The sequence below is a fragment of the Neolamprologus brichardi genome, chromosome 23 (assembly GCF_056152115.1).
Source record: "Neolamprologus brichardi isolate AB-2024 chromosome 23, ASM5615211v1, whole genome shotgun sequence".
Lineage (NCBI taxonomy): Eukaryota > Metazoa > Chordata > Actinopteri > Cichliformes > Cichlidae > Neolamprologus > Neolamprologus brichardi.
This window is the reverse complement of record NC_142125.1, coordinates 26,959,978-27,102,830: the sequence shown is the minus strand read 5'-3', so window position 1 is coordinate 27,102,830 and position 142,853 is coordinate 26,959,978. Positions and strand designations below refer to the sequence as shown.

At 40.9% G+C, this 142,853-nt stretch overlaps 8 protein-coding genes and 1 non-coding gene across 15 annotated transcripts; 5 read left to right on the top strand and 4 right to left on the bottom strand.

Moving 5' to 3' along the window:
- The first annotated feature begins 9,342 nt into the window (after positions 1-9,342).
- LOC102795768 (TSC22 domain family protein 1) lies at positions 9,343-36,670 on the top strand. Its single transcript, XM_006792793.3, has 3 exons — positions 9,343-12,123; positions 33,190-33,241; positions 35,006-36,670. The coding sequence occupies exons 1-3, from the start codon at positions 10,094-10,096 to the stop codon at positions 35,252-35,254; spliced, it is 2,331 nt and encodes a 776-aa protein (XP_006792856.2). The 5' UTR covers positions 9,343-10,093; the 3' UTR covers positions 35,255-36,670.
- A 37,885-nt stretch (positions 36,671-74,555) lies between these two features.
- Positions 74,556-80,711, bottom strand: ccdc122 (coiled-coil domain containing 122). Of its 2 annotated transcripts, XM_006792795.2 has the most exons (6): positions 78,822-79,117; positions 78,356-78,462; positions 77,349-77,747; positions 77,153-77,269; positions 76,922-76,995; positions 74,556-76,797 (listed from the first exon to the last, which is right to left on the bottom strand). In XM_006792795.2, the coding sequence occupies exons 1-6, from the start codon at positions 78,847-78,849 to the stop codon at positions 76,719-76,721; spliced, it is 804 nt and encodes a 267-aa protein (XP_006792858.2). In that variant the 5' UTR covers positions 78,850-79,117; the 3' UTR covers positions 74,556-76,718. The 2 variants fall into 2 exon arrangements, with proteins under 2 accessions (XP_006792858.2, XP_087692725.1); XM_087836599.1 differs by lacking the exons at positions 78,356-78,462; positions 78,822-79,117 and adding an exon at positions 80,651-80,711.
- mtrf1 (mitochondrial translational release factor 1) lies at positions 79,187-82,539 on the top strand. 2 transcript variants are annotated; one of them, XM_087836598.1, is made up of 10 exons: positions 79,201-79,221; positions 79,337-79,684; positions 79,905-79,996; positions 80,081-80,162; positions 80,286-80,393; positions 80,598-80,770; positions 80,862-80,979; positions 81,834-81,970; positions 82,062-82,160; positions 82,241-82,539. In XM_087836598.1, the coding sequence occupies exons 2-10, from the start codon at positions 79,438-79,440 to the stop codon at positions 82,346-82,348; spliced, it is 1,164 nt and encodes a 387-aa protein (XP_087692724.1). In that variant the 5' UTR covers positions 79,201-79,221; positions 79,337-79,437; the 3' UTR covers positions 82,349-82,539. The 2 variants fall into 2 exon arrangements, with proteins under 2 accessions (XP_087692722.1, XP_087692724.1); XM_087836596.1 differs by having other exon boundaries at positions 79,187-79,684.
- A 4,096-nt stretch (positions 82,540-86,635) lies between these two features.
- wbp4 (WW domain binding protein 4) lies at positions 86,636-90,371 on the bottom strand. Its single transcript, XM_006792797.3, has 10 exons — positions 90,253-90,371; positions 90,083-90,155; positions 89,942-90,004; positions 88,684-88,810; positions 88,424-88,606; positions 88,243-88,313; positions 88,076-88,151; positions 87,769-87,989; positions 87,446-87,678; positions 86,636-87,344 (listed from the first exon to the last, which is right to left on the bottom strand). Coding segments are annotated over exons 1-10 (1,251 nt in total). The 5' UTR covers positions 90,255-90,371; the 3' UTR covers positions 86,636-87,142.
- A 279-nt stretch (positions 90,372-90,650) lies between these two features.
- On the top strand, positions 90,651-90,722 carry trnae-uuc (transfer RNA glutamic acid (anticodon UUC)). The gene has a single exon. It is a non-coding gene; the product is annotated as a tRNA-Glu (tRNA).
- A 119-nt stretch (positions 90,723-90,841) lies between these two features.
- gk (glycerol kinase) lies at positions 90,842-106,479 on the top strand. Of its 2 annotated transcripts, XM_087835984.1 has the most exons (21): positions 90,842-91,086; positions 93,081-93,154; positions 93,233-93,339; positions 93,429-93,506; positions 93,813-93,892; positions 94,057-94,194; positions 94,297-94,406; positions 94,535-94,601; positions 94,880-94,897; positions 97,047-97,082; positions 97,195-97,262; positions 97,349-97,391; positions 97,485-97,565; positions 98,572-98,650; positions 100,156-100,252; positions 100,330-100,414; positions 100,507-100,627; positions 101,838-101,981; positions 102,083-102,169; positions 103,371-103,457; positions 104,100-106,479. In XM_087835984.1, exons 1-21 carry the CDS (start codon positions 90,994-90,996, stop codon positions 104,108-104,110), a joined length of 1,704 nt encoding a protein of 567 aa, XP_087692110.1. In that variant the 5' UTR covers positions 90,842-90,993; the 3' UTR covers positions 104,111-106,479. The 2 variants fall into 2 exon arrangements, with proteins under 2 accessions (XP_087692110.1, XP_087692111.1); XM_087835985.1 differs by lacking the exon at positions 94,880-94,897 and having other exon boundaries at positions 90,843-91,086.
- Positions 106,480-109,448: 2,969 nt separating this feature from the next.
- nfkbiz (nuclear factor of kappa light polypeptide gene enhancer in B-cells inhibitor, zeta) lies at positions 109,449-116,519 on the top strand. 4 transcript variants are annotated; one of them, XM_035908641.2, is made up of 12 exons: positions 109,450-110,102; positions 110,535-110,631; positions 110,709-110,874; positions 111,279-111,358; positions 111,660-112,006; positions 112,773-112,878; positions 112,959-113,105; positions 114,372-114,435; positions 114,526-114,695; positions 114,849-114,959; positions 115,116-115,283; positions 115,378-116,519. In XM_035908641.2, exons 3-12 carry the CDS (start codon positions 110,799-110,801, stop codon positions 115,414-115,416), a joined length of 1,308 nt encoding a protein of 435 aa, XP_035764534.1. In that variant the 5' UTR covers positions 109,450-110,102; positions 110,535-110,631; positions 110,709-110,798; the 3' UTR covers positions 115,417-116,519. The 4 variants fall into 4 exon arrangements, with proteins under 4 accessions (XP_006792862.1, XP_035764535.1, XP_035764531.1 ...); XM_006792799.3 differs by having other exon boundaries at positions 109,449-110,102; positions 110,721-110,874; positions 115,116-116,519; XM_035908642.2 differs by having other exon boundaries at positions 109,449-110,102; positions 111,279-111,310; positions 115,116-116,519.
- jagn1b (jagunal homolog 1b) lies at positions 116,372-120,109 on the bottom strand. The gene is made up of 4 exons (XM_006792798.2): positions 119,986-120,109; positions 119,348-119,445; positions 117,072-117,144; positions 116,372-117,001 (listed from the first exon to the last, which is right to left on the bottom strand). Exons 2-4 carry the CDS (start codon positions 119,434-119,436, stop codon positions 116,612-116,614), a joined length of 552 nt encoding a protein of 183 aa, XP_006792861.1. The 5' UTR covers positions 119,437-119,445; positions 119,986-120,109; the 3' UTR covers positions 116,372-116,611.
- A 1,126-nt stretch (positions 120,110-121,235) lies between these two features.
- col8a1b (collagen, type VIII, alpha 1b) lies at positions 121,236-141,852 on the bottom strand. Its single transcript, XM_006792802.3, has 3 exons — positions 141,806-141,852; positions 126,610-126,868; positions 121,236-124,381 (listed from the first exon to the last, which is right to left on the bottom strand). Exons 2-3 carry the CDS (start codon positions 126,863-126,865, stop codon positions 122,430-122,432), a joined length of 2,208 nt encoding a protein of 735 aa, XP_006792865.1. The 5' UTR covers positions 126,866-126,868; positions 141,806-141,852; the 3' UTR covers positions 121,236-122,429.
- Positions 141,853-142,853: the final 1,001 nt, after the last annotated feature.

Here is a 142,853-nt window from a genome sequence, read left to right as displayed (position 1 = left end):
CGGGGCCTACGCTATCTTCGGCTGCACCAGCTACAGGGGCCTGGCTAGCTAAGGGTGAGAGAAGGGTGCAAAGCCGAGTCTCCAGATCAGTAATCCTGGCCTCCAGAGCTGCAAATATGCTACATTTGTTACAGATATCATTACTGCTAAAGGAGGCCAAGGAGTAACTAAACATCTGACACAATGAGCAAGAAAGTGCAGAAGGGACAGGTGAAGTAGCCATGGTGCTAACGGGTCGGCTACGAGCTAAGCTAGCGAAACAGTACAGAGACAGTGAGTGAATACTTTGGCTATAAATTAGGTAGTGAGTACACAGAAAGTGTGCTTCGGATGAAGCACGTGAAGATTATACTGTGAAAAAAAAGAATGTATTTAAAAGTTGTTAATTAAACTGCTAAGCAAATAAGCTACTCAGAAACACCACTGTGTTTGAGCAGGAACAGGAAGCGATACTATACCACAGAGCGAGCGAACACCAAGTGACAGCCACAATCAATTCTTTGATTTTTCTGAAAATCGACAGTGCCCCTTATAATCCTGTGTGCCTTATGTATGAATTCTGGTTGTGTTTACTGACCTCGAAATGATTTTATGTCGTACACGGAGCTCGATAATCTGTCAGATGTTTTAGTACGACTTTCATAAGCTACTAACCTGCACCGCTTGATGGATTGTCGGAGCATTACGGCTATCATAGGCAGGAGCCTTGCGGAGTGATACGTACTGTGCTTCAACATAATATTACTGTATTGTGTGTGTATAACCTCTTTTTACGTTTTGTGGATATTATACATGGTTATGCTGGGGATATGTCCTTGCATTTGCACTGTTAAATTTTTATATAACTTTAATGCACATAAAAAACAGCTGCTTGTTTAAGTGAAAATACATTTATTTTTTGCACTAATAAAGTTGTGGAGTTGTAAAGTATTTTGTCTAGTGTCAGTTCGTGTCAGACGTCAGGATCGTCAGTTATATCGTTATTGCAAATTTTCAAATGTATATTGTCATCATCATCATATCACCCTGCTGTACATCTTACCTGTTTATTTTTTACATTGTTGTCTCCTCCATGCATTATATTTGTTGTTACTGCTCTTCTTGAAATAAAGATAGAGAGAGAGAGAAAAAAAGAGTTTGAGATTGCTGCCGGGGGTTACAGTAAGGGGGCTATTTTTGTCTTGTTCTAGGGCAGTCTTTCTCAAACGGTGGTACGTACCACTAGTGGTACTTGGGCTCTCTTTGGTGGTACACGGGAAATCTCCATTTTTTTTAAAGATTAAATAATATATCATTGCAGAGGTATGCAAAGATGACACAAGAGTTCCCGAGCCTCTTCTGGGAGCCGGAGTAAACCAGAAAACTTGTCCCTGAGCGTGAGTCCTCTATGAAGAGCAGCCTTTCCTTATCGCCAGCAGTCGCGGCCACTACAGAGCGCTGGCAGGCTCGTTTCCCCGGGGCTTAAAACGGAAAAGGCGCCACGGCGCTGCCACGCTGATGGTAAAGACACTGCCCTTTTCCGCGTTGCCCCAATCCCAGCCACCACTGATGAGTCGGAGGCTCCCGGGAAACTCGGTGGGGGCGCGAGAGATACCGTCTGTGAGCTGGGAACTATCGCCTGGATGCCGAAGCTCCTGGTAGCCAGGACAATGTGATCCGCTTCTTCTGCGAGAGGGCGGTAATCCTTTGCGGCAGGGGCGATTCTAGGATCAGAGCTTTGGGGGTGCTGAGCACCCAGAAAGCTGCCCAGCCAAGCAAGATAAACCTGTCTCTGTCAGTCCCTGCATCCTTAAATGTTGTCCCGAGTTCTCTCTGACTGTCACTTTGGTGCATTTAAACCCCTGTTCCTCCCTGTCCTCATCATCTGTTGTCTTCGTCTCCGTTATCAGTCATCATAATTTTACCATCTCTGTGCAAGTCTGCAAATTTCTTTATTAAATCATAAGATTCTTAAATTCATCAAGTCTCTCTGTGCCTGGGTCCTCGTCACAAAACATGACATCACTGTTTTGTACATTTTAACACAATTTAATCCCACATTTGTGAAAGTAAAGCAAAACACTTTTTTGAAAAGTCTGTAACAAAACCATCAAATCTGATAAAGGTTATTTAAATGCTGCCAAAGAAGAATGGATTGGAATAGAAAAAATCCTAACCTTAATTACTGGGCGAGAATAATGAATGATACTCATAGTGAGTAAAAAGTAAACTGAGAGCATTTTTTGGACAGAGATTCACTTTTAATGTGTATGTATAATATAATACAGATACATAAAAATACACTCCCAGAACAGAATAAATTATTACAAATAAATTATTACAAAATATTAATAAAAACTATAAAAATGGAGGTAACTTTGCCTGTGGTAGAATGTATACAATGTATGAAAAAATCTTTATTGCAGATACTAATTTTACTAATTTAATAATACTAATTTTGTGTTGTAAGATTTATGAGTTTCATGCTTTCACAGTGGTCCTTGGGAGAGCTTAACATTTTTATCAGGTGGTACACACTGTAAAAGGTTTGAGAAACACTGATAAGTGTCTGTGTGCTTTTGGAAAACATTTAAAGCTGCTGTACAGAATCTTTGAAACAAGCTTAAAACATTTTTAGAATATAAACAGAGCACTCTGCTTCTCTTTACAGCTCCTCACTCCACCAGGGCTGTTTGACACTTTCTGATAGTGTGCAAATGTGATGTACGTACTGTGGCAGTCATACAGACAACTGGACGGTCCAAAAGTTGGCCTACCTATTACTGGCTGAGGTTTTAGTAGAGTTGTGACTGAACCACATAAAAATATATCATTAATTTTAATCTCCCCAATCAATTATAATGTTATGTTGGAATGTTGTTAAAGAGGGTCAAAAATGTTTCAACCCAGTTTGTTTTGCAGATTCTGTATAACAGCTTTAATATAGGGAGAACACAACTTCCAGACTGTGTGAGTAAAATAAGTTGTGTTTTTTTTTTCTTTGCCAGTTTAACAGTTTCTGTTGTGCCTGTCTCTGTTCCCTGTCTGTTTTCTTACCTGGTTCTTCCTGACCTTGTACTTTCTCCTCATGTTCCCTCTTTCCTCTCTCCCTCTTTGGACTGACAATCATACACAAATAGATTGTATTCAATTAGATGAAAAATTACATTAATATGAAAAAAATTATATTAAGATCACTAACAAAAGGTCCTCTCTAAGTGTACTTTCAACCAAAAGGCAAATAACCAAACCACATGAACATCTAATAAAAGATATAAACATTGAAACACTGATCCAACATTGTTCTTGATTGATGGATCATTTGATTTTACACTTTTACCTGAATGTGGCTCCTTTTTTTGAAAAAACTTCCTTATATCCATTATGAACCTGGCTGTCTCTCTGTACACACACACACACACACACACACACACACACACAGACACAACAGGAGTTATAAGGTTAATGGGCATTCAGTCAGTTAGCTAGTTAGTATCCATTTCAAACAGGACGGTGGTAACAACAGTAGGCTGCCGACAATTTAAAGTTTTCGATTTTAAATAGGCTATATACATTTCAATGGGAGCAACAGGACGGTCAAATGTCACTGAATTTACTACAGAGCAGGACGGATTGTAGGGTAGCAAACATTGTCGCAAAACACGCTTTCAACACTGCAGGTTACCTGGTGTAATGTTTTTCAGCTAAAAAGAAACATGGTCTGACTCCTACCTAACTATATAAAGAGTAACTGAAGGTTAAATGCAGCTAATATGTCCTGTTTTAAGCCAGGCACTCACACCCCCGCTCTGCTGCGTCTCAGCCACCATCGCTCTGGCAGCAACAGCGCTAGAGCCAGAGTAGGGGAGAGGCGAGCTGGAACAAACCATTTTGGGAGGGGGGGTTATCTATACTCTTGTTGTTAAAATGTTACGTCTCAAACAAGTACAGTACTGTATGCTTTTTATATTTTTAGTAGTGTGTCACACAAACAGCAAATATTGTCAAAAAAAGTAAGAAATCTTTGGGGGTGCATTGATTCATTTTCGGGGAGCTGAAGCACCCCCAAAAATGGGCTAAAATCGCCCCTGCTTTGCGGCCAGCAGCATTGAGTTGGCGAGGCGACCTCGCACTGGCAACTGTCGGAGGAAGACAAGAGTGAAGAGGAATCGACTGTCATCCATTCCTTGGAAGGACAGCATGCTCTCCATGAGCTCGAGAGCAGTACCATCACCCATGCCCGAGAGAGAGAGTTTCATGGCCCACTCTATGTGAGAGAGGGAGTACCGCTGCAGCAGCGGTGCATTGAGAGCGGTGTATTTCCTTTGGCTGGGGGATCCTGGAGGCGGGTCATCACATGGCAGGTGGACAGCAGATCCAGCAAGGCCACCACATTTCGGCTCGTCTGCTGAAACGCCACGAAGAGCAAACGGAGCAAACGGAGCTTCGACGTACATGAGCTATGAAGGAGGGTAGTGAAGCCAAAAATCCGGCAGCTTAACCACCACAGCAAAGATTAAAATGTACAGCTCTGCTATCACCTCTGATATAAATGAAGACAGAAAACTAAAGCTCAGCAGTAGCTTTTGTAGGGTTACTGTCTGAAGTTGGGCTAGCTGGTATATTTAATGATGTTCCATGTGGTGGCTAGCTACACAGCTATGATTAGCATAACATAAACACAGTGAAGCTGGAGGGTGAACGCTAACCTTTTTCTCCCAATAAAAGTTAATGTGAGGGTTCCTGAAGGTTAGGGACAAAGGCAATCGCATGTCGGGATGATGTAAACGGACCAAACTTCAGTGAGGAGAACAACTGCAATATAATGTAGTCATTAATATACTGCTGCATGGGCTGGCTGTATTTTAAAACTCTGTTTTAAAAACTGAGCTTTCAAATGAATAGTGATGAGTAAAACCGAGAGAGGCCTACAGTGATCACCGCCTTTTTTAGGGGCTTGTTCAGATTAAATAGAACAAAAACATTAAAACATGTTAAAAACACAACAGCCTTAATAAATGCAGAGTAGTTTGGGCCCGGAAGCAGGGTTCATCACGTTATCACATAAAGATTGGATATCCCACCTGCTGTGAATGTTTTAATGCAGTACAGTTGTTATTATTATCACTTGTCACATCCTGCTTATGACAGTTACAATAAAGAACATTCATATAAGAAATAAAATTGTCTTGTGTAAACTGTATGTGGTGTTAAATAGGCCTATACTATTGTACTTTAATGTCAGTCATAAGGGTGGTACTTCAAGAGCCATATATTTTATGAGGTGGTACTTATTGTGAAAAGTTTGAGAAACACTGTTAGGGGATCTTGTGAACGAAGACTAAGAGTAATATTTTGCTTTCAGTGTGAGTCCAGAAGAGCTAAACAACAGAGAAGAAGTTACCCACAACAGGTTGCTTCCCTATTTTTCAGGTTTAAAATCAGTTTTTCTGCCCTGATGCAATCATATGTTCAGGTGGCCAAAGGAACAGTGAACAGTAGCATTTAGTGTGTGAATGTGTGTGTGAATGGGTGGATGACTGGGTGTGTAAAGCGCTTTGGGGTCCCTAGGGGGGACTAGTAAAAGCGCTATACAAATACAAGCCATTTACCATTTAGTACTATGCTGAATCTCCTCATACCCGTGTGCTGATGTGTGTGCACTGCTCTGCTATTAAGACTGAACTTGAGAAGCTCATGCAACCTAATAAATCTTGAACAGTACTTTTACTGAAACCCAATTAGGAGAGAAGCCCCCAAACTGATGGAGGTTCTAGACATATTGTGAAAGTGATGAAAATGAGGAAAAACTGGATTTGTTTACAATTAATCCAAGGGAATTTATTTTAATAATAATAATACATTTTATTTATGAGCGCCTTTCAAGTCACCCAAGGACATTTTACAATAGGATAAAACACTTAGTAAAACAATGGCAGAATAAGAACAATAAAACAAAAGCACAAGATAAAATTAACAAACAGTGGATTCACAGTGAATATGCAGATTTGAACAGATGAGTTTTGAGTTGGGATTTAAACTGGGGGAGAGAACCAATGTTTCTTATTTCTGGGGGCAGAGAGTTCCACAGCCTGGGAGCAGAGCAGCTGAAAGCTCTGCTTCCCATGGTGGTGAGGCGGAAGGAAAGTACAGCAAGCTGGATAGAAGAAGAAGAACGAAGTGAACGGGCAGAAAAGGTGGTGGTTAACAGGTCAGAAAGGTAAGGAGGAGCGAGGTTATGAATGGCCTTGAAGGTGAGCAGAAGAAGTTTGAAAATTATCCGGAATTTCACATAAGCTCACAGGGAGCTTATGGAGGGATTTTTGGGGGAGACCATGCAAAAGAGAATTGCAGTAGTCAATACGGGAGGTAACAAGACTATGGACAAGAATGGACGTAGACTGGGTGGAAAGAGAAGGAAGCAATCTGTTAATGTTACGTAGATGGAAGTAGGCAGAACGGGTGAGATTATTGATGTGAGATTTATAGGAAAGTAAACTGTCTAGGATGACACCAAGGCTCTTAACCTGAGGAGAAGGGAAAACTGTGGAGTTATCGATGGTGAGTGAGAAATGGTTTGCCTTCAAAAGGCAAACCATTTTATGTTCCTTTCAGCATGGACAGCTTTTTTTTGGAACACCTGTATGAATTAGTAGCACCAGCTTTCAAGGCTTGATCAACCTCCATTGCTGCAGAACAGCTTTAAACTGTTAACCCATTTTGTGTTTCCTGGAAAAGGCCTTTTTGCATAATTCTGAAGATTACATTATTTTTCAGTTTTGGGTAACCTTATCTTTTTTTTTAACCTCAGGCAGTTCACCACTTACCTTTGTACCATTTCAAGCTATTTATTGGACTTGAATGACTTGAACTGCAAAAAATATTAATTGAAAAAATATGGGTGTTCTAAAACTGTTAACCGGTAGTGTAATTTTACACTTTTCCTAAATTAGAATTTGAATTATATGATATATTATTGCAGCTTTATAAATAGCACTAAAAACAAAAGCTATTTATAAAGTGCAAAAAATAAATGTTGGTGGTTTTGTACTGAAATCATTTGTTACGGATTCAAATATTGAGGATGGATACAGGAGGAAAACCAAAAATAACCACACTGGTCCGGCCGGGTCAAGTCAAACGATGATTTAATGAACACACGCGTGGGAGATGGACACCATACAGCAGACAGCATCAAATCTCGTTTCAGACTCCACACAACCATTGTTTTATGAAAATCAGGGTATTAGAACGCCCCCTCATGCGTACAGGTGGTACAATACAGTCAATATTGACAACTTTAGACACAGCAAAGGAACATTCTCTTCGTCTCGAGGACAGACACTGGCTCCCACTCATCTCCTTAGAGCCAACTGTCCCTTACGGAGACACAACATTACAGCTGCAAGGTTTTGCAAATTATCAAGTTGACCTGTGTATAATACGCTGAATCAGGCATGCAATATTAAATGAATGTTGGTTTAATTAAGTACCACTACTTAAAAACTTAATGAAAAGATATAACTAGATAAAAAATCACAAAGAATCACATGATATCAGTGTTATGTAAGCGCGTGCAACCTCCTGGGCCCAAAGTCATCCCACACCATGGATCAGCCAGTCATAATGCCGACTGAAGTTTTTGACCTTTATTAACTCGGGCACAACTCTATAATGAGCAACAAACTGCAATGTGTATAAGGTGATCATGTTTACACCTGCAATGAGAGATAATATGATTATTCTGACACCTGTAAGTAGAAGATTAACACCAGGTTATAGCAATCACTGTAATACAAATATTAAGATAATGTCATTAGCTTCAATCAATGTTTAATGCAATGCTTATTAAATGATTCTGATATAATATTGATGCTGATGCTAAAATAAAAGTAAAACACCTCCTTCTCACCCAACACATTCCACCTTGAGTATTTTTTTCTCCTAGGGTGTGCTCTAATACTTCTGTCATAACATGCTTTCATTGCTTCATGCTCTTTAAATTTAGAAAGCTGCAGTGGCACTTACTTTAGAGCTATTTTATTAAACGTGTTTGTCAAAAAAAATATAAGAAACATTAGGCTGTAGTAGTTAATAAGAAGACACTCTGGCTTCACAATCACATAATTTCTGCATGGACGAAGATTTCGAATAAACCTTAAAAACAAATTAGCATATAAATGTTCATCTAACCACCTGTGGTTTGGAGGGTGCTTTTTTAACGTTTGCTCATTAGATGATTGTTATTTGTCATATTATGTTACAATATGATTTGAAGAGTTAAATCACAGCACCCTGTATTTATGAGCTTGATTGTTTTGTGTAGTTCAATTAGTTATTATTTGAAATTGCCTGTGTCAGTCCGATGTAAACACAGTGTAAACTCCTGAGGCTGTCCAGGAATGGTGTTCATGATCCAGTTGATCGTTTACAGAAAGCATGACTTGCATCTCACTGTTTACTTTCTGCGGCATCAATATTATGCAATCTTTGGAAACGGACTTGACAGTGGAACTTTTCCAGAGCACACCCTCCCCTCCAGGTGCACATGACGTGTTTGATCTCTGTAGTACTGACATCCTGGAAAAGATTTGACAGGCCCTGCTCAGATCTTTAATTTCTCTTTTTATCTCCTTTTAATTAGATGGCACTAATTCTACCTGCAGTCCTGATTCAATATGTTAAACATGAGAATCTATTGCTAGAAGGCAGGCACAGCAGGCAGGTACAATATCTGAAAAAGGGGATCCTCGTTGGTAGGTCCCAACAGGCAGAACAAGGCGATCCTATCTGAGGTGGTTAGTTTGTGTCAGCATTATAGTTATGGCCTGTTGTCAGCAATAAAATGGTTGAAACCCTGCCCATAAAAAAAAGAATACATAAATTTCTTGCATATGTATAGATGTGATTGTTTGAAGTAATAACTCACAATAAAGAAATAAAAACAGGGGTAAGACCCATGCTTGAAACAGGCTTAAAGACATCAATCAGTGCTGTTTATTTTAACAGTTTAGTAGTTCTTTCAAAACTGTGGCTTCCTAGAAAAAAAAAAACACAACACTTAGGCTGATGCTGCCTTTCATGTGCAATCAGGTCAATTTGTGAAACATATTCTATCTATGTCGCATAAGATGTTTTTACTGTTTTTGAAATTCCTGAAGCCAAATCTGTTACACCCATGGTCCAGAAGTTGGGTCATCAAAAAATTCAATTCATTATTAAGCTTAAAACCTGTCGTATTACACGACAGTGTTCTAGGGTTTGGGAAAATCCGTTCCAACAATCGAACATGAACGTTGCACTAGTGTGAAGAAATGGACCCGTATACGCATGCGCAGTGGTTATGTTTGCGTTCCTCCTCCCTCCTCTGAGACTGACAGCCCGTTAGCTGCTGCTGCTCACCGGCAATGAGACAGCAAACACGGACGCGATACGACAACCTGAGATGGACTTAACGAGTACTTTTTACCACTACAAAGACGGATATTATTTAACACCGTCGTCCATTAAGAGCAGAAGGTGTCTCTGACTAATTTTTTGGTCTCTGAGGTGTAAAACGAGACTCGACGTCCGGGAGAAGGAATGGATGCGACGGCTGATTTCCTGCGACACGCACCGGCCAGCTAAGAGGCTTGCAGATTCGCGTTGAGGAGCGGTTGAGTGCAGCTGAATTTGCTCACGGTTTGCCTTATTTCTCCGTGCTTAAAGTGGCAGCAATATCCTCAAAAATACAGTCGTAATCGGGAGGGAGGGGAGGGGGGGGTGAAAGGATACACAAAGTTCCAGAGGAGCGTATCTAATCGACCCAGCGCAGCTTTAGCTAGCCAGCGGCTACCTGGATTTCGCATTCTTTTTTTATTTTGTAATCGATTATAGTGTTGTTTTTATTGTTATGCAGCTTAGCTCCTGCAGAGTTAGGAAGAGGAACACCGCCTGCAAGCTTGGGTTTTAGCCTGACTGCAGCTGGGAGCGTTTGGCTTGTGTGTGTGTATGTGTGTTTGTTTGTTTTTTAAGGCACGTTAATCACGTGACTTTTTTCACTTATGGCTCGCTATTTGCGCTAGCTACTAGGCAGCGCAGCTTTTTGGCCTCGAGAAACTCTTTCAGCATAAAAATGCACCACCAAGACTTCCCCGGAGACCAGTCCGGGACCGGGAGCCGGAAAACTGCTTACCACTACAGGAGAGGCAGCAGCGGGGCGCCCCCAGCCTCCTCCGCTGCCGGTGTCAGCGCAGTAGACGACAATCCAACCCAGGTTGGATCCTCGTCTCCTGGACTCCACCATCAGCCTCAGTCCCAAGTGGCTGGAGCTCAGGTGAAGAAGAAAAGCGGCTTCCAGATCACAAGTGTCACTTCCGCTCAGATAAACGTTAGCGGCAACAACAGCTTGGCAGATGATACTGAGAGCTACGACGACATGGATGAGTCCCACACTGAGGACCTGTCCTCCTCTGACATGCTGGATGTGTCCGTGTCAAAGGCCACTGATACGGGTGTGCCGGAGAGGAGCTCCTCTGATGAGACTTTGAACAGCCTCCATGGAGTCGACACGCCTGGACTGGTGTCACCTAATGAGCCTCTCCAGCCTCATTCTATCCCACAGGGGTCTCAGCATCACCCCTCTATGGTAAATGGGACTGTGCATCATCAGTACTACCCTCAGCAGCACAACCAGGCCCACCATCATCACTCTGACAGCTTAGGAGGAGGTGAAGCATCACTGCCAACACTTCCCATTGCTCCTTTGGCAAGCTCCAGCCCATCTATAGCTTCCAAAGTTGGTCTTAACCAGCCTCAGAGGCCACCAGCAGTGTTTGATAACACTAAAACTGCAGGGGGGGCAAGCCAGCCTGCAGCCTCTGTTGTTGGTGGGGCAGCCACTGATCCACTTGTACAAGGCAGTGTGAACATTTCTACTGTGTCTGCTGTTGCTGCTGCTCCAGGTTTTGATAACACTAACATGGGTGGGCAGGTGGCTCCTGTTGGTGGAGGAACCGGTCCATCTGCTGCTACTGCTCCTCCTCCCAGCACTCAGACTCACCACACCCAAACTCAGACAGCCACCGGCTCTCGCTTCAGGGTGGTCAAACTAGACACAAACTCGGAGCCGTTCCGCAAAGGGAGATGGACTTGCACAGAGTATTACGAAAAGGAGGTTCCTCATCCTGCTACGGCGGAGGCAGCAAAAGGTGCAGAGGTGGTTGCAGACCCTGAAGCAGGTAATGCTGGGATCAGTCCAGGTGTAGCTGCCGTACAGCTGCCTCACACCGTGCAGCCCTATCAGCCACCAAGCCAGGACTTCACTAGTCCACAAGCCATGCAGAGTCCACTGCAGGGACTGGCACAAACCACACCTGTAACCTATGTTTCACCTCAGGAGGTTGTTGTAGGGAAGCCAGCTGTTCCTGTCAGTATCCCTCCTGCATCACCACAGGTGACACCACAGACTGGTGTAAGCCAGCAGCCCTATTCTGTGGATCCTCACCAGCCTCAGCCACAGGGAGGGTATCCTGCACCTCAGCTCCAAACGGGGGTCAGACAGCCAGACTTTATTCAGCCCACCGCACCTTTCCAGACACAAGTCCAACCTCCACTGCCGCATGCCACAGCTATAGTCTCTGTGACGCCACTGCCAGGGGTCACGGTGCAGCAGCCTGTAAGCATTACCCAGCAGCTGCCCCATCATGGTCAGGTTGCCCCATCTGCTACAGCAACCATTGCCACAGGACAGCCCCAGACCCTCCCAGCTCCACCTCAACCCCAGCCTCGTCCACAGCCACAAACCCAACCCCATTCTGCTGGCACCATCACCATAGCACCCACCCACGGGACCCCCTACATGCCTCTGACTGCGCTGCAAGCTGATCTTCAGCCCATCCTCACGCCAGGCACGACCTTCACCCATGTTCCTGCTGGGGGGAGTGCCATAACAGCGTCCCAGCTGGAGGACGCCCAGAAGCTTCTGCTCCAGCACCAAGGTCTGCTTGGGCTGCCCAGGCTGGGGGCTGCAGCAGGTGGAGACGGCGTCGCAGAAGCTGGCAGTGCTGCTGGAACTCTGGCCCACATGGGGATGTCCGCTGAGGCCAGTGCCTTCATGGTGGCTGCAGGCCTGAGAACTCATCATGGTGAAGGAGAGGACGACAGGTGAGGATGAATGGCTTGTGCTACCTAAACTGTTTGATTCTAATGTAAACTGTGAAGGTCTTTAATTAAACAAAAAGCTATTCTTGGTACATTGTAGGCAAAGCTGAGGTACAAACAAAATAAGTCTTTCCCATTCCTGTAATTTCTTTTTTTCCCCCCACATCAGTGGTACACACTCTGGTCTTGTTGTTTAAATCAGAACTAGAAGTTCAGTGTCACATGTGCTTGATCCTGTGTCCCTTGAGGTCCCCCTGACAGCTATCAACACACCAGACATCAGGAAAAAAAAGCCGACTGGACACTGCTGCTGTAAAACATCAGTGGCTGCGGAGCTGCTGACTCACTGAGGGTGCTTGTGACTCAGCAGATGCTGTAGCCTGTTCATTCCCCCCCCCCCCCCCCCCCCCCCCCCCCCCCCGCCCCCCATTTCCATCCACCACCATCTACTGGACACTTGTCCAGTTTTTTAGTCTGAGTTTCCTTTCCCTTCACTCTCCCCTTAGACTTAATCTTTTATTAGACACCAGCTCTGTTGATATGTGCCATGATATGGAGAACTGTGCAGCAGTTTATTTATATGCACACATACCAAATGCTCATTTTCTAGAGTTAGAAAAAAAAAGCAAGTTTTGTTTAAATTTAGTTGCTTCGGGGGGGACTTGACCCATTTGCGTCTACACTGTAAAGTTGTGTTGCATAAATCTAAAAACTGTGGCGACAGAGAGAAACAGAATAGTGTCATGGAAGCGTTCTCCTGTTACCATAGTGCTGCCCTGTGAGCTGGTTAAGCAGGAGATCCATGTTTTGAGTACAGTTAACCCCCCCCCCCCCCCCAGAGTGTAGAGGGCATTTGATGGACTGCCACCAGGCTCCACTGAAGACCACTAGGAGAAAAGGACAACATATTCTGTGGATGTTGTGGTGTTTTTGTAACCAGCTGTTGGCAACAAATAGACTTTTTTGTTTTGTTTTTTTGCTTCCAAATTGTTAGCAGCAAAAGAGAGAATGTTTAAAGCTGAATTCAGTTATCACGTCATGATTTCAGTCGTCTTCTTGGCGTTCGAGTTTAAGAAACAGAGAAACAAATGATTGCTGGCTTAATGTTGACGTAATCTCAGTAACGCTGAGCCACAGACAGAGCAGGACAGTGTTCGCTTGTGGAGGCTTTTGTCAGCAGTTCGTGGCACCCCATCAAGGCCGTGTGCAAGTGCGTTTCTATCTGTCTGTCAGTCAGCTTCTTTTCTTGCCATGAATCAGCCACTGTCCTGCAGCAGCAGACAGTCTTGCTGTGTGTGTATCATCTTTGTTTATAGTCATTGTCCTGTCATGCTGCGATCAGGCTGTGTGTTTCTGTTACTGTCACAGCTTTCGTTCCACCCCCTCTGTCACAGTCTCTTTTCTTTCTGTTTCCTTTCTTTGTGAAAGCGTCTGAGGTGATCTCTCTTCTCTTAGACACCAGGGCTTTTGTCTTTCCACTCTTAAGATGCTCCTTTCTTCTCTACAGGTTGTGACCTTAATGATGACTAACATTTGTACACATCCAGTTGTAGGTGTAGCTTTTCACGAAAAATAGGGTGGAAATTGTTGTCTGTGGCTGTTTGCTTATTGGAAACATGTCAGTGGGTATCGCTGAGGAAAAATAATTTCCAAAGAGTTTCAGAGGTCTCTTTCCACTTCCACCTCTGAATCGACACTAACTCATTATCCTGGGTGATCGGTTTCCTGTTGAGCCCAATCAGCCCTGTTCACACTCAATATTGTTGCTGCTGTGTGTCAGAGTCCAGATTGGGTCTTTAAAAGCCGTCACGTTGTAGCTGTCAGGAGGTCGAAAACGCTTGATCTAGCACAGCTGCGGACATGGACACTGCCAAGTTCTGAAACAAAGACGCAAGGGTGTGTCTGCTCTTGTTTTTTTAAATATCTGCCCCTGTGATGTTAATTAGTAATATCACAGCAAGACCAGGGTCCTCCTCCCTAGGGCAGAATGTCATCTTGCTGTAATTGGACTTTGGGATATCAGAGTAGAAGGAAAACACTCATGACCTCACACAAACACACTTCTAGGTGACCGTGGACCTGCCGTCTGTGTCCTCCACACACGTTTCTCCATTTCTGTCAACAACACTGTGTAGAAGTGCGAATCTGCAGAGAAACTGACCTTAGGAGTAGCCTCCTTTTCAACCTCTGCAAGTAGTTTCAACTCAGAGTGTACATGGTCTCCTGTGCAAATTTATTCCTTTTACTTCCTTTATGTATGATGCCGTTATGTAAATATCTGTCATGTGCTCTTTTAGACTTTCAGCTGACTGAATGTCAAAGTTACCCGAGCTTTCGGTTTGCTTGCAGCACATTTTGCATGGATATTTACCCATATGACTTCATCCTCAGCTGTAAAAGCTAGAGGTGTGATCTAGTGATTTATGGCCTGTAAACTTTTACACAGCTTCTTTTTTCAGCTTTAGATTAGCAGCATTGTGTCTCATCTTGAAGCTTTCTTCTGTGTTTTACAACCCTTTTCAATAAAGTCCAAATCCTTGCCAGCAGTTAAAACATTTGTTCAGCGTTGGATTAATTCCACTATTGTTATTAGTCTTGATCTGATCTGATTCATGAGCATCTGAGTGTAGCTCTTCCTTCCTGTTTAAATTACTCCCTCTTAGATATTTTAGCAGAAAAGGGCCATATGAATTTGAGATGTTCGGCTTCTTAAAACCTCTTCAGGTCATAGAGATAATAAGCCACCTGTCAAGCTGTATTTGTAGTTATACTGGCTCGGCCTCATGATTCATGTTTGCTAATATTGGCACACCTGCTTCTAACTGACTTGTCATTCATAGCTAAGCTTTGACAAAGCAGAGGAAGTCCCCGACGGCTAAGATTAAACTTGACTGTAGCTGGCATCAAAGAGAAGTTGCTCTGGGTGCCCTTTTATTTCAGGGAAATCCAGCTGAGCACTCCCACAGTTACCAGGAGAAGGTCCAACAAGTCCAAAAGCAAGTAATATGCTGCTTTAAAAAAAAAAATTACCTGGGAAAAGCAAATGTTACCAAAAAACCTCATACTGTTCTGTTAATGGCAATGGTATTAATCTTTAAAACAGTCATAGTGCAGCACACATTTTTGCACCATGACTACCACAAACAAGCTGAGACAACAAATTAAAGAGTAAAATAGAAACTTAAGCCTGACAGCATCAGACTCTCAGCTGCCCAGGAATGTTTTATTCTATTTTTGCATCTGGGTGTTGGATTTAAAGCTTTCAGTGATACTAGTTCCTAAATGAAACCTTTTGAGGGCTTGTTTTTTCCACGTACAGCCTTTATGGTTTCATGCCAGTTGTACCTGTTGGAGCAGTGTGCTCAAGGTGAGTGACTTTTACATTTATTTATTTTTTTGTGGTTAAGGCAAACCGACAGACACACCTGTGGCAAACTGTCTCAATGCCAGTGGTTCTCAAACTGTGGGGCAGGCAAACAACCAGGTGAAAAATGTGATGGGAATTCAGGGCTGTGTAATTGTGTTTTGATTTTGGAAAGTTTCTCAGGGGGAGATACAAAGTACACATTTAACCTTACTGCACACGGAGAGACATGGAGCAGACTTCTGATCAGATTTTGTAATTGATACCTTAGATTTGTCTACGAGAACGCTGAGGGATAGTTTTTATTCAGTTATTGTCTTGTTTATCACATGGGGAAAAAAGTTAATTCCCATCACAGTTCTTCAAAATTACCCCAGTACTGATTAAAATTTTTAAGGTGTGGGGTGGTCCTCATTTTCTGAGGAGGGCATGCCACCCAAAAAAAGATCTGAAATGTGCTCAGTTCCTTTTACGTTCCCATCAGATGAACGTTTTGCAGTAAGCCCCACCAGTACATAACTTTCTTCCATCACCTCATCAGACACTTCTCCTCAACTTCAACAAGCATTCTGATCCAGCTTTTTATGAGATTGACCAGGTTTTTCTTAGAAAGGATGTTTGGCTTCCAGGTGCCTCTTCAGCTTTGTATAGCACTATGGTAGCATTTGCTAAAGTTCATTGAAGCCACAAAATAGTAGCTTTCACTATAGTTTCTGCTGATAGTGTTATATCTCTTTATTTTAGGTGGTGAGTTATCTGCACTGGTAGTTAATTGTTAGCTTATGGATGGGTACCAAAGGATGGTAGTTTTGATTCGTGTGCGTGCTTGCCTGTGTAAATTTATATCATTTGCACAACATGAATGCAGAAATACTTCCTTTATATACAATGCTGATATGTAAATGTCTGTCATGTACTTATTTTAGGCTTTCAGCTGACTGAATGTCAAAGTTACCTGAGCTTTCAGTTTGCTTGCAGCAAATATTATGGGAATATTTCTTTATAAATTAATTCTCAATCAAGTAATTTACTGCCTATAAAACTTACACGTTCACAGCTTTATATTAGCGACATTGTTTTGTAGTTTGATTGCAAGCATTTGGATTTCATTGAAAAAGGGTAGAAAAGCTTCAGTGGCACCTGAGAGCCAGTATTTCATTGGTTATGGTAGAAGTTTTGCCAATACCAAAGTATTGACTGTTAGAAAGCAGCAGCTAATTTCATAGCATAATGAGAATGCAGTTTAATTAAAGACAATGTGTGTGAAGAGGTGGCTTCGGTTAAGCAGGTTAACACCAGCAAGCTCCTCGCAGGTTGGCCTGCTTGGAAGCTTTCCTGATCATTTCAGATAATACACCTTATGAAAATGAATTGCTCGCAGCTGTAAATATTTTCAACAGGAGAGAGATGCCTCAGATGCTGGCAGCAGAGGTGCATAATATTGAAGGTTAAGATAGAAAGATGTAAAGTTTCATTGGTAACAAGGTCTGTCAAAGTGAGCATTAACTACTTTTATGTCATTATTTTACACCCACATATGGATAGCAGCACTGATAATAGTATTGTTAAGTGTCATTGAGTAAATCAATAAAATCTGAATGATACCCACCCCAGTAAAATGCATAAGGCAATAATAAACCCCCCCCCCCCCCCCCCCCCACACACACACACACACGTTTTATTGTTCTCCTTACCATCAGTCAGAACTGTTTGATGTGAACTAATATAATTATGTAAATTTCATCCATATGGTTTCCACATGGGAACCACTTTTCTTGATAAACCAAGCTTCAGTTTTTCCCACGTGAAATGTTTGCTTTGATCAAGACAAACCTATGAAATCACAGATGTTTTCTGGCAAAAGATGGCTTTGTTTTGCAAGTGGAATCAAATGTTTTCAATGGTATTTGGGGTCATTTCTTTGAGGGAACACAAAGTCTTTCATGAGGTCAAACTCAATGAGTTCACAAGCACAAGTTGTTCCCTCTATACCATAGGTGTCAAACTCTAATTACATTTGGCCCGCGAAGCCATATCAAATTACTATTAGAGCTGGCCTACTGGTATTATACAGCTAATATATATATTGTTTAGTATTAAGCTTTGCTTGTTCCATATTCAGTTTTTCAGCAAAACTTGTTTGAGTCCATAAGAAGAGATTCATTCTTAAATCTGGATGAAGATTTTTTTTTTTTTTTCAATAAATATTAATGTTAGCCCCCGACTTTGTTCCAGTTTTGAATTTTGGCCCACTGTGTATTTGAGTTTGACACCCCTGCTCTATACAAATATGTCTGTGAAGTTTTGTGAAATCCTGCAGCAGAATTTGTCTTGAGTTGGCCAGCTTAAAGACTTTCCTGCAGGCACCTCTCCAAGCACGCACATCACAGGTGTATTATTTGAACTGTGAACTGCCGCAAGAGCTCAGCAGGTTTCCCTTTGAGTTGTCATGGATGGTTTAGCTCTGCTTCAGGTTTACTGGGCGGCATCTCCTATCTGTCATGAGCGATAAGTCACACCTGAGGACTGTTAAGTTGTTTCTCCGGTAATTAGTTTTAACATCACGTTACGCTTCAGTAGAGACGTTGACTCAGCTGTTGGTCTGCTCTGTTGTGCTGCTGCTGAACCACGAGGTGGCAGTGTGGGCTCATAAATGATCACAGCATTGAAACGTGGTTGTTTATGTAACCGTAATATGCTTGTAGAGTCACTGACCTAAAATATGCCTTACAGCTAAGCGGACACATCCCTCCTGCATGCGGTGCACAAACAAAATGAGCAGTTTAGGATCTTCTCTGTGCTTACTGTCAGAAATCGGCATGTAATAACTGTTTGGACGGTTGCTGCATGCAGGGGTTGTTATGATTTATCCCGGGGAAGGGTTTGAAATGCACTGGAGGTTATTTCTGAGATGGATTTGCTCCTATAAGCATATTTGCATCAACTTGTGGCATAAATATGCATCCCCTTTGCCTCAGTGTAGAAACATTTTGTATATAGGCAGTAGATGAATTTGTCATGGCACAGTGTAATTTTTCTGTGTGGCGACAAACCTTCATTCTGCACATTAATTTCAAGGTCATTGGGGATTTATATGCGGTGTAACCTGCAAGAACATGCTTTTGTTTTGCACGCAAATGTCTGCTCTCTACACGCGCATTTGATTTTCTGTCATGTTTGAGAAAGTGAATCTGAAAGTGCATCTTCGTGCGTGCGTGCGTGTGTGTGTGTGTGCGTGCGTGCCTGCGTGTCCTGAGATCAAGATCAGAGTGTCCGCTGGCTCTGACGGGTTCTGTTTTGGGCAGCATGTGTTGGGGTTTTAGGGCAGACGAGTGTCACGTTTCTCCGCCTTGTGCCTTCATGCAGAGCTGCTCCTAAAGAAAGTCCCACACCAGTGAGATCATAATGTGGGTCCATGCATGTAGAAGCGTGTGTATGGCTTGAGCTGCTGGCATGGTTTATGGTGCGTGTATGTGTGAAGTTGTAGCTGTTTACAGGAGAGGGAGTTTATTGGAATGAGTGAGCTGCTGTTTTCCTCCAGGCTTTTGTACTGAAGGGAAAAGATAAGATGGGAGGAGGAGGTGCGTTTTATGATTTTAACTGGCTGTGTCACAATAACTGTGGTGCTATTTTCTTTCTTCTTCCTTTTCTTTTAATTCTCTGGCTTTTCTCACACTGACCTAAGAAGTAAGAAATTTGATGATATTGAACATGAATCCACGCATTTATGGTAGGTAACTGAGCATATAGTAATTTCATATCCTCAGCGTAGCTAGGAAGTGGGAGACTGCTTGTACTACTGAAAGTTTTGTTTTTGCAGATGTAAAGAGGATCTACTTAAAAGTTTCCACATGCTCAGACTACATTCTTTAAGTTTAATTAAAGCTGATCTCCAGGGAAAAAAATTCTCTACTAAACCATCCAAAATAACTATTCTTCTGACAACCCAAAGCACATGGCACATTTCTGAATTCATCTTCTACAGCCTAATGCATCTTCTCGGAATTTTCTTTTAAAGATACCCGTTATGGGGGAAAAAAATCCTTATTTACTTAATTCCTTCCCTTTATTCCATCCTTCATCTGATTGGCTGCCCTTCACAAACAGAACGTTTGAACAGCAGGTGCGTGGGACTGGTGTGCATGAGATGACAAAGTCTCTGAGTAGTGAAAACCTTCTGAAACAAAACATTTCAGAATGTGGAACTTTGAAAATCATGGCGAGGTATGCTCATAACGCCTGGCTTTTTAAATTATATGAAAGGCTGATCCTTACAGCTTCACAAAGTAAACTCTGTAAGGAGTGTAACTAATCAGTACATGTTTACAAAGCCTCAATTATATCCCTCTAGATGTACATGGGATTTCTGACTGTCCTTAGTTATTATTTTGCGAGTTGGTCATATTGGCTTTAAAAAAAATTTTTTAAAAGCCACTTTATCATATAGCAAACAGTACATTAATGGGTGTATAAATCCAGTGTTTGTAAAGCTAATGTATGAAAATGTCTGAGACAAGAGGCCCAAGCAAGAAAACCTCTGTGGCACATGTTTGATTACTATTTATCTATAATTAATTATTGTTTTTATGTTTTATTTTTTTTTAACTCATCAACACTAAATAAATGAGAATAACCACAGACATGATTCTAGATTATTGGATACTAGCACATGGCCATGCTGCCTTATTGTTTGGCCTGTTTGTGGTGTTGGTAAACTGACACACTAAATCACACGGAGAGACTAAAGACATGGTGTTGGATTTGGTTTATATGCTAAAAGTGGGTCATTTTAGCCTGTTGCCAGGTTGGTGTGTAACCTTTGTGGTTATACATGAGAGGTCATTGTCATTGTGAAATTGAAACAATAGGATGCTTTGATAAGGTGTTGTAGCAGCATCGAGGCTAAAATCTGGCCTTTTTCAGCCTTTTGATAGCTGGTTGCCAGGTAATGTGATGGCATCATAATATTAGCATCCTTCAGAGAGCTAAGCTGCACCTCTGTGCCAAGTTTTTGTATTTGAACAACCAAACAGGCAAATAGATTCTGTGTTATAGTGGAAAAAGTAATAGTAACAAAGTATAGAAATTAGGCATATTTTTTTATGCTTTAAGCAATAAGACCTGAGCTTACACACCTAGGTTTTTTTGTTTGATTGGGGGAGTGATTTTAATCACAGTCTGATCACTTGATCTTGATTGGATCATTAACACAAAATAAACTCCGCTATTGTTATGCATTTCTAGTTCATTGATTACAGACTAGCATGCTTTAAGGTAGCATTAGCAGCTCTACATGGGTGTTTTGGTGATAGTAAGGTGAAATATGATATTGGCGATGTTTGCATTGTGGTTTCAGTTTCAGTGCTGAGGAGTTTCTGTCCCAAAATAAACTTCATGGTGAACCTGTGTGCTGTAGTTTGATATGGCTGTGTTTCTTCAGGGGGACTCTGTGCAGTCATTACCCTACACCTGCTCTCCTGAGCTTCTCCTTTCCAGTTTCTCTGGTCTGTTTTTGAACATCTTTCACTCTCACATGACAAGAACATGAGAGTTGTAGCACCCATCCAAGAAAAACATTTCCCCCTGAAAGTGAAGCGGTAAAATCGTAATTGTGTGTGAAGCCTCTGCGGTTCTCATTGTTCAAACACATTAAATTCACTACGTGATGCCTGCTGACCACGGAGAGCTGCAAGCAAAGTTTCTCAACTGCTGGTGAGAAGATCTTTACTGTTGCTGTAGTGACAAGCAAGCTCGCTGTGTTACCACAGAGTGCTCGAACTTAAAACAAAACACTTACCCATGTGACCGAGGCTTGGCAACATAACTTCCTCTATATTGTAATTGTGTCCAAGGTTGTGTAATATTTGGATGTATAATCATTTTAACCCATGGATTATAGTGAGTAAAGTGTGCAGGGGAAGCATCATTCTGGGTGCTTGGAAAAGCTTTTTAGTACTACAGAAATATAGTTAGGCTCATAAATATTTAAACACTGGCATAATTTCAGGTATTTCTTGTATACTCAACCACCACAGTGCGCTTGAAATTCAAGGTGTTTAACAAAAAAGTATTGCAACACCTAGAATTACAGGCGTTGTTATAGACCTACCTTCACAAGCTTTAGTGGTAAACTGATGATTGACAATCGATTATTTAATTGTTCAATTTGAGCTCCGTTTGTTGGGAACTACACTGTTTTGGCAACACATTATCACCTTATTTTGAGTGTAACTAAATTTACAGACATTCTGTCGACCACATGATTACAAAAGTGATGCCTAAATTCCCTCATCTAGTCTTGTCATTCAATGTAATTTGAGAAATTTTGAAAACATTAAAGTGACATCTCCCATATTTTCCTTATTTCTATTTGTTTGATGCGGGTAAGATTTATTGCAAAATGTCTTTTTTTTTTTCTTCTTCACTGTGTCCAGTGGTATAGAATCTGGATTGACAAGTTTATAAGATCACTTCTAAGTTTGCGCGTAGTCCCACCTCCAGTATTATGAATAGATAGTCATAGAGGCCTATCAACAAGTCAATGATCCCCTGGCAACCGCTGGTCAATGGTCAAAAATCTTGCCATCTCCTAGTTTGCATTGAAGACACGGACTTGTCTGGAACTGCTTGGTAACTGCTTGCGAAGTCTTAATCATTAGTTATTAGTAATCTCTGGCTCTCTTCCACTGTGTGTCTTTTTTCCCGTCTTCCTCCCTTCACCTCTAACCGATCACAGCAGATGGCCGCCTCTCCCTGAGCCTGGTCCTGCTGGAGGTTTTTTCCTGTTAAAAGGGAGTTTTCCTTTCCACTGTTGCCAAGTGCTTGCTTATAGTGAGCCATTTGATTGTTGGTGTTTTCTGTATTATTGTAGGATTTTTACACTATAAAGCACCTTGTGTTGTGAGTTGGCGCTACATTAATGAAACTTTATGTAACTTTATGTTGAAGAGTGCGACACAAACTGGTAACAAACTTTTATCATTAAAATTAGTCATGCCATTTTAAGCATGTTAGTTACAACTTTAAGTTACAACTAGTAATCACAGGGAGGCTTTTGGTGCGGCACCCTCTTGGCAGCTGATTTTAATTAGCAAACTTTTCCAACCAGTTGAAGAATACACCTTTTTCGCCCTAGTGACTGTCAGGGGTTTTCTGACTGGTAGGTAGGCTTGTGTGACCGAGGGCACCTATTGCCCACAAACACAAAAAAACGAGCTAACCACATAACCTCATTCAAGGAGGTAAAATCTGTAGATTACAGTTATGTGTATCACATTCGGTCTTACAGTCTCCTCCATTGGCTGTTTCTGATTGTCTCCTTTTTTGGCAATTATTTATTGTTGCACTTACTCCTCCCAGCTTTATGGCAGATGATATGGCAGATCATTATCTGTCAGATGGCAGATAATGATATCTCTTTTTATTTTTTATGAGGAGAAGAGGGCACATCTGCACCATCACTAACTAGTCGCTCAGTCTACATCTCGCTGTCTTCCCTCCCTTTCCTGGACCATATGGCACTGAGGCTGGTTATGTAAGGCATTGCGTGCACAGCAGAGAGCGATTCTTTCGCTTCACTGAGCTTCAGCCCTGAAGGTCTGATGCCATGAGACTTATTGGAGTTTTGTCTGTGTTTGGGCATAGATCAAGGCAGATTATCCTCTGCTGCAGACGGGTAGAATGGTGGCTTTCATCGCTACCTCTGCCCAGTCAGGTGTTCCACCCTTTAAAATACTAAAATGACTCAGTTGTCATTCCAAATTCAGTTCAAACACACCTTTGTTTTTTCCACATTTGGAAAAATTATCTGAGATGTCATCTGTTGCTGAGTAAAGGACAGAGTTAAAGCCTCTCAAACTGGATTCTGCCAGTCTGCATACATGACCTCAGACGCACACACAAACATGATGCACATGCCCAGGGAGACATACACAAGCTCACGCCTACCAAATGCTCGAGAAGAAGTGATGTGGAAGGAGGTGGGTGATGTGCAGCATGGAGGACGGGAGAGATAAAGAGAGGGATGTAAAGGAAAAAAATGGAAGCAGAGGAATCTTACTTAAGGGATAAGCTGAATACCCCCCCCCCCCCCCCCCCCCCAAAAAAAAAAAACAAAAAAAACAAAACCAAAAAACAAAACAGCGGCCGACAGCACTGTACATGACTTGTGCGTAATAAGCGAATGAATAATGCAGAAAATGTAGATTTGAGATAGAAAACTGTTCTTGAAGAACATTGAGAGAAAGAGCTGTGCAGCAAGTGTGATTTTTATCGTGGTGGAAGCAAAACAGCACAAGTTAGAGGAAATTCATGACGATGTCTATGTGAAGCTAAATGTGAAGCTTAGTTTTGATCTTCTATTGCTGCTGGTTCAGTCAATTTTGGTTGGAGAGAGACAAAACCTGCAGCTCAGAATATAGCACTACTCACCTCTCTCTATCCGCCTGCACTTTCAAACGTACATTCGGGAAGGACTACAAGAATATCTGGACCACAACCAATCAGAGAGGTCCTGGCCCTGACTATCTCTGATTGGTTTAGATCGTGATATGGGCATAATGTGTCTGTTGTTGATAACGCAGAGACTTCCAGAGTTGCGGAGACTTTTTTTTTTTTTTTTTTTTTTTCCCGCATATGCGACCAAATTGGTCACACTCTAAAGCCCTGGTGTTGGTCACCCAGCTCTGCTTCCTCTCAAACCACGTAATAAAAATGAGGTGGAAGTGCTAGTTACTCTCAGCTGGATGCTTTTATGAGGCAGAACATAGATAAACGGAAGTAAAATACACTAAAGGGCATTTACGTTGCTGTTGGTGCAGTTGGTTTCTCACTTTTCTACAGCATAAAGCTACTAAAGCCTAAAGACATCCTCTGCTTCGCTTGTTTTGGCATTTATCTCCATTTCTCTCTTCCTATTCCTGTACACTCTTCAGACACAGAACAGTGCTGCTCCTCTAGATTTACAGAATATTTAACGGTCCACAATTTTTATTTTTAATGGTCCCTATCCTGCAGATTAAATTGATACTGCCTGACTGTGCAGTTCCCAGTGTTGAACAGAAAAGCCCTAACACTCAATTCTGAAGCTAGGAGCCACAAACTGGGTGCGATAACAATCAAACTGAACAATCAAACTGTGTTGGTGGTCCTTGTCAACTGGGGCTGGGCGCTCATGTATGTACCGGCTCACTCCTGGTGGCCGATTGGCGGGGCCTGGCGCCTGTGGCCCGGCTGGGCCCCTTCCGGGGGGTGGGGTGCCCTCAGGCCTCTGGCCTCTGGGCCTGAAGCTCGGTCCTCTCTGGCACAGCTGGCTGCCGGAAGAGCCCACGGGCACGCTACTGCAACCCCCTCTGGCCTCTGCTCCGTAGCTGCTGGGTGACCTCTCGTTTGGGGCTCTACTCAGCTCTTCCCAGGAGGGTGGCACGGTTCCCCCCCTTTTGGTGGTCCTCCTCGGGTTCTCGTACTCTGGGGCCTCTGGATGTCTGGGGCCTGGACCTCCTCCATACCTGCTTCGTGCCCTGGGGGACGGGGCTATGGCTCCCCACACTCCCTAGCAGATCGTTACATGGAGAAACCTTTGGAATACAAGCGTGCTGATCCACACAGGTGTACACATGGGTGTTCACAGACGCGGACACAGACTACACCTTTCTTGGCTGCTGCCTCAAAGCACATTGTGCGCTGTCTATCTTGCGTGCTGCACAATATCGTTTAATATTTAGTATCTACTGTTATCTACTGCTAGCTAGCTTATTGTGATGGTGCTGTATTTATTATGTTGCTCTTTTTTTGTTTGCTTTCTCTTCTGTTTTTTTTTTCTCCATACAGGTGATCCAGGTGTTAAATTTGTTTTTCTTTCTTTCCCCCCTTTCTCCCCGTCTCTTCTCCCCTCTGGTTTTCTTTCTCTCCCTCTCTTTCTTTCATTCTTTCTCCCTGTCCTATCCCCCAGTCATGTCTGTCCCGTTTTTAGCAACCGAAAATAAAATAAATACATAATTATAATAAAGGTCAATCAAATGGACCAATATGGCCATGATGATCCACTTGGTAAAATAAATCTGCTTGGCATCTTTCTTGGCCTTAAGACAACAATTCTGATGGCTAAAGATCCAAACGGGACAAAAAAAAACCCCAAAAAAAAACAAACAATCAAACTGAAGCAAGGTGTAAAACAAAACATTTTAGTTAACTGAAATATGAATTTAAACTAGGGCTAAGAGAAATATATTAAGTAACTGAAGCAATACAGAGTGTAGGCGTGAGATGGTAACATGAAAAATGTAACTATTTAGAACTAAATACTGTTTAAACTACATGTAAATTGAAATAATCAAACCCAGTGTGGGAACTAAATGAAAATAAAAATGGGAGAAAATGCATTCAAATTAATTTAACCCCCCCAAAAGAAGCAAAACATTATATTTAGACTAATATATTTAACTAGGTGAACAACATAAACCCTGCATCATCTGCTACCACATTGTGGCAGCGCATCCACTCTTATGTAAGCTCCACAGGGTGTGGCAAACGATGTACCCCACCACTGTTTTGCCTTCTGCTCGGAGCTGTACAAAAAGGTGGACAACAGTGTTGGTCCAGTTCTGCTTGTATTGAATGAAGAGAAGGGTGAAGCTGTTGCAAAGGTGCGCTGCTAAAGCGTTAAATTGAGTACCGCCTCCTGCTTGTTGTTTTGTGCAGCGTTTGGGATGTTACCTAACTAAGTCAGTCTCATAGCTTGATGCAGTTTCACAACAAGGTATCACCGCCAAAACTAAGAGGATTTTAATTTGCTATTAAAGTCCCTGAAACATCAGGGTCACATCAGTGTTACTACATTAGTTCTTATAGGCTGTAGTCTTCTTGGTCCAATATCTACAGTAACATACAGGTCAGACTTTTGTACAGGCCACATACAGAAGCTTTAGAGGGACTTGGATGCATAATGAATGAAAGCAGCCCATATGCGATGTCATGACGTCAAGGTCTGCCACGATTGGCTGAGCCAAGTCTGTTGCGGCACCAGCGATTGGCTGAAAGTAAAACTGCCTGAACATCAGTGAAGGCTTAACTCAGACCTTTTGTTCCAAGCGAGCATGCGTACACTGACCCCAGACCTGCAAGCACACAATGTACAGATATACAGCGTGAGCCGTAACGCTGGCCGTCTTGCATCGGTGCTTCAAGTCAAAAGTAATTGCACTGATTATTTCCGATACCAGCCAACTTCCAGCTGTTACTAGGATTAGTGGCACTGGCAGTTGAGGAAAGAAAAGATGATGTGACTTCCACTAATGGGGTTAATAATTTCACTGCGTGCATCGAGTTGAATCCCACCAACAAACTCCCCAAGTGTGCCCTTTTTCCGCCATTTTGTGGCGCCCACGGCTCCTCGCCATCTTCACTCTTCAGAGTTGCCCTTTTCCCTCTTCGTTCTCTACTTTTCTTCAAGTCGGCAACCGATGATGCTCTCTGTGCTGCTGATTGACCTGATTGACGATGTTGGCAACAAGGAATCAGCTCTGTCTGTTGTTATTGTGGGCTTTGTTCAGACACTAGTGTAGACTTTGTATGTGCTTGTGTTTGTTGAAGTATTTCCCATCTCTTTTTTTTTTTTTTTTTAATTTTGCTAGTATGGAGGTACACATGAGGCGTGCTGTAGCTGAGACCCACACTCAGGGCACGTGTGCGACCACTGATGAGATGTGGCAGCATGGCTAAAAATGTGCACGTTCTCCGCGAAATGAGTTGAAGAGTCTTTGCGGTGTGCGGGGAAGTGCCTGGTGTATTCAGGGCTTACCTCTCTTATCATCAAAGACAGGCTGTTACAGAAAAGGTGAAAGGGAGACGAGGTGTAGGGCTAAGGGAGTGATTTAAAGGCAGCCAGGAGAGTGCTTATGGGGGGTGTGTGGTCAAAAGTGGCTCATCCTATTGGACGGATCACCCTGATCTCTGCTGACAGTTTACATAACAACAGAAGAGGAGGTGACGTGACTCCTTACGCAGTTACATCACTGCCCACCCTCCTATGCTTTTGCTCCACGTACCCAATCATCTCAGCCTCTACTTGTAATTCAGGCCTAGTTAGGCAAATCAGGAGGACGTAACACACTAAGGTGCACTCCTGTTGTGTACGCGCACACACTCCTCTCCTAGTCTCCGCTGCTGGTCAGATGCCCCCTATGTGAAGCTCCCACAGCTGAAGGGAGTGAGGGGGTCGGGCCCAAAGGACATAGGTCAGGAGGACAGAGGAGGGGGTGCGGTGGTAGTGTTGGTGGCAGTGGTGTTTGTTTTGGGGACACTTTGGTGGGGAAGCGGGTTTGCATCAATGAGAGACAAGGGGCTGGCAAGGGCAGGAGCAGCAGAGCAGGACAGGGACGGCATGGCCCTGAAGCTGCTCTTCTGGGAGCTGGAGAAGCATCTGAAGAGGTAACGATAGCTGTGGTTTTGTCACGTTGTCAGAGGACTTGCGGCGGCTAGGTGGGGTTAAATCCAGGCGGATGGCAGCGGGGCTGTGCGGTGATGTGTCTGTGTGCTGTTGTTGATCTTGTGGTGCAGTTTCCAGTATAAACGTGCATCAGCGTGTGAATGTGTTTCCCACCTCTACCTGCAGCAAAGGCCGCTTAAACTCCAGCTGCCAATTTGTTCAGTGACAACGTGGAATTGCACGTTCCCCTCGACTGTGAGAGCACGAGGGCGTGACTGGCTGTAGCTGCTTTGTCTTTGTCATTTTTCCCTCCAGTCCAAACTGTCAGTGATAAGCACTGTGTTAAAGTCACTCTAATGAGCCACTCAACACGACCAGACCCCAATAAAATATTTGCATAACAATCTTTTTTTAGTAGATAAATTGTCTTACTTTTTTATAGTGGGTGTGCAGCCCCCTCACCTCCCCATTGTTTTCTTTTTATAAGCAGATATCACCGCAGCATGTGATGATGCTTCTTTGGATGTGAAGTGTGCTAAAGGGGGGAAAGCAGAAGTAACTGGAGATGTTATTTTTCCACTTCTCTAAAATCACTAGATCCTATCAAATTTCCTTCATCAGAGCCACCACAGTCAATGTCAGAGCCAGAGGAAGTGAAACACAAAAATATTAGCAGGCCACAGGCCTTGTCGTCGTCCTCCTCCCCAGAGAGGTGTCTGATCTCCAACCCTCAACACTCCCTTGTTTGAACACGGCTATTTTTTTAATGAATATCCCAGCCAGGGACAGATATAACCCAACTAAAGTGCTTAAAAGGTGCAGATTGTTCCATGCTCTGATTACAGTCTCTTACATGCGTGCAGTCAGTCAATGAAAGCTCAAACCGAAAACCACAACACGAACGCCAGGACAGTAACGGCTTCTTTTTTTCATGCTTTGTTTCCAGTAAATTTACTTCCTTTATTTTATGTCCACTCCTCCATACCGTAAAAATCACACGGTTAAATAATCTGATTGACCATTTAAGGAAAATATTGATCCTATTGGAGAGGTTTGTGCTTTTGTAGTGATCTGAAATATAATTATCACAGTATGGTGGGGTTTTTTTGTTTTGTTTTTTTTTATTTATTACTGCATAACATTTTAGTTTTCCAAGGTGGAATATTAAAAAAGAAACTAAATATTTACATTTGAAATTGAGAAATTTCCATTTTGCTTTTTTTTTTTTTTTTTTTTTTTTTTTTTTTTTTTAAGGAAAAAAAATCCATCATCATATATAGATGATGATGATGTATGGATGGTTAATTTGAGAGTCATTGCCATTTTTTTTCCCACTAATCTTGTTCCACCAGTGCTGAAAGCAAATAATGGTTAATTAATTTATAATTTAAAAAAGTAAATCTGGGGGCTGGACAAAAATAAATAACTCCTTAATTAATGAGAGAAAAGATGTCAGCTTTGTAGTTTTCCTATGCCTCATTTAATGTTTTGTTTTACTCGTAATAGTAGTAGTATTACACAGTTGTAATTGACATGTTTCAGGTAGAGTTGCTTTATTAATTTAAACTGGAATAATATATATTTAATGTGATTACACATTGTATTTCCCAATAATTACATAAAAAAAATGTTTTTTAAAAAAATCTAACCATCCAGTTGTTTAAATGAAATTAGAATGAAATTAATCAGAAAACTGTGGAAGTTTGTTTCTGCCACTGAAAAAAACCCCTAAACAAATTTAAAAAAAACAAAACAAAGAAATAAGTCAAAATTTTAAGACAATGACCTGAAATCTTGACTTGGCTCTATGAAGAAAAAAAAATTAGAAAATCTGTGGCAGCAACAAACAGCAAAGTGCCGAATTTGGGTTAACACCCATTTGTTACTGTTTAATGATTAACAGTTAACCCTTTAAGTCCTACCATAGAACCAAGTCCGCCTGAGCTTATATTATATTTTTACATGTTGTAGTGCAATTTTTGAGAGCATTTCAAGTTGCTATACATCAATACAACCATTACAGCCTAAATTTTAATAATATGCATGCATTAAGTGCATAGTAATTACATAAATTGCAAAAAAGTGCAATAAACTACAAAAACATTGAAAATCGTTTTTGTTTTTTAACATATATTTCTAGTTAGAGAAATTTAAGAGGCTTATCCCTCAAAACTGCACAAAATAGTTTCCCACCACAGGAAATTTATTTTGAGTGTCTTCATAGTTTTATTTTTGAAATACACCAATTTCTATATACTGCAGGAAAAACGAAAATAAATATTATAGTGAAAATTTGCAAAAAAGCAGCAAATGCATCAAAATAAACTATTTTCAGCAGTGCAATATGAGTCCTAAGTATCCCAGAAACGACACAGAAAGTCAGAAAGTCAAAGATAACTTTTAAAGACACCAGTATAGGCTCATGAGGCCCTGATGGTAAAAAACTACATTTCCACGAAAATGACGTCACTTCTGGTTTCGGGCAGGTAATGGCGGACATGCGATAGTTCGTGCTGATGGACGTAGGAAGTGTTACAAACAGCTGATCGGATCAGCAAAGCGTGTTTCTGGAATATTATGTTTTTGTTGCTGCCAGTTCTTTTTATGCAGTTTTTGCAAAGCTATATGTGGAAGGAAACTGTGACCGAGGACAAGCTGATTGTATAAGATGTAAGTACAACTCCTCCGGTTTCATATGCAAAAAAAATTATTGTGCTAGCTCACGTGGTTGCAGTGCTACCGGGATTTAAAAATAGTTACGCAAAACGGAGCGTGCCCACTCTGACCGGTTTTAAAGGGTTAATGAAATTCAGTGCTGAGCTTTCCTCCAGCTGAATCGTTGTTCTGGCAAAAGAAGAGCAAGAGGGAGTTTATAAATAATCTGCAACAACGCCTCCTCACTAACAAAGAAGAGAGGGTGGTCCAGTGTGACTGTACAGCAGAGTGCATCCACATATCAAACAGGCCTGGAGAGGAGAAAAAGCTGCTGCACTGTTTGGTATGAAACATGAAAACCACTCGGCAGACTTTCAGTGTTTGTGTTTATATTTATCTTTGACATCTGGCCAGTGCCAATGTTGGCTTTTACCTGCTTTTAGGGTCAACTCCTGGTCAGTTTGATAACATTTGCTCAAAGCCCATGGTAGGGCCAGTAATGCATTCAGATGTATGACTGGCTTTAATACACGACTTGCACCCAATAGGGGGCGACATTGTTTTACATAACAGCTTCTGAAGGTTTGCCATACCTGCATTACATTTTTATCCTGTGTATGATGTGAGAAAGCAAAAAAAGGCTTGTTGTGTCTGAACAGCTGCCCTATTGTGTGACCCTCTTTTAGCGGTGGCAAACATAAGGCTCCGGTGCAAGAATCTGCCCACTAGTGACTCCAATCTGGCCCACTGGTCAGTTTTGGAAAATGTGAAGAAGGGGCATAAATCTTGGATCTTTAACTGTATTTTTACAACTTTTGCAGCTTTTACTACTGATAAAGACCTTCCCTATGGTCAGTCATACTACACGAAAGCAAATAAAGTACATAAATAACAACTAAGTAGATAAACAAGTAGATGATGGAATGTTTTTGCTTTTTCTCTACACTTTTTTTTTCACTAAAATTTTCATCTATTGTTAAAATGCATGGGTTTTTCAGTTTTTATTATTTTATGCATTTTATGATCACAGGACAGTCTGCACAATAAGCTAACAGAAACTTTACTGTCATTTTAAAATATTTATTTCTTTCAGTTTAAGCCAAGAGTCATGCTGACACACTTCTGCCATTAAATATAACAGTGTTTCTTTATCATGTAGAAAAATTAAGTTGATCTGGTCAAGTTACATTTACTAAAATGATTTTTTGAACTGAAAAAACTAATGAAAATAAAACAAAATATGGAGGAAATACTAATTTTAGTATTTGTTAGTTTGTTTAAAAAAAATGTTACAACTTGCCTGATGATTGACAAACATGATTAATAACAATTTGGATGTCTGCTTTACTGAGTCAACTGCTTTCAAGAAGTTTGTTTTTATTGTAATATTTGTGCTGATTTTCCTAAAACTTACGTGGGACATATTTCTTCCATACAATAAGAAGTCATAATCAGTCAAAGTGAAATAAAAAATAAAAGCTAATTAGAAAACACAACTGTAATAACTCTGAGGTGTCACCCCCCAGTTTTTTAATATGATAAAGAAATTCTGCTGGAGTAAATAGGAGACATGAGTCAGCGTGACTCTGGGCTTATATTGTAAGATATGGGTAAAATTACAGAAAAGGTTCTGATGGACTATTTTTTTTTTAAATTATAAAACACAAGGTTTTTGTTTTAAAAGGACAGAAAAATGTCCCATCTACATTTCTACTGTAGATAGTGGGGGTGGGGGACGCAGTAATTTTCTGTCATTATGTTTTTTAATATATTAACTCTGTCGTAGCATAAATACCCATGGGGGAGGTCTTTATCAGCAAGAAGCTGTAAAAAAACAACAAAACAAAACAAAAAACATTAAAAGTCCAAATATGTCTGTTCTACTTCACGTTATCCAAAACCATCCGTTAGGCCGTATTGGAGTCTTTGTCGGGCCGATTCTGGGCCCCCGGGCCTCATGTTTGACACCCCCTGAGATAGCTAAAAAAAAAAAATATGTCGCATACATTGTTATAAGCAGCTTCCTCTCCGCCAATCAGGCGCCAGCCAGCCGCATGTGTTATGCAAATGAGTTCTCTCGTCCTCCAATCAGAGGGCTGCTGGGGCTGTTTTCCCGCATGCATCAGGGAGAGAGGGAGCGGAGCTGCAGCCCGCCGCTTTCAGTCTTTGTGTGCTCTCTCCCGGCCGGTCGCCCGGAGAGCTGTGGCAGCACCCGGCTCTCAATAATGCGCTGTTTTTTCTACTTTTATACCGCCGGAGTCCAACTTTGTACACACGATGCGTCGCCTGCGGGGCTTTTAATGGACGGGATAGCATGAGCTCCCAGTGCTACCCGGTGGCGATGGACCTTGGCGTTTGTCAACTGAGGAATTTCTCGATTTCGTTTCTGTCCTCTGCGCTTGGGAAGGAGAGTGCATCAGTCAGGGTTGACAATAGGTAAATGTCAGCACTCTGTCTTTGAGGCTGTAAGCAGAAAATTAGAAGGGGGGAAGGTGCCTTTGCAGACTTCTTAAAATCCCTCTCAGCGCTGTCTTTAAGGGGAGAAGGAGAAAAACAACAGCCGCAGTGGTCACAGCTAATGTTGCATCATCATCATCAAACAGGTTTTCCTCTCTCTGTCTTGCAGCTCCTCGGGTGCAAGTGTGGTGGCCATCGACAACAAGATCGAGCAAGCAATGGTAGGTGACACTTTGTACCCCTTTAAAAATGTATTTATTTTTAAACCATCTGCAGTATGCTTTCTGCACGTACTTGCAGCCCTGTGGTGTTATGCAACCCGAGCACCTACAGCGGTAAACTGTGCCCCTCCTGCCTTTTTATTTTCGCGTTTTCTTGCACTGCATGCAGTGTAGTGTGCACAGAGCACTGGAAACTGGAAAGAGCTTTCTAGAAATTAAGATGCAGATGCGTCGGAAGGTTTCTTTGTTTTGTTTTGTTTTTCGCGCATTAGTGCACCTGCGGGTTTGCGGGGAAGCTTTCTGCTCTGTCGCGATTTGTCCCGATGACCCTCGAGCTCTCTGGTAGCTCAGTTTGAGTCAGGCTAAGGATTCACCCCCCCCCAAATATCTACATACACCCCTTCTCTCTCTAGTTTCCAAGTGTTGCTAGGCAAGCAGGAGCCTCCCCTCCGCGCAGTATAAATAACTCGGCCGCTGATTGGCTCCTCCCACTCCGGTGCAGGAACATTTTGTTCCCTAGTTGCTACATATCAGGGCAGGGAGGAGGAGGAAGGAGGGTCCACCAAGGATGCTCAGATTATTAAACCCAAATCCCCCTTCAGCTCTGTTCTGCCTTCATCATCACCGTCATCGTCGTCATGGGAATAATCTGTGAAGCTGTTTCTGCAGGAGTTCATGTCGCCCTTGTTTTCCTCATGCTGCTGAGACAGCTGGCATGCCCCTGCAAGAATCATGCTAATTGAGCCTTTGCTGTGTTACACATTTCCCCCCAACAGCCTGCCAATGTCTGCTTGTTTTTATTCTGCAGGAATTACTCAAATTCCATTAAAACAAGTGCATTGTGCAAGCATGCCGACTAATTTCTAACCCTTTTGCTTATAAAAAGTCTTAAATATTGAACAAAACATGCATAAATATTTACCTCACAGTGATGTAAAGTAGAGGAAAATGGCATTTAGTCATATTGGAAATGCCAAATCCTGCAAATGTGTTCAATGTGTTTGCTTACAGAACGGGGGGGAAAATGAAATGGTGAAGCTGCGATTCACCAAAATAGCCACCCCAAGCCACTAAATGTCTCAATGTAAACACTTGTGCATTACTTACGCTTTTATTTAGTGCAAGTAATGACCTGAAGTGCAGCTGCAGACTCGTTGCAGGTGCACGGAGGAAAAACTTTACATTTGTAGTCCACTCATGGGTTTCTTCTTTTAGTATGTTTTATAAAATGTCAACAAAAATGCGAAACCTGACTGTAGGGAAAATCTAAATTTAACCATTTAAAGCCTGAAAAATAATTGCCAGAAATTTTGTTTACTGAACCTTCTGACAGTTTATTTTCATTAATTAAATAATAATTTACATATATGGATTTTAATTTGTCATATTTGTTACATCCATTTTTTTGCAATCTATTGCTTCAAACTGTATTGTGCAAATTATTCAGTTTTTTGGGGCCGTGCACCTCTGACACATCCATATCACACTGATGTAGAAGTCAAACTGTGTGTAACACATGATTTTAAAAGGGGTTAAGGAGCCTCAAATAGTACAGTTTGAGTTTTAATTTAGCTTAAAATGACGATAATTGTTGCTAGCTTAACTTTCTGTTGAACAACCAGCCAGTAAACATTCAATAATTTCACTTCTGACTGGAAATATAAAGTTGAAAGAAGCACATTTGTAATTGTTGTCATTATGTGTAAGGAGCCCAGTGCCGCTGTATTATTTACTCATTCTTTATCCCCCACCCTCTTCCTCCAGGATCTGGTGAAGAGCCACCTGATGTACGCCGTGCGCGAGGAGGTGGAGGTGTTGAAGGAGCAGATCAAAGAGCTGATCGAGCGCAACACTCAGCTGGAGCAGGAGAACAATCTGCTCAAGACCCTGGCCAGCCCCGAGCAGATGGCTCAGTTCCAGGCTCAAGTCCAGACTAGCGGCTCCCCGACCGGCACCGCCCAACCTCCGGTCCCGGCTGGCCCCTCCACGCAGAGCTCCGGCACATCTGCGTAACCCAGACATTGGAGAGCCCTCTGACAATGAGAGACCGGGGGGATGGAAGAAAGAAGATGAGGAGGAGGAGGAGGAGAAAGGAGTCTCGTCATACTGTGAACAGACTCTAGCATTAAGACTCTGCCAGTGTTTGGAGGAGCACACACTCGGGCTCAGCCGGAGGATGAACCACTCTCTTTTGTTGCACATTTTATTTAACTGACTTTGGAGTCACACCGATGTGTAAGTGTGTGTGCGTCTGTGTGCGCGTCTTTGCCTCGTTTCTGACTTTTAACCACCCGCTTCAGACAATCCTCATTGTCATGCTGGTTGCTGTTGTAATCATTATCATGGTGACAACAACAATGCGGGGAAAGGGACAGAGCTAACAGGAACCGACCCAGCCGCCATCTTCAGGGCCGCAAAAAAAAAAGGAGGGCGGGAGGAGTTAACCAAGGGCCCGGCCAATCAAAGAAGCAGGCTCTTGTCAGTGCCGTTGAATACGTTGTGGTGTGACCCCCTCCCCACTGAAAACGTGTGCCATCGTCCCCTACCCCGCCTCGCCGCACCCTGACTGTCCATCAGCGCACAGTGTTTTTTTGTTTTGTTTTGTTTTTTTAATTCAACATCTTCCTGTTTTCCTGTTGCACTTTTTTTTTTCCAAGCAGACTTTTAACGGATGACAGAAGATTCATACAACCCACTCTCAATCCGGGAAAGTCCCAAGTCTCTGAGGATCACCAGTCTTGACATTCTTCCAGGGGAGGATGGTCATAAAATCTATGAATTAAATATCAGCTGCTTCTCATTGTTCACTTTGAGAACTGAGTTTGAGGTCCACGTTGCCCACCCTTGACACCCCCTCCCTGTTCTTTCTCAGACAGCGCATTAAAGATTTATGCAGGGGATCAATGTTTTTAGGGTTTTTTTTAAGGAGGGCTGGGAGAAGCTTGTTTTGTCTGTCCTATTAATTTTGTTTTGTTTTGTTTTGTTTTTGCTCTTGTTAATGTAATAATGTCCAAGTGATCTGTAAAAATAAATGGCAGGAAGGCAGTTCGATAGGACATGACTGTTTCTAGCTAGTGATCTTTGTATAGGTGAAAATTTCCCAGTTCAACTCTGCCAAGTGCCTGGTTTCCAACCATAGATACATATATAGAAGCCTTTTTTTGTTGTTGTTGTTCTACTCTTTTGTATATATATCTATGGTATGGCCAGGTTTTTCTCTGATCTACCTGTGATGTCATTACTCAGGGTGGCAACAGAAGAGGACCTTTTACCTCCACACTAAGATGCTGTCTCTCCTGTGGTGACACACGGCCTTGTACTGTATCTGCCGTTGCTTCAAACTCACTCGCTCAAATGATCTGGACTCTTTAACCATTTGGAGACGTGTGTAGTTTTAGGTTGTTTTTTTTTTTGTTTAGGTTTTTTTTTTTAAATAAATCTTATCATTTTTTTTAATTATTATTATTATTATTATTTTGTACAGCCAAGTGTTTGAGTTGCTCAGTGCAACTGGAGCGCTGAACACAATAATGAGACATCTGGCTTAAAAAAAAGAAAGAAAAGGAAAATGCCCAGCAGCAGAAGTATGTTGATGTTTTGTGCATGTTCCTCAGCCCATCACAAATGTGACGTTACAATTGCACTAGACAGTTGCACCTCAAATAAAAAAAGAAAAACATGACAAAACTGGGATGTTTTTTTTGTTTGCTTGTTTTAAGTCATAAATTTATCATATGTTTACATCTTTTCTCCTCTGGAAGCTGAAAAATTATAGGTATTATAGATTTAGAAAAACGGTAATTTATAAATATTTATGGCTTCCCAGTTTACAACATGAATGGCTGGCGCTGCCAAACCCCCTTGCGCATGCGCAAATGGAGTCTACTACGTAAATATTTATATATTACACGGGTGTCTCATTGGTTCCATATGGCCGAGCCTCCCCAACAGAACCTTATGGTCGGCCCGCCCATCTGCCCGATTCACATGGATATGCCGGCTAATTGCGAGAACGTGCAAAGGATGCGCGAGCAGGAAAAATGTAGAACGACGGCTGAGGAGCCGAAGATGGCGAGTTTGACACTGAAACACAACGGAGGTCCCGTTTTAGTTTTATTGCATTATATTTAAACGGGTAAAATCAGCCGCTAGTTTCATTTTGCAGGGAAAGTTGAGACTTAAAAAATGCTTGAACAGTATGAATGTGTAGTGTTGCGGGTAAAGATTAGCTGCCACAGTGCGTGATATATTTATTCAGAGCCAGAGATTTTAGAAGTAAGAAATCAGAAAAAGACGAACATAATTTATCCTGTTCAATCAGGCCAAAGCCACACCCAGAATCATTAACGTGTACAGCTGTGCAGTAAAACCGGTCATTAATATTTATGACAGTGCTTGTCAATGAAAGTCAATAAAATCACCTGTATTATTTATTAAAATAGGAGAATGCTCTGTTGACTTTTATTAATGGTGAGCTGTTTATATGTTAAGGTAAAAGTTTGATGGAAGGACATTAATGTATAGGAACTGCAAAACATAAGGTTAAAAGGAGCATCACTGAGAATTATGTGTAACCAAATGTTGCTGTTTAAGTGGGGCTACACAGCATCTTTATTCCTTGTCCCCCTGTCCCACTTCTTGAGACAATGTCCCACATTTTGACTGGGGCTCTGCAGAACATGCACGTCCCTACAGTCCATCTGTGGCCTTTTTCCTGAAAGGCTATAGATGGACTGTAGAGTGAAATGAAAATTATGCCTATCAATGAAAGTTACAAAGTGTGTGTCATAATTGGATAGAAATTGCTAAAATTAGTCAGATATGTCTCAAAAAAGCCAATCTATGGATACATCCCAACTGAAACCCCAAAACTGTTACTAGACAGAAAAGCATCTGAAATAACAGATAATACAGTATATGAAGACTATCGCATGCTAGCGTAAGAATTTCTTTTTCTTTCTACCAAACCTTACTAGCTATGCATGGGATATATGGAGCATGTCTATACTATGATATTGAATTCTATACAATAGCATTCCATTTAGTGCTCATTTGAACCATCACATCTACAAATATATACGATTGTGGGATTTGCATGAAACATTTGTATATGCCATATAGATGTTGGCAATCACCGTGCCCTAGACAATGTTTATGCAAAGCTTCATCAAGATTGGAAAGAAAAGAAAAGTTGCATTTAAATATAAAACATCTGACTACCTCCCAGCATTGTTAACGTGTCACACTTTGTCCCACACAAACACTGTGTTTAGTTTGTTGGGTTTTGGTCACCCTAACGAGAGGTTTACTGGTTGAACTGTAATATTTTAGTTTTACCAGCACTTATATTTAAACTTTTTTAATTATTTGGTTCAGTTCACAATCTAAGCAAACACCATCCGTTCATGAAGGACATGAGTTGTGGCAGAAAGCTCGAGAATACCGAGGCTTAACCACGTCGCAGTGACTGATGTTTAATTTCAAAGCTTCATTTGAATCTCACAGTGGAGCAGCTCACTGAGCCTGCACGATATTTTTAGTAGCTTTTTCTAGGCTTCACTCTGCCTTCTGTGCCGGAGCCGACTTAATTTCCTCTGACTGCAGGGAGTCTAAAAGTCAACTTTTAGGTTTTTTTCAGTTATGTAAGTTAAAAACAACCTGCCTTGTGTGATATTCAATCAAATTAAACTGTTGGAGCCCATAATTTTATGGCCTATGTATAAAAAAACACCTGAGTACGACAGAGTACATCACTTTGGGGAGTCCTGGGTTAAAATCTAATCAGTAGTGGTCTTTGATCTAACATATATGTAACTAAAGGCTTCTGACCTGACCTCCTCAGATCAGTCTGATCTTAGATCCTGACCTCGTAATGACCATCTCTGGTGGATCAGACACAGAGTGGAGGCAGAGCTCCTGCTCCTGTGTCCAGATGGCACTTTCGTAAATCCCATTTCATTGACAAAAGGTGTTTTCTTCAGGCAGGCCAGACCCTGAGCACAGGATGTACAGCAAGCCTGAGGGATAACATGCAGATTAATCTCCTCATCTAGTCTCCCATCTATTTTTGGTGATGTTCAGAGGTAGATATGGAGGGCACTTACTCACTTTTTTTGTGGTTGTTGTCATCTCTAGTCAGCGTTTACTGACAGGTACATATAAGCTAAAACTAATTCTCTCTGTATTCATGGCCTACTGTTTTCAGACATGCAAAGACCATTCTGCCCCACAAACGACCCCTGAAATCCTCTTTACACCCCCACGAGTAGACCTCCCTCTGTGTTGTTGATGTATTCCTTATTGCTGAGAAAGCAGGTGTCCTGCTGGTTAAACCCTCAATGTCCAGACTGGCAAGAAGTAGGGCTCCACCTCCTCTAGACTTACCATTAAGACTCTATGTAGGGATTAACTCATCCAGAGTCCAGAATCAGAAATACACCTTGTGTTTGTACACACACAGAGAGAAAACCTGTTAACACGGTGAATGTGAAATCCCAAATATATACGTTTTAAACCAGATTTTAGCTGAGCTACGATAAAAAATCCAAAGTAAATCATCTAAAAGAGATAAAAACTTTATATTTGTAAAGGGTTTCAGGCAACTTTTAAAGTCATTTTCTTGTTCTCCAGGCTTCTTGAAGGACATTCAAAGCTCTTCTTTGGATGTTTCTGCCTTTTGTTCTGTTCTCTGTCAACATGATTCCACACTGCTTCAATAATGTTAAGGTCTGGACTCTGGGGAGGCCGATCCATGACTGATAGTGCCCCACTTTGTGTTTTTCTATCCAGGTATGATTTTACTCCATTGGCAGTGTATTGGCAGTGTATTTTTTGTGTTCATAATTCATCAGTTTTGAAATGGCTAGCTGAAATGTAACCTAAAACTATGACAGAGCCTCCACCATGTTTCACAGATGGCTGTAGACGCCCAATGTTGTACCTATCCTGACCTCTTATGTACATACCTACGATGATTCGAACCAAAAATCAGTCCATCAGACCTGTTACCACTGATTTTTAGTCGAGTTTTTGTGTAATTTTGTATACCTCACCCTTTTCTCACTGTTTCCTTTCCTTTAGTGTTGCTTCTTGATAATCTCCCTTCCGCTGAGGCCATTTCTATTAAGGCTGTATTGCTATGAGGTTCAGCCTGTCTAAGAAGTTTCGCAAGTGAACTGCTAGAATTTTACTAGTCTGTTGTTTGACATTAATTAGAAGGTATGTGTCTGTCTATAGTGAAATTTACTAGTTTCAGTGGATAAATTAGCAGCCAGCTCTCTCAAAAAACATCAGCATGCCGATGACATTAAACCCCACGTCAAGACAGCAAAGCAGTGGGTGACGTCATGGTGGCAAACACAGACACAGCAGGACACATGTGCCCTCAATCAGCACTCATACTCAATCAGAGTCAGCTGCTGTCACAGGCGACCCATGAGGACATCCCTGCACCGATCTAAACATCAACTCACACAGAAAGTACACACAAAGAGCGAGCCGGTTGATTCACCATGTGATGCCAATAAGAGAAATGCTCCAAACTCGTCCGTAGACGTTCCTGTGGAATGACTGTGACTCTCGCCACAGTTAGTTAGCTGCTGCTGTATGTGGGTCATGTCACTGTGTTTGGGTAGCAGCTGAGGGGAGGTGTGAACACGCTGCTGCTGCTGTGCCTAAATAGAGCGTGACAGACGAGGAAAGAGTCAGCTAGAAGAAAGATTACAAATTATAGGGAGTGCACCTCTAATACCTACAGAATAAAGTATGTCAGACGATGATCAGTGATCTGGAGGAGGTGTTCTGATTGGTACAAAAATGCTGCAAAGGCATCAGTGTGGTTATCTCTGTGACCTCTGAAAAGCATTCCCATGCATGCCTTCATATGGTGATCACACGTGGGCGTCTATCACTTTTTATGTGAACAATCGCGTGCAAAAAACAGGCCTCGTTCCCACTTTCTAGCTTTGTTTACTGCGTGGATGCTTTCCACATGCTGCTTATTGAATCAGTGGCTCATAAACAAGATACAAAAAGCACAGCTAGTAATGCTTTGTGTGATTAAATCCAAATGAAAGATTCTGCAGCTACATGCTCTTCAATGTTTAGCAAAAAAGGAGAAGAAATAAATGGAGAGAAGCTACACAAGTTGGGTATTTTAAGCCTCGAGACGCAGTTGGGGATGAGCACATCATTCTGGTTTAAGAAAAGTTATGCCCTAATGTACTCAACATGCAGCGCGCTTTGAAAAGAGGAGTCAGTTTCCTGCTGTTGTCCAGTGTTGCAAGATTATTATTTTTACTTCATGCCTCACATTTTCCGTTGACCAAAAGCAATGTCAGTGACCTTGAAGCAGTAATAAGACAGTGAAACATTCATCTTCATCCTAAAGCACACAAAATAACACGCTTAAGTCAGCTTAAACCCAGCTGCTGCCTTAACCTGAATTAGGCCCTTAAATTAACAAGGGACATTGCAGTAGATGTTCATGGTGGTCAGTACGTGTCCGTGTGTCCTCGTTTGTCCTCCATCCAAAGTCACATGTCTCAGAGGCACGTGCCTCCACCGCTGTGCCATGGGCCTTCTGAAATTTCAAAACAAACAGCAGACGGAAGCGTGGAGAGAGCGGCACGTAGCCTGCGCCCCCACTGGCGAGAGAAGGGTGGATTATAGGGGATTATGGCTCTATGTTATCCTCCACTTTTCCTCCCCTTAGCACCTTCACCGCTTCCTGGAAGATGTCAAAACAGGAAACACATCCATCTTAAAAGCGTCCAGTCGCCATAACTGGGCAATTTGGTCATCTTTTCCCTTTTCACTTTCTTCTAAATTTAAAATGATATTTTATTCACACAGCAGACACAGATAATGATTTTTGTCTGTTGTCTGTCTGAAGTTTCTCTCAGCTGTGCTGAACTGATTTGACTGGTTCTCTGAGCATCTTTAATTTTTTCACCGTGTAACTGTGAAAAAGCATTTCTGGCTTGTGCTGCTGGAAGATTTGCAATGACGATAAACGAAACCACACAAGGGCAGGGCTGAGCTTTTAAAATTCATAAAATCTACACAGCCCTTGTGTTATTTAAATGAACACCTAAATTTATCCGCCTTTTTCCCACTAACTCTGGGAATCTTTGTTCGCCTGCTCATATTTTCTCAAGCAGACTGGATCTAAATCAGTGTCGCATGCTTTTCAAAACAAGCTTTATTGTCCTGCCTATGTGCAGTGACTTCAAATGACACTTGGATTCTTCTTAAGTGCACTTCACTTTAATTATGTTTGCTTTGGCCGCTTTGCTTTTGCCTAGTGCGAGTGTGTGTGTTGTCTGTGCAACCAGACAGTCATTACACCACTGCTAACCTGACACAGCAGGACAGACAACAACAGGCCCAGCAGAGGTACGTTCACTTAAAGAGCTTTCCTCTTAATCAGGTTGTTTATGGCACAAACTGATCCAGTTTCTGAGAAGGATGCTTGAAAGACTTTCAGTTTATGAGCCATAAAGTGGAGTACAGAGCCGGTGTCTGGTAGGTTAGCCAAATAAAATTAATAAAATGAGAGTGGGTGAAAACTGTAACTAAATATAAGCTACCGTCACACAATAAAACACACGCACAGACACAAAGAACAAGAGAAACAGAGGCCATATATTGGCATCACACTTACAAACACAATTCAATAACAGTTTGACCAAAAGAGCCAATTTGTGTCAGTACTTTGTCTGACCTACTTAACTCCATTACTCACCAAACTAAATAAGCTATTGGCTGTCCACTCATACTAGTACCCTTCAATATGTCTGTAGATTCCTTTGATAATAGCTAGCACTGGTAACCCACAATCCAAACAAATATAGCTTAACAAGCAAAACTACTATCGAACTGCAAGCCATTAACAATTATTATAACTGTTAGGTACAATTATTATAATTAGCATTTAAAGTTTCTGAGAAGTAAACTTTTCTGTAGTAGTATTCAGGGATAATAAGATATATAGATTTTTTTTTAAATTTATTCTTTTCAAAGTTTAAAAAGTGTAAAGTATTGATTAAGTGGTGTTTATCTGCACTAATGGATGCTACACATATTAGCATATCCAGCTCAAGTTACTCACAGTGCTACTCACAGTGGTATTAACACAACGTGACTTGTAATGAACACATTATTAATTAAATTAGCCTGGAGAATTACAGGTTATGTTAAAAAGCGGTGTTCTTGACAAATATTAATATAGTATTAGGTATTAACAACGTCATCAAGTCTCTTTCCAATGTGAGAAGACGTTACTATAAAATATGCAGCAATAGTTCATTCTGCACAAGTCCTAAAAAGCCTCTTTCCTCTATATTTTACCTCCAAGCAACCTGACTTTCTTGACATTTTTAAAGTGCTTTTGAGCAATAGTTCTTCAGCCTTTCTCAAGGTTTTTCAATGTTTTTCTTTAGACACTAGCTGCTTTTTCATTTATTTTCAGTCCAGTTTTGTTTTTGTGTTAAACCCCTTAACATTGACCGATAAATTAACAGAAAAAGGCACCTATCTCAAGGGATGAACCGGTGTTGTGACCACATAACAGACAACTAGGCAAAGAACCGATTTTAAATGATATCTTTAGGCACTTTGTTACAAAAACATATAATTTGTTCCCATTTCTTTAGTTGAATCTATGAAAAAATGCCAACGATAATAAAATTTGACAGACATAAAATAGTTATTTTGCACCAACAAGGTTCTTTCCAAACAGCTAGCTGAAAACTTAAAATCTGCATGTGCAGTGTGCCCTTAAAAAATTTGAGGAAACTGGACAAGTGGGTGGCCAAAGAAGTGGCAGGCCTTAAAACTATCCTTAAGAAAAAGAAAAGAATCCAGCATAGACCTGACACGGGACCTGACAGATGTATCTGGACATTTAGTTGATCAATTTATTGTTATTCCTGGAGAACTATTCCTGAAGACTTAATTACAACAAAGCTTGTTGAGAATTGAGACTGTTGAAGATTGCTGAAGAATAAAGACGGTCATACCAAATATTAACTTTCAAGCTTGTTAGAATTGTACAAACACATTTCTATAAATCACTGGTCTTATTTCCCATTTGCTAGGCAAAATATAAAGACACGAGGGGGTAGCTTAACACTAAACTGCTTAAATGCCATATAACAACAATGATTGTGCAGGTTAGCACAAACATACTTTCTTTGCACAGTAGCATCAATAGCAACTGATTTCCAGCTAAACTCTTTTGCACATTCAAAAGCAGACAGTTCTGAGATGTCTGGCCGACAATGTGCTGAGCAGCAAAAATCAGAGGGCACGCATGGCTGTCACAATGCCACTGTGAGCATTAAATGTGTTCTTCCTCTGCTGCCACATGGAAACTAAGCACTCAGACTTCAGACCACAGGAAACAGAAGTCTTGACCTTGTGTGACACACTAATATGACCTAAAACCACAGCGATCTCATAAATAGCCACGAACCCCAGCCAGTGTCGCAAATGTTTCTCATTGGCACGGAAGACCAATGTGAATGTGACCTGATTGATATAATCCAGAGTTTTTGCATGTAAATTATTGTTGTTGAGTAAGTTAGACTCTTTCCTTTATGCAAATTCTCCACTATTTGAGCAGATGTGCACCAAATGGTGGACAAAGCCTGAGGCCTCTCAAGAAAGATCCACTAAAAGCCATGCAAGCCTGACCCTAGATCAGCCCAGATACTGGAACCTTTTTGTAAATGGGTAAATAAGCAGCTGGTTGACATGTGCCTGTCTGGATCGTGCAAAGCTCCTTGCAGAAACTCACAAATCCTCCTTTTTGTTTGTGGAGACCCAGCCTGGGTGTGCACAGTGTGGACATCATTTGAGAGAGCAAAGTCACTTCATATTTGTTCTGAGTTCATCCTTCAAGCGAGCATTCCTCTGCAGCTCGTATTTTATGTCACAGGACTGCAGGGAGGCATTTTGCTTACGCTCCAAACAGACAGCAATTTAACTGAGATAGATCGAGCTGATGTGGGTCAGTCTAAATATCGTTCTTGGCCTCACAAAAAGCATTCAACCACACACACACACACACACACACACACACACATACAGCCTCTATCATTGCAGTGTTTCCTGTTTTTTTCCTGTTCCCCAGACAGAGGAAGAGAAATCAGTGCTCTTCTTTTTTCTTCCTCACGCCGTGTACACCTCACACCATTTCCACATTCATCGTCTTTTTCCATCAGCAGCGGAAAGACACGCAAAACCTTATCACCAGATCTGTAAAGTTCCTTTCAAGCTGTATTTTTCCTTCCTATGCTGGATTTTTCTCCGTCTATAATCTATCTGCATCTCTGATGATGGCAGCACTTTCTCTACAGTCCCGTTTATAAATAAGACTTGGTGACTTTGACAGTCCTTTTCCTTTTTAATCCTTAAAGTGTGAGAATGCTTAAAGGCTTTCATGCAAATTTACAGAATAAACACTATATATATATTATATTTTCAAAAAGAAAGCTAAAAGATTTTATACACTTAATCTAAATAGACAATGTTATAGTTTTTTTTTTTTTTTTTTTATTCTTCTCTCCTATGATGTGTGTGTCCTGGTCACGTTTTCAGTGTGGCTCCAGGCAGCAGCCAGTGACACATGGAGCCAGCATCAGCAGGAAGAACCTACAGACGGAGGCAAAACAAAGAGGAGAGCTCAGACACAGCCGACTGGAGCTTAACTTGCGACGACATTGAAAGCAAACCATCTCTACTGACACACACTGTCCATCTTCTTTAATTGGACACATGAGCAGCAGGCATGTGATACCTCCACAGGTCATGTCTCGATGTTCTGCAGTTATATGTAACTCAGTTAGCATTACACTGTTAATCATGCCCTGCAATCAGCGTGTTGCAAGCTATAGTGCATTAATTTGAAGCCAATCAAAAGGCATGTGACCTTCAGGTGGATCCTACCAGCTGATCCTAATTTACCATCATCAGCTGATAGGAAGCAACTGCCACGAACACTTTCCATTTCGTAGTCCCGTTCAAAGCCTACTTTATTGCATGCATGGCTTTTTGGTATGCTGCCAATCACCAGTAGGCTGTGTGCACATGAAAAATACCATCAGATACAAGTAAGAAAAGTGAAAAGATTTCCGAAATGCTTGAGATATTACTGCTGTCAGGGTCAAACACATGCTTGATCATCTACATCAGAACTCTGTGTGAAGGTGAGACATGCAACGTCTTATTTTAACGTGTTGAGTTAGAGTCATATACCAGGGGGTTAATCTGTGAAATCCTGCTAGAAACCACTGATACGCAGGGCAGTGCTGAAAAAGCATTAGGTTTATTATATATAAAAAATCAACCATTTCTGAAAAGAGCTAGCACATGACCCCCTCACTCCCCAACTGATTATTTTTATTGTAAAATAACTTGAACATATTTTAAGAAGGAGTCCAAGATTTTACCTACGCAGTCAGACCGTCAGACCGTGTAATGTATAAAAACCCAAGTACTACATCTCAGACTCAACAGGCCTCAGTTAGCAGGTTAAATATTTAAGAGTACAATTAGAAAAAGACAGAACAGGTTTGGCTTGCTTGGATGGGTTGCCAGGAGAAAACCTCTTTTTTCTAAAAAGGTTTTGTCTCCACTTTGGTCTTCTTGTTCTAGAAGACCAAAGTGGAGATGTTTGACTATAAAACACAGCAGCACATAAGACCTTATACCAACTGTCAAGCACGGTGGTGGAGGCTTGATGGTTTGGGTTAGTTTTACAGCCACAGGACCTGGACACCTTGCAGTTATTGTGTTGACCATGAACTCCTTAAAAGTGAGTACATTTGACTGACAACAAAATTTTGGCCATAATTGGGTCAAGCCCAGCTGTAAATTTACAACAGAATGGCTGAAAAAGAAAATGAAAGTTGGAATGGTCCAGTCAAATTCCAGACCTCAGCCTGACTGAAATGATGTTGCAGGACCTTACGAGAGCTGTGCATGAATGCAAACTCAGTGAATTGAGGCAACACTAAGAAGAGCAGCCCTGAATTTCTCTAAAATGATGTCTGAGAGTCTGAGACTGTTGTTAGTTTTACATGGGACTGCATAGTCCTTCACATTACTGCATATTGTTCTGTTGCATTCTACGATCCTTTTTAAATACTGAAGTTAACACAACTGACCAAATGTTGCTATGCAAAAAATGGGGGTATTAATAAGAGAAAAGGACAAAATATAAGACTGGGAATGCTGAACAAGTTAAATAATTCTGCTTTTAAAAAGAAATGAAAACATTCCTGCAGTTGCAGTTATTACTTAAAAAATGTTTAAATAAGAAAAATAAATGATAAAGCACTAACAAGCTTCATAGTCTGTGGTTCCTCAGCTGTTTTCATGAAAACCAAAAAATTCGAAGAATCTTTAAAAAATAAATAAATAAATAAATAAATCACACCCACAATATACATAGTCCTGCTCTGTTCAGTCATGTTCTTCTTTGGTATGATTTTATTGAGCTAATATGAACACAGCTATTATGCTCAAAGTAAACCAACCTTTGAGAGGAAGTGGGAGGAAGTGTTTTGTAGTTTGAATTTTGGCCGACCTCTGACCCACTACATGGCATCAGAGCAGCAAGCTACAGCAAAAGTGGATTCTTCTTGATATCTGGAAGAGGAGTAAACACTGTCAGGTGACTCTTAGAGATGCATTTCGGTTTAAATTAATCTGAGGGTAAAATTAACCAAGTCATCCACTGGGTTAGTTCATTTAAATATGCAGACATGGAGGGACAAGCAAATCCTGCAGTTGGAAATGGAGGAAATGAGCTACATGTTTGGCAGCAGTTTTCGCAGAAACTTCACAAACTCAAACTTAATGATCTTTTTTCTTATTAAGCCATTAAAAACTCAACTAAACGTTACACTTGGCACAATGCAGGCAGACAAGTACCGCTGTTCTGCCAACCCCTGAACCCTCACCAGTCCATTGGATTCCCAGACGGAAAAGTGTGACTCCAGAAAGCACTGCTGTCTCCACTGCTCTAGAGTCCAGTGATGGCGTGCTTTACACCTCTGCATCAAACACTTTGCATTGTGCTTAGTGAAGTAAGGCTTGGATACAGCTGCTCAGCCATGGAAACACTTTCCATGAAGCTCTCTATGCACTATTCTTGAGTTAATCTGAAGGCCACATGGAGGTCTGTAGCAACTCTCTTCGCACTATGTTCCTCAGTATCTGATACCCCCACTCTGTGATTTTACATGACCTACCACTTCATGGGTGAGTTGCTGTCATTCCCTATTGCTTCCACTTTATTATAACACCACTAACAGCTGACTGTGAAATATATAGTTGTGTGAAATTTCACAAATGGGCTTATTGCACAGGTGGCATCTGATCATGGTCCTACACCGGAATTCACTGAGCTCCAGAAAGCAAGCCATTCTTTCACAAATGTATGTAGAAGCAGTCTGCATGCCTTGGAAGTGAGTGAATACTTTTAGCAATATAGTGTACAAAAAAGTTTTATTTCATGAGACCTTCCTGTATTCTCTCTTTCCTGTGCTCTTCTTTGTGCAGCTTACCTTTGACCAATCCCTCCCTTATTTTACATCACCTACATGCATGTATCCATGGAGAAAGAGGGGAACACGCAAAAACTCAAGGCCAAGATGGAGAGACACTAATTGCCTTCTCGTGAAATAACACCAGAGATATAACAGATACACACACACATGGAGGTAATATTTAGGTCAATCCCACTGTGGGCGACACACTGTATAACACCCCCCACCCCCATCCACACCACCATCCCTCCTCCCTTAAGCTGAGGGGTTTTAGGCTTTCAGAAGTACAGAGTGTCCCAGCACATGAAGCATACAGTAGACTAGCACGTATTCGCACGCACACTCATAGAGAGTTTTCCCTCCCAGCTCATATGCACATGCAGACAAACTGACATTTGCATTCTTTGCATTGTTTTAAATATTTCCATCAGCCATACAGAGCGGTGTGTCGTCCTTTTACAGGGCAGGTGCAGGGCCACATTTAAATATGCAGCCATGCGAGGGACAAGCAAATCCTGCAGTTGGTTGGAAATGGAGTTTACGGGAATTCATCGTGTGTTAAATAGTAAAATAGGAGTTGAGTCCATGTTTCTGGGGAAAAAAATTAATAGATTTCATTTCAAAAATAACATTATTTAATTTACAAAATGACGTGTATTTTTTTTAAATTTCATAATAAATTGCAGGACTTTTCCCGGAAAAATAACTGGCAAAATAGACAGTGAATTTGCTTATGGGTATAGATGGAATGTGTCTATTTGTTCTGTTATTATGCAGTACTTTCTGGGAAACTACCAGGGAAATGAGCTGGAAATGTCTTCAAAGTAAAGTGTACCACAGAAGTTTAAAAGGTCACTAATAACAACTGTTATGTCATTCCATGACCAGCACAGTAGGATTTTAAGAACTATAAAAGGTAATGATTTTATTTTCTATCAACTATAATCAAGTTTTCATTACCTATTTTAGGCATTATTGAGAGTTTCTCCTAATTATATTCTTGAACAAACAAACAGGACAGTCCTGAGCTGCATACGTGCACAAATAGTTTCCACCCATTAAGACATTCCTGAATCATCTGTCATGCAACGGTGTGCACTGACATTTGTGGGCATAAATTTTAATGTCTCTTAAAAATGAAGCACAACCTCATGCTTCTAGACTTCATCATGTCTCCTGCATCTTCAAAACATTCTCAGAAATGATTTTATTTCTCTCCCTCCTCCAACTCTCACACAAACGGCATGACTGTAACTTTAGAAATGTGGGAATCGGCACTTGGCACAAGTCATGCAAACTCAGACTGATACTTGCGCACAAAGAGAGAGAGAGAGAGAAAGATAAAGAGACAATAACTAAGCAGGGGTAGGGTCAGTGTTCCAGCTGAAGTCACGATACAGCAGAGCGTGGGCAGGATGTGTGAAAAACTCTTGGATCTCGAGCGCTTTAAATAACAAACCCACCGCCTTTTCAGGGTTTTGCACGCCAACGTTTGTCTGTTTGCTTTTGGCAGCTGTGTCAAATTTGTCATTTTTACAATAAGAAGTGTCAAAGCAAACATGACATCAGACATTGCCGAGGCTCACAAAGACATCCTGAATAACAGGACTTGACAGTTAGGCTTGTAACGGGACATGTTGTGATGGATTATTCCCAGAGAGAGACTCTCTGTACACAGTGGCTGATGTAATGCCACATGCTTACATGTTACACCTTAGTAGATCGAACTCTCATACTGATACTCTCCTTATGTAACAAAATAACAGCAGGAAAAGGGCAAATATTAGTGTCTGAACACCCCCATACACCTGCTCTATGGTACTAGGCAGTAAACAAGAGATCCTCACAAGCAGCAGATAAAAGAGCTCCTGGGTTTGTTTGCATAATGTGTTTATCTCAGTCTGGAGCCTCTTTTTGAAATGCAAACAGGACAAGTCTGTCTACAGAAGTCTGTTTTATAGCGAGTGACCCTCCTTTCGAATGTACTGAAAGAGATCCTGTGGATATTTCAGGTGTTTATCTGCCTTTTATCAAGTATTTTAACATCAGGTACAGCTGATTTTCACTTCTAAATACTGAAGCAAGAAAACTCAGTGTTTATGTAGCATCATGTTTTGCAAATTTCTTCCTTGGTTAGCTTCATTCAGCCCTATAACAACCCCTCAGGTTATTGTTTGATATTTCTGACAGAAAAAAAACTGCAAGGGTAAAGTCAGCAGTCTTGACCTCTATCTTAATTTGGCAGATTTGTTCTTCGTGATCACCTCCTTTTCATCCCAGGACCACTTCAAGTACTTTATACATAGGGGAAGATATTTACTAGCAATGAACAGTGAGCTACAAACTAATGGGCTACTTGTACATTATATCATTTGTAGTTTTAAGCTAGAGTACATGCCAGTGTTTTTTACATTGAAGTTTAACTTATATTTAAGTTTTAGTATACCAGTGTGCAAAGCGTAGGTGGGGCAGATGGGGATATCATTATTTCTTTGCAGAATGTGCCAAATATGCTGTGCCTAAAATACTTAAAATGTATCCACAGAGGAATAACTTTCTGATAAATTTCATTGTAATCCACAGAAAATCATGTTTGAACAACAGGAAAAGTGCAGGATATAAAATTCCTCTGCTGGGGACATAGTAGGAGAAGTAAAGCCAACACGGAAGCACCTTAAACCCGGATTCTTTTGAATGGCCACCAGGTAGCTACCATTAAATCAACCACTGCCTGTAGTTGAAAAACGTCTCACCCTTCAGTCACTCATTTTTGTTCAAATGAAGTCCATTTTGTAAGTATTGGTCATAGTATGCTTCAAAAAGGATATTCTCAAGTATGCTGATTGGCTAACAATTTGTAAATGACAAGTTATTAACCAATGAATGTGTAGTTTCATAGCGAGACCTGGCTCTCTTGTTACATCTTGTTTTATAACACCAAAAACACTAACTGATCAGGTCTTCAGAGACCCCAGCGGGTGACCTCATGAAAGACATGTCAATGGTCAGTGGTCCCCATGTCCCTCAAAGCATCCACCATCATTCCTGTTCCCAAAAAATCAGTGGTCTCCTGTTTGAATGACTACCGTCCTGTTGCACTGACATCCGTCATCATGAAGTGCCTGGAGCGGCTGGTCAAAGGTCACATCTGCTCCTCCCTCCCTGACACACTGGACCCTCTTCAGTTTGCCTATCGGACAAACAGAGCCACAGAGGATGCCATTGCCCTGGCAACGCACACCACCCTCACTTACCTGGAAAAAGGGAATACATATGCAAGGATGCTCTTCATCGACTACAGCTCTGGATTTAACACCATCATCCCCTCAAAACTTGCCATGAAGCTCGTCGACCTTGGGCTGGGAACACCAATCTGCAGATGGATTCTAAACTTCCTCACAAACAGGCCCCAGGTGGTGAGAGTTGGTAAAGACACCTCCTCACCACTCATCCTAAACACAGGTATGCCACAGGGTTGTGTGCTTAGCCCCCTCCTATATTCCCTGTTCACACACGACTGTGTTGCTAAACACGAGTCCAACATCATCATCAAGTTGACACAAGGATGACACAACCATCATAGGCCTCATCACAGACAATGATGAGACGGCCTATAGAGAGGAGGTGATGGCGCTGTACGAGTGGTGTCTGGAAAATAACCTGACTCTCAACATCAGCAAAACTAGAGAAATGATAGTGGACTACCGGAAACGACCAGTCAGGGAACACCAGCCCATCCACATCAACGGTGTCAAGGTCGAAAGGGTCAGCAGCTTCAAATTCCTTGGAGTCAACATCACCGAGGACTTCTCCTGGACCCTTCACACAGACACTGCTATCAGGAAAGCTCGCCAGCGGCTTTAATTACTGAGGAGGCTGAGGAAGTTTGGCATGAACGCCAACATCACCTCAAATTTCTACAGGTGTGCAATTGAGAGCTTGCTGAGAGCGATGCCTCCGTAAAGCACACAGCATCATCAAGGACCAGAGCCACCCAGCACATCAGCTCTTCTCCTTGTTACCATCTGGCAGATGTTACAGGAGTCTGTCTGCTCGGACTACAAGACTTAAACACAGTTTCTACCATCAAGCCATACAACACCTCAACCACAATACTTAAACACACCCAGCAACTTGTTGTGTTTCACCAAACAAGTGAAACACAAACTGGGAACTGAAAGTGTTTCCTTCAAAATAAAAGTTGTCCCTTAAGTACTGCAACTAACACATTTCAAAAGGTGCAAGTTCCAGTTTAAAGGCAAATGTGTCATGTTTAACAAAAACTGGATCAAAACTGTGTCCATATGTCAGGTCGGGTATCAGACGCCACCTCTCTGGGGACATCTCGGGCCCTTCAAGGTTTGAAGGCCTATCTCCCCCACCACTTCCCCTGCCAGTGGCAGACGCCCTCAGACATCGGTGCGTTGGTGGTTCTTTGTGTCCAGGTGTGGGCGCCCAGGTACACACCGGCTCACTCCTTGGTGGCTGCTTGTCGGAGGCTGGAGCCTGGAGCCTGGAGCCTGGAGCCTGGAGCCTGGAGCCTGGAGCCTGGGGCTTGCTCGGGCCACTTCAGGGGTGGGGTGCCCTCGGCCTCTCGGCCTGGGGCTCGGTCACTCTGGCGCAGCTGGCTGCCGGCGGAGCTAACGGGCACGTCACTGCAACCCCCCCTGGCTTCTGCTCCGCGGCTGCTGAGTGACCCCTCATCTGGGACTCTCCTCAGCTCTTTCTGGGATAGTGGCACAGCTGCCCCACTGTTGGTCTTTCTTGGTCTCTTGTGTTCTGAGGGCCTCTGGATGTCTGGAGTCTTGATCTCCTCCATACCTGCTTCATGCCCTGGAGGACGGGGCTGTGGTCCCCCACACCCTCTAGCAGATCATTACATGAAGGAACCTTTTAAAAACAAGTGCGTTCATGCTCACAGGTGTACACACGGGTGCTCACAGACACAAACGACACCCTTTTTGGCTCCTACCTCAAAGCACACTGTGCGCTGTCGATATTACATGCTGCACAATAATGCTTAATATTTAGTATTTACCTTTTTCTTTTTTCTTTCTCAAGAGGTGATCCAGGTGATTGATATATGTATTTTTTGTCTGCTTATTTTGTTGTTTTTTGTTTTTTGCCCTTTATCCCCGTCCCTCTTCTCTGCTGTTTTTCCTTCCCTCTTTCTTTCTCCCTTTTCTTTTCCTCATTCAAGTCTGTCCCGTATCTAACAAGTGAAAATAAAAATTAAAATAAACAATAAAAGGTGAATCAAATAGATCATTACGGCAAGGCTGGGATGGTCCATTTGGTAAAGTAAATCCGTTGGGCATCTTTCTTCGCCTTTAGACAATAATTCTAATGGCAAAAGAACCAAACGGGACAGGCAAAAAAAAAAAAACTGGATCAAAACGCAAGGCTGAAAAACAACAATGAACAAGAGCAAGTTACTGAGTTGTGTGACTGAGGCTTTAGTTAATTAGTTAATTTAGTTTTGTTTAGTTAATTTCCAGTTGATGACAAGTTGGGCGACTGTGGTTCAGGGGGTTGGGAAGCTCATCTGTAACCGGAAGGTTGCCGGTTTGATCCCCCAGCTCTCTCTGTCCTGGTCGTTGTGTCCTTGGGCAAGACACTTCACCTACCACCTACTGGTGTTGGCCAGAGGGGCCGATGGCGCGATATGGCAGCCTCGCTTCAGTCAGTCTGCCCCAGAGCAGCTGTGGCTACAACTGTGAGAGTGAATGAATTGTAAAGCGCTATATAAACGCAATCCATTATTAAGTTAGGGTTGCCAACTGTCCCGTTTTAGCTGGGACATGCTGTATAATGAGCAAAATTGGTTTGTCCCTTATTCTAAATGTCTTTAAATGTCCTGTATATTGACCATTACCTGCAATGTCACATAAAGTAAATAATTACATTATATGTCCAGCATGGCTTTGCATTGTGCTTCTAGTACTCCAGAGCGATAGTTAAAAAGTTGGCAACCCTATGACAAGTGCAGTGAGGCCAGTTTTAATAACTTACACACTCAAATTGTATTAAAGAATAAATTATGCACAATTAAAGGAATAGGTACTTTGAGTATCAGGTAGGCGTCATTTCATCTTGTTTTTTATCCACTTGTCGCTTAGCAAAAGGCATTTTAAGAAGTTGGTTGTTAAGTTTTTTCCAGTATCTTGTTTCAGTCATCATACAGATGACGTGTTCCAAGCTTGGGAAGAGACATACATGGTCATTTCACATTCACCAGAGACAGTCATTCAGGGTAATTGAAAGAAGTGAAACATCCAGTGTTATTGAATGTAGCGTAATATTTAGTCTTAAGTCAGTCTGATGTAAATGCTTTGCAAGTCATCCACTGTTCTTGGAATCATTTCCATCTCAACCTTTCATCACATATGACGTTAACAATGAATAATTAAATTCATCTCGCATAACAGTTCTTTGATGCAATAACGTAAGACCAGTATTACAAAATTTATCTCTTAATTCTTTCTTTCATAACGTCTGCCCTAATTTCAAAAGCTGGACAAACTTAAGTTATGAATGAGCCAGGCAAGGTTTGTTTGCTTTTTTTGTTGAGAACACAAAAAGCAGGTACGTTGGTGGGAATGCATTGTTCTTTTTTCTCATTGGCAACTTTCAATACCCTAAAAAAAACAAAAAATCAGTGCTGAGTGATAAAACTGCAGCTGTGGTTTGTGTGTGATGGGGGAAAAAATTGGGAACAGTTTGTACAGGAAATGGGAGAGCTCTTCTATCTCTCTATGTGAGAGAAGAAAGGAAACAGCAGAGAAGAAAGACGCCAGAGTTTTAGTTCCTTCTCCTCCAATGCTCCCTTCTGGGTTTCATTCATAATTTACTGCCCCAATGCTCTGTCTGCAATTAGGATACAGAGAGGGAACGAGCACAGGCAAGCCTCTCTCTTCCTGCCAGCACACACACACTTGTTCTTATGGGATGTGATGGATGGTCCGGGACTCCCTGTTGCCCTCCACCCCCACCCAACTGTCCTACTTTTTGACAGTGGAGGAATGAAATAAGCCTCCTCATCTCTTGTGCTGCAGTATCAAGAAAGGCCAGAGCTTTTACAGTCCTGGCTGTCTGTGTGGTATGTAAAGCATCCAGTACCCAACAGGACACTGTTTATTTACCACAGTATGAATAGTGTGCCATAGGCATACTTCTAACTGGCAAGGACTATTTGAATTTACAAGCTGGTATCTAATTCCAAACACCAGGTTGATACCGTGTTCTCAAATTTTGCCCATTTAGAAAAGGTTGTGCTGTTACGCATCAGCGTCAGCCTGTTTCTTTTAATCTGGGTCGCCATGTACTATTTATACAGCCACATCAGATTAAAGCACAAAGAAGATTAGCAGTGTAAAATGAGTTGCATTGTATGTATGTAAGAACAAAATGATAAGTTTTCTTATCATATATATATATATATATATATATATATATATATATATATATGATATATATATATATACAGTGGGGCAAAAAAGTATTTAGTCAGCCACCGATTGTGCAAGTTCCCCCACTTAAAATGATGACAGAGGTCAGTAATTTGCACCAGAGGTACACTTCAACTGTGAGAGACAGAATGTGAAAAAAAAATCCATGAATTCACATGGTAGGATTTGTAAAGAATTTATTCGTAAATCAGGGTGGAAAATAAGTATTTGGTCACCTCAAACAAGGAAAATCCCTGGCTCTCACAGACCTGTAACGTCTTCTGTAAGAAGCTTTTCTGTCCCCCACTCGTTACCTGTATGAATGGCACCTGTTTGACCTCATCATCTGTATAAAAGACACCTGTCCACAGCCTCAACCAGTCAGACTCCAAACTCCGCCATGGCCAAGACCAAAGAGCTTTCGAAGGACACCAGGAAAAGAATTGTAGACCTGCACCAGACTGGGAAGAGTGAATCTACAATAGGCAAGCAGCTTGGTGTGAAAAAATCAACTGTGGGAGCAATCATCAGAAAATGGAAGACATACAAGACCACTGATAATCTCCCTCGATCTGGGGCTCCACGCAAGATCTCATCCCGTGGGGTCAAAATGATCATGAGAACGGTGAGCAAAGATCCCAGAACCACACAGGGGGACCTGGTGAATGACCTGCAGAGAGCTGGGACCAAAGTAACAAAGGTCACCATCAGTAACACACTACAACGGCAGGGAATCAAATCCCGCAGTGCCAGACGTGTTCCGCTGCTGAAGCCAGTGCATGTCCAGGCCCGTCTGAAGTTTGCCAGAGAGCACATGGATGATACAGCAGAGGATTGGGAGAATGTCATGTGGTCAGATGAAACCAAAGTAGAACTTTTTGGTATAAACTCAACTCGTCGTGTTTGGAGGAAGAAGAATACTGAGTTGCATCCCAAGAACACCATACCTACTGTGAAGCATGGGGGTGGAAACATCATGCTATGGGGCTGTTTTTCTGCCAAGGGGACAGGACGACTGATCCGTGTTAAGGACAGAATGAATGGGGCCAAGTATCGTGAGATTTTGAGCCAAAACCTCCTTCCATCAGTGAGAACTTTGAAGATGAAACGAGGCTGGGTCTTCCAACATGACAATGATCCAAAACACACCGCCCGGGCAACAAAGGAGTGGCTCCGTAAGAAGCATTTGAAAGTCCTGGAGTGGCCTAGCCAGTCTCCAGACCTCAACCCCATAGAAAATCTGTGGCGGGAGTTGAAAGTCCGTGTTGCTCGGCGACAGCCCCAAAACATCACTGCTCTTGAGAAGATCTGCATGGAGGAATGGGCCAAAATACCAGCTACTGTGTGTGCAAACCTGGTAAAGACCTATAGTAAACGTTTGACCTCTGTTATTGCCAACAAAGGTTATGTTACAAAGTATTGAGTTGTATTTTTGTTATTGACCAAATACTTATTTTCCACCCTGATTTATGAATAAATTCTTTACAAATCCTACCATGTGAATTCATGGATTTTTTTTTCACATTCTGTCTCTCACAGTTGAAGTGTACCTCTGGTGCAAATTACTGACCTCTGTCATCATTTTAAGTGGGGGAACTTGCACAATCGGTGGCTGACTAAATACTTTTTTGCCCCACTGTATATATATATATATATATATATATATATATATATATAGACATACATGGTCATTTCACATGATATATATATATATATATATATATATATATATATATATATATATATATATATATATATATATATGCGGGCGGTTTATCCTTCAAGCTCAGGTCCTCTACCAGAGGCCTGGGAGCTTGAGGGTCCTGCGCAGTATCTTAGCTGTTCCCAGGACTGCGCTCTTCTGGACAGAGATCTCCGATGTTGTTCCCAGGATCTGCTGGAGCCACTCGCCTAGCTTGGGAGTCACCGCACCTAGTGTTCCGATTACCACGGGGACCACCGTTACCTTCACCCTCCACAGCTCTTCTCTGAGCCCTTGGTATTTCTCCAGGTTCTCGTGTTCCTTCTTTCTGATGTTGCTGTCATTCAGAACCGGTACATTGATCACTACGGCTGTCTTCTTCTATTTGTCTATCTATGTCCGGTCGGTTAGCCACCACCATTTTGTCCATCTGTATCTGGAAGTCCCACAGTATCTTAGCTCGGTCCTTCTCCACCACCCTTGGGGGTGTCTTCCATTTTGACCTCGGAATTTCCAGGCCATCTTCGGCACAGATGTTTCTGTATACTATGCTGGCCACTTGGTTATGGTGTTCCATGTATTCCCTGTCTGCTAGCATCTTGCACCCTGCTGCTATGTGCTGCATTGTCTCAGGGGCATCTTTACACAGCCTGCACCTGGGGTCTTGCCTGGTGTGATAGACCTCAGCCTCTATGGATCTTATACTCAAAGCTTGTTCCTGTGCTGCCATGATTAGTGCCTCTGTGCTGTCTTTCAGTCCAGCTTTGTCCAGCCACTGGTAGAATTTCTGGATATCAGCCACCTCCTCTATCTGCCGGTGGTACATACCATGCAGGGGCCTGTCCTTCCATGATGGTTCCTCGTCTCCCTCCTCTTTCTTGGGTTTCTGCTGCCTGAGGTATTCACTGAGCATTCGGTCAGTTGGGGCCATCTTCCCAATGTATTCTTGGATGTTCGTTGTCTCATCCTGGACTGTGGTGCTGACACTCACCAGTCCCCGGTCCCCTTCCTTCCGCTTAGCGTACAGCCTCAGGGTGCTGGACTTTGGGGTGAAACCCTGCATGCATGGTAAGGAGCTTTCTTGTCTTTATGTCAGTGGCTTCTATCTCCTCCTTTGGCCAACTTATTATACCAGCTGGGTACCTGATCACGGGCAGGGCGTAGGTGTTGATAGCCCGGATCTTGTTCTTACCGTTCAGCTGACTCCTCAGGACTTGCCTGACCCTCTGCAGGTACTTGGTGGTTGCAGCTTTCCTAGCTGCCTCTTCATGGTTCCCATTCGCCTGTGGGATCCCCAGGTACTTGTAACTGTCCTCTATGTCTGCAATGTTGCCTTCTGGTTGCTCGATCCCCTCAGTTCTGACTACCTTCCTTCTCTTTGTTATCATCCGACTACACTTCTCCAGCCCGATGTCATTGCTGTATATCCTGGTAGTGTGGATCAGTGAATCGATGTCTCGTTCACTCTTGGCATACAGCTTGATGTCATCCATGTACAGGAGGTGGCTGACAACTGCTCCGTTCCGTAGTCGGTATCTATAGCCAGTCTTGTTAATGATCTCACTGAGGGGGTTCAGGCTTATGCAGAACAGCAGTGGGGACAGAGCATCTCCTTGGTAGATCCCGCACTTGATGGTGACTTGTGCTATGGGCTTGGAGTTGGCCTCTAGTGTTGTACGCCACATCCCCATTGAGTTCCTGATGAAGGCTCTTAGGGTCCCATTGATCTTGTACAATTCTAGGCATTCCAGTATCCAGCTGTGGGGCATTGAGTCATAGGCCTTCTTGTAATCAATCCAGGCAGTGCACAGGTTGGTCAGCCTGGTCTTGCAGTCTCGGCTGACTGTTCTGTCTACCAGTAGCTGGTGTTTTGCACCTCTGGTATTCTTGCCAATCCCTTTCTTTGTCCCGCTCATGTATTGACCCATGTGCCTGTTCATCTTAGCTGATATGATGCCTGACAGGAGCTTCCATGGTCAGGCAGGTTATTGGTCGGTAGTTGGATGGGACCGGTCCCTTCTTGGGGTCCTTGGGGATCAGGACCGTCCGACCTTCGGTTAGCCATTCCGGGTGTCTCTCGTCAACTAGCAGCTGGTTCATTTGTGCTGCCAGACGCTTGTGGAGTGCAGTCAGCTTCTTCAGCCAGTAGGCGTAAACTATGTCGGGGCCTGGTGCTGTCCAACTCTTCATACTAGAGACCCTTGCTTGGATGTCTGCCACCGTGATGGTTACTGGACCCTGTTCAGGGAGGTTGCTATGGTCTGCCCTCAGATCCACTAGCCACTGAGCATTGCCGTTATGGGTTGCGTCCTTCTCCCATATGCTCTTCCAGTATTGCTCCGTCTCCAGCCTTGGTGGTGCTGTTCTCTTATTGTTCCCTTGCCACTGTGGAGAACAGCTCGTTTATTCGCCTGCCTTCTATCTCTCTGGTGTACCTCCTCAAGCTGCCAAGGCTGTAAGTCTTTGCTTGGCAGTTTCCAAGGCCTCAGGTATGGACAGCTTGCTGTATTTTTTATGCACCTTCTTTGTCGCGCCTTTCTGCAACTCCGTTAGTTGGCTAACCTCCCTCCATGCTACTTTGATCTTGCCCTCTAGCCTCCTTCTCCATGGAGGGTACTGCTCCTTGTGGCTGTTCAACTTATAGCCAAGCATCTCACTGATCACTGCTGCCGTATTGTAGATCAGCTTGTTAGTCTCGGTAAGTGTGGCTGTAGGTATCATCCGTAGTGCTGCATTAACATCCTCTAGCAGACCTTCTGAGGGAACTTCACGTAATCTTGGTAACCGGCTACGGGGGATCCAGGTTTCAAGCTTGGCCATGATCCTATCTTTCAGGTCAGTTCCTCTCGCATCCTTCTCCTATCGCACTTGGGGTTTTGTACCCAATCTCGGGTGGGGGTGGTGATATCTCCCCCCTGACCTGGCATCCTGGCTCCCCCTTGCCATAGCATTTATGTTGTACCTCGTCAACCTCTAGCTGTGAGAGCAGTCCCTTCTTTCGAATGTTGGAACACTGAGCTACTAGTTGTTTCGCCGTCATTGTGGATGTTGGGTATCGAAGAATCCATAGGTCCCTCATCCTATTCATGTAACCCCTTCCGCCAGGGTTACTTGCGTAGTAGCATTCCAACAACGCCCTGTTTTCGTGTCTTGCCCACCGATGCCTTCTTGTTCCAGTAGCCCACTTCTCGTCAGGGTGCCCTGGTTCCTCAACACCTGACTCGGACCTTGTTGAACTGGGCGACATCCGAGCCGGCATGCCTTCATATTTATCTGTCTCGCTCATGTCAGCCATAGGCTCACTTAGCATAGGGGGTCTAGCCTTAGGACCCTTACTGGATACAGACGCCCCAGGCGGGAATCGGACTTGCGATCCTCTGCTCCAAAGGCGTGTAGTCTAATATATATATATATATATATATATACAGTGGGGCAAAAAAGTATTTAGTCAGCCACCGATTGTGCAAGTTCCCCCACTTAAAATGATGACAGAGGTCAGTAATTTGCACCAGAGGTACACTTCAACTGTGAGAGACAGAATGTGAAAAAAAAATCCATGAATTCACATGGTAGGATTTGTAAAGAATTTATTCGTAAATCAGGGTGGAAAATAAGTATTTGGTCACCTCAAACAAGGAAAATCCCTGGCTCTCACAGACCTGTAACGTCTTCTGTAAGAAGCTTTTCTGTCCCCCACTCGTTACCTGTATGAATGGCACCTGTTTGACCTCATCATCTGTATAAAAGACACCTGTCCACAGCCTCAACCAGTCAGACTCCAAACTCCGCCATGGCCAAGACCAAAGAGCTTTCGAAGGACACCAGGAAAAGAATTGTAGACCTGCACCAGACTGGGAAGAGTGAATCTACAATAGGCAAGCAGCTTGGTGTGAAAAATCAACTGTGGGAGCAATCATCAGAAAATGGAAGACATACAAGACCACTGATAATCTCCCTCGATCTGGGGCTCCACGCAAGATCTCATCCCGTGGGGTCAAAATGATCATGAGAACGGTGAGCAAAGATCCCAGAACCACACGGGGGGACCTGGTGAATGACCTGCAGAGAGCTGGGACCAAAGTAACAAAGGTCACCATCAGTAACACACTACAACGGCAGGGAATCAAATCCCGCAGTGCCAGACGTGTTCCGCTGCTGAAGCCAGTGCATGTCCAGGCCCGTCTGAAGTTTGCCAGAGAGCACATGGATGATACGGCAGAGGATTGGGAGAATGTCATGTGGTCAGATGAAACCAAAGTAGAACTTTTTGGTATAAACTCAACTCGTCGTGTTTGGAGGAAGAAGAATACTGAGTTGCATCCCAAGAACACCATACCTACTGTGAAGCATGGGGGTGGAAACATCATGCTATGGGGCTGTTTTTCTGCCAAGGGGACAGGACGACTGATCCGTGTTAAGGACAGAATGAATGGGGCCAAGTATCGTGAGATTTTGAGCCAAAACCTCCTTCCATCAGTGAGAACTTTGAAGATGAAACGAGGCTGGGTCTTCCAACATGACAATGATCCAAAACACACCGCCCGGGCAACAAAGGAGTGGCTCCGTAAGAAGCATTTGAAAGTCCTGGAGTCGCCTAGCCAGTCTCCAGACCTCAACCCCATAGAAAATCTGTGGCGGGAGTTGAAAGTCCGTGTTGCTCGGCGACAGCCCCAAAACATCACTGCTCTTGAGAAGATCTGCATGGAGGAATGGGCCAAAATACCAGCTACTGTGTGTGCAAACCTGGTAAAGACCTATAGTAAACGTTTGACCTCTGTTATTGCCAATAAAGGTTATGTTACAAAGTATTGAGTTGTATTTTTGTTATTGACCAAATACTTATTTTCCACCCTGATTTACGAATAAATTCTTTAAAAATCCTACCATGTGAATTCATGGATTTTTTTTTCACATTCTGTCTCTCACAGTTGAAGTGTACCTCTGGTGCAAATTACTGACCTCTGTCATCATTTTAAATGGGGGAACTTGCACAATCGGTGGCTGACTAAATACTTTTTTGCCCCACTGTATGTATGTGTGTGTGTGTGTGTGTGTGTGTGTGTGTGTGTGTATGTCCAAAATCCCTGTTTCAGCAGAAATAGTAGTGCTCTATAATTGATGTTATTACAAAACATACTGTGCAACACAATTGTGCCAGTACATGTTAAAACATTTTTTACAGATATTCCCAATCAATTTATTTATTCACATACTGGTTTCTAAAGTCTGTAGAGAAGTGGTTTTTGACAAACTGTCATTTTAAAGTCTTTCTTTTGGGAGAGAACAACAACACTTAGAGACACTTGGGTTGGCAATGCTGTTCTGTTTGTATTTATCTATGGTCTTGTCCAGTGATAACTGTGGTTTCTTGTCTCTCTGTCTGAATTTGGTCCTGTCCTTTTTTCTTTTGTAGCCTATTTCCTGTTTTATTGTGAAGGTTAGTTCCTGGTGTGATTTTTGTTTCCTTACTTGTGGCCCAGCTATCTGCTTGCTGCACCAGTAGAACTTAAATATTGGTCTTTGGTTCAGAGGCTGAGGGTGGGTTTGTCTCAACAAAATCTACCAAAGTGTTTTCTTGATTTTTATTTTAATATTTTTTGATTGTTTTTATACATGGTATTTTTAATGAAATACAGTGAAGTCCCACTGAGTGTCTTGTCCTGTCTTCCTTTGCACTTTTCTCTTTGCCCTCACCACTCCAACTCACCTCTTCCTTCCCACTGTAACCAAGTGCTTGTTCACTAAACATTACTTGATATTTACAATTTTACTCTCTAATAATGTAGGGTCTTTCAAGACAAAACACCTTGAGGCAACTGATATTGTGAATTAGCACTACAGAAATAAAATTCATTTGAAATGAAGACCCTGTTATATTACCCAAGTGGTGAACTAATGGAAGCTGATTTATTGTGTGCATTGTGTTATTAATGTGGTAGGTTTAAAAAATATAAATCATGCAAAATGTATCTTAAATCCACTTTTATAGATTTGCAGTCGAGACGATGAATAAAAATGTTTGCCCTTTGTCACCTACATCATTAAATAGCTGCTTTGATACATGTTTGATAATCCAGGTAAGGAAATCCCTGAAAGTCGATTCAGTTCGTAATGTTTTCACTGGGAGAAACGTTTCATGACTCATCCATGTGACTTCTTCAGTCTCAGCTAACTGTTGGTTTCCCCAGCCTTATAGTTACATAACAAGTAAAACTAGCATCATTGCCTAACAATAAACTATGAGCTCAGTTTCATGATTGTTACTATGCAAACTGTCACATCTTTTGGTAAATAGCGATGAGGCAATAAACGCCTGTTTTCCTGTTAGCATATATTCAATGAATAACAAAGTATTACTGAGGGAAGCTTGAGAATACTTTCATGCTATAACAACACACTTTTACTGAAGTAAGATTTTGAATCCCATAGTTTTATGACTAAAGAAGTTAAATTTGATGTTTACATCTTTTCTATGTTCGGACTGAAGGATTTCAGTTGGCTAAATGCTAAACAGGCTTTACAAAAATGACTCAGTGGTGGGCGGCTGTGTGGCACTGGCTGTACACATCCACATGTCATTTGGCAGCAACCCCCAGCTGATACAAAAGGTAAACTGTATACATATACACGTTCATTGGACTCTTGACTCATCTGAGTATCTATTAATCATTCTATGTTACAATTCCTGTCAATGTGAGCGGAAATATGGTATGATGTAAGTTTGTTTTTGGACAATGACTGCGTCACGCTGTAGTTTATGAAATGTGCTGTTACCTGCCATGGACACAAGGATATCAAAGTGTGTGTATGAGCTTGTTTGTTTGCGTTGCTGTGGGACGTGGCAGGGTGGAGCTCTGTTAGAGGCTTGCTTGTGAGTTAAAGGTTTCTTTTATTATCTATTTTAAGCTCGGCTACTTCCTAGAGTTGAGTTAGACCTTTGAACCACACCACGCTCTTAAGTTCTCTCATCCCACATTCCTGAGAGTGTGGACCCTGTCGTGTCTGTGCAAATCAAAACATTACTCATGCTAATGCCGAGCCACACCTTGACACAGCATGAAACACCTTTACCTGGTTTCTGTGTGCACTATGATGCAAAAAAAAGGTACAGCTCTTAACTTCTGGAAAAAATAAATCTCCAATAAAGCCTTGGTGACCCACCCAGAAGGCTTGTTTTAAGCTGAAAGAGAACATTTTAGTCATCAATGAATCAGCTGCTGACAATTATTACTGTATATGAGAACACAAAAGCAACAAGGATAGGCTGGATGTTTAAACTTGACTTAGAAGTCAGCAGTGTTGTCGGTAAACCGGGAAGCGGCGTCACGCTGTTTAGTCTAACTAGGACCACTGGGAGCAATTAGAGGCCAGCAAAGTCACAGCGGTTTCCCTGTTAGTCCAACACGGGTTTCTGAGGGATATCCCCTCCTCACTTCTTTTTAATTTGTTTATCCATGCACAAACTTTTTCCCAGCAGCATCATGAACAGCTCTGTTACTGTCTCAGCACAGCTCTGGATGGTTTATAGACGGTAAAGACTAGAACAAACAAAAGAAGGTTAAAAACAAAAAGCCTCAGTTCTCAGGAAATGCATCCATACTCAGGTTGACAATAAGCTGTTTCATGCAGGTCTTTGAAGTTGGAAAGCTCTTGAACCCACACTGAAACAATTACTGGCAGCAGGGTGATAGCTTTTTCTTTGAATTGATGCTTCTTAAACTGGAGCAGTTCAAAGCCAAACAATCCTGCAGTTACTCTAAACTGCTGTGTCACAGGTACGATGCTCATCTTGTGGAGCAATTCAGGTTTATTTCTTGTTCCCAGACACCTTATTCCACACTGACATAAAGTCAAACATACCTACCAGCTGCTGGCTGTATCAAATGTGTATGATTACTGAGTTTTAACAACAAAAAACAGCAGAAAAGGTATTTACAGAGTGAACAGTTAGAAAAATTCAACTTTATTTGGCACTAATGACCCAAACAGTGTCCGGTCTGATAGGACCTGATCTGGAAAAGTTAGTGAAGTATTTAAAAAGGTATTTACAACCCCTCAAATGGGATACAAGGCTTTAATTTTATTAAAGTGCCTGTGCTTTAAGTAGTTGAGCAAACATATTGCGCAGACTCTTAAGGAACTGCAGTCGGGACTGAATAAAATATTAACAACTTTTGTGCGAAGGTGTTTTTTTAAAAATTTCTTTTAAATTGATTTCACGATACTTTGTCTCTTATGGTGGCAACTTGGCATATTTTTATCATCATGAGAAGCCAGCTGAGAAGCCTGATTCCAGCTGATTATGAACACTGTATGAATTTTCTGCCAGCTGACAAAGTGTTTGAGTATGCTGCAAAACTTATTGTTTAGATCTCAGCACCCACACTACAGCCAAAAGCAGTCACAGCCAACTGCCATCTGTCTCTTTGTTTAAATTGTGCCAGACTTTGATGTTTAAGTCTTAAATGTTTAAGTCTGGCACAGGCAGAAATAAATACTAAAAAGAATATTCAACATTTTCAGAGACAGGCTGGTTTCTTGATAAGAGTAGAGTGATACTATTGTTACGTCTGTATTCAATTTGTGTTAACATGATGAAAGCATAAAGATAACAATCAGGGTATCACAGCTGAGCTTGTATTGCCTTCAGTTAATAATAATGTTGTGGCTCAACATGGTTTCCAAGAAAGTAGGTGAAAAACAAGCTACTCTACATCAGTGTTGGGTAAGTTACTTTAAAATAGTGACTTAGTTACATTACTAGTTACTTCTATCAAAAGTAACTCAGTTACTTCAAGTTACTCGTTACTTTCAAAGTAACTAGTTACTAGGGAAAGTAACTTTGGTTTTACTCAGAATTCTCTTGTTAATGTGTTGCTTCCATAACTTTGCCAGTCTTCTACCTTGCTTACTTGCCACAGTGCACTGTGCCACCTACCAATAGAAAGGAAAAGATAATGTGCATATTTCCACGAGAGAAATCCCACGCCTGGACCATCATTGACTGCTGCCATGATTCTAGCCTACGTCACAGCGTCATGTGCGCCTTTTACATCCAACACAAAAACTGCAGTCGTGGTGCTTTCGATTGTACTCAGAACTCGGAAATTCTGCCTTCAGAATAGGAAGATGTAAGCAACACCAGACTGCAGATGAGCTGCATACAGGGCTGGACTGGGACATTTTGACTAGAGACTGGCCCGCCATTATAGGAAAAATCATAAAGCCTTTGAATGAAAACAAACGCTGTTGTGACAGTGATGAGTTTTGATGGTATATATGTATCAATCTATCAATCGTTTGTTGTAAGATTCAGATAATTATTTTTTAAAAGCGAGACATTTTAAATGAGAATAAGAAAGAAAAGTATTTCTTTGTGCCCACCTCTCCCTGTTAATGCCCTACCTGGTCCCCCTGGCAACACTTTGCTAGACCCGCCCCTACACAGTTACCAGCTGTCAGCTACCTAAAAAAGGATCCTGGTGTTATCTGTCTCTCAGAAACCGTTCATAACTTCCCTTCAACTCATTCATGTCACCTAAAAGGTAAACCTGTTTCTCCATCACCTGTTCAGCTCTGATGATTCAGTAAGGACATCTCCTGGTTTCATCTTCATGTTTCCCTCTCACCAGATAACCAAACCGACATAATGACAGCAGCTTTACAGCTGTGGCTCCAGCAAACATCAGCCGATACTAGAAATTAATATTAAATAAATTCTAACAACAGCTGATCAAGCTTAAACGTGCTGCTGTTGTTTAACGTGACATCGGCTGGTTTCCTCTTTCTGGCGCAAAGTGGGCGATAAACAAACAAGAGAGCCGATCACCTGATCATTGATCAGTTTTCATGATTGAAGTAGAAACAGGAGAGGGAGGGGGAGAATGAAAGAAGAAGAGGCAGCTGTGCAGCAAAGACACAGAATAACTCCAGCTTTGTGTCTTTTTTCATTGTAGCTGAAGTCCGGGACAAACTGTTCCTTTTCACCTCAATAAGAAACGCGTAATATTTTCTCTGAATACCAGACAGGACGGTTGGCAACTCTAATAACTTATGAACAAAATAAAGTTCAACATCATTGACTTCATAGCACCCACCCAGCTGTATAGAAACTCCGTCATGCTAGCTAGTACGCAGTACGGAAAAGTCAGAATAATAAAAATAAACTCCACCTAAACTTGGTTTATATCTGACCCAGATAGACTGCAGGTCATAACTTCTTACCTGAAGTTCAGTTCACACTTGGACCAGCGGCTGCCTCGGGTCTCTTCTGCGTCCCCTTTCTCTCATCCACCTGCTGGCCTCCACCACTTGCTAATGTTACAGAATCTGTGGAAGCTCCGCGATAGCCACCACACGAAGTAACGAGTAACGACCCTATCTAAATCCCAGTAACGACTAACGCGTTCCTGATTTTGGCATAATAACTAGTTACCGTGCTCGTTACCACAATAATAACGTAGTTACTGTAACGCGTTACTTAATAACGCGTTAGTCCCAACACTGCTCTACATGCATGTTGGGGTTTATATCTGTCTGTCCAGCAACATCCTCCTAAATCTTGTTACAGGAGCTTTTAAATAGATCATTATAAGACTTATAATATTTTCCTATTTTTATTTTATTTGTTTTATATTTTGTTTGAAATTGTTGTTTTCAGATAGTTCATTTTTCTTTTCTTAATTTTTAAAAAGCATTGGGTTTTAGGTCCTTTTTCATTAGTTTCAGTGTTAGTTTTAGATTTTGTTATTAAGATATGTTTGTACTGTTGAACTGTAAAATTGCTGAAATTCAGAACAGTCCAAAACAATGCAGTGACCTGACCAGTCCCGTGACTGATCTCAACCGAAAGGGTACCCCAGATCTGGTACCCCAGATCAGGCGGCATTCATGCAGGTGAAGGAGCCTAACCCTTCCATCCCTTTTATTGTACAGACAGTGTTGGGAAGGTTACTTTTAAAATGTATTCCATTACAGAATACAGAATACATGCCCCAAAATGTATTCTGTAACGTATTCCGTTACGTTACTCAATGACAGTAACGTATTCTGAATACTTTGGATTACTTAATATATTATCATGCTTTTTACAACTACGTGAATGTACTATTGCTGTGATTTATTACTGTTACTAAGGTCCGCGGCTCCGAACCTTAGTAAAGGGATCTCTGATAAATATGGCGGGGTTCGTGTCGGCTCGTAGCCGAAAAATAGCTTTACTTGGTTGTCTGGGTCAACTTTGCTAGCAAGAGACAGAGAGAGGCGTTGAAAGGCTGCTCCAACGGAACTTATTGTTTTCGGAGGAAAACACGAACACAGTGTACAGTCGAGTCTTAATAGCTTACTTACAACTGGGCTCGTCAGGCACTCTTCTTGGCTTCAGTGGTTATATTTAGATTATTATATTTACATGCTTCCAGCTCCCGTTTTTGCTCGATGACTGCTTGTACTTTTCCACTATCCTATCCTATAGAGGAGGGAGACTATTTTCTCCCTCCTCTTGCTCACAGACACATAACGTGTATGGCGGTCCATTCTCCCTGCAACACGGACTACACTGCCTATGATGCTACATTCTTTAGAGCTATGCTTGTAGCATGTTAGCTTAGCACAACAACAACAAAAAGGCGCTCTCTCACCCAGGAAACACACAGGTCGTGTCCAAATTCATGGGCTGTATCCTCCTGAGGACCCGGCCTTCGCGGTCTACGTGGGCTGGGTCCTCAGAAGGTCGGGTAGGCTGGAAGTAAACAGCTGAGGAAATTGGACGGTCTAGCCTTCTGATTTGAGTCACCGCTGTCTCGGTGGAGTTTAATGAACTTGGCCGTCTGCTCCTTGCTATCTAAAATATAACAGGACACTGGAGTAAACTCTCGACCGTCTCACACTTCTGTTTAATCAGTTTTCTGTTTGATGTTTATTCAGCTGTGTGAAAACTAGGACTTTAATCTCAGCCAAACCGATTTACTCAGGAACAAATCAAACAGTGAAAAAAGCCCAACAATAACATTTTTAGGTTGTCTAAGTGACTTATATATCACGTTTAACCTGAGTAGCGAAAGACTGCGTTGATCTGAAAGTGATGTGCCGGGAGTTGTGCCGTTCTCGGCGGCTCCAGTGACCCTCGAGCTCTCGGCTAGCTATCGAGCTGGTGGGTAGCAGACGTCTCTGAAAACGTCGAAGCACTTTTGCAAATATGCGATATCTTGATAAACCGAGCAGATATTTGATGTTTACACAGCTACTTTCTCGCCTGAAAATATGTTAAAAGTTTATTTTGTGACCCAGAAAGATTAGTATGAGTAATTTTAAAACTTAGTAGCGGCCGCCATTGTTGGAAACTGGAGTTTGGCTGGGCCGCGCTATGAATTCTGGGATATGGTGGGCCACGAAGGACACACCCGACCCATCCTTCAAATTCGGGGAAAAGGAGGACGCATTTGTCGGCTGCATTCAGAGGAGTCTACGAATTTGGACAGCCTTTGTCGCGTCGCTGTGACGTAATCGGTCTACAAATGCGGCCTCAGGAGGATGCAGCCCACGAATTTGGACACGATCACAGTCGCAAAGAGAGAGAGAGAGAGAGAAGAGAGAGCGTCGCCCTGTAACCATGGCAACCGTAACGCTGCCGCCTGGAACAACAGAACGTAGCTGTCAAACAAAACCCAAACAGTCCTGACCCGCCACAATATGAAACAGGGAAGTACCGCCGTGTAATCCATTTATTTCAACAAAGTAACTGTATTCTAAATACCACCTTTTTAAACGGTAACTGTAACGGAATACAGTTACTCATATTTTGTATTTTAAATACGTAACGGCGGTACATGTATTCCGTTACTCCCCAACACTGTGTACAGATTAAGGTCTCAAACACAGGGCTGGAGGCAGTAGAGTAGAGAAAGAGTACTTGGCCATCCAGTGGGTCTTTGACTCTCTTTGTATTTACCTCCTGGGGTGCTCTTCCACCCTCTTCAGATCATGCCCCTAAGTTGGGTGGATGGGGTAATGTGGCGGGTAGTGGTTTGTAGCTCAGCTGTATGGGAGGTTTGGAGCAGTAGGGTTCAGGGTGTGGTGTCAGGGTAGGGTGACTCATACAGCTGACCATAATCATCTGATCATGTCTCCCCATTGTAACAATTCTGGGGGTTTTTTTGGTTTTTTTTTTTGAGAAATCCATGGATAGAATTTGTTGTTAAAAGGATGAGACAGCTTTACATTGCAAAAGATATAACAGTAGGTGATGAAAATTTGCAGGAATGACATCTGTCCACTTGATCAGTGAGGACACCTAAAGAAGGAGTAAAGTTTTCATAGGTGGATCAGACTTGTTTTCAAAATAAATTTTGCAGCAGCAGAATTCACGTGCAAACACACAAAACACTGACTGCACCAGTCACTAAATGTGACTCTTGCTAACTAAACAAGACCAGCTGCACATTAAGGATAACAAACAAGATTTTCATGCATTCAGATTATCTGCACACCCACAAAGCCAACAAAGGATCAGCTGTTGTCTGTACTCTTCTAAACTGTGCAGTAAATACACCTCACCCTACAGTAGCAGAAGTCCAAGAATGTATTACACGGTGCTCAGCACTCGATGCATGCACACAACTGTTTCTCTGTGTCCATATCAAACATGGGCAGCTGGCCAGACAACGTGCAAATAGCTATAAATGTGCCACTCAGACAGACTTAATCTCATGTGATATGGAGCAGGAGGAGTTGAGACTGTTTAAACAAACTGGAGTACAAAATTATAGGTTAGCTAAACTCTTGCCCCCTGAAGCTAAAAATGACATTAACTGTCAAAGAAACCTGCAGGTGTTTGCATCAGATTGTTATGTAACCCTTCAGTCAGTTAGAGCAAAGGAGAAAACATGCTGTCTAATTTTGTACGGTGGCAATTAGTCTATTTTCTCTTAGGAGAGGATATAATATCTGCTGTCAAGGCCAAAATAAATGTCACCAATAAACAGTCCAAGGAGGGTAGATGCACTATATTGCCGAAAATATTTGGTACTTGCTTTCACATGAATACCTGAGTGAACTTGAGTGGCAACCCCTTCTTAGCCCATAGGGTTTAATATGAATTCGACCCACCCCTTGCAGCTATAACAGCCTCAACTTTTCTGAGAAGGCGTTCCAAAAGGTTTAGCATGAGAAGGCCTGGCTCGGAGTCTCCACTCCAATTCATCCCAAAGGCGTTCCATTGGGTTGAGGTCAGGACTCAGTGCAGGGCAATCAAGTTCTTCCACATTAAACTTGCTCATCCTTGTCTTTTATGGAACTTGCTTTGTGCACTGGTACGAAGTCATGTTGGAACAGGAAGGGTCCAACCCCCAACTGTTCTCACAAAGCTGGGAGCATGAAACTGTCAGAAATGTCTTGGTTTGCTGAAGCATTAAGAGTTCCTTTCACTGTAACTACGGGGCTGAGCCCAACTCCTGACAAGGAACCCTAAACCATAATCCCCCCTCCACTAAACTTTAGAGTTGGCACAGTGCAGTCAGGCAAATCCTGTTCTCCTGGCAACCACCAAACCCAGACTCGTCCATCAGAATCCCAGACGGGGAAGTGTGAGAAGGGCTGTCAGTGGTTCTTGAAAGTTTTCTGGATAGGTTCAAAAAAATTGTTGCACCAAAAACCTCCCAGTGCTTGCTTGCAGATTGCCATGGCTGCCTTCAAACTTGAAAACACACTAGCAAACTGGAAATGGAGAAGGTTCTCCTTTAAAGTAAAAGGTCTGTCACATGTTTCAAGATGTGCAACTTCTACTTTGAAGGTGAACCTTTTCCATTTCACAGTTTCACTACATCTCAAAGAGTAGTTGGAGAGTGTTTGTAGACAAGTCCGTCACTTTCAATCAAACTAGGACTGCAGAAATATGCTAGGGGTTGCCAGGTGTGTCACTCAATGGTCTGGTCTGCATGACCAGGACTTTAGCAATCATTTACCTTGTAAGTGTCATCAACCTCCAGTAACTACTCAACATATCACATGTCTGTGAAACCTCAATAATTAAGTCTAATATAGTCTAATATTAGCAATGATTGTCTAAAATGGTCATTAATGGAAAGGTAGTGTGATGTTGTTTTCTATAAATGTAAATGATTTTGTCTCCTGCGAACAGTATAAATTCTAATATGGAGCATAATTTGATGAGAAGTGAACTCCATTAAACTGACCACAATCTACAAATGAACATCATGCTTTATTCTGCATCACCTGAAAGTAGCAAAATGAAAAAAGCAATCATCAGGAAAGTGTTTACGTTGGACACAGAGCAAAAGAGTCAAGAGCCAACATCTTATAGACTTCTATGAAACATTTTTCAACCAGAGGAGTCGCCCCCTTCTGGCCATTATAATGAATGCAAGTTTAAGGTGCTTCACTTTTTAAACGCGAAAGGTAAAAGCTAAAACACTAAGGATGAAGCTTTAAAAACAGGACTTTGCAAATTTATTGTGGACGTCAGGTCAGCTACATCTATATTTTATATATTTTATATAGCTGTGGTGTTGCTGTTTTTTTAAACTTGGCACACACATGTAACCCTTTTCTGTGCAATACAATACCATTGTACTATTTTCTGTGTCTTTTACGTTTGTGTGAGCTGGGAACTCAACACAATAAGTAAGACCATCTGAACTCATAATTTTTCATGGGCAAAATGCACAAACCCCAAAATATTACCTGGCTAGTCAGTGATAATTTTCAAAAACAGTCTTATTTTAAATATATTTTGTTGATGCTTGTTAAAGTACTTCTATTGTACTAAATTCCACTTTGAACCAAAATTATTTTATAATAGCGAACAGGATCTTTAAATCTTTGTTATTGTATTCACTAAATAGTTATTGCTTAATGTGTACCAGTTTCTGTAAACAGTATCAGCACACACAGCACACTGCATCCACAGAAGATGAACGAGAAGAGAGAAACAAATAAGCTTAGCTGTATTGCAGAGATCCTCAGTCGATGTAAGGGGTTGCCAAGTGTGTTTTATTGGCATGCTCATCCATCAAAAGGCCAACACAAGCTGAATCTAAGGTCAAAGGGATGCTTCTTGGAAGGAGATAGACAGCTTTTAATGATTTAAACAAGAGACAGTAATTTTGTTAAAGGTCAGCGACCGACAGATTCATGGATCTGTTTTTCTTCTGTCATTTCAAGATCATTTTTACAGGACAAGGATGGTGGAGTATTGTTATTAATGCTAAAATGTCCTTTAAAGGCAATAAAGAGCTGTGAGGAGTGACGTTTTGTGAGTTTAAAAGGGGGAGAAAACCCTCTAAGCTGACTTCTGTTGTTCCATTTTTAAGTCTCCACTGGCTGGTAGATGCCTACACTCCTCTTACATTCATCAGCCAAGAATATATTTGATATAATGGTTGGTGCCAAATTGGAGAGAAAAATGTGTCAAAGCCAAAATAGGTAAATAAATAAATAAAAACAGCATGCGGTAGAAGTCTGGTGTTAATTTCATTCCTTAATTATCCAGGCTTAATTAGCCTGGAGTGGGAGCATATGGCATTTATTTTAAGAACTTCTGACCAAGTAATGCACCGCTCTTCATGGTGGAAAACCCTTCTTATGTAACAAGAATGTAAAGCATGCATTGCGGTCGAAACAAACAGTGGAAACAGAGTTTAATTTGAACACTAATCCTACCATGATACACTGGACAATTATTTAAGTTGACATCATGGGAATAAAGTTTATTTTTAGGTAATAAAATTTATGGAATGAAAACAAAAAAAAGAACTGTTTTGTGTATTTTATGTATTCAGGCATGTGCTTGACTGTATGACGTGAACAAGGGATATAAATTTACTGCAGAAGGCTTCTAAATAAAATGGACTATACTTTCTAAGAGGTTTGAATAGGCTGAGGCTGAGTAGCACAAACAGAAAAAAGCAGAGGGCTGTCCTCTTCAGAATATACAATACTCTGTAAAAGCCTTGATTTACCCTTAGCAAAGAACCAATTATGAATAACACGGGACCTGAGAGATGTCATCTGGGCCTTCAGCTGATCCATCTATCAGTAGCAACAGGTCTTATGGAGTAAATACAAGTTTGAATTTTTGGCTCAAATCATCATCATTATGTACAGAGGATGTCAGGAGAGTGGTACCACAGTGAGTGTCTGCAGTAATGTGTAAAACACAGTGGAGGCTCTGTCATGTTTGGCAATTTTGTCAAAATTGATAAATTATGAATACAGAAAAGTGCCATCAGATTTTGATCCACCATGCAGTACCATTTGGAAAACTGATCTGATTGGTAACCACATCATTTTTCAGATTGACCGCAAACACACTGCTAATGTAGTAAAAGCATACCTGGATAGAAAAACACACAGTGCAACACTATCAGTCATGGATTGGCCTCCCCAGAGCCCGGACCTCAACATTATTGAAGCAGTGTGGGATCATGTTGACAGAGAACAGAAAAAAATATCCAAAGAAGAGCTCTGAATGTCCTTCAAGAAGCCTGGAGAAATATCCCTGAAGACTACTTAAAGACATGACAAGAAAGCTGTTCAGGCTGTGCTGAAGAATTAAGGTGGTCAAAGCAAATATTGACTTTCAAGCTCATAAGAAGTGTACAAACTCTGTTTTTGCCTTATATGCTGTATTTCTGATAGATTGCTGTGGTGGCTCAAAACTTTTTCTTTTTTTTTTTTTGCAGCATTGTAATTAACAAAGCCATTCAGATAGAGCAGTACTGCTGAATGAAACTCAGTATGTTGGATGAAACCCAACCTTTAGTTAACCAGACAATGTCCTTGATTTCACGCACACTGAACCAGACTTCCCACACACTTACTTATTACAAGTTAACGCTGTAGGTGAGACAACACATACCTACAACTGCTGCACAAATATTTCATGAAATTATTGTTCTTAAATGTTGCAAACATCTTTGTGGCTAAAACTTCATGGGTTTTTTTTTTTAAACTCTGAACAGAATCTTCTATTTAAGCTTTGGGTCTTAATCAAATTTGCTGTAATCTAGTCTTTAGCTCATAAAAATCCAACTCTCAGCAACATCTCTGAGCTTTGTAGAACAGCTGTTCAAATAATGCAAAAGACCCACAAGGACACAACTCAGATGTGAAAAGTGTTATAAAGTTATGGGGTTTCTCAGAGGCTGATTCTTCTGAAAAGGCAGCTTCATTGTTTAATTAGTTTCGCGTTATGGTTGAAGTAGCACAGTCACGCCCTTGTTAACCCGACAGTGGGACTGTCGCCTCAGAACCGTCAAGTGGCCCAGTCAGGCAGAAGCTGGGACAGGGTGTACCAAAGCAGCACTGCCACACTGACAGTTACAGCGGACATTTGGCTTGTGTTTTGCTCGGGTTACTGTTGTGGATGAACTGATTCACTAACACCACCTGACCTAAAATCCCATCCCACGCCCCTGCTGATGCTGAGCCACAAGACGCGGTCCTTTCATTTCCATATTTATGCTTTTCATCAGAGAAAAGGGAAAAAACAAGAAAAGAAAACTTGCACATGTCATGGAACACATTCAGCAATAACTCTTGTATAAATATCTGGCATAAAGCAAGAAAGCCAAACAGATAGGGTCAGGCATTCAGTGGTCACGGCTGCCCCCTGTTGTTTAACTTCAGTAACAAGAATGCTCCTTCCTTGTTAAACTAACACACTCATAATAACAACTGGTGTACATTTATCCCAATAACAGAACAATTAACCCACATTAATCTGACACTACAGTTCGATGACCACTGACTGCTTATGGTTGTGATGACTGCTGCTGACTCCTGAGCTCGGCTAGCTGTCTCCTCATGTGGTAGATATTATCAGACATTTGCCTAAGGGAAAGTAGGCACAACTTAGTAGCCTTTAGTATTTAGAAGCGGGACATCAATCATCTCTTTTCTGGCATTTAGAGCTATTTGTAGCATGTCTACTGTCACATGTTTATAGTATTTCTACCTGTGGTTGGCTTGTGCCCTGCTCAGCTGGCAGCGTAGGCGCTTCATGATGGCTTCATAGCGCCTGTTCTGGATCTGAGGAAGGGGGAAAAGTGATGTTGTTGATGCTTTCTTTCAGACTGAAACATAACTCATGTCTTGATACAAATTCTATCTAGGTGATTTAGCTGTTTTATGAACAAATGTCAGCCTCATAAGATGTCCCTGGTTTCTTTTGGGGAAGTCTGCACACCTCTATGTCTTTCTTTATTTGGGCATGAATCTCAGACTCTTTTTGGAGCCGCTGTCTCTTCTCAGATATGGTCTTCATCTTCAGGGAGACCTCCTCTTTCAGAGCTTTAATCTCTCGCTGCACACATGAGCATATAATAGTTATGGATACTGAAGATCTCTGAAAAAGATCCCTATGATTAAAATGAAGAGACCACCTTTGCCATCTGCACTGTGTTTCCATTTGGATTGTTCAAATCTTCCTTCAGCTCCTCGTTTTGCTTTCTCAGCATCTGTACTAGTTCTTTCTTCTCCTTCAGCTCGTTATGGGCCTTTGTCTGGCTCACTGCATGCAAAACAGCTGCCCTGTGGCCTTCCATCTTACTTCGGTAAGCGTTGAACCCTGCAAGCGCCACTTGTGCAACCTCCTCCTCCTCACCTATCAGAATCTGGAGTTCTGTGTTTTCCTTGCTGATGGATACACAGCGATCATGAAGGAGTTTGGTCTGCTGCTCCAGCTGCTCCATCTCACTTTCCAGCACTAGGATTTCTCTCACTTTCAATCTCAGGTCCTTGTCTATGCCCTCGTTTTTCCTCTCAAGCTCTGACAGAGTTGCCTGGAAAATAAGGCAAACCAAAAAGTCCAATTAAGTCATAAAGAAAGCCACAAACTATGCAAATAAATGTTTACTTCACTTTCTAGACAATTTTCTCCCGTTGTGTTTTTTTAATTATATTTTGTGACTCTTTTTGATCATTTGACACCTCTTTGTGGTGGATTTGAGGCATATTTTGGTTAATTAGGTCTCTTTATGTAACATTTTATGACTTAGTTACTTTGACGGTTATATTTGCATCATTATACATATAGTATAGTTCTGGGACAAGACAACGGATTTTCCTGGCTCTTTGGGTGCACAGAACTGTGCTCAGTAGGCTGAGTAATGTGTCCATGCTAAAAAAAAAAAATCTATCTAATATGCCATCATTTTGTATTATGATAGCCACTTTATAGGTTATACTATGTTATTAAAGCAGGAATGGGCAATTAATTTTTCCGAAGGGCCACATAAGAAAGCGGGACTGTTGTGGAGGAGCAGATCAAAAAGCTTGTAAAAAAGATAAAATAAAAAATTGCTCATTTGGCCCCTTCAGAAAAATAATTGCCCAACGTGTTTTGCATTTAGTTAATCAGTGTTGTAGGGGAATAGGGTTAGAGATGAACCTGCAGGGTACTGAGTGTCCTCTGTTTCTCTTTCAGGGCCTCTTTCTGGGTATAGCCATGTTGACTCACATCCTCCACTGCCTTGGTTAACGAAAACCCAGGCGGTCCTGGAAATCATGAGAATCACTTTGTGAAAGTCTATAAAATAACTACCTGGCCGCCAATTTAGCCAAATTTTCATTTTCATTGGCAAAGTTTAAGCCAAGGGGTTATTTATTTCTTTAAAATGGACGCCACTGATCACATAAAACAATAAAATATTAGGCCTTTAAAGGTAGCTAACACCAACTTCTTTACTTACTCTGAGCTAACATTAATTAGCTATGTAGCTTATGCTAGACTAACAAAGCTAACATCAGCTCTATTTATTTATTTGTTACAGTTTAAATTATGTACAGTTGCTTAAACAATTAAGCAGGCATATATTTACTTTCCTGTATTGCCAAAAACAAACAAAACATCTCACCATCTTCACTGACCCCAGAGTTTGGCATATTGACTTGCTAGCTTATACTTTTTTATACTGTTTATGTCTGATAGTTAGCAATGATAGCATGCCATTTTTATCCTTGGGTTTCAAGTAACCCTAGAAAAATGTGAAATCAACTAACTTAAAAATATTAAATAAATAAAGCTAATATGGTGTTAAGTTAATATGTTCATTTACAATATAAACGAAAGTATTTATTTAGTTTACTTTTTATTAATTTATTGGCAAGGGAATCAATTAGAACAGTACAGTTAGAAAAATGAGCAGCGGGATGTAACCTAACCATTGATACAATACGACTACGATTCCCACAGTTCACTTTTTCTCCACGTCAAACTATATCCGGTCTCTCTTACAGCCAGCAGCAGTCTCGCATGTAAACACAAAAATAAAACTAGCGAGCATTATTTTACTTTACTTGTCACCGCCTAAATTTAGTCAAATGCTTGTCAGGCGTTGCCTCAGACTGTGCTCTTTGTGTACCCGTGTAGTTTACAGCAGCGGAGTAAGAAGAGGAGGATGGAGGACACTTGTGGGACACGCCAGCGTGAAACATGCTAACAGGACAGACGTGCCACACTGGGGCAGAGTAATGTTTAAACGCTTCTTTCATAGTGATCTGGGGGAGCTGTACAAGAACGAGTCAGTTCAGGTGTATCTCGAGCAGCTCATGGAGGAGCACAGAGACCTGAGCAAGAAGCTACAGCATGCATACCTCAGTGAGTCAGACAGAAAGGGGCTCACAAAGAAGCACACTGAGCTGCTGCCTCTGGCAAGTGTGTTTAGGAGCATTGAACAAGCTCAGAAAGACCTCGAAGAGGTCAGTTCACTTCTAAAAGGTGAGTAGGATTTTTTTAAACTTACTATATATACATGTAATGGCTTTATAAACACACCTCTCAAACCACAGAAAACCATCAAACGTGTTTCTCAGGTGTCCAATCTCCAGAGGTCTTCTAACTATTTAAATAACACATGTATTTACAGCTTTGTGTGAGCACAGTTTTACTTTGCATTCTTAAACACAATAAATCAAATTATTTTCCTTACTCATGGCAGGTTTAGCTGGCACCAAAGATGAAGAGCTGACCCAGCTGCTAAAAGAGGAGGAAGCACAAATCTCCAGCAAGATTTTGGCTTTAAGAAGAGACGTAAGAACCCAAAAGACACAGCTAATTAATGCAGAAGTGTGTGACGGACCATTGTTTGTTCATGAGGTTTTCTTTTTACCGCAGCTAATCAAAGCTCTTATCCCCACTGATCCTCTTGACTCGAGTAATGTTCTGCTGGAGGTCGTATCAGGGCGGACAACAGGAGGTATGAAGGAAAGCAAAACTCTGAATTTGTTTTTATAAATTCAAAATACAATTCACAGTAAAATACTGCAAATAAGTGTTATTATGGAAAATAAGTGTTATACTTTCTCATGTGTGGTTTCAGGTGACATTTGTCAGCAGTTCACCAAAGAAATGTTTGACATGTACCAGGGTTTTGCATTTTACAAAAACTGGGACTTTGAGGTGTTGAACTACACACCTGCAGAGTATGGTAAGGTAATTTTTGTATTTCTGTATCATTCATATCATTCTGTATCATTCATCCCCCCCGAGTGTCTTTGTTATTAGTTCCAACTCACTCATCAAGGGATTGAATGACTATGTGTGGATTAGAGAAGAAATTTAAACTTGTGGTGATGAGTGGACATAAACCTCCTACCACAACATTTACAGCTGCATGAACGGTGTCTCTCAGGTGGTCTGCACCATGCAGCAGTGAGAATAGCTGGAGAGAACGTGTACAGGCACCTGAAGCACGAAGGAGGAACCCATCGGGTTCAAAGGATCCCTGAGGTGGGGCTCTCCTCCAGGATGCAGCGAATCCACACAGGAACCGTGACTGTCATCATCCTGCCTCAGCCAGTTGAGGTACACTGCGTTTTTTTTCTTTTTATGACTTCTCTTTGTTTACTGGAAGGGTTAAACAGTACATCTCTGTTTTTATCTTTGGTGCTTGCAGTTTGAAGTCCACATCGATCCAAAGGATCTTCGAATCGACACGTTCAGATCTCGTGGTCCTGGGGGGCAAAGTGTTAACACAACAGACAGCGCAGTGCGCGTAGTTCATCTTCCGACAGGTAAACTGTACCACCATGCCGTTTTGCTTGTAGCCACTGTGATGTGCTCTTTCAAACCTCACTCACTCACTATGGGAGGTGCTCTCTGTGGTAACCAATCATGGAAGCTCCTCCACCACCTCTGTCTAAGACAGACCAGTCACTTTGAGGAGGCAGTTGTCCTTTGACACCTTTGAAAGAGAATGATAACTGAGTGAGGTACACTATATTGCCAAAAGTATTCCCTCACCAATCCAAATCATTGAATTCAGGTGTTCCAATCACTTCCATCACCACAGGTGTATAAAATCAAGCACCATGCAGACTGCTTCTACAAACGTGCAGTGGTGTAAATCACTGGACTCTAGAGCGGAAACGTGTTCTCTGGATTGACGAATCGATGGATGAGTCTGGCTTTGGCGGTTGCCTGGAGACCAGTACTTGCATTGTGCCAAGTGTAAAGTTTGGTGGAGGGGGGATTATGGTGTGGGTTTGGTTTTCAGGACCTGAGATCCAGTGAAAGAAAATCTTAATGCTTCAGCATACCAAGACATTTTGGATAACTCCATACTTCCAACTTTATGGAAAGAGTTTGGGATGGCCCCTTCCTGTTCCAACATACATGTGTGAAGGCAGACAAGCGAATGCTTTTGGCAATATAGTGTACATCACCTGACTGCCCTGCTTGTATGGCCACATGATTTGAAGCTTCATTGTTTTGTGTGTTGCCATGTTAGTGTTTTTGGAACCCAAAGGGATCAAATTTTAATGTTGAGTGCTAAGTTGTCATCTAAAGTTTGCCTAATACATTTATGATCCATTTATGCATCACTTAACACATAAAGCAGATACAGCAGGTCTTTTCCTCTTTGCAGGAATAACTGCAGAGTGTCAGCAGACTCGATCTCAGCTGCAAAACAGAGAAATGGCCATGCGCATGTTGAGAGCCAGGCTCTACCAAGGCATGATGGGTAAAGAGACCGAACAGAGGAATACAGCACGAAAGCAGCAGGTGGGTGAAGCAGGAAAACATAACCTGTAACATTCACAGATTTTTGTTCTCTTTTCCAACTTTGTCATTGTTCCTCTGTGTCTAAAAACAGGTGGGCACACGCTCTCAGTCAGAGAGAATTCGTACCTACAACTTCAGTCAGGATCGTGTCACAGACCACCGCACCGGATATACAACGAGGGACATCAAGGTTAGGTTTGAAGCCAGTGTTATCTACTTCAGCTCAAGGGTAAAAATCAATGTTGTGTGTTTTTTCATGTCTGTTTTTAGGAGTTCATGAGAGGTGGGGAGGCTCTCGATGATCTGATCTCTGATATACTTGAACACACAGAGAAGGAGGCTCTTCTCGAGGCGGCGGAGAACAGCAGCAGTTTGTAACGAACAGAGACCGTCTGCAGACTGAGACCAACAGCAGCTTATGGGAGATGTGCTTCCTGACATATCTGACTGCTCTGTGCCTGCAGAACACATGTTATTCTATTATTTGGGCAATTAATTGCAAACGATGCAATGTAAGACAAACCAAAAGTAACAGAGGTTTTTATTTTTGTAATAAAATGTAACTTGTGTGTTTTGTGCCTTTGCAGTTTTCTAAATAACACTAAAGATTAAGGAGGGAGTAACATGGTATTTAAACTTGAAAACCTTTAACAGGCCTATCATTACAGTTTTAGCTAATATGGGTTTTAAAACTGCTGCTTTTTAAAAATAATGAACACACTGAATCACAATTACTGGCCATTTTATTAGGCACATTCTATAGACAGATTCTCTATAGGGAGATGACAAACACTCTCAATTCAAAATACCATCCCCCAAGTAGAGACCGTTTAACAAATCATTTGGTCACTGTTTGGTATGAGGTTGAAAAGCGCAATCTGATCTCAGATCTGAAACACAAAGGCAGTCATCACAGCTGATGGATGGACAAGTTCTACTCAAGACCATTACCTCACTGTAATGTTGGTACTATGTCAGATGAGGCCAGAATAAGGAAAAAGTCCTCAGTCTATGAATCACAGATGGGGACATCTGTGGCAGAGAAATCATGGAGGAGTTTGGAGTAAAAGAGAAGGTTGTGGCAAGCATGGATGTAGCTGTGAAAAAGGTGAAATTTATCAAGCTGCCACGTTTTGCACACACACTAAATCTTGGATGCCGAAAGCTGTACAGCTGCAATACAGTTTCCAACTGGGCAGGAAGGATTCATTCTGTGATCGTATGGATGAAGAGATCCCACATGGCAAGAGTAATCCTCAAGGAGAAGCAGCAACTTCTTGGTATGAATACTTTTTAAATACTTGAATAAAAGTCAGCCAAAATGTAAATCAACAGATTAGGATCAATATAAAATGATAACATCATGTTTGTGATGATGGAGAGATTCTGTCAGCAGTTTTCAGCCATCCAAACTGCAGCTGTAGACCTCTGCCTAAGAAAGCCCATCAAGAAGGAGAAGTATATAATCTTTGGGGTATATAAAAATTGCTTGCTTAAACATATTAACATATTAAAATGTGTTTATTATTATTTTGTTTATATTGCAGACTTGGCAGAATTGGCAATGAGGACATGCAGAGGAGTTTCTGGTGCTGATGTTGAAGCATTACATGTCCACGCTTGCTGTGTTTAGTGAAAAAAGTCTGACCTGTGGCCAGAGACTGCCCATCCTTCTGCAGCAGAGAGTGGATCAAGAAGTCCAACTGCATAGAAGTCTTTTTCCCATTCCAATCAAGGACAGTGCCACAGTCTGGTGGTGGATGAACGACTCATTGCCAGTGTTATCAACTTTAGCTGAGAAGTGTCTCTGTGTCCAAGCCTTCTCCACCCCAACTGAGAGATCTTGTATCCTTTCTGAAATACAAAACATTCAAATTTTTCGCTCAAAAACTGCTAATTTTCAAAAGTTCATAATTGCAGTTGGATTTTATGTTAAAGTGTTCATTTGACAGAGGAACTTTTATTTTTTAAACCAGCTTTAATTTTGTTTGAGTCGAATACAAATTGTTGATGTATACTTGAAATTAAAAAGTTACTGTAACCAAAACCATTTGTACTATATTTTATTCTCTAACCAGCCAGTTAGAGAATCACTGAAGAATCGAATCGTTAAATGATATTGATAATTGGTATCGCTAAATTCTTATCAGTTCCCATCCCTAGTCTTTAGCATTTAATATTGTTTTGAAAATTATTTATTTTCATATTTCTTAAATAGACATTGCAGTGTGTTATTAGTGGATGCCAAGAAAATACTGTTAAACTGAAGAAACTTACTGTTAAATTAGCAGTAATCAATTCAATTGAGGTAATCAGATGCCTTAATTTTTAAAAAAAAGTGACATATTTTTACGTTTTCAATGTCCAGATCTTTGACTTTTGTTTAATTAAGAATAGTTTTTAAAAATTAACAATAAATATTTAGTTTTGCTAAACTGAAGAAGTGACTCTGTTGTACTTTTAAGTTATGTCAGCTTCCCATGGGAGACATGATTGAAAGCAATGAGTACCAATCACTAAATATTTTTTAACTTATTTATTAAACATGTTAGTTTTTTATAGTGTGAGTATTTTTATGTGAACAGAGGCACTTACCTTTGACATGTACCCTTCAGCTACAATAAATTTGTTTTGTGTGTTTTTGTTTGCTAGCTGTATGTATGGGCCATGACTGGCCATGACCTCAGCAGGACCCGGCCGTCCCCTGCGCCGATGCCGGCATCACCTTCAGAAGAGGCGACATCCTGGAGATTGTGAACCAGACGGATGCCCTCTGATGGCATGTGCCAGCCTCATCCCCTCTATCAACCTACTCATGCTCGTCCAATCTTGTACTGCATATAATAGGTGAGCCACAGGTTTTGGACCTCTATTATGAAAGTGAAGACCAGTGGCCATCCCACACAACCAGTGAAGCCAGTTTAAGGGGCAGAGTACAGACTATAACTACTCTAACTCAGCTTTGGTTTATGGAACTGTTTCTCAAACACAGTATTTTGCAGTATACAGACTTCCGAGGATGATGTCATTGCTCAGTTTTTGGGCTTTTCCTCTGAGATGTTCTGACTTTGACACTTGAGATCTTCTGGTTTGGGAACTCTGACTTCTTTTGCTTGTTTTTCTAGAATTGAATCCTTTAGCATCTCTTCTTAAGCCTGACAATATTGCTTGTATGTAAAACAGATCCGCAGCAGTGACAGTTAATTTCCATCTATTTTGTATTATTTGAACTATTTTATAGGTTTTATTGTGTTATTACCACTGTATAAAGCAGGAATGGGCAATTAGGTTTCCCTAGGGGCCACATGAGAAACTGGAACTGTTGTGGAGGGCACATCAATTCAGAATTCAGAGTCCCCTTTATTGTCATTGCACAGTATTGTAAAAACTACAGCAAAATGAAATTTTCTTGTGCATGCTCTAGATCAGTACCAGCATTCACACACAAACCTATTTACACAAAATCTTAAATACTTACATTAAATTAAGTTGTTCTTGCCAAGAAGGATAGGTGGAGTCTGTTGAGTTCTGTGATGGTCCTGAGAAAAAACTGTTGCGCAACCTGGTGGTATGGACTTTGAGGACTTTCTAACGCCTGCTGAATGGAAGTACAAAGAAAAGGTTGTAGGACGGGTGTGTTTTGTCCTGCAGAATATTGTTTGTTCGGCAGGGGCAGCAGGTCCTAAAAAGATCATCTAGGGAGGGCAGAGGCAGTCCAATAATTTTTTTAATCTGTTCTTATTACTTGTTTGAGGGATTTCTTGATCAATAAGCCTATAAAGCGATATAATGAATATTTCTCATGTGGCCCCTTCAAATAATTAATTGCCCACCTTTGGTATAAAGTGTTTTGCACTCAGTTACTGCAACATTTTTATGTTACGGTTAGAATTTTGTGTAATCAAATTTCTGTTAGGTTGTTGGTGTTGTAATGGCGTGGGTTATTCACCCCTTAGTAGCAACTGAGTCTCATTTAAACAACACAGCCTACCTGAGTGTTGTTGCTGACCATGTCCATCCCTTCATGACCACAGTGTACCATCTTCTGATAGCTGCTTCCAGTAGGATCCCACACCATGTCAAAAAACTAAGATAATTTCACACTGGTTTCTTGAACATGACAATGAGTTCACTGTACTCAAACAGCCCCCACAGTCATCAGATCTCAATCCAATAGAGCACCTTTGGGATGTGGTGGAACAGGAGATTCTCATCATGGATGTGCAGCCGACAAATCTCTGAGGAATGTTTCCAACACCTTGTTGAAGCTTTGCGAAGAACTGAGATTGTTCTTTAGGTAAAAAAAAGGGGGTCCAACTGGTATTAGCAAAGGGTACCTAATAAAATGACTGTATTGATATAGTTCGGTGTATTGTTGTGACCTTTCCTGAAGTAGGATGACACTCGGAAAGTTCATCCTCCACCAAGATTAATGCCCAACTTTGCAATTTTAAATAAAGTCAAACTGAAAGTCAAAGTGTTGTTTATTGTTTGCATCTTTTATGGTTCTTTGCCAATCAGGGTGCGGCAAAGCCACCTATCAGCTTTATACACACACTCTGACCCATAAAAGCATGTCACACCCAGCATGTGTGCCATGACCAACAACCACTTGAGCTCCTATTTTGAGTAAATGTTTTCTGGCGTGAATAAAAAAGCCAAGCCTTTTTCTAAAGTTGTTTTTTTCCCCACTAACTGGAAGGTCATTATTTATTGACATCACATATTTCTCATGTTAATAACTACAATCCATACTGCTTTATAAAAGTATAGCAATTATTCACTTCAGCTGACAAATACTAGACTGATGTTTCCAGTCGGATGCCTTACTTACTTAAACAAAAAAAAAGATATTGAAGTAGAAAATGTTTTTTTGATTTGCTGAGAAAATTCTTCACATTAATAAACGGGTCGCCCAACATCATACCAACCTATCTAAATCACCAGCTATTGTACACAAAAACTGTACCCAGTGGTTAAAACTTAGAAAAACACATTTTAAAGAATTTTTAACTTCTCAACCCAATTTCTCCTGAAACTGCTGCACATCAAAGATCCAATAGATGCAATAAAATGTCAAAATGTTTTTAGTAGAAGTTCTCTGAGTGTAAAAGTCTCATTCTGCGGCATCCTGACTTAGACGTTATTGTTTTTGTGGCTTTGTTGGGGGGGTCAGTCGTCTTTGTCTCTCTGTCGGAGGCTCCTCGATTTGCCATTTTGTGTCTTGTTCCTTCGGAACGATGCCGGACCGCCTTCTTCTCCGAGGGAAGTGATGATGCGTTCTTTGAACTTCGGCTTGGGCTCCGGGGGCAGCTCTGCTGGAGTGCTGGCAGTGCTTCCCTCCACTTCAGGCAGCTGCAAATCCACTTTTTCACTGAAATGAGAATAAAAGAGACAAAGAAAAAGCTCTTAAGTAGCTGCTGGCACACATATGTAGGATCTCACTGTGTAACGACTCAAAGATGTTGCACTTACTACGGATCCTCTTCTTGCAGGATCTGCTCCCAGACTCCGTATGGATTGGCAGCTTTTGGCCTCTTGGCTTTCGTCTCCCTTTGTGTCGCCTGTTCTTCTGTTTTCTCCGGTTCAGCTGTTGTGTTTTGGACCTCCTCAACTTTTGTCGCTTCTTTATCGTCATCTTTAGGAGTGTCGTCACTCACTTTACCTTCATCCTCTTTTTCTGATGGCTCTGTCTCTGCTTTCCTTTTCTGCAAACAAAAATCAGGAAACCTGAATTGTAACAAGAAGAAGGTGAAGTTCGTCTATACAGACTCTCGCCTTCTCTTTGAACTACTGACCCTGAAGCTGATCTTTGGCACTTTGGGGTCCTGGCTGGTTTTCTCAGGGGCTTCAGCTTCTTGAGATGATGGGGCCCCGTTGGAACTCTCCTCCTCTCCTGATAGAGGCTCTGGCTGAGGGGTCACAGGATCCTCTGGACTCTCTCCTTCTTGGTTGAACTCAGAGCTGGATCCAGGCACCTCATCAGGGGGGAAGTCAGCAGGCTTCTCCCAGCTGGACTCTGAAGGGTGAGGGAAAAAATGGATGTAATCCCACAGATGACATGAAATAGGAGAAGCCATTAATTTAGAAAGAGAACCACTCCACCTCCGGTTTCTGTGTTGTAGTAGTATGTGTAACCATCAGGACTGACAGCTTCCATCCAAGCAGAGCCTGAAGTACTCTAGGAGAAACAATATTAAGATATATGAGCAACAGAACACCCCATTTGTAATTAAATTAATATATATATATTATATAAAACAGATATTAACTCCAGTCTGTTGAGTCTGTTCAGAGGCTGAACTCGCTCCCTGGAGGCCCTCTGGTTTTTCCCACTTAGATTCTGTCATATATAAACAGACAAAGGCAATAATCAAATGAAATATATTAAAAAAAAACTAAACAAACTATAAACAGACACAGACTTTCACGACATTTTCCATTATTCCTCACCTCCTGTTATTGTGTTGTAGTAATACGTGTGTCCATCATCTGTTAGGCCTTCAACCCAAACCTGCTTTTCTGTTTGCTGTCTGACCTTACCGCTCGCCTTCGCCGCTTTCTTCTGTGGCTTCTTTGGCTGGGGTTTCACTTGAACTTGTGGCCGTGCTGTCGTTTGCTCCGGAGAGCTTAGACCTAAACACAAAGATGCTCCGCTGAAATAAATCCAAGGACTTATACTCACAGGTTAAAGAACATCCCCTGACAATTACCTTGCGCTTCTCTTTCCATCCTCTTCAGATCTTCCTGATAGGCCTTCAATGCAGCTTCCTCCATCGCAGCAAACTCTTTGGACATGCGTTCCTCCTGCTTTGCCTTTTGAATGCTCTTCTTCTTAATCTGCAGGAGAAAGATAGGGTGAGATGAGTGGCAGTGGCTTGTGGCCAATAGGGAGTCAGTATTGCAGTCAGCTGTGTTTATGTCTGCACCTTATCTCTCGTGCCAGTCGTGAGAATGGTGCCAAGACAGGCAGGCTGCTCATGCCCGTGTGTGTCACTCGAGCACAAACTGATAATGACCTGTGTGACCGTGTACTGGGGGCCATTTTATGCATAATAAAGCTAAAATAAATCAAAAATAGAGCTTGTTCAAGGAAGGAGTCAGGGTAAATAGTATAAAATTTGTGATATTATAGTGACAAATATTTAAGAAAAAAATATGTGTGTATTATGTGGTTCTTCTTTCAGTTGCTCCCTTTAGGGGATCATCTGCCACCATCTCATCCTATCTCTAGCGCCCTCGCCTGTCACACCAACCCTCTGCATGTCATCCTTCATTACATCCATGAACCTCCTCTGAGGTCTTCCTCTTTTCCTCCTGCCTGGCAGCTCCATGTTGTCCAATATATTCACTATCCCTCCTCCACACATGTCTAAACCATCTCAGCCTGCTTCTCTAACTTTCTCTCCAAATCACTTGACCTGGGCTGTCCCTTTAATCCTGTACATGCTGGTCACTTCCAACGAATCAGAAAGACAATAGCAACAATAACAACTTGTATACCATATACATATGTGTAATGGTACAATGGTGCAGTTTAAAGATGCTGGGATAAATTATAGAATAAAAAAAAAGTTATGAATAACTGGTCACTACATATGCAGCATATACATTGGAGGCTGTGACAGTTTATAGTTTTGTTAGCAGGTCTCACTACCATCATGTAAATCATCTTACCTCTCTTGTGCACTGTCCATTGCTTTGGATAGTAGATCCCAGGTAATTCAAGACTTTATTGATTTTTACAGACACCTGTGTCTTTGTAAGTAAACAGACTGAAGGCCTCAATGGGAAGCTTTTCATATGAATGTAAATCAATTTAACACGATGCATGAAGCTCAATTTCTAGACTTGTGGATGCTACAAAATAGATCTTAATTTTATTATTTGCTTAATTATTTTAATAATTTGATAATATTATGTAATCTGTTACTTCGTATATTTAAAAAAAAACAGAATAAAAGTCAGTACCTCTGAAATTTTGGCAGCCACATTTTCTTTGTGATTTTTCCCCCTTTCGTGGAACTCGATGCTCTGCAGAGAAAAACACGAGAAACATTAGCGTGGACGCCGTCCTCGGTAACACAGAGCCACATCTTCCTGTATACTCACGGGCTTATTGTCTGCAATCCAGCACTTGCAGTACTGGCAGAATTTCCTTGGTTGTGACTTCCAGTAGTCAGCCCTACAAATGCAGAAATCAGTCAGACTGGCTCAATAACTGGCCACGCGTGTTATATATTTCAGGGCTTAAATAGCAAAAGTCTTGTCCCCTTACTTACATTTTTAAGGCTCTGTGGTGAAAATACGATCAAGAACTCAAGAAGAATGAAATGTGAAGACGACCGCTTCACTCATTTCAAGAATGACAACATGGTCCGTTTGTGATGACGTCATCGACAGCCGCCGCTGAACGACACAGACGGAAGTCAAACGGAAGCTCGATGATGATGTATGTATGTATGATGTCCCTCTGGTGGATAAAGAAGAAAGCGGCACGTATTCTTGTCACCCTGCTGAAAGGTTTTTAGAAAACAGCAGCTACGCCATAGACTCCTTCAAACACCCTAGAGGGACGTACTTAAATTCGTTCATAATATGACACTTTCTTACTACAGCCATACTCGCTCAGCTGTCAAATGGACATATAAATATCCGACATCACACCCTTTAATTAACGTCCCATATGGTCTAGCGGTTAGGATTCCTGGTTTTCACCCAGGCGGCCCGGGTTCGACTCCCGGTATGGGAACAAATGTTTTTGTTAGTGAGTCTGCAGAACTTTCCAGAATCGCCTTACACTTCAGCTCAAGCACCTAATGCTCGTTGAAAATGGTAATTTTCTTGGGAACATTGTATTGGTCCGCATGAGACACGATTACAGACAGTTGCGTCATCACTAGTGGCCGCTACGTTTGAAGGCAGCGACTGACCCACCGACTTTGCCTGAGCACGGAACCGCTTCGCCGGTGGGAATAATCGGTTTCCTGCACAGTTCCGTGCCCGTAGCTCCTGGGCTGCCCATGAACGGCACCATGGCCGCGTCTTCCCACCGGATAATGCTGGGGCCACTGGTTGCTGCTATCGACCAGGGCACGAGCTCCACCCGCTTTCTGGTAAGACAAACCGGAGACAGCAGGGGCAGGAGGGTCTCCTCTAGCTAGCGGGTCACATTTAAATGACTGTGGACAGAGCCGCCGGTGTCCTTGGCTGTGCTTTGTGCACAGTACTGTATCTACAGAGGAAATCTATATATTCATAACAAATGTCTGGTATCGTTTCACTTTACTGCAGTAGCAGTCTGTGCTCCCTGTAAAAAACAAAACATAAGATAAACTACCTTATTCATCAAGTTGGATGATCGTGCCTGGTTCTTGTTTTCCCAATAAATGTTGATTCTGAGCTTCTATTGGAATCTGTATAAAGGGAAATTTGTACCATGTAGGCCTCAATTCCAGGAATGGTTGACAAAGATTTGCACATGAAGGACATGGAGGCAAAAAAAAGAAGAAGAATAAAGGTAGGAAGGATGCGCTAGTTTCAGTTAACAAGTAGTAAACTTTCCTATAAAGCACCGAACTCAAATAGTAATACAAGAAATATAAATTACATAGTATTACCAAAAAAAAAAAAGACAGAAACGGTAGACCGTATAATTTAATGTATTTAACAAGAGAAATGAAGACGAGCCACACACACCCAAAACAGTCAGCTACTTTTGTTTTAACATGTGTTCTTGTTTTATTTATGTCCTTGGGTGTGGCTGATAGTTGAGTGCCAAGAGTTTAATTGCTCTGAGTCACCTCAGCTGTCAGATAAAGACACATGGGTGAAGTGAATGTGTGTTCTGTGGCATTTAAACGTTTCATAACAAGTAAAAGGTAATATTTTTGCTGATTTTATTTATTTACATTTTTTCTATGTAGTTTTGCACGTTTTATTTTATTTATTGTTCCAGTGTTCTTGCACTGACTGTATTTTTGCATCTAATACCACAAGACACGTGCAGAGGTATTTTTGAAGGTGATAATTGTCCTGGGGTGACATATGCTGTGCAGAGTTTACACTGCTTATCGCTTTAACACTTGCTTCCTCTAACACCGGTTGCATATTGCTATGTCAGGTCTGTCTAGGGCAGGGGTGGGCAATCTCAGTCCACGAGGGCCGGTGTCCCTGCAGGTTTTAGATCTCACCCTGGGTCAACACACCTGAATCACATGATTAGTTCGTTACCAGGCCTCTGGAGAACTTCAGGACATGTTGAGGAGCTAATTTAGCCATTTAAAACTGCTGTGTTGGTTCGAGGACACATCTAAAACCTGCAGGGACACCGGCCCTCGTGGACTGAGATTGCCCACCCCTGGTCTAGGGTGTACCCCACCTCTTGCCCTGTGACAGCTTAGATAAACTCCAGCCCCCAGTAGAAATGGAAATCACCAGAGACCCCATAATAGTGAAATATTGTCACAGTACTTAAGTCACGATACAAGATTTTTAACATTTTGGCGATATGCTAAATATTGCAGTAACATGGATTGCAATATATCATCTTTTTTCAACTGCAAATTATGTCTTTAAATGAATTTTTTTAATCAAAATTTATATTATCCTGTAAGATTAAATTATCTCACTTCAGTTATCTTTTTCTACTGCTAAATCAGAATGTCAAACATACCAACACTGGCACTAAAACCTGCCATTATTGTTGCCATAAGATGGCATTTGTGGATGTAAGGAGGTTTGCTGTCCTATTATTACTTGTGTGATCAAGTCATCGGCCCAATAAAAATTAGCAAGTAGCTTTGTCGAGTTTGTCCAATGTCAATATAATACAAGTTTGCTTGGCTAACGTCATCTCAAGATAGTGGTGCATGAGATGAGATGTTTGTAATATTCCCAGAGTGTTTTAATTAATTAATTTTTTTTCCTTGATGGCAGCTGCATAGAGTCTAGAAAAGCAGGTTTGGGATTCAACGAATGACAGTTTAAAGCCCACAGCTGCTGGGAAAATGTAAATGATGGCGTGGAAAAGCCTTTCATGTTGTTGTGCTGAAACAGGAAAAAAGCAGGCCTATCTGTAAAGGCACTGTGATGTTTTGTCTCTTTTAAGGTGTTTAATTCAAAAACGGCAGAGCTCCTCAGCCATCATCAGGTGGAAATCAAACAGAGCTTCCCAAAAGAAGGGTGAGTGATAAAACTACTGAAAATCCTCCACGTCACACCACACATGTTTTAAAAATGGATTCTTCTCGTGATGTTAAGCTGGGTGGAGGAGGATCCCAAAGAAATCCTGCAGTCAGTGTACGAGTGCATGGAGCGGACATGTGAAAAGTTGATGCAGCTCAACATTGACATCTCCAACATCAAAGGTATGTGCGCATTGGGTTCACGCTGCCACCTGAGCGCCATTTTCATCCATTTCAAAGCTCTGAAACCTCTGCTGTTTAAATTTGTCCAGCTATTGGAGTGACCAATCAAAGAGAGACCACGCTTGTTTGGGACAAAGAGACGGGGGAGCCTCTCTACAATGCAATCGGTACAGTCTGATATCTCTGTGCGACTTGTTTGATGTGTGTCCTACAGACCTGACATTAGCATTGAAATAAGCACTGACTCCTTAATGCCGCCTGATATTTGATATTCTATTTATTCGCTTTTTAAATCTTGCTTTTTTGAATTTATTGAGCTATTTGTATAGATTTATCGCTTAATGTTTTGGCCTGCAGGGATTTCTGGTTTATACACTCCCATGTTCAACACAAGCAGCCATGACTGTTACTACATCAGGGTGCTGTTGGTCTGATTGTGGATGTTGTGAAATAACTGCCATGCCTCTATTTAGTGTGGCTGGACCTGCGGACTCAGTCAACGGTTGAGCGGCTTATAAATAAAACTCCAGGAAGAAATAAGAACCACTTGAAGGTAACGTTGATCCGTGTTTGAGTTTGCACTTTTGTTCTGTTGAGTGCAGTTTAGGTAGGATGGTGTTGGCTATTTTCATCTATTTGAGTATGTAATGTTTTTTAATCCCTGTGTATTTTGTGTATGGCCTCACATAAGAGATTCATATCATTGCCACCTTGCAGCATAAAACGGGGCTCCCGATCAGCACTTACTTCAGCGCCGTCAAACTTCGCTGGTTGATGGACAACGTGGACGAGGTCCACCAAGCTGTGGTCTCGCACCGCGCCATGTTTGGCACAGTCGACTCCTGGCTTATTTGGGTAGTCACAGGCTTCCTTCTTTAAGAGAAGTCATAGACATGTTCTTTGAATAAAGTGGAAAACTATATTGACTTTATTTGTGTTTCTTTATTTGTGGCGCAGTGTCTGACAGGGGGTAAGTCAGGCGGAGTCCACTGCACGGACGTGACCAACGCCAGCAGAACCATGCTGTTTAACATTCACACGATGGACTGGGATCCAGAACTTTGCAAGTATGAGAGCTGAAAGTCACATCATAGTTATTTATGTATTCTATCATATTGATGAAGAGGGTGGGGAAATACCACCTATAACACCTCTAAAATGATTCTGCTGAAGTCTCACCTCTCAATGCCATCAGATATTTTGGTATTCCTATGGAGATCTTACCCAGGGTGAGGAGCTCATCAGAAATATACGGCCTTATGGTAAGCATACGCACACTGTCTCTCCTAATCACAAAATCACTATAATCTGTGGTCATATTAACTTTTTACACTAAAGATTTCACTGTTAGAGTGACTCTAGTGTTCAGAGAGTGCATTGCCTCATGCAGCGAGACACTAAAAGATGATAGATAAGAGTTTTGTTTTGTGTTTGTACTTACCTCAGTGTGCTTTCAGACTGTTTAAGTGCATGAAAGTTGATTGAGAAATTCTTTTAGGCATTTTTTTGTGTGCCATTGTCTCTCTTCTCTCACTGGTAGAAAATATGTTCTAGCCGGGTAAGTAAGAACTCACCATCCCTATTTTCCCTCACATGCAAAGCCAACCCATCCTGCTTTTAACCCGACACAAACACACCATCACTCAGTGCATTTCCAAGATTTATATGAAGGCTAATGTTTCCATTAGATTAAGCGTCAAGCATTTAAAGTAGAGGTGGGAATAAGAGTAACCTCTGATAAGATGCTATTGTGATATCTGTGTAGCCAAAGATGGAAAAACAATGTAAAAAGGTAAAAAGCAAGAATTATGAATAAACTGAAGAAAGACCAGCGTTTTCACTATCGATTTTCACTATGATGTGACTTTAGTAACTAAATATAAAAACATACAGAAAGTGTTTTTACTTTTAGTCTTTGTCACGCTAGGAAAGGTTTATCACTGCAGCCTGCCTGTTGATGCTTTGGGTGGGCATGTGTTTTTTTTTTTTTTTTTTTTTGGCTGAGCCCAAATGCACATGGCAAAGCAGCTCTTTTTCTTCCACGCACCCATTTTGAGTAGATCCAGAGTGACTGTGCATACACGGAAACTAAATCTTTGTCCTGACTTCAGCCGGGCTCTAAAAAAAACCCATAAACAAAACAGGCTGTTTGGTATAAATTGCTAATGCTACTCAGTCGTATGCTAAGTGTTTAGGCAAATGAGTGACCCACGTGCCACTGGGACACAGGGGCCAACTACAGTCGCCACATTGGTTGTGCTGGCGCTCAGACAAAACCTCTGAATGAATACAGGTATGGGAGCAGAGAAAAACTAAACTGGAATCAAATTGCTTTTCAAAGTTGAAATTCTTGCAACATCTCTCTCTGTATAATCTGGCAATCTCTGACCTTCCACGCTGATGTCTCATTGAAATGTTGGCAGCAACTGACATGATCCCACATGCAGCACTCATGCGAGGTTACAAAAACAGAGAGGTAGATGGACTGGTTCTTTTATAGCGACATGCCTCATTAATACATGCGTTCTTTTCTACATGGAAGTGCTTCTAATCTAACATTCACACACATTTACGCTCCCATCGATGCATCGGAGAGTTACTTTGGGGTTAACCATCTTGCCCAACCATATTTTGGCTAGGACACTGGAAAGTGGATCGAAGCACCAACCTTCAAATTAGTAGAAGACCTGCTCCGCCTCCTGAGCTACAGCCACCCAAATAGAAGTACACGATCAACCAAAATACTATCAAATGCAGCTTGTGCCAACTGGCATCTGTTCGTGAGGTCCACAGCTGTGGGTATAGTGGGCCCTTTAAGACGTCTATGTGACTGTGAGTTAATTGCGTTCACAAAGTGCTGTACTCAAATCTCACCACATGTTAAAAAATCCTCTCCATGTTATAATAACAGTGAAACTAATAAGCATCTAAATAAAAATAAAAAAAGAATTTTCAAACTGTAAACACTAAATAATGTCAGTAATATTTGCTCCAAAGATTTCCCCTTAGTCATTATAAAGCATTGTTCTTATCACAGCTCATTTTGCTGCCCCCAAGTGACCGATTGCAGGCATTGCCATCAACAGAGCAGAGAAACTGTAGAAGTAGAAAAGACCAGTGAGTGTTTTCACAGCCAGTACACAACCATGTCAGCTCTATTGGAAATGTGCTAGATGGACCCTGTTCACTGTGGTGGCATGCTCCTCGGGTGGTTGTCATTGGTGGACCATCTTCTTCTCCTCCAGCATCCCATCTTCTAAATCTCTTCACTCTTGGGCAGATTTTATTTCACTGACTTTTTATGTGTTCTCTTTTTAAATGTCAAACCGAAGCCACATGTAGGAGTGAAGACATTTTAGTAGATAAGGGTTCACACTCACCCGCCTTTGTTTCCCTAACTGTGATTTCACTGTTGCACTAAACTCTGTACAATTCAAATTTCAGCAGTATGTTTTTGTTATTTGGCTTCATACAGTCAAATAATGATGAATTTCCCCCCCATTTTTGTTTTCAGGCTATTGTTCGTAGTGGTTAAAATTGAGTGTTTGTGCTATTGGTTTAAGATTTTAACAACAACAACAACAAAAAACAACCCAAAAAACAGTTATAATCAGGCATGAGTGTCAACATCTACTTAATACAAGAGACAGTTGATGCCATTTTACTGTTAGGCGCTTATACTTGCTTTCATTTTTTTCTCTTGACAGAAATCAGGGGCTCTTTCAGGTATTCCAATATCAGGGGTAAGTCTGACTTAATTTTTAATTTTTTTTTTTTAACATTGTTTTAGTGTTTGTCATGCAGTGTGAGAGGTTAATCCAATATGTATATGTATTTTATTTAAAAAATAAACAGTGTCTTGGGGATCAGTCAGCAGCGCTTGTTGGACAGATGTGCTTTCAGGACGGGCAGGCTAAAAACACGTAGGTGGTATTTATCGGTCTGCTTTTTATTAAAACTTCACCCCTTTGCTAAAAATCCAGCTAAGTATGAGTTTATTATGTTTCAGGTATGGGACCGGCTGCTTTCTCCTGCGAAACACTGGGGTTAAGGTCCTCTACCTAAGACTTGAGTTTAAACACTGTGGTACCATCGTGCAGGCATTTACATAGAGTGCTACTTTTCTTGTGTCTGCTGTTTTACAGCCTGTGATGTCAGAGCACGGACTTCTGACCACTGTGGCGTACAAACTTGGTCGGGACAAGCCTGCCTGTTATGCACTGGAGGTACAGTATATACAGCATATATAAATAAAGTGATATTTGACATGAATATCAAAACGATAACGCCCACTTTCATAATATTCTTTCTAATCCTTTAGCTCTTTTCCGACGTATGGAGGACAAAAACTGCCAAAATCAAAAACACATGATTGACTTTGTAAAAAATAAATAAATAACTTAACAAATTATTATTAAAACGAAGTTAAAACTCTTTCAGGTGTTCCGATATAAGGTTTTCATGATTTTTCATAAAAGTCCAATATTTTAATGAATTTCATGTCATAAAACCAAGAAAATGCAAATATTTTAGAAATCTGTCAAAAATGTGTTTAAAGCTAAGAATGACAGAAGTCACGTTTTTATTCTCAAATTTGAGCTGGCACAGTGGGCACTGTATACATTTGAATGACAGACCCCTGTTCAATGTAGTGTAAATGTATAAACAAGGTTTAAAAATAAAGGTTTAAAAATAAAAAGTAAAATTCTTTATAAAAAATAAAAAAAATAAAAAAAAGTATAAAATAGGGGGAATAATACAGATGTGAGTATATGTATGTTGCAGCTAATGTAGTTTAGCATTTTGTAATTGGTTTTATTTTTTTATTACATTTTGACTCTTTGTTTTTAACTCAGGTTAGTTTCAGAGTGGAGGGCAGATGTCAGAGGTGATAATCAGAATAGGACTCACAATGAACACACACATACAATGAGCACACCTATCAGCTGAAATTGATTTTTTTTTTTTTTTTTTTTTTTTTTTATACTAAAAACCAAGGAAACTTTTAGTTTAGTTAGCTAAAAAAAATTTATTCTTTTTTAGCTAAGTTTAGTTTTTAGTTTAGATTTACTGTCATGTAGTTTTAATTTTCTTATTTATTAAGTGAGCTATTTATTTATTTAGATTTTGGCCCGTTTAGTCTTCCAAAGAGGATACAGAAATGTGAGTATCTGTGAAATGACAGGTAATCTGAATATGTATTGTTTTTGTTTTCCTGCTCTTTGCTGTCAGGGCTCCGTGGCCATCGCTGGAGCTGTGGTCCGCTGGTTGCAGGACAATCTCGGGATCATTGGATCATCTGAAGAACTTGGTAGGTTCTGCTCTTGGTTCGGGGGATGTGGTGTATCCGGATTATCTGTAAAAGGAATAATAAAAGTTGACTTTGTACATGCATAAACTAGAGATGGACCGATCCGATATTACGTATCGGTATCGGTCCGATACTGACATAAATTACTGGATCGGATATCGGAGGAAAATAAAAAAATGTAATTCGATCCATTAAATATCAAAAAAGCACCTCACAAAACTTGCGACATGACATAACTCGGGATGCTGCAACGTGATAGAGGGCTGTGTGTATTTGTAGCCTCGCTAGCAATCCGGCATTTCATCTCTGAGGAAGTTTTCCCAGAGAGAAGTAAGGCAAGTGTGTAAGTTCATCTCTGAATGTTTGTAAAGCATTCCCGCGTTAAGCTTAACAACCGAGATATGGAGCGACTGCCTCTCTCTCTCTCTCTCTCTCCTGCTGCTACTTCAATCATGAAACTGCTTAATGATCAGCTGATCGGCTTTTCTGTCGCGAGTCCGTCTCTCTTCTTTGTTTTTGGCTCACTTTGCACCAGAAAGAGGAAACCAGCGGCTGAACAACAGCAGCACTATTAAGCTTGATAAGCTGTTGTTAGAATTTATTTAATATTACTTTCTACACCAGGATCTTTTTCTACGCAGCTGACGGCTGGTAACTGTGCAGGGGCGGATCTAGCAAAGTTTAGCCAGGGGGGCCGATAGGGCATTAACAGGGAAAAGGGGGCACAAAGACATACTTTTCTTTCTTATTCTCATTTAAAATGTCTAGCTTTAATAAATAATTATCTGAATCTTACACCCAAAGTTTTAATCTGATGTAAAATGTATAGAAGTCCATTACTGTATATAGTAACTGTTAAGTCTAATATACCCTAGTAAGCTGTAGTACTTTTTCCTTTGGGAGGGTACCATCTGTGCAGTCTGCAGTTCTGTTGAAGAAAGATGTTGAATCTATTTAATTATTCTTGGAAAATAATTGATTTCTGTGCATTTTTCTTTTTTTTTTTTTTTTCACACTGCATCAAATTAAAGTTGATTACATCGATTAAGCATCATGAGGTGGAGGGTGGTTCCTTATTTTTTATTTTTTGCAGTGATTTTGTAACCCTATTAGTTAGGTTGCTTACTCTTTAAAATACCAGAATAGGAAGGATGGAGCAGGTTTAAGTTTGTTAGATTGATCAGTATTGCTGAACTATGAAATGTTTTGGGTGCAGTGTATTTTTTGCATACAGGTATAACAGAATAGCTTTAGTGTTTTGTTTTTAACTTGAGTATGAACTTATACAAAATGCAGCAAGATATTAAAAAAATGTTTTTTTGTTTAAAAAACACACTATATCGGATTCATATCGGTATCGGCAGATATCCAAATTTATGATATCGGTATTGGATATAAAAAAGTGGTATCGTGCCATCTCTAGTATAAACTAGACAACTGTTTATGACATCAATGTTCACAGAATTTTTACTTCATTTGCCGTTTTGTGTTTTTTCCCGCTGCAGAGAAGTTGGCTGCTTCTGTCGGCACATCTTACGGCTGCTACTTCGTTCCTGCGTTTTCGGGCCTTTACGCACCTTACTGGGAGCCCAGCGCACGAGGGTACTGAGACTGTGGTGAACATCTTAAAGCATCTGCTGAAATGCACCTGTCTGAATCAAACTTTCTCCGTGTCACAGAATCATTTGCGGGCTAACTCAGTTTACTAATAAGAGCCACCTCGCTTTTGCTGCACTGGAAGCCGTCTGTTTCCAGACACGAGAGGTACGCGCTTTCTTCTCTTGAAAACTAGTGTTCAGCAAGTGAAATGTTTGCCTTTGCTTTAAAAACACCCATTGATATGATGATGTGTGCAGATACTGGATGCCATGAACCAGGACAGCGGCATCCCGCTGACACAGCTCCAGGTAGACGGAGGAATGACATCCAACAAGCTGCTGATGCAGCTGCAGGCGGACATCCTCTGCATCCCTGTTGGTAGGAGTGCCGTTCACTCCGCCCAAGTGTCATGCCACAAGGAAGTTGACACAGTTATTTGTTGAGCACTGACCAAACCAGTCATGCAACCACAAGTTATATCTATTTATCTGAACTACTGGACAAGAAATGCTACTATAGGCTTCTGACTTTTGCTGTTCTAAGTTGAGCCACTAACATAAGTGTTTTTTCATATGTAGTATGATGTATAATAACTCATTCATATATACATGTATTTGTCATTTTTCTGTTATTATTATGAGTAGTGATGGGTATTGATAAGATTTTCACGATTCCGATTCCATTTTCGATTCTGTTTAACGATTCGATTCTTTATCGATTCTCTTAGCGATTCTTTTTTAAAAAGGAGAACACTAAGGTCGATTAGCTTAGAACTTTGTTTTATATCTTCTCTTTGAACAAGATAGAAATTTAAAAATAAAAGAATGTTCAGAATAAAATAATAAAATAAATATTCTTCTGTAGCAATTACACAAGAATATCCAGTAATGTTCCTGCCTACAATTAAACACATTCACTTACTGAAAATCGGAGGCATCTGCTGTGGCAAATGGGTTCAAGCCTTTTACCACAAACTGAGTCACTGCTCGGTGACATTCGTCTATCCTGGCCTGAAAGGAGACGCTACCGGTAGACTGCAGCGAGAACTGCCAGCATCTGAGCCAACCAGACTCTGTCTGTCTCATCATGGTCACCTAAATGCACATTAATGGCAGGTTTTGTAATAAGGCAGATCGCGCTAACATAATATGCACTGTTAGTTGATTATTTACCTGCCGTATTAACGGGAGAGGACGTGCAAACGTTACCGCTGCTGCTGGGTTGAGATTCACGAGTCCAGAGCGGAATTTAAAACACGACATTCATTTAAGGTCATCGCTTGTTTTGTGAGCAAATGCTTTTGCATCTTCGTAGTGTTTCCTGCCTTAAATGAAATATCTACTTTGCAAGTATTGCAAGTTGCCCAGTTGTCAAACTTTTGAGCGTTTGAGCCGCCATGTTTCCTGTCAGGTAAATGACGCTCTGCAACGTGGTGACGTCATTCGGGGCGACTGGAATCGATAAGGGAATCGTTTGCAAAAATGGCAAAAAATTCCAAGGAATTGAAACAGTGGGAACTGGTTCTCAACAAGAACCCGGTTTTCGATACCCATCCCTAATTATGAGTAAATATAATGTCCATTTCCAGTGAAACCATCCATGCCTGAGACCACAGCTCTCGGTGCAGCGATGGCAGCAGGAGCAGCAGAGGGGGTGAGCGTTTGGAGTCTGAACCCCGAGGACCTGAGCGAAGTGACGTCAGAGAAGTTCGAACCTCAAATCAACCCCGAAGGTACGTTGGGCTGCTGCCAGAGCTCTGGCTGGCTGATGAGATCAGATAATACTTAAAACATGTGATGCTTAAAAGTAAACACACTTATCTGTGTTCTACAGAGAGCGAGTTTCGATATGCTCGGTGGAAGAAGGCTGTTGAGAAATCCATGAACTGGGAGACGATGGAGCCTGTTTGCAATGGAAACGGTGGGAAGCACTCACAGCTCAGAAAAGGTTTAAACTCTAAGACGAGGCCTTAAATCAAAAAAAAGTGAATGACACTTAAATGCACCTCAAACACTAAAAGACGCATTCATGTATTTTGACGCCTGTCGTTTAAAAAAACGTTACTGCCCTGATATTACTGATAGGTGATTTTAGTCAAAACATTATGAAGCTCATGAGTTTATCCAAGGCTCATATCAATCTGTAATCTGGTGTAGTCAAATTAGGTGATTATTATGCTGTATGGGGATGTTCTTCTGTTGTTATCAGAAGAACATCCCCATTTGTGTCACTGACACTATCATGCAGCTCTGTGCTTGCAATGAATATTTTTAAAATATTGTTCCTGAAAAACTCATTTATATGTTCAAGAAGCTAAGATAAAATGCAGTACTGTGCAAAACTCTTGTACTATGTTGAGGTCCGGGCTCTGGGGTGGCCAATCCATGACTGCTTGGGTTTTACTGTGCGTTTTTCTATCTAGGTATGCTTTTCCTTTATCAGCAGTGTGTTTGGGATCATTGCCATGCTGATAAATGAAGCTGCTGCCAATCAAAGCTTAAAATTGGTTCTTTGAGTAGACACAACACTGGTTCATCCCCTGAGTTAGCTTTTTTTTTTTATGCCCGAATGATTTATAGGTCGCAACAAACAAAAAGCATTCCTCTGAAAATAGGCAGGTACAAGGACTGGACTGAAAATGAGTGAAAAAGCAACCAATGTCCAAAGAGCACCTTTGAAAGACCTTGAAAAATTCTGGAGAACTGTTGCTCAACACCGCTTTAAGAAATGAAAAGAAACTCTGGGTGGATGGAAGCAAAAATCACACTATACTGATTCTAAGATATCTATGTTTATTCCTAAATAATGTTACAACATATATTTATATTATTTGAATATATTTAATATATTTATATTGTTCAACTTTGACATCTAACATATGTGTTATATTATTATAGTCAGTATTGTTCTGGTAAATTTACCAGTATATGGATCTTTACCTGAAACCCAAGCAGCGCAGGGGTTTGGTAGTATAAGGAAATGACAAGTGGATCAAAGTAGTGTATATTTTCCTATGTTACTACAGTGTGCAGAGGTAGAGGCCATTTTGACTTGTTTTTAGTTTGCTGCTCAGAATCATCGTCTCTCTTCTTCTCTGTTCCACGCTCGTTTCGTGGAAAAGGTGAAACCAGTATCTTCAGCAGCGTCCCGCTTGGCTTCTACATCATTGGCAGCATGCTGATGTTAATCGGAGCGAAATACCTCACAGGTCAGTATGTCTACTCTATACTCATACGTGATGCCAGTGTTTACGTGTGTCACAGGTGGAGCAGATGTCTCGGGCGCACAGCTCCAGTTGCGAGCACAGAAGCTCCACCTACCTGTTGTTTGCATTCACAGGAATGTTAGCTTAAAGGGAGGGTAATGGCAGCTAAAAAGGCTTGTTTCAGTCAGAGCATGAACTGATGAGGTGAAGCAAGTTCCAGGAAATGAAAATTATTTTGAACAATGACTCATTAAAAACTGCTCTGGTATAGTGACAGAATAAAAACAAGTAACTGAGGGTGTTGTAGGTAAACATTGCAGGTTAAACATGATGAACTTTTTTGGAAACAAGTTTCCAAAGTCGCTCAATTAAAGTTCCGATTTCCTAACTTGACAACTATCACTCTACATAATAAAAAGAGCTCGTGTTCCACCCTGTTCATGGTTGTAGTGCCAGCTGTTCAGATTTTTAAAAACAAATTACCAAATTACCTTTGCAAGCATTCAATTGGAACAGTTTGACGTTAGGTGAGCTTTTGTGTTAGTAAGGCTTTTTAACAGTGTAATAAGTCCTATTTGACAGCTCTAGTGGAGAGTAAACCTTTCTCAAAATGAAATGTGTGCCCCTTTGTTACTTTTCTTTCAGGCCACAAGTAGACTGCGATTTCTGGAGGCATTAAATTGACGTGGGTGGGGGGGAGAGGAAACAGGACCAGCGCTTGTGCTCTTGTTGAAATCTTACCCAAAAATCATTCCAGAGAGAGACACAGACCTCCTGCTGAGCCTCACCGCCGAGTACGAAATCAGGACAACTCTGACTAACGGGACACCTTCAATATCATTTTCATGGTTATTTAATTTTTAAAAAATTATATTTGTGGCAAAGAACACATCAGTACGGTATCCATTAATTTTAGCAGCATTGCACATGCAGTGTTTCCTTTTTTACAGGGTGATGCATTTCTGACTATTTATGTAGATACTTGTTTATGTGTAAGTGCGAGATGCTGTCTAATTTGTTTGTCACTAATAATCTTGAACTGTCTAACCCTCAGATCCTCCACGGTGAGCTGCAGGAACTTTTTTAGAGCACTTTATAATTTTTTTTCTTTGTTTTTGCTTAGACGATCTGTCCTAACGAGTCTTTGTATGATGTATATGTATTTTTTCTTGTTTTGAACAGTTGGGATTAAGACGCAGAAAGTTTGAGGTAGTCTGTAGTAAAACTGAAGGGACAGGTGGGACATGGTGCACTGACGGGTCTGCTTTTAGTGAAAGTGAACCTGTACATACTTGATCGGTTGTTTAAAAACAAAAAGTGGGAAAAACGCGATGCAGCGAAGGATGGGAACTGGATATCCGTGGAAGTGCAGTGTATAAGGAAAGCCGCACATGCATATTCTTACACCAGGAAACAAAACGGCAGCAGCAGGTTGTAACTTGTTTACCGTTCAGCCCAAAATGGATTCAATGTGTAAGCCTAGTCATGGTTGACAAGGTCGGTTCACCCTGAGATTCATCTGTGATCATCAGATTAAACTGGTACGCTCATTTTTGGGTGACACCTGCTTTTTGTTGAATGTACTGGATAAGCAAAAAAGAAAGAAGTGAAGCATTTAAAAAAAAAAAAAATCAAACTACAGTGGCAGCTGAAATACTTTCGGTATCGCTGCAGTGAAAACAGCCATCTACCCTGATGAAAGGCTCATGCTCATACAGAATGTAATCTCTGAAGGCATCCCTCCCCACCCTTTTCCCCCTCTATCTCCCCACATTGATTGAGCTGTGATGTTGGCTAGCTGCCTGCATTGTTTGGCTGGAGCAGAATATCGCTCACAGCAAAGCTTGTGGCTTTCTTTTTTTTTTTAATTAACTGTAGCAACCTGTTTATTTCTGAGTCACAATTACAGCTAAACATATTTTGTTTTTAACATGTTGAGCTCCGTTTAAGTTTCACTACACCCAGTGGGAAATCGTCTAAACTGTGCAAGTCGTACCTAAACAGGCCGTGATTACGATGTGTAAACATGATTTCCGTCACTCTGAGCGACTGGTTGCGTCTCTGTGGGCTTTAAAAAATGTATTTAAAATGATGGAAGTTAGTTTCCAGGTCATGCAAAACATGCTTCTGATATGCAAATGAACGCTCGTTTGAAACAAACTTTAACTTGCTGCACTAAAACGTAAAGGTTCAGAATGTTTCTCCAGTGAAATGATTCAAACCGACGCAAGCTCTTTAAGTGGCTCTCTTTGCTTCGTGGTCGGGGCTTAAGTTTCAGTCGGGCCTGATGAAGCACGAGCGTCCCTGGTTGGGAAGGTTGTAGGCAGTACATGTTTGTTTCTGTGCTTGCTCTCTGTAACCCTGGACTATTAAATTATGCAGCCCTCTTATGATGTGAAAATGCTGAATATTCTGTTGTGATATAAAGAGTTTACAAATGAATATGTGAGAGGAAAGCAATGGAAGAACAAAGTGTAACTGCCAACGTTTGCCCCCTGACCTTTAACTGTGAAATGGGAAAATTGCTTTGAATAGTGACATCACCTCCCTGCATGTCCTTAAACGCACCAACAGTGGAAAGTATTTGTACTTGTCATGTGAACTGGTGTTTTTCTTGCTGTCACATTAAAGAGCGATTTCACCCAAACTCTGCTGCTCCAGGTGTGCTGACCTCTCTGAAGATTGTAGGTCAGATCTGTAGTAAAAGAGAAACTGCAAACTAACCCTCAAACTTGAGAAATGTTTGAAATGAGGAAAAGGATGTGCATGCCATCGCTTTTCAAGTGACAGTTTCCTTGTTGAAGTGACATGTCATTATTAGAGAGATGTGTAATGACACATGACCAACAAATGCAGATTCAGTACGTTTTTGCTTTCAGTGAAATGAAATCTAACAGCCAGCAAGAAAAGGTATTCGTTTCCTTAGTTACACTGTTGTTGCCCTGCTTAAAAAAAGTAATGTATAACTTCCGACCACTAATGTGGAGTTTGTAGCTGCAAAACATAAATAGGCTAAATAGCTCACGTTGAGATGATCATTGATTCACTGTTGGACAAGGAGGACAACAGCGAGGACTGTGGCTGTGCAGAGTCAGCCTGCTGCGGGTTGCAGCTTTCTAGATAACTGTTCACAATACAAGTGCGTGTCTGGAGCAAGCATTCAAAACTTAATTTATGTAACACACATACAACCCAATCACTTTGCTAGGCAAACCAGTTCAACTGCTCTTTAACACAGATAAGTAACCAGTCGGTCTCATGGCAGCAACTCAATGCATTTACACATGTATACATGGTCGAGATGACAAGTTGAAGTTCAAACCAAACATCACAATGGAGTAAATTTAAGTGACTGAATGTGGCACAATCGTCTAGAGTTTACAGAGAATTGTCTGAAAAAAATATTCAGTAAGCAACTAGCAAGTGTTAAACCTTGAAAGCAGATGAGCTACAGCAGCAAAACGGGACACTAGAATAGAAAATACAGCTGGTATGATGAGTCATTTTCTGCTGCAACATTCAGATGGTAGGGTGTAAACAACATTGATGCATGGATCCATCCATTCCATGTGAAAGCACAATGTGGGTACACAAGGTATAACCTAAATTGAATCAGCAGATGGATGTAAAAACAACAGCAACAACAACAAAAAATAACAGACTAGTAAAAATCATTTTTTAAAAACCAACATTAAAACCAAAAAATGTCTTCAGTTGAAGTCAAAAATCAGTCAGTTCATCAAAACATTACTGTTTATTTATCAGCCTACATTCATACACCCTATCTGTCTATCTCTCTCTATCTCTATCTCTCTCTCACACAGTGGCTTGCAAAAGTATTCGGCCCCCTTGAACTTTCCCACATTTTGTCACATTACAGCGACAAACATGAATCAATTTTATTGCAATTTCACGTGAAAGACCAACACAAAGTGGAGTACACATGAGAAGTGGAACGAAAACCATACGAGTCCAAACATTTTTTACAAATAAATAACTGAAAAGTGGGGTGTGCGTAATTATTCAGCCCCCTGAGTCAATACTTTGTAGAACCACCTTTTGCTGCAATTACAGCTGCCAGTCTTTTAGGGTCTGTCTCTACCAACTTTGCACATCTAGAGACTGAAATCTTTGCCCATTCTTCTTTGCAAAACAGCTCCAGCTCAGTCAGATTAGATGGACAGCGTTTGTGAACAGCAGTTTTCAGATCTTGCCACAGATTCTCGATTGGATTTAGATCTGGACTTTGACTGGGCCGTTCTAACACATGGATATGTTTTGTTTTAAACCATTCCATTGTTGCCCTGGCTTTATGTTCAGGGTCGTTGTCCTGCTGGAAGGTGAACCTCCGCCCCAGTCTCAAGTCTTTTACAGACTCCAAGAGGTTTTCTTCCAAGATCGCCCTGTATTTGGCTCCATCCATCTTCCCATCAACTCTGACCAGCTTCCCTGTCCCTGCTGAAGAGAAGCCCCCCCAGAGCATGATGCTGCCACCACCATATTTGACAGTGGGGATGGTGTGTTCAGAGTGATGAGCAGTGTTAGTTTTCCACCACACATAGCGTTTTGCATTTTGGTGACCAGAGCACCTTCTTCCACATGTTTGCTGTGTCCCCCACATGGCTTGTCGCAAACTGCAAAAGGGACTTCTTATGGGTTTCTGTTAACAATGGCTTTCTTCTTGCCGCTCTTCCATAAAGGCCAACTTTGTGCAGTGCACGACTAATAGTTGTCCTATGGACAGATTCCCCCACCTGAGCTGTAGATCTCTGCAGCTCGTCCAGAGTCACCATGGGCCTCTTGGCTGCATTTCTGATCAGCGCTCTCCTTGTTCGGCCTGTGAGTTTAGGTGGACGGCCTTGTCTTGGTAGGTTTACAGTTGTGCCATACTCCTTCCATTTCTGAATGATCGCTTGAACAGTGCTCTGTGGGATGTTCAAGGCCTGGGAAATCTTTTTGTAGCCTAAGCCTGCTTTAAATTTCTCAATAACTTATCTCTGACCTGTCTGGTGTCTAAATCCAATTGAGAATCTGTGGCAAGATCTGAAAACTGCTGTTCACAAACGCTGTCCATCTAATCTGACTGAGCTGGAGCTGTTTTGCAAAGAAGAATGGGCAAGAATTTCAGTCTGTAGATGTGCAAAGCTGGTAGAGACGTTCCCTAAAAGACTGGCAGCTGTAATTGCAGCAAAAGGTGGTTCTACAAAGTATTGACTCAGGGGGCTGAATAATTACGCACACCCCACTTTTCAGTTATATATTTGAAAAAAATGTTTGGACTCATGTATGATTTTCGTTCCACTTCTCATGTGTACTCCACTTTGTGTTGGTCTTTCACGTGGAATTCCAATAAAATTCATTCATGTTTGTGGCTGTAATGTGACAAAATGTGGGAAAGTTCAAGGGGGCCGAATACTTTTGCAAGCCACTGTGTGTGTATTTTATATTATTATAGTCAGCTTACTAATTGTTTTTGGCACAAACGATCCCTTCCTACACCTTTTTGCTAGCTAGAGGCATGCAATCATGTTGTCCTAAGGGCATTAATTAACGGACAGCTACAAGAGACCGGGCTTTTCCTTAAGACAGCCTGATGACACAGCTTCATCATTTTTTTCCCTCCAGTTCTTACAACCCTCTTCAGTTTGCCCCTGATTACCTCATTGAGATGTTGGATATAAGGACACTTTCAATCAAGCTAACAAACTCTTTCCAAAAACATTGTGGCTAACGCCAAAGCCTCTTAACACCCTGATCTCTGATTAGCTTACTTGTAAATGGAATCAATATATGTTTCCAGATATTGAAAGCTATTAACAATTTGCACAGACTGACCAGGAAGTGAAACACCTTTTACGGGGCCTGGGTCATTCAAGACATGCTGTTTTGACAACATTAATCAACAAATGAGCCTTACACAATTCTTCCAGCCTGCGTACCTCAGCAACCTAGCCTAGTAAAAACAATAAAACCTACAAGTGCAGACATAGGTCACATTTTTTTGGCAGGCTCTCATTTTTTCCACATTCCTTCAAAGGCATGTTTGAGTTGGTTTCGGGATTAAAGAACTCATTTTGGGTAAGTTCAGTACCTGTCGGTGATGGTTAAACGTAGAGGTGAGGTATACTCTCCACACAGTGGAGCAGAGCACAGTCACCACATGGGAAACATTCAAAAACTCAAATGCTATATGTATGACAAATATGACAAATGCTCATCTAAACAAGTCATCTCATCCACTTCAAAGCTGCCAAATTTGAAGTGGATCAGATCAAGTGTAGTCGAAGCAGGCAAAGAACCAACAAAAAGGCAGATTTTAAAAAATATGTATTAAAAAGCTGAGCAGAAATTTGTAGTAAAAATCTGTCTGTCTGTTCTTTGTTTCAGAATAAGGACGTTATCCTTCTGTCATCCCATTCTCCCTTATCACGCATTTCATAACGCCCACGCAGGATCAGTTTTTTTAAAGTCTAGCACAACCTGTCTTCCTCTCCCAGAGGGGAAATCCCAACAAACGAGGGCTGTTACAGGGGAGTGGTTTGCTCCAACAACAAATTAAAGTCATCCAGAGCTAGAGCTTTCAGTTATATGCAGGTGTTCAGTAACAAAACACAGGTCTTCATCCTGCAGATGCGCAGAACTTGACAGGTAAGCCTCTGGAACCTAAGAGGAAGTTTTCTGTTTAATGTAGTAACAGGACATATTTGACAATAATCTGCTTTAATTGAAGAGTACTTAGTTCAAATTTGCACTGCGTTTGGGACTGAGTGGTGTTAAAAGGCAGCATTGTTCATAAGTTTGCTTATGTATTCAAACTGTAAAGTTCATTTGCATATAAACTGATCGCCGCTAATCTTTTATGTTTCTAAATAGGCTTAAATCCAACTGTTTTTATAGCCTTTTTTCTTACTTTAATACTTTAATGTACTTTATTTGCATATAAATTTGTTTTCAGTGTTTTAATCTCGACTTTCGCCTTGAGCTGCAAACATAAACTAGAAGAATTTAGGTGGCTTTAGTTTGAATAAATGTTTTGCAGTTATGCATAAAGTAAAACCTTTATTTTGAAATGCTTAACAGACACACCTCAGTAACCCTGTGTAGGAGGAAACCAGTTGCGGGGCATTTTGTGCTGCAGTTGTACCTTGTTTCTGATCCTGCGTTTACAAGCAGAAAGGTGAGCCACCTGTACATGTTTCACTATCACACACCTGCTGTTTGTTTGTTTTTCATAAAATTTATAGTGATAGGCAGTTTACCCTCCAGGTTGTGTGTGTGTGGAGGGAGCAGCAAAGAAAACTGACAGAGAACGCTGGCTGAGAATCAGTGAATGACTCCGTAAACATGCTGGATTCTAGAGGGATTGAAATCTCAGGAGGCCAGACTCTGCTGGCCTCTCACTTCGGCTCGAGTTTCAGAGGTGAGTTTGTGTAATTTCAGTAAACTGATAACACATTCACTGCTCTAAAAAGTCTGAAACTCTAACCTCACACATTGTTTTGCCTCCAGACACCTTATTCCACCTGTTTTATTTTTCGAGATTCATAGAACGAGGAAGTCAGACAGACTTGCGAATGTTAAATTAGTCGCACTGTTGACTTTGTGTGCCAGGCCTAAAGCACACCACATGACTAAATGCTTACCTAATCAACCGAGGGCTTTTATTGATAAATGAACTTTACCCCCTTACTGCATGCACTGTTTCCTATTTTTCACTGAAGAATAAATACCTGATGCTTTATGCAGTGGCACATATTTACAGTGTGTGAAAGACACAGTGTGTCTTTCATGTCCAGGCTAGTAAAACTTCTAATTTCCCTACAGGGTGCTCATTCATCGATGTGAAGCCGCCACCGGTGAGAACTGTGAAGCAAATGCTAATGATGAAACGTAAAAATCTACAGGTATGGCCTTGAGTGCAAGTAGACCAGTAAAGTACAGAAAATAGAACATATAGAAGACTTCATCTGAACTCTTTATAAAGGTGCACATGAGCGTGTAAAGTCTTGAGTTATGGCAGTGCTTTCAGTTCCTCCAGTATGAGGAAGAATTGGCAAAATTCAGAGCCAAGTACAAGTTGTTGAGAAAAGTCTGCATGTAAAGGCAGCCCAAATGAGTGTGTTTATTATGAATAATAACAACCCATAATAAGCCAATTATTAATATTCCTAGTAAAAGTTGACATTGATCCTCTTGTATTAACAGAACTGCTCACAGGACAACTACAATTTGGAGCACAAACGCATGTCTCCAAAATATGAAACTTCTCCCACTGGCGTGAATCATCATCAGTTAAGCCCTCCAGCGCCTGTCAGTCAAAATACCACCACCCTGTTTCCAACTGCTGCTCCTGAAAATGCTCCAATGAAACAAGAGTTTCTCGTAAATCAACAAATGCAGCACAGCTTCGAGTATCCACCCCTGCACGAACAAAGGACCCCGTCTCCTGAAGGCAGGATGACCTTGTTTCAATGGCAAATACAGCAGGAGTCACGCAAAGTTGAAGGAATTTCCCTAGAGCAGCTGTCCATGCAGGACTCAGATGGTGACACGTATGTATGCATGAACGAAAGCATTACCCTGACCAGTGGTTACTTCAATAAAGATCAGTGTCATAGAATTAGGTGAGAAGATTAAAAAGTAAACTAAAAAGTAGAGATACAATTATATGGGCAGACAGAGCTAGGTCAAAGTAAAAAGCTACATGGGTGAAACGACTAAAAGTCAAGGCTGATCAGCTGAAACAGGTTAAAGTAACAGAACAGTGGAAGGCTAAATAGCACCCCCCCAGCAAATTTATAGCTAAATGGTTAAAAGCTAAAAGGTTCCAATATCTACAGTTATCCGATAAAGTGACAAAAATATGAAAATAAGCTAATGGATCATTGATTTTTAAACAGTTAGATAAACATATTGGGTGAAGAGTTTACAAAGACAAAAGCAAACAATTGAAACGGATCAAAATATTCAAATAGTTGGGAAAAAGATGATTAAATGATTATAATATGCAAAGGTAATGGATAACAGGTTGGAGCGGTTGGAAAACGGGTAGAGAATAACTGACAGTCACACGAACACTAGGTGAAAGTTATTGGTTTTAGGGTAAACAATTTATCAAAAAAAAAAAAAAAAAGCAGACAGAGGTGGAAATCATTGAGGATGGAATGGAAAATAGCTCTAACAGGCCTACTTGGCTAAAAGTGCAGAATAATTATTAGAAATCACACAAATGTACAGTAAGCCTGACCCAAACACTGACACATGAACAGCATTTCTGTGGATTTCTGCTGCAGCTGACCTTTTTACTCCTTCCACCAGATTCCTTCACATAGCAGTAGCAAAAGGTCTGCGTGCTCTGGCTTACGTGCTCTCTGCAAAAATGGCTGGAACTTGCCTTCTGGACATTAAAGAACACAACGGGCAGGTAAAGACATTCAGTGGCTTGTGATTTATGGTGGTTTTCATACATCACAACACATTAACCTGTAAGCTGTGTTTCCACAGAGCCCTCTCCAGATCGCGGCTGCCACCAATCAGTACTTAATTCTCCAAGACCTCATGGCTCACGGAGCTCAGGTCAACACGAGAGACTGCTGGGGCCGTGCTCCTTTGCATGTGTGTGCTGAGAAAGGCCACTTTCTCACTCTGGGGGTAAGAAATCACTATCAGTATTTACCTACCTACCTGCATATGTATATATAGATTAAATGCTGATTAAAAGTTAAAGCATAAACTTAAAGTTGACCTCTTTAGGCTTCAAATATTCACTAATTTAATCTAAATTAAATCATTCCATTGCTAAGCAGCGCAAGATTATACTGTCTAGCAACTTTTCAGAGCGTTGCTTTGGATCAACACGAAATTTTTAAGTTAGCTTTAAAAATTCTCAAACTTTAATTGCTGCTATCAAATACAAAGTGGCTATTCAGTGTAGACATTTACCTAACAAGCGAAATTCCCTGCACTAATCCCTTTGGGATTGCATCAGAATTGCATCTGGTGTTCTTGTTGACGCAAAATAAGAAAAATATTTGTGGTTGTTTCTATAGCAACAACAGGCTTAAACACACAAGTTTAAGATGTAAAAAAGGTGATTGTTCAGAGTATAGTATTCCCATGATACAACAGTAGGACAAAGTAACAGCAGCCTTACTGTCGTATCTCCTAGCGAGATGGGAGTGGCACACCTGTCTCACTATTGCCCCAATCCAGGGCGTGAAGCTCTGCTGGTAAATGACACCTTGTGAGTAAATGAGCCACGCCCATGGAAAACGGCATTAGGTGATACCTGAGGATTGAGAAAGGCTGGCTAAACTCCAAACGCAGGATTCATTTCTTTTATAAAACATAATTCAGCTTTCATAATAAAGCCTGAAGATGTTCACTGAAACCACAACACCAAGTCGTATAGATGACGACAGTCTTGCAACGTTTAAGCATCACAGGGCCAGAATTGGGACAGCTTTCCTCAATGGAGTGCTTACAAGTAGGGGAAAAAGAACTGTCTGATTCCCACTAAAGGTTTAACCGAAGAAGGCTCTTGGATGACAGGTCTTCTAAAACAAGAAATTGAGTAAGTCTTTAAGTCTTGTCTTGAAGACTATAAAAAAAAGAGGCCTTCATCTCAAGCCCTTAAGACAACAGAGATACTCAACTCACCTTGTTAATGTATAACATGCGTATTGCTGAGAGTTAATGTGAAACACGTTGCCTGCTTCCTCAAATGTACCAAAGACCTTTGTCTTATCACATGGCGCCAAAATGAATAATAAACCCGGACTCTGATCCACTTCCCCTGTAACTGTGACAAATGTAGGCCAAATAACGTTTTGTCAGAATAGAATTTAGTGTTGCAGTCATGCTTTTTTTTCTAGTTGTATTAAGAATATTTTCTTAATCTCACTCATGTTTCCACAGGGCATCTGGAAGGCCTTAAAAGGAAATGGGGAACTGATCGATGTAGAAATATTCAGTTACGATGGTGAGTGTGTTTTTGTGTGACTGAAAACTTTAGGATGCTCAAATGCCTTTTTTGTGATTAAATTCTGTAATTTGTTTCTGTGTCTGGAAGGTTTGACCGCTCTTCATTTGGCCGTCTTGTCTCACAACAATGTTGTGAAGGACCTGAGGAACCTGGAAAATCCCTGCACATTCATGACCGCGGAGCTGGGGCAGCGGAAGCGCTTGTACTTTGAATGTATCAAGATTCTGCTGAACATGGGCGCCTCCTGTGGGACAAAGGTAAGTATTACCACTTCAGGGGAACATTTGGCTGGCTTGGTCCTGCTCCACACCAAACTGCTCGGGTTTTCCGGTCTCTTGTGGTTTGGTTTAAGATACAGTGATCTAAATTTCCAATCTGGTTTTCATTTGGTTTACTTTTAATCTCTCCAGGATCAGAAAAGTGGGCGGACTTCTCTCCATATGGCTTCTGAGGAGGCAAATGTGGAGCTGCTGAAGATTTTTCTTGACCAGCCAACAATGCTGTCCATTGTAAATGTTAAGGTATGCCTACTGTTTCATGACAAACAATATATTTAGGGTGGATTGCTGCCTTTTACAAGAAACCAGAGAGAAAGTTTCCCAGCTGTCACAGCTCCAAACTGCACCCATAAAAACTACACAAACAGTAACATGTGGTGTCTTGTCCACTCCTTTCAGACATTCAGTGGAAACACGGCGCTGCACATCGTCAGCTCTCTGACCAATCACAAAACTCAAGCCGAAGCGGTGAAGCTGCTTATGAGAAAGGGAGCCGATCCTGGGATTAGGAACTTAGAAAATGAGCTGCCATCTCAGCTGGTACCTGAAGGTCCTGCTGGGGAAAAGGTAAGGGTGTCACTTCACATACATGCTGGAGAAATTGCAGATGGCAATGTTTGCTGACTGAAATCAAAATCAAATTCAAATTTTTTTCCTGCAGGTGCGGCAGATCCTGAAAGGAAAACATGTTAATGCTTAAATAAAGCTGAAGAACACTGTCAGTCAGACAGTTGAATATGATAAATATGATTTGCCAAACAAGGCAGATGGTGGTTGTTTCAGTGAAACATGTTGAGTTGTTCATTACGGTGTAATGCTTACAAAAAAAAGAAAAAAAATTGTACTTATGTAAAATTTTTGTTGTTACTTTTATCAAGTAGGGTCAGTGTGATTATTCTTTACAAGTTTTAAGGGTTTGGAAAGGAATCTTGGGTTTTTTTTTTTTTTTTTAATTTTTGAATATTTTAGCACCAAGTGAAATCCTTTTGTTAATGCAGTGGAAAATATTTACCCATCTCATCAAGAGATCGTACTTTGAAAGGTATCAAATGATTTTTTTTCCCTGGCATATTGGGCCAAAATGTAACAACTGGTGCATCCCTCATCAAATCTACACTTAATTTTGTAAGCTTAAATATCTAGGTAATGTTTTGATAATGATATGCAAAATGTTATGTGGGGAAAAAAAAAAATTACTGAACCAACTTTTTTCTAACTATGTAATTACACTGTGTTGTTTTTGTCTTCATGACTGTGTGTTATTGTAAAGGTAACTATTGTGATGTGTGAATTGTCTTGTTTTACATTTTTAGTTAAGTTTCAACTTTATGGTTGTAAATAGGAGGGGTGATACAGAATTCTGGGACTCTGCCTCATATACATATAAAAAAATCAAACAGGCATGATTTAAATTTGGGCAATCACCTGTTAATGTCTTATGTGCGTCTCCAACACATTGTGGAAAACCTCCAACTCCAATTTTGATTTAATTTTGGAGAAATGGACGAAGTCACCTGGAGGAATATTTGGCTAATATGGTGCCGAATCCCAGAATTTTTACTACAATTTACTACAATTTTCTAAACATTTTTTTAATGTTACTGCATGTGATTTGCGTTTTCTCAGTACTTAAAAGTAATGAAGTACACAAAACATTTTAGGATTTGTTGCTGTTAATCATGAAATGTCAGAAATCATGTACAGAAGGTGGTGGTTACAATCTGTCCAAGGACTGATTTTCTTCAAACAATGATGTAATCACTGTCAAATATAAATATAGAAAAAAAAACAAGCTGGACAACAATAAAGTCTCTTAGTCTTGGCAATTCGGCTCTAAGATCCTCTTTGTCCTTCAAACTAGTTGACCTTGGAGTTTAAGCATACTTCAGCTGAATCTATTTCTTCTTCTTCTCCTGTGTGGTGGTGAACCACTGGTCCAGCAGCTTCTTACTATAGTAGATCTGCCAGCCGTGAACCTGCACGGCGATGACGATCACCAGGTACATGACTGACACGGCGCTGAAGCCGAAAATGAAACGGTATGCTTTGCCGTGGCGATAGAGCTGCTGAGCCACGGGGAACATCTCCATGCTGCCGTAGATCAGTGGTGCCACGCAAAAGAGCCCGGCGCTGATCATGGAGATGACCAGGTAGCTGATGTTGTTACGGGGCAGTGCCAAGAAGCTGAAGACTGTGGGTATTATGCTCAGTAAGTAGGGGTACTCCCACTGGTATGGAGAGGCCACCACCTTGTGGGACACCAGGTTCAGCTGGCTTACCGTCACCTGAGAAAGAAATAAAAACACACTCAACTTTTACAGAACGTAAAACATGCTTCTCCACAAGAATGCTTACCTGAGCTGCCATCAACACCCAGATCAGCAGATGGACAATGTTGAGCTTACGGATTTCAGACTTCAAGGAAACACTGTGAACAGAAAAAATAATAAAAGAAAAACCAATCAGATGTTAGATTTTAAACGACTCAAAATTTAGTGGATCAAAGTCTCCTAAATACAGAAACCTTTGCATAGCAACAAATCGCAATCACTCACTCAGAAGAATCTCTTAGATATAAATTACTATGTACTTATTTAAGCAGGCCGATGCTTCTGATGTCTCAGAAACAGTACTTCTCAAAAGGCTGTATTTGCTTTGGCTTGTCCATCCAGAAGGAGGATGAGCTTACGCAACTGCAAGAGGCCTGTGGGTCCATGATTCAAAAGAATCACGACTTCTCCTGCAGTATTACTCAGAATTTATTCAAGCTTACAATGATCACCTTGACCCACATTGTGCTCAAAGTCATATTTGTTGTTTTACAAATAACTTGTGAAACGAGATGAGATAATGACCACATCCCGTCCCAGGTCAGACAGGTTGTGCAGCGTAACTTTTCCTTTAAATGTTGATCACTAATACATACAACCACTGCAGAATCATCAGTATCTCTGTACGAGGCACGACCTGGACTTGTCCTGAAAGTTTGACGTGTATGAGCTGAACAGGAATGGAGGCAGCAGAGTCCCCGTTGGAGCTTTTGCACATCACCAAATTAGACGAGGCCACCACCCTAATAGGGGTGCAACGATACACAAAATTCACGGTCCGGTTCGGTTCGATACTTTGGTGTCACGGTTCAATATTTTTTCGATACAAAAAAATGTTCATGCCTTTTTAATTTGTCATTTATTAAAATTATAAATATATATTTTAACTCAAAAGTACAGTTTTTAAATTTAATGTTGCTAAAACAACAAAGTAATAAAAAAATAAATCTATCTGATCGTAAAATCACTCATCTTTGGAAAAGAGAGTTTATTACAGAGAAATGTCTCTTTCCAAAATAAAAGCTATACTATACGCTTCTTCTGGGGTATATTCTCAGCAGCATATTAAACATATCAGGTCCCCATAAGGAGAATCATGTGCTAACGGCTGTCTAAATGACTCGGGAAAAGTTTGTAGCATGCGTGCTTGTTGTTTTTGTCTGCTTCCACTTGTCTTTGCACGAGGATGATGTCGGCGTAAATGTGCAGTCATATTCGTTGTGTTCCCACTAGTGCTCTCAGCGTTAATCTCGTTGAAATGACATTAACACCACAACACGGTAAATCTCCGTTAACGAGCTACCGCGGATCGCCCCGTGCGTGGGGCTGGATGGCGTCAACACGTTAACGAGCTAACTGCGCTAACACACTAGTTCCCACCAATGTAATTGAGCATTGCGTGGCACATCCAACATACTGTTTTACTTTTGTCCATGACGCGCTTACCTTCAGGGTCATACGTCACATGAAAACCAAAACAGTTCCAAACGCCAGATCTGAATGAGGGTGGGGGAGGTTCAATTTGCCATGTTGCAAGGAGAGCTTAACTTCTGTCTTGCTAGCTTGCGCTGCGCTCAGTAGATCTGCACTCGACAGTGCAGCCTAGGCGGAGTAGTCGAACGCAGATCCACTGAGCGCTCAACACACACAGCATCGTCAGAAGAAAAGTTGATAAAATAAATAAAAAATTTTGTATTGTTCGATACATATGCGTACCGAATCGAAAGCACTGTATCGAACGGTTCAATATCGATACGAGTATTGTTGCACCCCTACACCCTAATTAGATATACTACCTTACAGACTGGATGCAGTAAGTAGTCCATGAGATGCTGGACATGTTGACATGTTCCTGTAGCATCTCTCTCAGTAGCTCTTGAGAATAGTCTCTCCAGCTGATAGTTGTGACGCCAGATGAGATACTACTGACATTCTGGTTTTAGAACAGCTGTACTGCTCTTTTTAGCTTTTCAAATTAGTAGTTTAATACTTAAGAACAGTGAAGCTTGTTTTATTATTTGATTTGAATGATCAGGACTGTACACTGATGAAAGAAAGCCTTGAATGAGCTGAGGTATACATTTTTATACTGTCATCTATATCAGTTTATTTAACAGGGCCCTAGTTAACACTTAGCAGCTTTTAAACTAATTAAACCTAAAGTGATTCCAGATAAACACTACTAATGTTTAATTACTTTGGCACTTAAGTTAAAATATTAAAAAATAAAATAAAAATAAATATAATTCCTTAAGAGTTGAATTTGGGGATTATCGCTCATTTAATGGTAAATAAATGAACCTCATCTGGTAGTGAGAGGCGACCCGCTCCCGGTGCTGGAAGTCACTGCCATCTGTGCCCACTGCTCTTGGACCAGCCCGAGAAGCCATGATGGATATCTGAAGGCAAAACATGTCAGGTTTAACATCATCTAATGTCTAATTACACATCAGTAAGCCAGTCATTTCCAGCAATGAGCTGACTGCTCAGTCAGTCATGCAATACCGTTACTCTTATATTTTACACTTTAAAAGCTTCACGTTTGCGTTTGTAGAAGTGACAAAGCTCTAAAATGAGGGTGGAAGGGGACTTTGCTGTTATTAAATCACAGCATACAGGTGTTTAATTCATTAGTTATCTGCTAATGCTGCTAATGTGGCACGGGGGGCGTTTAAGAGTAAGCTCCTGTTTCCCACTCTGCATGTCAGCTTAAATGTTTCAGAAGATGCTTCGTTTTTACTTCAGCTGCCATGACTTATGTCGATAAGTTGAGTTACAAATTGTTTGGGAATGGCTAGGCTAGCAAGCTAATGCCTGTGAGTGATTCACTGCTACTGTAAGTCAAACAAAAGTAGTGTTAGCGAGAGATAAATACGAGTCAGACAGGCAATGGCATTATGTCGTCTGTTGAGACATCTGATATATACAACGGCACTTACCTTTTATTTTCTGCTACAGAATAAAAGCATTTAACCGTTAAAAACCTGGTTAACAACGGCTATAGAGCAGCTAGCTGGCCAGCTTCATACAAGGAAAAAGGGATGACAGACAGAATGTATGACGTGTCAAACCCTGATTGGTCTCTATCTTCTTGCGCCCTCCCTTTCCTGTGACTGTCATATGTTAACCATTTAATTCCTCTGATAAGCAGATTGCATTTCTCTGGATGATCTGATGGCAACACACTGACACTGCTGCAGTCATAGGCTATTTTATTTTAAACATAAACTCACTGGCCACTTTATTAGGTGCTCCTGTTCTATTGCTCTTTACTGAAACATGTAATCAGACAAATAATTAATGCATTTAGGCATGTATACACAGTCAAGATGACCTGTTAAAGCTCAAAGCGAGCGTCAGAATAGTGAATAAAGGTGATTTCAGTGCCAGACAAGCTGAACATTTCAGAAACTGATGATTTACTGGGATTTTTCCACAAATGAAAAATTGTGGAGGTCAGAGGAGAATGGTCAGACTGCACTGAGCTAATAGGAGGGCAACAGTAACTCAGACAACCACTCTGAATGCACAAGATGCCAAACGTTGGCCTACCTCACCAGGTGCCGCTCTTCTCAGTGAAAATTAGACAATAGAAAATTGCCTGGTCTGATTTCTGCTGTGATATTTGGACCCCTCAGTGCCAACTGAGGATTGTTTAAATGTCACAGCTTGCCTGAGTATTATTGTTGACCATGTCCAGTCCATCCCACATGACCCCTTATGATCCATCTTCTGATGGGGGCTTCCAGCAGAATAATGTGCAATTTCACAAAGCTCAGATCATCTTTAAACTGGTTTCTTGAGCATGTTAATAAGTTCATTGTACTCAATTGACCTCCACAGTCATCAGATCTCAATCCAGTAGAGCATCTTCGAGATGTAGCAGAACATTTTGAGATTGATATCTTGGATGTGCAGTTGACATATCTGCGGCAATTGTGTGATGCTGTCATGTCAATATGGTCCAAAATCTCTGAGGAATGTTTCCAGCACTTTGTTGAATCTATACCACAAAGAATCAAGTCCAGACATGGTCCAGTTCAATTTTGCTGTGTTGATTAAGGTCTTGGCTACATGTTTTTCATTCTTGTTGATTGTTGTTGGTGTAGGAATCTATAGAGCACAATGTTTTTGCTTTGCAAATCACAAACATCATCTTAAAAATTAGGTCAAGACGAAATTTTATTTATTTTTTATTTATTTTTTTTATTAAACCATCATTTTGCCAAGAAAAAACAACAAAGATCAAAATTCACATACTTACGGCACAGTTTTTGTCTGAAAATAAAGGAATATTAGGAAAAGTACTTTTAAAGAATGTCCTACCAAAATGGCTTATCCTCAGTTTGGAAAAACAAAATAAAAAAAACAAAACAAACCCCCCCCCAAACAACCAAAGAAAAAAAGTGGCACAGTCATATGAATGGGTATTGCTATTTTATGTGTCCTGCATTTTGGAATGAATTCTCTATTTAGTGTTCAACACACAAGACAAATCCAAGTAATCAGTAGTCAAACAAATAAATTACAGAGAATACTGACAAACTCACACATACCTTTCAGTTTATATTTATTACAAATAAAAAAAAACTAAGGACATCAAAGGGAAAAATCAAACTACTGTGGACAAAACAAACATGTATTTTTTTTTTTTTGCTGTTCTCTTTTGGACTGTGTGGACTGGTGTGAAATTTAATAAAATAGCCAATGGTTATGTTATTGTTAAGTGAATAAGTGTGGTAAAATGCATATGAATATCTTTTCATATTAAAAAGCTCAACAATACGAAAAACAAAAAAGTCTAACAATAATTTAATAATTACATGATGAACCCTAATACATAACCCAACTGTAATTTATAACTAAGACAAATAAAGTGATAGGTTCTTACATGCCCAGTATGCGGTTTATAATTGTAGAACAGAAACTGCTGTCCTGTCAAGTGAATAAAAAGAAGATATACTGTAAATCTGCACTGTATGAGGAGTTATCAGAAGCCATGATATACTCTCTGTAGATGAATATAAGAATATATGTGTAATTAAGACAATGGAATGGCTAAAAGCCAAGTGATTTATCATAACATTTATATACAAATTTTGGCCATGGTTTTATAACTTCCCTTTCTGATATTTATTTGTAAGTAAATACAGTTGTGGTACATACAGTGTTGTTATAATAATAATAATAATAATAATAATAATAATAATAATAATAATAATAATAATAATAATAATAATAATTACAGTAAGAACTAAAGAAGATCTTCCAAATTCTCGATGTAACCCATTTAACTTGACCTACATTGTACCTTGTGACTTAAGTAGTTTTACTTACATTATGGTCAGATCTGTGCTATTATTCTCACCTTTTTTATATTTTATTACATAATGTACAGTAGGTATCCAGAAAACGTGGAGTGGACATATTGACCAGCATAAAGTCCTGCTGCCTGCTCCGATGGTAGCTGTATATGCACAGTGTCTCCTTTTCTTAATGGGAGTACTGCACTCCCTGAAGCCTGATCTAGCAATCCCTTTTTATACTCATCATAAGTGTACATAACTGGCTCATTATTCTTCATCAGTGCCACCCACACATTACCTCCTTTGCAGTGTACGTTGTAAGAAAAGTAGTAGATCCCTGGTATGCTACAGGTAAAAACACCATTCTGAGGACTGTAGTCCTGATTGCCATTGTGCAAGAGTTTGTCAAAGATGACAGGGGAACCCACAGGGGGGAATGGATTTGTGAGTTTAGCTGTGAATGCAGGCAGCTCAGGGCCATTTCCACCAATCTCACCTCCATTTGGGTTCTTGTAACCTTGTTTTTGGCCACTGTATGGGCCAGTCATAGGAAGGATCTGTCCAAGGTCAGGAAATGTAGCAGGTTGTCCAGGAGGTCCAGGGGGTCCAGGTTGTCCCGGTTGCCCTGGAAATCCAGGAGGACCACTGGGACCGGGATTACCTTGTGGACCAACAAGACCTGGGGGTCCTGGGGCTCCCTCACCAGGATAGCCAGGTTTACCTGGTAAGCCTGCATCGCCTTTTCGTCCAGGAAGCCCAGGGGGTCCAATTGGGCCCCCTGGTCCTGCAAGCCCTGGAATACCTTGTGGCCCCTGGGGGCCTTTCTCTCCAGCCTGTCCTCCTTCTCCTCTTGTTCCTGTTAATCCTGCAGCACCAGGGGCACCAGGTAAACCCCTAAAACCAGCTTCTCCTTTTGGGCCAATGGACCCTTGTAAGCCTCTTGGTCCTGGTTGTCCACCCTCTCCTGATCTACCAAGCTGTCCGGGAATCCCTGGAGGACCTGTCTGACCCTTTACTCCTGGATTTCCTCTTGGTCCTATGACACCATCATCTCCTTTTAATCCTGGGAAGCCAAGACTACCAGGAAGGCCTATTGGTCCTGGTGGGCCAGGTATTCCACTTGAACCAGTGGGACCAATGACACCTGTGAGACCTGGGTGACCTTTATCACCTTTTGGACCTGGTGCTCCAGGAAGACCAGCATGTCCCTTATGACCCTTAGGTCCTGGAAACCCTGGTGTACCATAACCTGGCAAGCCCGGGTTCCCTGGTAAACCAGGGAGACCTGGTTCCCCCTTCCCTCCAGATACCCCCGGTTGCCCACTGAAACCATCTTTTCCTGGTTTTCCAATTCCTGGTACACCTGGTACACCTGGTTGGCCTCTTTCACCAGGTGCCCCTGCCAGTCCTGGTTCTCCAGGAGAACCAGGCTTTCCTGCTATTCCTGGTTGTCCAGGAAGACCGTTCATACCAGGTTTACCAATGCCAGCAATGCCCACCTGTCCAGGTGGACCTGGTGGCCCACCAGGCCCTTTCAAGCCTGGAAAACCAGGTATACCAAGTCCTTTGTCTCCTTTGGGGCCTGGAGGACCAGGAAGCCCAGGCAGACCTTTTTGGCCAGGCTCCCCTAGAGGACCTCGCTGTCCTGGAAGTCCCTGATCTCCTGCTTTTGGAATCCCAGGGAGTCCTGAGGGACCTGGAAGTCCTGGAGGCCCAGGAGGTCCAGTTACACCTACATCACCATTAGGACCAAGATCACCTTTTGATCCTGGTAATCCAGGTCCTCCAGGTTTTCCTGGCAATCCTGGCATACCAGGTTTTCCAACTCCTGGGTAGCCAGAAGGACCAGGAGGGCCTGGCTTTCCTGGTAAACCTGGCAATCCCTGTCCTGGAAGCCCAGGAGGGCCTTGTGGTCCTGGTGGTCCTGTTGGCCCTGGGGGACCTTGAATTCCTTGCAGTCCCTTTGGGAGACCTTTTACTCCTGGAACAGGAGGGCGTGGACCTTTAGCTCCTCTGGGAAAGGTTTGTCCTGTCAAGGAAAATACTAAAAGAGGTAAGTGTTGACCCACTAAATAATGATCTGACATGATCAGTTATCAGCAGTGTTGGGAAGATTACAGAATACATGCCCCAAAATGTATTTTGTAACGTATTCCGTTACATTACTCAATGAGAGTAACGTATTCTGAATACTTTGGATTACTTATATATATAATAATAATAATATAATAATAATAATAATAATAATATAATAATATAATATATTATCATGCTTTTTTACAACTACATGAATGTCCTATTGCTGTGCGATTTATTACTATTACTGAAGGTTACTCGCCATACCAATAGCAACTAGATTTTTAAATCTTAATATAAAATGAGTAACAGTAGGGTGGACATTAGGTAAGGCTGCACTTTTTGCAGTAATCTCGTATAGAAAACTATTCGGTGCGTATATAAAACAGGTCCGCGGCTCTGAACCTCTGGCTAATACGGTGGGTTCTGTGTCGGCTCGTAGCCGAAAACTAGCTTTACTTTGTTGTCTGGGTCAACTTTGCTAGCAGAGACAGAGAGAGGCGTTGAAAGGCTGCTCCAATGGAACTTATTGTTTCGGAGGAAAACATGAACACAGTGTACAGTGGAGTCTTAATAGCTTACTTACAACTGAGCTCGTCAGGCACTCTTTTTGGCTGCAGTGGTTATTATTATATTTACATGCTTCGAGCTCCCGTTTCTGCTCTGTGACAACTCGTACTTTTCCACTCACCTTTTTCTCCCTCCCTCGCTCACAGACACATAACGGGTATGGCAGTCCATTCTCCCTGCAGCATGGACTACACTGCCCATGAGGCTACATTCTTTAGGGCAATGCCTGTAACACTCTGCCTATTGCCTTCATATTAAATTATTTTTAAAAATATTTCTTCACGTCATTATGAGACGCGAGATTGAGACACGGGCATTTGAGCCTCTTAATGTGTGTTTTGTTTGGGTTTCCACCGGTGTGGAATTACCAAAAATAGAGAGGGGATAGCCTAACATATGAAACAGGAAAAGACCGCCGTGTAATCCCTTTATTTCAACAAAGTAACTGTATTCTGAATACCACATTTTTGAACAGTAACTGTAACGTAATACAGTTACTCATATTTTGTATTTTAAATACATAACGGCGATACATGTATTCCGTTACTCCCCAACACTGGTTTTCAGTAGTTAGTGATCGATGTTAACTAAAAATGTTTTAATACAGTTACTACTCACTGCATCTGAAAATGGATTACCCCTTTTTAGGTCATTTAATTATAAATAAATGAACTAATAATGAACTAAAACAATTATTTACAGTGCTGTTGAAATAATGAAAACAGACATAATGAATCTACTGTAAAGTAAGTCGCACAAGCACAGGAGGAAAAAAAAACAAGAAAGAAAAAGAAAGAAAGAAAATTAAAAACCAGGGAGCGCTCCATGTAAATAATTAATTTATTGTAGCAGTGCACTTAAGTTCTTGTCAGTTTTACACCATCTCCCCTGTATTTATAATTACAGAATAAGAATTTGAAGGCACTTTTTAGTAAAAAGGTGTTAGTTAGTCAGTGCAAAAAAGCTAAGAATTTAGTTCATGTCATATGTTAGAATATATAGATGAATATGTTGATGTCGATCTTACGTGCTGCACAATAATTTTTAATATTTAGTATTTACTGTTATATTCCCATAGATCATCGTAATGATGTTGTTTATTATATTGCTCTCTTTTTTCTGCTTGTTTTCTTTTTTTTCTTTCTCAACAGGTGATCCAGGTGATTGATATATGTATTTTTTGTCTGCTTATTTTGTTGGTTTTTGTTTTTTTGCCCTTTATCACCATTCCTCTTCCCTGCTGTTTTTCTTTCCCTCTTTCTTTCTCCCCTTTCTTTTCCCCAGTCAAGCCTGTCCTGTATTTAGCAGGTTAAAATAAAATAAACAGCAAAAGGTGAATCAAATAGACCAATATGGCAAGGCTGGGTTGGTCAATTTGGTAAAGTAAATCCGTTGGGCATCTTTCTTTGCCTTTAGACAATAATTCTGATGGCAAAAGAGCCAAACGGGACAGGCAAAAAAAAGAAAGAAAAAAGAATATATAGATAAATATGTAAAAAGGACCCATTGACGTATTTGATCTGTTTTACAGCAGGTTGTTAGTTTATTAATTATGGTATTAGATGAGATGCAGGAGCTAAAAGTAATTTTTCACAAACTTATTGAACTCACCTTTGCCATCTGTCAGTGGTCTCTCTTTACCCATGTGCAATGGCGGTTGAGGAAACTCTTGTCCATACTGAGGAAGTATTGGCATCTCATTCTCCAGAAACTGTTGCTGTGGATATGCATCATATTGTGGCAATGGCTGGGGCTGTTGGGGTGGCTGTTTATGTCCATAATACACCCCACCATGAGCAAGGTATAGTAAACATAGCTGTAACACTGTGATGAGAAGATAGAAAGAATGGAGGGGTACAGCCACCATTTTCTGCAATGGAGAAACAAAAAGTGGAACTATAAGACAGATATAAAAATTTCAGTGAAATTAAATGAAAGCATCTACACTCATGAACAATCTTCATATCTATCTTCATATCATATCTATATATCTCGTTAGCGGTATCCTTGAGGGTATCTTGAATATCAATTCATTTCCAAAACCACTACACATTTTCCCATAAAATACAGAAAATGCTGTTTTGTAAAAGCAAATAAACTTCACAGTTTGTGTCACAAGTAAACAGCTTTATTGGTTGGCATTGATACATATATTTGTATAATGAATGTATTATTTACTTCTAGGTAATTTACTTAATTAATGTGAATAGAGTTTGTTCATTTAGGGTGTCTTGTGCTACTCATCAATGGGATAAATGCTGTGCAAACAGCATTTAATTATTTAGAGAAGAAAATAATAATAATTAAGCCTCTTAATGGTTTATGGCCATGCTCTTAAACCATACTGGTACATAGATGAATTCAAATGCCAGCTTTCAAGACCTTACAAAATTCACTTGTCAAACCAAAGAAAATCGCCAAAACCCTCCACTGCACATATGTGACCTAGCTTAGACATCTTTTCAGAAACACTGTGTAAAAGCCTCCCACATCCTTGAAGTGATTCACACGTACATATTTTAATTAAGAGGCCCCACAGGGGATGTGGCCAGTTTTGAACATAATCTTTAATTCTTTAAACATGTCTGCGCTAAGGAGATCAGCTAAGCACTGCCAAAAGCACTGTGTGAAAATAAACACTGATGGGTGAATGCATGTTTTCCTCAGCTGCAGTGTTTGTGTGTCCTGAAACCAAACCAAAGAGATCAAACATTTTGGAAAGCTGCAATAACTGAAGGCTTGCTTACATTTTTTTAGAGCAATTATTCTAAAAAGAAAGCTAAGTTGTGTTGGCTGGATGTTTCCAAGGGATTATTTTTAGAAATACTTATGTGGCTAGTTTCTCTGCAAAATCAGCATGTTAGAGATGCTAGGGTTGATTTGAATATGTTGCAGTAGCTATTGCACAGGTTGCCATCTACTGCAGGGTTAACATTGAGATGTGGACAACCATTCAGATATGCACACTTACAGCCAGTTTAGAATCTTTGTACTGTGGGAGGGAACCCACACAGGAACAGGGGGAACAGGCAAGCTCAACACAGAGAGGCCCCAGCTGACTAGTGGACATAAACCCAGGACCCACTTACAGTGAAGTGACTGCACTTCTCATCTAACTATATACATATTTCAATATCAAATAATTAATTGCTAGAGAAAACTACCAGCAGAAGCTTTCAGAATCTTCTCTCCACCATTTTCTCAATGCCTCATAATGTTATTGAACAATATCTACATATTTCAAGGTTATAAGTTTGATCCTGAGATAAGCCAAGAGGCAACATAATAGCTTAGCATGTAAAAAGTCTTCAGTAAAGTCTTTAGAGTTCAAGTTCGAGTCTGTGTGAGTGACGATCTCCAGTAATTGAAAAAACTACTAAAAAGCACTCAAAGACAGAAAGAGTCTTGGATGTGCTTCAGACGATTTTGACATTGTGCATTCAACATTCAAACTACTGTGCTTACAAAATACCAACACACATAACACAGGACCTTTTGCAGTTTGGTGCCTAAAAGTCTAAAAAACCTCAAAAAACCTAATCTTGATTCCTGTGTCCTTGCAAATTTTAGACCTATTTCTAAGCTCTCGTTTCTGTCATTTCAGTGTCTCGATGAAGTCAAGACTTGAATGGCCTTAAATTTTCTTAATTTTAACAACGAAAAAAAAGTGATCATCTTTGGACCAAGCTGTAATTCTAGTACCCCAGATCTTGACCTGCGCAGTTTAGTACCTTTTGTTAAACTGCATGCAAAAAATTTGGGGGTTATACTGGATAATAAGTTTACCTTTAAGAAACAAATTAACTCTGTTGTACAGCGGTCCTTTTTAAAATTGAGGCTCTTATCCAAGGTGAGATCATTCTTATGTTTTAAAAACCTAGAGTGGGCAATTCACGCTTTTATCTCAACTGGACTACTGTAATTCTTTATATGTAGGCGTTAGCCAGTCTTCTCTAGCACGACTCCAGCTGGTCCAGAATGCTGCAGCTCATCTCCTGACACATACAAAGAGACATGAACATATTTCCCTGGTAGATCAAGTGATCTCTTGCTCTTGGCTACATCTAAGTCGAGACTGGTTCACCGAGGTGACTGGGCGTTTGCGGTTGTGGCACCAAAAATGTGGAATGATTTACCTCTCCACATTAGAAAGGCCCCGACCGTCAAACTTTTCAAATCCTATCTTAAAACACACTTTTACTCATGTTCTTTCAACACTACATGAGAGTTACCTATCTATCTACTTACTCATCTGTTACCAGGTATTTGTTATTTGTTATTGATGTCATTTGTTACTGTGTAATTTTTATCTTTGTACAGCACTTTGGTCAACATTTTGTTGTTATTAAATGTGCTATATAAATAAAAAATAAAGTAAAGTAAAAGGCTAATTAAAAAACTTTAAAAGGGGGAGTTAATGTTTGAGGACTGCTTGTCAGTTTGGACAGTCAAAAGCTAAACTGTCAGTTTGGAGAAATTTGGAGGTTCTAAGTTCAGGCGTTCACTGAGTTTTTGAAGGATAACAGTGAAAGTAAACAGTGAAAAGCTCTATGAATGAACACCTCAAGTGTAGCCTGGAAGTACTAAAGCTAAAGCTTACTAAAGCTGGGTTTGATTCTTATCAGAATTTTGTAATTTATGAAGTCTCGGATCTAAATGCTTCAAGAAAACCAGGATAAATATGTGATTAAACAGCACATATACACACATAGAGATTAATTTTGAAAGGGAAGAGTGAAACTCTAGTCCGGTCAAATAGGTCAGACTACTTGAAGCTGTGGAGTCTGTTCTTATGAGAGCTGTTAAAGTTTGAAGCACAATGCCAACAATGAAATGTTCAGAGAAAAACCTAAATGCCATAAAACTCACAGTTAACTGAAAGTTAATTAAAAAAAAAAAAAACAACATTAAGAATAAAAAAGATCGCACTTAAACACTACAACACTGATTCACAACCACTCCTGAAGTGAACTTTTGCTTCAGAACTGAGATGATCATAAGTGAATGACAAATTGTAATGAATTCTGTATCACCTTTTTTGTTTTTCAAAGAAGAACATGGCCTTTAATATCACCGACTGTAACTGACTGTCAGAACTAGGGGGGGGTGGACTTGGGATGAAAATGTCTGTTTAGGTTTGTTTGCCTCAGGTGTGATGAACCCCTGTTTGTGGAGGATCAGTTCACTCATTATTTCTTTGCCTTTTGTGGATTAAACCTCAGAGGGAAGCAACAACAAACACACCTAATTTATGAAACTTTTTCAGACTTATGGTTTGTGCTTGAACCCCAAATATTTAACAAGGTAAAAATACAGCTATATACGCAAACTGCCCCTAATCTAAGTATTTCTTTGTGTTTAAAGTTCATAGTGGTCACAGGAAGACCAAGGTAATAGGAAAGCCTGCAAGGAAGATTGTTAGAAGACTGGTTGGTGGTTCTATATATTTGGTTCAATTTTTAGATTCAACACCTGAAGTAAAAAATTGAAGAACAACTGAAAGTGCCATGTCTGTATAGCTGTTGGAAAGCACTACTATGAAGCAGTTGCTGCTGCTACTACCCTAATGTAACCCATTAACACTGACCGTCTATTACCCATATGGCATAAATAACTGATAACTGATATCGTTAATATTTAAGTAAACTTCCTCAGCATTCAAACTTTGTGTTTCTTTCATGTCAGTGCACTCACATATATTTGTTACCCAAATGCTCTGTTGTTTGGCTAAAGCTAACTTGGGCAAACATATACGTAAATACATGGAAATCTATGGGTAAGGTCTATGACAAGTTACAGAGATATCACCCCAATCAGAGAAACCACCTGAGTCAAAACATGGGGAAGCACCCGTTACATTTGTGCAGCTGGTTCATGGAGGAAAGAGACGTGAAGTGTTAAATACAGTGAAAGTGGTCCACTGCAGCCATTATGCATGCCTTTTTATATTTGTTCATGCGTCTTCCTTGTCGTGAGCAAATGTTTCTACCAGTGCACTACTGGGCTGTTTTTGGAGGACTGCACACAAGCAGTTCTGTGTTGGTTGCATACCCATAGTCCTTTCCTCTGTGTACTCAAAGACCTATGCAATGGTTCAATAAATCCACCCTTAGACACAAAATATTTGAAAACTCACTGTTGGAACATTTAATTTAAATAGTCATTAAAATTCCAGAGTTTCAGCTGCTGTTTTACATTTTTAATAAATTTCTTCCAGAGAAAAAAAGAACAGACCGCTTCAATAAAAAACAATTTGCCAACTGACTGAATTCCAGTCATGTCAGCGTTTTAATGTCACATTTTAGGCGAGACAATCTTTTGCTTTTCATGCATCTCCAAACATTCAATCTTGGAGTAAAAATTACTTGTTTAATCTTTTTCAGCTATAAAGCCAGCAGGAGACTGATCCTCAAATATTGAGCTTCTAAGCAGAACATGGTTTCACACGTTGGGAATTCGCTCTGCAGACAAAAAAGGAACACATGTTTGGCAAGGAAATAACAAAGAGGACCTCCAAGGATATGCCACTCTTCATGGCTCAGAGACATAAAGCATACAAAAACATACCCAGTTTTAACTGGTGGGTTTGCTGCAAAGCAAACAACCCAAGTACATGCTATGCTCGGCTAAGTTCTTTATTATTATTTTTCTTCCTTGGCATTGCCTCCCACACCATTTGTCATAGTGAGCAAAAATCAGCTGTGAGGCGACTGTTTCTATGCAGTTTTAGTTTAGGTTTTACCGTTTTCAAACAGTTAATTAACAATTTGTTGCAAAAACATCATAAAAATTCCTTCCTATTCTCCCCATTGGGTACACCTGTGGCTAAACACTATTGGGTACACCTAGCAGACCATTTCAGTAAGTACACCTGTCACTGGCCGGCCACTTTTTAGGCACATCTGTGTACACACTACAACTGTTTTGTATAAAGTATACACATGTCTAGCCAAATTTTGAAGAGGTGGCAACAGACAATATTTGGCAGGACATGTTGTGGCAGATGTTTTATATAATATATATAATTTATTTATCCAGATAAAAGGTATCATTGAGATTAAAAATGGCTTTTCCAAGTGGCAAGTATAACAAATTATGGAAATGAACACAACTGACAATCAATACAGGCAAGTGCACACAAACATCCGAATCAAAACGGAAGCACGGTCCACTCTACACCAGTGTTGTGGTGCTGTGATACAGTTGAAGAGTTTATTGAAGCTTATTAACTGATTGTGTCACGCTGCCCTTAATTATACAGCTAGCCTTTATTTACAGACGGTCGATATCATCAGTCATTTTTTGGTTTCCAGACGGTTTAATGGGAAAGCAATTGGAGCGTCTAGACCACAGACTAAATTGCAATAAGTATTGAATTCTAACGACATTGCACTATGTGTTTAGCTTTGATACTTGAGTACCTTGCGTGGCAAACATTATAACACAACAAATAAAGAAACCTGAATCATTTTGTTCTGGGTTATTACATTTTTTCCATCACAACGGCTGCAGTAAAATTCTCATGTATTTGCTTTCCACCTTCGTTTTAAGATTTAAGAGGAACAGCTTCTCCTGGCACAACGAAAGGTTTGCAATTCTTTATCAAGAAGCATGTAGTTATGAGGTGCTTAAAGTAAAAGCACACACTCTAATAATGACACTTTCACGACACAATCATTGTTTCTGACAAAATTATTGGACAAACTGAAGAGTTTAGTCTAGTCAGGAAACTAGGCATGACCATTATGCATTCACAATTATGTTTCACAGTGAACCTGACAAAAGCTGCAGATGAAAAACAACTACTCTCAAACATTTTTTCAACACAATATGGTCTTGCTATGTCCCTGAACGAATAGCTTGACAATAAATATTTCCTCTCTGCAACAACAACCAAATAGAATCCACTTAGAATCCCTTCTATGATTTAAACTTTCACCTTGTGCATGACCTCAGCTTTGATGAAATCTCTTCAGACACCTCCACACCCGGCACTCGATGACAATCTCATGCAACAAAGACTACTCGGCCCACTGTGGTTGCTGGTTCCTCTCAGCCTCTTTGCCAATACATACAACCGCAGCTGGCTTTGCCTGGTGATGAGCCACCAGTCTTTTATCACCTCTAGATTGGCTTTGGAAATAAGCACATTTCCATTTCTCCTCTGTGTTCCTCTCCTGACTTATTCCAGATGTGGGGAATCTATCGCTTGATAAACAAACGGTGAGGAACAGAGGCATGTCATTGCTTATAGACACGGGTGCCAGTCTTAATTGCCTGTGGTCGAGCTTGGCTTTTGTACTTTAAACAGAGGGTCCTTCTTTTCCAATAAGAGTGGGAAACTAACTGTGCTGCAGGATATAAAGCAAACTTCAACTTTCAACACCAATGATACATACTGATCATTGACAGAAAAGCCTTTGTGTGCAAGTGTCAAGGCTACAAATTAATGCTGAAGGGCTGTGACCATTGTTAGTGAACAAATCCAAATGCAAGAGAAAAACAATATCCAGAAGATTTATACTGGCCTAATGGACATATTGTCATTTTGGCTGTAAGATTTAAAAAATTATTGTCATCTTTCAGGAACCATTGGAATTTTTCTCTCGAGCCTGAAATGGTTGAGGAGTACAGTAATGTGAAGCGCACATGGTAACAACTAGGCAGAGCTTTTTTCTGTCCATGTTCAGATATCAGTACCTTGTGAATGCCTTGTACAACCATGATACTTCAAATATTTATACATTTATAAATAAAGTGTTAAGCTCTATTAATGCTAAATAATATGTACTGAGGTTTTCCAGACATCCTCTGACAGTGTGGTGTTAACTTATCCAGCATTTTGGATGCGTTGCAATCATGGTCACAATGTAGGATCAAGTGGATGAAGTGAACAAGGCCGCATTACACAAGCCTAGAAACTGGTCTGCAACCATCTGGCAACCACTAGTCATTAGGAAAACAATAAGTACTCCCTGATTGGTTGTGAATAGCTGCTAGAACTTGATGTCAATTGCAGGGAAAGTAATGAAGTCCTAGTGTAGGTATGCAAGCTTACAGACAACAGTGACCCCTTGGCAACTTGTTGCTAGAGGAAATTCTCCAACTGGTTGGCAAAAACTTCCTTCTGGTTGCTTTGGTTGCTAGCATAGATTGTTGCAGTTGTAGTTTGAATGGAAGTGATGGACATGATGGCAAGCACCATCTGGCTACACTCCGAGCTATAGTGAAACAGTGAAAACCACAAAAGAAACTGGTAATTGGAGACTGCTTGCCTTCAAATTAAACGTTGCACCTTTTTAAAAAAGGTGCATCATACTTTTTCAAGCTTTACTACAAACATGAAAAACTATAGGCAACCGTTACAACCTGCTAGGAATCAAAGCAATCACCATGAGGTTCTTGGTGGTGCACCTTGTTTGCATTCGATTTCCCCTGACAGCCAGCAACCCCTAGAAACCACTGCCAACCATTTGGGGAGTACACTAATAGCAATAGTCCAATATGGTGGACAACGTTCAAGCATTGTGCACATGATGTCACGTGAGAAAATTAGTCCAGACATATTTTTACATTTCTAGGAAGACATTGCTATCTTCAGCAAAACAATGCCAAAGTTCACTGTGCACCATTTCCAAGAGCATGACTAATCAATAGGTAAAGAAAGTACTATGCAGTAATACTGATGGGTTAGGAAGCTCTTAGTGACACAAAGGTTCCTCTCTTTTTATCTGGACAGGTCACCATAGAAACTTTGACTAGGTCAAAGTGAATTTAGGATTGTTGAATGTGTCTTTTGTCCTGTCTTCCTCCTTTCATCCCCAACCGGTCACGGCAAATGGCTGCCCCTCCCTGAGACTGGCTCTGTCTGGGGTTTCTTCCTGTTAAAAGGGAGTTTTTCCTTCCCACTGTCACCAGGTGCTTGCTCAAAGGAGTCATCTAATTGTTAGGGTATGACTCTATTATTGTAGGGTCTTTACAATGCAATGTAAAACACTTTGAGGCAGGCTACTGTTATTGTGATTTGGTGCTATATAAATAAAATTGAATTGAATTGAAGTTAACACAAAGAAAGCATGAAATGATCTGGCTCATGATTCAGGCTTCAGCATCATGCTTTATTTCATTTCAACAACACTGCCATGGGGATTTCACTACCTGAGCTCCAGCAGACCCAAGAACAATACAGATGTTGTTCTCTTCAACTGACCATGTTTTTTTTTTTAAATAGACTGAGTCAAAACACACTAAAATATGAACATTGCTTTTGGACGGTCAAAACAAACCCATCTGACCTCGTAAAACACAATATTCTCATACAATAATGTGTGTAACAATTCTGTCAGTGTAATGTGGAAACGCTTTTCAGCTCCTACACACAAACACAAAGGAATGCAACAATCAGCTGACAGGAACACGAGTGCCAAGACGACATCTGGGGAATGTACCTGAGTGTATGTGCGACCCACTGCATGAATTTCTGTGAGCTGATGCTAACCTTTATAAGAAAAACACTCCACCTCTGCAGTCTCAGTCTGGAGTACTCACACTGTGGGTATGCTTGGAGTTTCTGCAGACAAGGACAACAACACACACCTGAAGCCAAAAACAACTAACTCACTGTATCCAGAACCAAGATAGGAAAATAAAGTCAAAACAGCTCTACTAATAATGATATCTATCAGACAGGACCTGTAGTGAGGCAAGTGGCTCAATAGAGGGTGCCAAACTACATTACTACTTAGATTTTCAGTTCATCAATACAGTCTATTTTGTTTACTTGCCTTTTTCACAGGCTAGGTGGATACTTGACTCATTAGTCCGGGGGGGGGGGGGGGGGGGGGGGGGAAAGGAGAGATATCCTGGCAAAGGCGTTTATAATAATAAGATTTATTTTTGTTGTTGGCATAATTTATACAAGGTTTTGTGCATCAACATCATCCCCATTTTCCTCCTTGTTATTCTCCAACAACCACAGGTTATATTCTGGATCCTGTGCTGCTTTTCTCTTTTGTATTCAATCTAAGCAGCTGATTCATCTCAGCTCAATCATCATGTAACTTTTTGATCATTTCTCCCTCTTCCCGCTCATTCTCATAGTGAGAATATTAACTTTTCCCCCTAAGCAGTGAGTTAAAAAATGAAGCAAAATGGGTGTGAACGCTTCCCCAGCTCAGCTTCCTATCTCTCCATCTTTGCTAACTTTGCTTTCTTATATATATATCTTTCAGCTTTTTCCATTGATGTCACATCTACACACAGCCTCAAATCCCACAATGCATGGATGTAGCACCTGGGTGCATTTTTAATTGCTCACCGCTCACTCTATCCTTTGAAAAGCCTTGCACATACTCCCACGCAGTCCACCCGTTCTCATCACCCATTTCACTGACATATTTTTCCCTCTCCTGCAGTTGTAGGAACCACAAGTCACCGAGTGCCTGCCCACAATTTTCATTTCAGGGCAAAAAACTGGAGTGGGACGAGAATTATTTTCCTATTAGCTTTTGAGTTCTGTCAAAACAGAGTATCTGATGTCAGTGGACAGCAACTAATAGCAACCCAGACCGAAGAGGCACTTTAGGTTGTTTCCATGTTTAAAGAAAAAGAAATTCAATGAGAAGAAAGGATGAGAACGTTTATGTTTGGATCTTATCGAATTTGATTTAAATAGGGAAGATTTATAGGTACAGCAACAAAGAAATGCTTGCATCAGATTTAGAGTTTTCCCTTGAACTTTGTGCGGTCTCTGCCGCAATCTTTCTTGGACTCCCTCGTATTTACCTGGTGCTAAAAAGTGGACCAGTGAAAGAATATTTTTAAAAGTAATAACAATGTTGGCTAATAATCAGATCTGATTAGTAATACTGTGCTAAAACCACAGACTCCACTGGAGAATTCTGCAGCGGCATAAATAGATTTCCAGTTATGAGCAAATCAGGGAACAGCACACCCTGTGTTGCCTCCATTTTTCCAATTTCCAATCGGATACTATATTTACTCAAGCACTAATATTTGTGCTTTTCTACTTCCTATTTCAGTGGGAAATATCGTCCAGTGTAGAAGAACAGAAGTTCAGCTGTCACATTTCAGATGTCCACAGTAAACTTTCCATCCAGATGTCGTGCATATTTGAAAAAAAACCTGGAGTTTTTCCACTCGCTTTGTTTTTAAAATGCAAATTTTAAACATGCGCGAAACAGGTGGTTGGAAAGTTGATAGCACCAAATGGTGATTTCCCCTCGTGTCTTCACACATGTTTTCATTTAAATACTGTGGAAAGCAAATGAGGTCAAATATAACATTTCACAAAAAAAAACCCCAACTTAACAATAAAAGTCTTAAAAATAATATAGACATGACATATATATTATTTTAACCCTTTAGATGCATTTTGTTCTGTTTTGTAAAAGCATGGAGAGGCCTGACTCTTAAAAAAAATGGATCAAACGGCTACAAAAGCAAAATGTTACTTGCACACTGATTTTATAACTTGTAGCACCTTTAGTTGCAATAACTAACTAAATAAATTAAGTAATAAAGTAACAGTTTTCTTTTTGACTTAAACAGTCTGTCACATCATTGTGGGCCAATTCTAGACCTCTCTCTTTTTTTTTTTTTTTTTTACAAAGTTTGTTTAGGATATTGAGATTTGGAAGCATTCATGTATGCACAGCTCTCTTAAGGTCCTATCACAGCATGCCTGCACTTTGACTGACCCATTGTGACGCCTTGATTGTTTTTTTTATCAGCCATTCTCTTATAATTTTGCTGCTGTGCTTGGGATCATTGCCCTTTTTTATGCCTGAATTTGGACTAAGCTTTAGCTGTCCAAAGACAGATGGTCTCACATTTAAGTCTATACAGAGGAGTTCATGGTCATCTTAATGACTGCAAGGTGCTGAATTCCTGTGGCTGCAAAACAAACCCAAATCATCACTTGGCCACCACTGTGATGCGTTTGATATTAAGTGTTCGTGTTGATATGCTTTGTTTGCTTTTGTGCATTAGGGATTATGCCAAACATCTCCATCCATTAGGTTTGCAACACCAGAAGTGTTTTTTTTTTAGAGAGAAGACACTTTCTCCTGAAAACCCTACCAAACAAGTCACACTTGTTTCATCTTTTTCTAATCGTGTTATCATGAGCATGTCTTTTATCCTGTCTTCCTTCTCTCACCCCAACCGGTCGCAGCAGATGGCCGCCCCTCCCTGAGCCTGGTTCTGCCGGAGGTTTCTTCCTGTTAAAAGGGAGTTTTTCCTTCCCACTGTCGCCAAAGTGCTTGCTCATAGGGGGTCATATGATTGTTGGGCTTTTCTCTGTATCTATGAAGCGCCTTGAGGCGACATTTGTTGTGATTTGGCGCTATATAAATAAAATTGAATTGAATTGAATTGAATGAACCTTAACATTTAACATGCTAACTGAGGCCTGTAGAGTCTGTATTTCTTGTGTTTGTTGTAGTTTCTTTAAGAGTTGTGTGGTCTGACCTTAGGGTGAATTTGCTGAGAAGACTGTCTTTGAGTTGACAAAAACGAATGCTCCAGACCAGCAAACAATTTTTGAGATACTTACCTTTGTAATTCCTACAAAAGCAGTAAGTTTACTGCATAGAGAACTGTAAAAACTCTTTTTCACATGATTATTAATGTTCAAGTCATGCTTATGGCAAGAACTTCAGACTCTAATTTTTGTCAAGCCTTCATAATGTAAATTCAGAACTTTTACTATGTTTTATTGGTGTTTCTACTTAAATACACCTCTGAAAATGTGCTGGTAAAGACCCGAACATGCCAAGTTCTGTCCTCAAACTGACGTCAAAAACCACAGAAGGTTTCCAACATGTTAAGATGAATGGTTTTGCAATATAAGTACTGAGGATATTAAAAATCACAAGCAAGAGTCGGTATATGATCCCTTCCAGAGGAGTAGTAATTGCTGTAGTTTGGAGGTTGGGAGCAGTCTAATATTTAAAAATGACTGGGTGGTGATTATATGTTGCTTTGAGAAGGGTTGTTTTGGGGTTTTATCACCAGCAATTTCATTTTGATGGTTTCCTCTACCTCTACAGTTGATCAATCATTGAATGCACTCATATCAATTTTACTGCAATCATAAAGTGGGCTGGGGAGCATTTATGGCTTGATGTGACATGCATACATCGCCTGGACTGGTGACGTGACAACAGCCAAGGGAAGCTTAATGTGTTATACAGTCACACCATAAAATATGCCACTCAGGGAAAAAATATGTTCCTCCCTTTTCCTACTTCCAGATGTTTTCACAGCACACTATTTATGAGGGATTATAAGAACTAGGACTCCTTCTACTTAGGAGTTTAGATAAGAGTCACTTTGTAATAAATCTGCAAAATTTAAAGCTGGAACTACAAAGTGGTGTTTTGAAACAGAGCTACCACCTGTGGCTTTGAAAGAAAGTAAAGCGTGTCAGGACAGCAGCTAATGTGGAACCATTAACAGTATCTGTATTTGATTAACACTGTAACATTGCCATAAAGTGAACCTGATTTCATCATTTGAGACATTTCTATGGCTGCAGTACTCTGCACAGTAGCACGAGACCATTTGGACACATGGCCTGAAATCACAGAGGCTGCAGCTGTGGGATCAAGAGGCACATTCCCTCAGAGCTGCATAAACACTTCCTGTTTGGTAGGTGAGAACTGCAAAGGAGTCAGACTCGGAGAGGAGAGCTGTCACGAGACATTAACAGAGTAATAAATATGTGAAATCATAGCATGTTCACAGATACTCCTAGCAAACAAGATGAAGTATCCCTTAAATAGTGGAATAATTTGACCAAAAATGCAGCCAAATAGCTGATAAATAGCTTGATTTCTGTTCACTGTAAGAAATGGTTACCGAAATATTTCACCATTTTGGGAAATATTGTGATTTTTGATGAAAGTTTGATGCAAACACTGAGAGTAAAGTAAATATGGAAGCTAGCAAGAGCATTAGCTTAGAACAAAGACAAGAGGGGGCAGCTAGCTTGGTTATGTTCAAAGATTTAAAAAAAAAAAAGTCTCCATATTTTAAAATCTCTACTACAGCAATTTTTAAAGGAACTTTGTCACATTGCTTACACATTGTTGCTTACAGACATATAAAGGGTTTTTAAAATATGTTTTCAGTCTTTTTTCCAAACTACGCTAATAGCTGCTTCAGATTTAGCATTTAGCATAGAGGTGCGACTCTTCATCAAAAAGCCACCAAAATACATTTTCTTTACTATTTGGCAGCATGTTGTAACAGTTTTAAATGACGAAGCTTTTCTGGGGCCAAAAAACTCAAGTGCTCACTTGAGCAGATACAGCGACATCCTGGCCCTTGGACGCAAACACTAACCCTCCCAAAAAACCCAAACTAACCACATTTGCGAGGCTTCAAACAGTCTCATTCTCAAAATCCAAACTTTTTAAGTAACTTAAAACTGATCTGCGGATTGAGTTGAACTTTATAACAAATTTTCTCTTCTGACAACATAACAAATGCAGTCCTAGAAAAACAATGAAAAACACATGCAAGCTTCTTGTATGTCTGTTAGGTCCAGACATGTTATTGCTAAGGAAAAATGGTTGATCATCTTATCTTCATGTGAGCTGTTTGGACCTCTTTATATCCACAGCTCATTAAATTACCAAAGCCCACATTAACAGTTGTAGTTTATTAATATAAATATATAACCCTAGATACAGGTGCTGCTTTTAAAGAATGGTACATGAATTTAGAGAAAAAACAAATATTTCACATCTCCCACTTACAAAACGTATCGCCTCAGTCATCACACAAGTCTGTATAGCTCATTACATGTGCGGCTCTGCTGGCACCAAATTAATCTGCTTTAATGCCACTTTTGCAGTGTAAAATTGTTTGAATGAACCCAAACAACTTCATCTTTGACATATTTAACATGATCATAACATGGACACATGATTTGTTTACGCTTTACGGACAGGTGCACATTGAGATTTAATGTCCTTAAACTATGCTGAGAGGATAAAGATACAATAAGTCTGATCGCTTTGCATCGTGACATTTTGAACCACCACATCAGAAAATTTATTTTAAAGTCTGGCTTGCAGTATGGAACTCTGAAAATCTTCACTTCTGCATGACAGTGAAGAAGAAGACAACGAAGAAGAAGAAGAAAAAGAAGAAAAAGAAGAAGCAGAAGAGGTTTTCTAAAAGAAAATTTAATGAAGCATAAAAATTTCCGTCTCCAGCCCGCAGCACCAGTGTTCTGCTGAGGAGACTTTTTTCTTAAATCCTGTTTCCTCTTATTTATGCGGGACAGATTACTACTAGAAAGCTCTTAACACCTAAATCTTCTTATCCATAAACACAGGAGGAAAAAGTGCATGTTTTTCCTGTCCTGAAAAACATGCACCTAAACTTTCTAAAATGTCAAGGCATTCCACTAACTGGTGCTAAATCCTGCCGAGACGCTGCACTGTGCATTTATTTTAACAAGCTTAAGCCCGGGTTATTCTTCCCAGGTGTCTCTTTTGGATTTTCTTTTCTTTCTCCCTCTTTCTCTGCATTGGGAAAAATGTCAGATGTGATCTGCGGAGACTTCTCAGCCCATTCTTCACAGCTGTGAAGTAGGATGTCTTATGATACATTTACTTGCTTCTCAGTTTCCATGTTCCTTTGCATGTGCAATCCCAAAAGGCAAAAAAGGAAAATGATCCAGTCTCTGCCTTGCAATCAGACAACCATGCCAAAGCAAAACCAAATCAAAATGAACACATTTAACTATAAGGCTTGATGATGCATCACTTACCTTTGTGTGTGCTGCTGCTGCTGTGGTATCACTGAGCTTTTAAGGAGTTTGTGACAGACGCTGAACAGCAGCACTGGTGAGGGTTTGGCTTTTATCTACAGGTGGGTGGAGCTGCACAGGCTGAGAGCACAGAGGAGCTGGATCTGTGCACGAGGAGAGACGGGGGGAAGAAAACAGGATCTGTGTGAGAGAGAACCCACTACTGGAACTCCATGTTTGCAGCATTAAGAGGTTATTATACACAAAAACAAAGTGAGAGGAAAGAAGAAACCCAATCAGCTGCACAAGGAGGAGGATTCTCGTTTGACTTGGAGCTCTCAGTGCATTCTTTGCATGGAGAAAGATTTAAGGGCAGGGTCTTACTCTGGTTAGCCAATGCTAGCTGAGGTTAGGCTCTAGCTGAGTGGGGAGGTTTTTGTGGCAACCAAAGTGCACACACAGTAGTTGATAAAACAACCTTACCACAAAGGACTATTTAGAAACTGGTCAAATTGTTCACATTTCTACTTTTTAAGGACTTTTGAGACAACATAAGAGAGGATATGAAGCTACTTAACATTGGAATTGTGTTTTCTTATTTAAAATAAAAGCAATAATCAAACAGATCTATTAGTATAAAACTCATACTTTGTAAAACTGAGCAGCGGTACATCACAAATTTGACCTAAATGCTAGCTACTAGCATTCTTTGCTCACAATGAGAGCGGTAACAAGCCTTAAGTTACTGCAAATACCATGCTCCTGACGTGTATTTCAGGACATTTATACATATAAGTACAGCTAAATAATGACACGGTGAATGATTTTGCATCGTAACTGTGAAAAAGTTGAGTGTGCAAGCCTGAATACTTCTCATCCTCAGTGGTCACCATCTTACTTTTGTACTCAGCCAAATTCCAGCCAGTAGGTGGAGGATTAATGTTGGTGCCAACACCAGTGGCTTAAAAGAGTGAGGTTTTTGTGTTGATGTTCAGTGTTTATCTGTGCGTAAATGTTCTATTAAATGTAAGAGAATTTAATGAGTTCTGCTGTCAAAGTCTCATCAAGC

Coding starts and splice junctions, on each gene's coding strand:
- LOC102795768 (XM_006792793.3), top strand. CDS start 10,094: ATGCACCACCAAGACTTCCCCGGAGACCAGTCCGGGACCGGGAGCCGG. Junction 12,124..33,189: donor GGTGAAGGAGAGGACGACAG/GTGAGGATGAAT, acceptor TCTGTCTTGCAG/CTCCTCGGGTGCAAGTGTGG. Junction 33,242..35,005: donor ACAAGATCGAGCAAGCAATG/GTAGGTGACACT, acceptor CTCTTCCTCCAG/GATCTGGTGAAGAGCCACCT.
- ccdc122 (XM_006792795.2), bottom strand. CDS start 78,849: ATGCCAAACTCTGGGGTCAGTGAAGATG. Junction 77,748..78,355: donor GGACACTCAGTACCCTGCAG/GTTCATCTCTAA, acceptor CTTATTTTCCAG/GCAACTCTGTCAGAGCTTGA. Junction 77,270..77,348: donor ACACAGTGCAGATGGCAAAG/GTGGTCTCTTCA, acceptor TCATGTGTGCAG/CGAGAGATTAAAGCTCTGAA.
- mtrf1 (XM_087836596.1), top strand. CDS start 79,288: ATGCTTGTCAGGCGTTGCCTCAGACTGTGCTCTTTGTGTACCCGTGTA. Junction 79,685..79,904: donor GGTCAGTTCACTTCTAAAAG/GTGAGTAGGATT, acceptor TACTCATGGCAG/GTTTAGCTGGCACCAAAGAT. Junction 81,971..82,061: donor ATACAGCACGAAAGCAGCAG/GTGGGTGAAGCA, acceptor GTCTAAAAACAG/GTGGGCACACGCTCTCAGTC.
- wbp4 (XM_006792797.3), bottom strand. Junction 88,314..88,423: donor CTACAACACAATAACAGGAG/GTGAGGAATAAT, acceptor TATATATGACAG/AATCTAAGTGGGAAAAACCA. Junction 87,345..87,445: donor CTGCAAGAAGAGGATCCGTA/GTAAGTGCAACA, acceptor TTCTCATTTCAG/TGAAAAAGTGGATTTGCAGC.
- gk (XM_087835984.1), top strand. CDS start 90,994: ATGAACGGCACCATGGCCGCGTCTTCCCACCGGATAATGCTGGGGCCA. Junction 91,087..93,080: donor CGAGCTCCACCCGCTTTCTG/GTAAGACAAACC, acceptor GTCTCTTTTAAG/GTGTTTAATTCAAAAACGGC. Junction 98,651..100,155: donor TGGATCATCTGAAGAACTTG/GTAGGTTCTGCT, acceptor TTCCCGCTGCAG/AGAAGTTGGCTGCTTCTGTC.
- nfkbiz (XM_006792799.3), top strand. CDS start 110,799: ATGCTGGATTCTAGAGGGATTGAAATCTCAGGAGGCCAGACTCTGCTG. Junction 111,359..111,659: donor TGAAACGTAAAAATCTACAG/GTATGGCCTTGA, acceptor TTGTATTAACAG/AACTGCTCACAGGACAACTA. Junction 114,696..114,848: donor GCGCCTCCTGTGGGACAAAG/GTAAGTATTACC, acceptor TAATCTCTCCAG/GATCAGAAAAGTGGGCGGAC.
- jagn1b (XM_006792798.2), bottom strand. CDS start 119,436: ATGGCTTCTCGGGCTGGTCCAAGAGCAGTGGGCACAGATGGCAGTGAC. Junction 117,145..119,347: donor GCCTCTCACTACCAGATGAG/GTTCATTTATTT, acceptor TTCTGTTCACAG/TGTTTCCTTGAAGTCTGAAA. Junction 117,002..117,071: donor GGGTGTTGATGGCAGCTCAG/GTAAGCATTCTT, acceptor TTTCTTTCTCAG/GTGACGGTAAGCCAGCTGAA.
- col8a1b (XM_006792802.3), bottom strand. CDS start 126,865: ATGGTGGCTGTACCCCTCCATTCTTTCTATCTTCTCATCACAGTGTTA. Junction 124,382..126,609: donor ACCACTGACAGATGGCAAAG/GTGAGTTCAATA, acceptor TTTCCTTGACAG/GACAAACCTTTCCCAGAGGA.